General features: G+C 41.8%; 1 protein-coding gene across 2 annotated transcripts; it reads left to right on the top strand.

Moving 5' to 3' along the window:
• Positions 1–30,114: 30,114 nt before the first annotated feature.
• Positions 30,115–127,374, top strand: MPP7 (MAGUK p55 scaffold protein 7). Of its 2 annotated transcripts, none has more exons than XM_056857979.1 (16): positions 30,115–30,240; positions 53,398–53,510; positions 71,839–71,916; positions 74,360–74,440; positions 80,571–80,702; positions 82,584–82,665; positions 84,194–84,279; positions 85,366–85,440; positions 85,800–85,996; positions 86,526–86,590; positions 103,596–103,766; positions 111,383–111,463; positions 113,969–114,062; positions 117,495–117,603; positions 118,555–118,698; positions 126,947–127,374. In XM_056857979.1, exons 1-16 carry the CDS (start codon positions 30,204–30,206, stop codon positions 127,124–127,126), a joined length of 1,725 nt encoding a protein of 574 aa, XP_056713957.1. In that variant the 5' UTR covers positions 30,115–30,203; the 3' UTR covers positions 127,127–127,374. The 2 variants fall into 2 exon arrangements, with proteins under 2 accessions (XP_056713957.1, XP_056713956.1); XM_056857978.1 differs by having other exon boundaries at positions 53,398–53,516.
• The last annotated feature ends 16,805 nt before the right edge of the window (positions 127,375–144,179 follow it).

Genomic DNA, 144,179 nt, shown 5'->3' with positions numbered 1-144,179 from the left:
ATTCTCTTGCTTTGAAAACCCTACTGGGTTGCCGTAATTCGACCACAACTTGATGGTACTTCACACACACACACAGCTCAGCTCCATGCTGTGAAGAGGTTTATCTGCTACTTTCTGCAAATTAAGTTGCTGTTAATAGCACAAGAGCAAGCCAAGCATACCCTCCTACCTGTAATCAGAAAAAGGGTTGCCAAGGACTCTCGTGATATAGAGTTTGGCCTGCCCCAAATGAGAGAAACTTATCTCTGTTGTAAGAAAACATTTTTAAAAAGGACAAAAAGCAAATTAATTTATTCTGAAACCCATTCTATTCCTGAAGGCACAGGGTGGGTTGCTAAATCAACATACATTTTTCTCTGATGTGTCACATTAAACTGATACAAGAGAATACATTCTATCGCTAAAATGTATTAGGAGAAAGCCAATAGCTAGATGAGCAAAAGATATGGGAAAACAGTACAGTTTTCTGCTCCCCATAAGCATGTGCCATATGCCCTTTTCAATTTCTTCACCTCAGTTTTTCATAACATCAAATCAACACCATATGTTTAAATATATTAAAATGTTGCGGGTATTCAATTCCCCCCCCCAAATAAATAAGTCCACCCCTCCCTGACTCTGCCACATAATTTTCCCTCTCACATTTCTTAATGTCTTCGCTTTGTGCTTGAATAAGAATTCTTTTAAAAAGTTGCTCATATTAAAATATTCTTCATGGTCCTAAAAGAAAAAAAATCACACAATGTCAGCTTTGCATATTATAGACTTCCTGAAAACCAATTAGTTCACAAAAAATTTATGCTGTGCCGACTAATTAATAATGTATATTGAAAGGGTTTTTTGTTGTTGTTCATTTTTACTAGTAAGGATTATTGTAAATACTGTAATGGCCCTCATCACATGATAACCCATTTCCCTTTCTGGAGGAGCAGTCTGCATAGGCAGCTATTCCACCACATGGGCAGCCAGGTGGGTGACTTTGGGCTAGTCACAGCTCTCTTAGAGCTCTCTCAGCCCCACCTACCTCATAGGGTGTCTGCTGTGGAGAGGGGAAGGGACGGTGATTGTAAGCTGGTTTGATTCTGCCTTAAGTGGTAGAGAAAGTCGGCATATAAAAACCAACTTTTCTTCTTCAATCTCGTCTACAGCTAAACACAAACCAGGTTCAGCAGCCTGATAAGATAGTGGAACCTACATGTCCAGAAGCAGATATACCTCCTGGGATCACTGAGGGGGGCCAATGGCAGCAACAGAACATCGGCCTAGCCACTCGCCATCTCCAATTCAACAGGACTCATTTTTGCATGCTTTTACCTCCTAGCATAGCATGAACAATATTAGGAGTCAGAGGAAAGTGCACTAGAAATCGAGATGACAACATCTACTCTACTACGCCTGATTCTATTCCCTAAGGCCATTTGTGCATGGGAGGTTTTGCGGCTCTCTAGATGCACACTTTTCCCATCCGAATTATCAAAACTCAAAAAATAAGCCCCCAAGCAGAGTTTTGAGACTTCAGATGGGGAAAATGTGCATCTCTGTGTGCGTGTGTGTGCGTTAAGTGCCGTCAAGTCACAGCCGACTTATGACGACCCCTTTTGGGGTTTTCAAGGCAAGAGACTAACAGAGGTGGTTTGCCTTCCTCTGCACAGCAACCCTGGTATTCCTGGGTGGTCTCCCATCCAAATACTAACCAGGGCCGACCCTGCTTAGCTTCTGAGATCTGACGAGATCAGGCTAGCCTGGGCCATCCAGGTCAGGGCAAAATGCGCATCTAGAGAGCGGCAAACCCAAGGCAAAAACCTCCCATGCATAAATGGCCTAAGAGCCCGACGGCCAATTTGCCAGCATTCATCCCAGCTAAGGATACGAGGATGTGCGAAGCAGCACCCGAGCGAAGAAATTGCACTCCACCTGGTCTCACGTGACCTCATCCGGGCGGGGCGCGAGCAGTCAATCGGGGGGGCCTCTTGACGCTCTTCTCCCCAGCCAATGAGGTGAGCGGTTGCGCCCACCCGCGCCGGCCGACGCCCAATCCGAGCCCTCGCTGCTGAAAGCGGGGAGCCGGCGCGTACTCCACCTTCTCGCTTCAGAGCTCCTCCCTCGCGGGGTGGGGAGGCGTCGAGAAGACATGACTCCGCCCGGCTAGTCGAGCGTAGCCCAGCCTAACCCAAGCGTACCGAGCCGCGGTGCCTGGAGGCGGGAGAACGGGGGGCGAAACGGTTGCTGAGGCGGAGGGGACGGTTGCTGAGGTGAAGAGGGGCGGCGGAGGTGGCGCGGCGGGATTTGGGCGGGATCCGCGATTGCAGTCTTGAGGGGGAGGCTGCTGGGCGCGCGGACTGACGGTGGGGGGGGGGGGGAGTCGCAGCAGCTGCCGCTCCTCTGGGAACGAGTGACCGAGTCCGCCGGCGCTTTCTCTGCGGTGTGAGCGGGTGGCGGTTGGGACGTTCCATGTGGCGGTTGGGACGTTCCATGCGACGGTTGGGGGGGGTGCAGGTGGAGAGAAGCTTCCTCCTCCCTTAATTTTATGACCTGTTCTTGGAGACCTGCTTTAATATTTTTTTTGGGGGGGGGACGGGACGACGACACACCAAGATTCCTTTTCTTTTCCCCATCTTGGAATTAACCTGGAATCTTTCTTCCTCTCCCCCCCCATGGTGTAAAGTGGTGTTGCCCTATTCCCCATCTCCTCGCAGCAAGTTGTGCGAAGTAGGGTTGCCACCCTGCAGGCGAGGCCTGGAGATCTCCCGGGATTACAACTGATCTCCAGGCTGCAGAGGCCAGTTCCCCTGGAGGAAGCAGCTGCTTTGGAGGATGGGCTCTGTGGTGTTAAATCCCGCTGAGGTCCCTCCCCGAACAAGCGCTCCTCAGGCTGCACGCCCACATCCCCAGGAATTTCCCAACCTGGAGCTGGCAACCCTAGACTGTGAAAAGCGCTCATCAGGGCTTGTGAATTTTTTATGTGCTTATATTTATATGCTGCTTGTCAAGCATAAGTAGTTCTTGAAGTGGTTCACAACACTTTCATTTTGGAGGGGCTCTCATCACGTCTTGTGAATTTGTATGTGTTGATTGTATTTATATGCTGTTAATCAAGCGTAAGTAGTTCTCGGAATGGTTTACAGCACTTTTGGGAAGGGGCTCTCATCATGTCTTGTGAGTTTTTATCTGCTTATATTTATATGCTGCTTTTCAAGCAGAAGTGGTTCTGGAAGTGGTTTACAGCACTTTCTTTTTTTGGGGGGGGGGGAGGAAAGGGAAGAGTCCCTAACCCAATTTTAATTTTTCTTTGCATTTCGCTCGGAATTCCAGCACCTCTTAATCTTCGTTTATTTAGAAGATTTATATGCTGCCTCTCCAGAGGTTTACTCCAGGCACCTCACAAAGTAAAAACAAATACAATGAAATGATTAAAGCAACAGCCATAAAACTGTTGTGGTAAGAACATGCTGTAAAAATGAACTTAAAACAGCCTAAAATGGGATCTGTAAAGTAGCTACAGCTGAGAAGTAGATCACTGGAGCAGATTAAAGATTGCATCTAGGTAGCCTGGTTAGGCTGTAGTAGCAAGTTAAAACAAGAGTCCAGAAGCGCCTAAGGAGTAATACAGTGTTTTAAGGCATAAGCTTTTGTGACTCAGATCTCAGTCAGATACACAGTGTCCATCCAGTTTAGCTGCTTTAGATGGACACTCAGTGCATCTGATGAAGCAGGCTCTGACTTGCAAAACCTTACGCTGAAATAAATTTTGTTAGTTTTTAAGAAGGCACTGGCCTTCTTGCTTTCCTGGTTCTCCTCCCCTATTTGAGATTTTGTGTAGTGGTAAAGGTGTATATTGATAGGTGATGCGTTTCTGCTGTTCTTGTTTGCTAGTGTAGCATGTACTTGATATACCATGTACTTTCTATAAAACCTGAGGAGTTGGGGTACAAATTTGCTGAGAGAGCCTATTGACTAATTTCAGATACCAGTGAGATACCACAGCACATTCCTACCTGAGTCACCCTCATTCTGCATGTGCTCATAACCACATTTCATCTAATCAGTTCTTATGAATAAGGACAAATAATGTTAATATTTATGAAAAAACATGTGTTCAATCTGCTTCACATATGCTGTCATTAAACCTTGCAATGCCAGCCAGTATTCCCATTCTGTTGCAGAGAAACAGAAGAAGGTGGCTTGAGGGGTAGTTGAGATTTGTGCCCATTCATGCTCCTGTGTTAAGCTACCTCCTGAAATCAGAAAATGTCCCTGATAACATTGAGGCAGATAATTAGTCAGGTGTTTAGATATGAGTTCTTAAATTCTGTGGTTTGAGCTGTGAGTGTTCCCTTACATGAAAGAATATTGGCTGCTGTGCGCTGATCATATTTTATCTCCTTAATGTGCAGTGTAACCCATCTGAATGGGGATCTTTTAACTTGTATGTTTTCACAGTATTGAGGATTTGCTAGGTGCTGTATAAATGTCAAGTAGAAGTTAACACATTTCTCATGGTGATTCCAGTTCAAGTTGGCAGGTAGCTCAGACTGGAGTGCAGGTATATATGGCACAGTGGAAACTGAGAAGTACAACTGTAAGTGCTGGCAGTGTGAAGGCAACTGGATTGTGCAGCTTTAAGGACAGAGGGATGGACATGTGATTAAGGGAGAGGAATAATGCCGACAGATCAGAGGGCTGGTTTTCTTTTGTGGATTATTAGTTGGAACAGATTTCATCTCCTTTTGGCTGCAGATGGAATGGTGAAGTGATATACTGCTTCCGAGAGCATGGGACTTTTTCATATGTGTGAAGACTAAAGTGGGGACTGCATCTGATTTCGGAATGGTATTAGTTATTAATAATGGTATTATTAAAATAAGTTGCAGATAATTTTTGTTTAGGAAGTTAAGAAAGTTTCATGTATGAAACTGCATTATATCAAGTTGAGCCCACTGGTCTATATAGTTCAGTATTAACAGTTCTGACTGGCGTTAACTCTTCAGGGTCTTGGGCAGAGAAAGAAGTTTCCCTGGAGATTTTATGTACTGACTCAAGAACCTTCTGTATGTAAGGCATGTGCTCTGCCACTGTTGTTTTCGCTTGTAAATATTATGACTCCATGGGTGACAGGCACGTTCTTAGAAGAGGTATTTTCCTGTCTTGTGCCAGTGCTAATTCTCCTTAGATGGTACTTGCTGTGACATGTATTCATCCATCGTCTAAAAACAAAGCAATACTCTGTTTTCTTTGGAACTCTTATTAATTTGCAAATCTGTATAGATTTAGTGAAAATTCATATGATTAACAGACTCCAGTTTCTTTCATTGACAGCCATAAGAACTTCCTGCCAATGCATAGGTATATCATTAGAAACCTTTGTCATTGGTTTTGGTGTCTGAGGCAAGTTTATTTTAATTTACAACATGAAATGTGTGTATCATTAGTAACAATATCTGATCTGGGCAACAGAATTTTTCTACCTTCATGTTATATAGCCTGTTTATTCACAAATGAACAAAATATCAAATTACACTGGAAATAACATTAATGTGAGAATGTAACTTGGGAATATAGCACAAGAGCTATACTTCTTAAACATGGTGTTGAAGCGGGATGAGAAAAGATAAACTTAGGCAGCTTTCTAAGCCATCTCCAAAGTTGGAAGCTACTGGGAATAGTCAAGAGGAGACTTAATTATGAGAAGTAGTGGTTGTGATTAAACTGTTCTGTGACCTTACATTGCATAGCCTATGAGACCAATAGCTTAATTATTTAGGTCATCACAAATGTGAGGTGTTTTCATAGATTCTTAAAATAAGCATTCTGTTACCTAACCTGTGCAGAATACTCACTATATTCATACCTGTACCAGACAGGATGTGGCAAAGCTTATAAATAGTTAGTAATTTGCCCTATTTGTGTACAAAGACTGTGCATCATCATTTTTTATTTGAAAAGATTTAGCTGCCTTATTAAATAGCATTCATATGTTCTTGGCGGCAGCAGTGGTTCCTTGCTGTACCTTTCTTGGATTCTCTTAAATTATTGGTTTTTCCTTATTTAATTTCACATTAATATAAAATGGGCCTTGACAAACTTTCTTTGGCTCTAGGAATCAGCCCAGCAATTTAGGAGTTAGGCTTTTCACTCACCTGGTGACTTTAAAACTGGACCCAATATGACATTTGTCGCCACATTTAAACGATCTGTCAGTTCTTGTTTAAATTAACGAAATCATAATCTGGGCCACACACGCCCTAGCGACATGCACTGTAATCCCCAATATATTTTTTTTATAATAGATCAGTTAGGGACCCCTCTCATACTTATTTTTCAACAGAAGGCTTTAGTAACTGAGCAGAATGGGAGAAGCATTTTTTAAACATTCCTGCCCAAATCTCGCTACATATGCAGTCACACATGGGAAGAGAAATAGTGGCCTGTGTTTTGGGACTGGCACATTGTCTCGTTATAGTTATACCATCATCAATGTCCACCATGCACATCCAACTACAGAGGCCAAGGAATGAGCATCAGGTGCTGTCTTAGGGCAGGCTTCCTGCTGCTCAGAAGATGGAAAGTACCTTGCAACGCAGCCACCAAATGTTGATGCTCCCAAAAGGTTCTACAGAGGACTGCTCTATCTCTAGGTGATTTCCGAGTAGTTGAACAATTCTTTCTGCTTAAGAACTCAATAGCCGTTTGTCCCAGGCAGTGGTGTGTGTGTGTGTGTGTGTGGGGAGGTGTCAACTTTTAAGCCAATTGACCAAACACCTCAAGGGACCCTAAGTCCATCATGTCCCTTTGGCACTTTCTCACATCACACATGGCTTGTTATTATGTTTTACTTGAGCCTTAATAAAGCTATCCAAAATGTCAACCAGGATAAATAATCTGAATGAAAATGATTAAAAATAGTCCTATTTCCATATTTTAATTTACATATATTGAACAGAAGCAAGTGTTCATAATAATTGCTTTAAATAAGAATTATAATGTTACTTTGTCTTTTTGCTATATATTTAATAATTTTGGGGTATGCATGTAGCATACTACAGAATTATCTTCTTAGAGACAGAGTGGTTCCTCAGTGGAACAGGCTTCCTCGGGAGATGGTAAGCTCTCCTTCCCTGGAGGTTTTTAAGCAGAGGCTAGATGGCCATCTGTCAGCAATGCTGATTCTATGAACATTGGCAGTTCATGGGAGGGGGGCCATCTTGGCCATCTTCTGGGCACTGTGTGTGTGGGGGAGGTAGTTGTGAGTTTCCTGCATTGTGCAGGGGGTTGGACTAGATGACCCTGGTGGTCCCTTCCGATTCTGTGAAAAGATGGACAATTGAGAAACTAATGGATTTCTGTTTGACACACTCTCAACATACAAGAAAACCAGGAAAGGTTACTTGGCTGAGGATTAAGTGCCCAGTACATTCCACAATGAAGGGCTGATAATTGCTGGACAGTGTTTCTCTTTGAAATGGAAAGAAAATGTTAATGCTTACAGTCATAAGTACTTGCTATAATCATACATAACCTTTGTCATATGCATAAGGCTAAAATCCAGTGTCTTTCTATAGTTCATTCTTTATGTAGAAAAGTATGCTGTTAACTCAATGGCATGACATTCTAAGAGAGGATTTCAGTTTTAAGAAATTGTATTTAAATAAATTGAAATCTTGCTACTTGTGAGTAGAGAGTTTTTTAACTGTTGCAAAGAAAAAAAACAGTTGGAGGGGATTTGTTTAGCCGAAACTCTTATTTGTAGTGGTCCTGTTGCACTTCCCACACTATAGTGTGTGTGTGCACACACGAAAGTGAAATTCCAGCCACTTTTCCATGTCTTTGACATCTTGCAGCAGTGTCCTGGTTGGAAGGCACATATTCCTGTATGAGAGGCTAATTCAGTTTGTGGTCTGCCTGTGTGAGAGAGGCTCTTGACAGCAAGTGATAATGTTGGTAAATATTGTCCCTCTGAATTGCCCCATCCAGGTGAAGTAACACAATTGTACTGAGCTGCCCACCATAATGTGGCCTTGACTGCTGATCTTGCCAAAGATGTGACACTTGTTCCCCTTCCCTATACTATAGTCCTCCCCTTGTTTGCATATGGTTTACACTGCCTGGTGGTGGGGTGGTTGTTTTGGTCTTTCACTCACTTGTTGTGTGTTGCTAAAAGACTTATAACACTAGAAAGATAAATGGCCCACCTTCTACAATCCAGTGGATTAAAGCTTTTACAACCTTTTTGTCATCTACATGCAATGCATTCAGATGTTAACTATGCATGGGCTTATTTTGAGATACTTGAAAACCTTTTATAGAGGCTTATCTGTAAAGTAGCCATCATTGATGTTGTATTTTGTTATTTTTTATTTCTGGTTGTAGATTTGATTTATAATTTAAAAAATTAAAAACAATATAACAAAAGTGTTTTTGTTTGCTTTGATAAGGGAAACGTATAAGTGCTTATTAGATAACCAGTTATGTGTCAAACTACACGAATTATGTAAGAACATGTATCTGGAAATACCATTTCTCATTTTTATTATGCCTCTCCAGACTCTAGAGATGTGCCCTTTAACGTGAGGCTATGAACCAGATACTGCCGTTTTTGAGATATTACCCCTGAGCGCTGCTATTCAAAGGGTTTGGTGGGTTTTTTTGCATCTGAACATGGAGGTTGCCTTTAGTTGCCATGGATGGAAGCCACTGATTAATTTATCTAACCCTGTTTAAAAGCCCTACTTTCCCTCCCCCCATGCTGTTTTTTGGGATCTGCTGATTCCCAGAAGTTAAATTTCTGTGAGCTCACTGGGTAGTAACAGAAAGAAGAAGTAGGAAAGTCCTCCACTATTAAAGGTGGTTGCTTATGTGTCACTTTGTTTAAAAGAAATGATAATATCTGTACTGTGTCTTACTTTCAGAAAATCTCACTTTCATATTACACTGAGAGACTGTGATGGTCCAAACTTATATGATGGCTCAGGTCCTCCAATTTCTTTCTTTAGGTTTATTTGAGTACACAGCATCCTTAGTTCCTTATTGTTCAGTTCTCAGCAGTGGAAGTCTGTGGGATTCCTGGGAGCATCACACTTTGGAGCATTTTATGCAAAATCATGCTTTGGAGAATACCATTGTGTGGCATATTTCATAGCAGTCTTTTGATTCCAGGAATGTAGGTGCTATGGTGGCCCAGTGCTTATTTTTGGGTGTAGCAGCCTCCATTCCTTATTCTTCAGTTATTAGTAGTGCAAACATATGGGATTCTTGAATGAACCTGCTTTGGAGCGCTTTGCACAAAATCCATGTTTTTGACCAGGCACCACTGGAGCATTGTCTCCCGATTCCAGAAAAGTATGCCTGGGATGATCCAAAGCTTTTTTTTTTTTAAAGGTATAGAGCTGTTTAAATAGTATCAATACTTGGGGCTGGATTGGAGAATAAAGTGCCAGGAACTTTAATAAAGGAACTAGAAATCAAGCCTCATCAGGTATGGCTAGAGTTCCTTCCCAGTTCAAGACCATCCATCCCTGACCATACTTGAAGCCTGAGCTAACTAGTTAATAGCTAACTATTTCACAACTATATTATGCTTGAGTACTTCATGATTGTCACCGATACTTTCATTATTTTTTAAAAAGTGTTTGTGAAACCAGTAATAGAAATGAGGAAAGGCAGTGAGTCCAAGAGACAAACCTGCGAAGAGCAGAAGATCCTGGAGGGTGGGGGTGAGGAGGAGAAGAGGAGTTATTACAAAGAAAGGTCAGAAGGCTCAATTTCCCAGGACCTAGGTGTGTTAGATTACATTGCAGAGCACAGATGAGAACAAGATCCTGACAAAACACTAAACGATCCGGTCAGAGTGGGTGTGAACTGCTCCCAACTCTTGATGCTGCCACTTCTAGAATGACAGCTCTGTAAAACACTGAACAGTCATGCAGCTTTGAAAAACATGGGGCAGCTTTATAGGCAAATATAGTTTTTTTTTGGGGGGGGGAACCTACCTAAGCACCCAAACCATAGAAAGATGCCCTATAATCACAAGATTACCTATCATTTATATAACTGATCCTCAGAGTTAGAGACTAGAAGAACCTGGGGGGGGGGGACTGGAAAAACTCAAGTGGAACCTGAACTGGTGTCTGGAGGCAGTTTTGGAGTCGATGTGGGCTAATAAACTGAAACTTAATCCCAACAAGACAAATGCTATTGGTGAGCGCCAGGATATGAGGTGTCACCCATTCTCAGTATGGTTGCACTCCCCTTGAAGGAACAAGTCAGTAGTCGTGGGGGGGTGGGTACACTTGGACCCAGGTCTACTGCTGCATAAGCAGGCAGGAGCTGGGGCCAGGAGGGCCTTTTACTAGCTTTGACTAGTTAACCAGCTGCAGTCTTCCAGGGCAGAAAATATCTTCCCAGGGCATAAAAGATCTGGCTACTGTGGTGTGTGTCCTGGTTACATCTAGACTAGATTACTGCAATGTACTCTAGATCTCCAGATGGCTTGTGGTCAGCAGGGAGGCATTGAGCAGCTAGTTGTGCACTCTGCTGTTTGAGCTGTGCTTCGCTCTGGGTTTTCTGTCTTCTCTGCTCTTGGGGTCCTTGGCAATCGGCGACTCTGTCATGTGTCCCTCAATAATCCCAGGTTCTGGTGATGGCTCTTGAGTTTCCAGGGTTTCTGTTCCAATATCCACAGCTGGTTGCAATTTCTGTGACAGCTTCTGGGGGTTTGAGGGCCCAGGCGTGTCAGAGTCTGCCATGACTTTGTCATCCATGTGTCCTCATCCTCTGATGAGGAATCATCAGGTCTAATCCCAGCAATACCTGAAGGACCGCCTAATCCCTTTTGAACCTGCCTGACTACTATGTTTGTCTTCTAAAATCCTGCTTTGGGTGCCCCAGTCGTCTGAGATAAGGTAGGTGGTAACCTGGGAGAGGGCCTTCTATGTCGTGGCACAAAAACACTGACATTTGCTCCACAAGAACTTCTGTTTCCATCTTCCACCAGTGGGGAAAGACTTTTTTGTTTTGTTTGGCGTTCCCTCAGTGATCACTCTTCTGACCAGTGTTTTAATTTTTTAAAATATTTCTGTATGTATTTTAGCACTGGTTTTAACGTTTAACGTGTTTCTTGCTGTTTTAATGGTTTTTAAGGTGTGATTTTTATTATGTATAATTTGTTAGCCACCTCTGTCCCTTTTATGCAGATTGAAAGGTGGAGTATACATTTTGTTAATTAAATAACTCTTGGAATGAGTAAAATTCTTTTGAAGACAAGGTTTTACTCAAAATGCTTTCTAAAAACTATGTAGTATGTCTTAAGTGTTTGCAGTCTTGGCATTCTAAACAGGGATTATTGTTGATACATGTATAATCGCAGAGACCTTGTTTTTCTGTTGAGAGAGATACGGTGGGTTTAGGAGTCCCTGGATATTATGCTCCCTCGTCCTTTGGACTTCTGCATTGAAAGACTGATTTTTCTTATTGTGAAAGTTTCAAACCTGCCTAGATATGATGCCTCTTCAGTCTTTTAGCCCTGATCCCAGAAATTGGTGGCAGTGAGGACAGGGCCTTGACATTAGTTATTCATTACTGAGTAAAAGGCATTCTATACATACTCAGAGGTGCACATTCTTTTTACAGGCATGTTGCAGCAAGGTGGCTTGCCATTAATGACTGGAGATAGATAACAGGCTGAATGAAACTGGGCATTCATTTTTCTGTTCCTGCCTTCCCATGGCCCCACCTATTCCTGAAGCAAATGTTTCACTTGTCACTATGGGAATTTAGAGAAAAAAGAAAGGAGCAAAGAGGTCAGGGAGAAAAGGTGGAACTAAACCCATGAGAATAAATGTTGTCAGTGGAGAATTAATTGCCCTGCTTCTGTGATCTTGCAACTTCCCCTCCTCCCTCTTTTTCCGGACAGTGTGGAGGGGGGAACTCATACATTTGCCCTTATCTCCACAATGAAAGGCCTAGGAATGTACTTTTTTAACATACCGGTAATGAAAGCTGGGATTTTAGAGTAGAGGCAGGGCATATTTCTAAGGTGCCCTTGCCCGATGCACATACAGCTATGGGCAGCTTTTAAATTTTATAAATGTACTGACTAGTGCAATTTGATATGTTAACAAAATTATTTAGAATGATGCATTTGTTCTTAAAGCAGTCAAATAAGTTGAATACTTCTTTTGCATTCTCTCTCTCTCTAGATATAGATATAGATAGAATACCAGGCCACTTACTAACAAGGTGGGGAGTCTCTGCCTACTTATGATCCTACCCAGATATGAAGAAATATTATTGTAAATTTATCATGGCTTCAAGTTTCCAGGAAGCCCACATGCAAGGCTAAACATACATATAGTTAATAGATTAGGTGCTGACAAATTCTCACCAGATGCACACACGTGAAGCATTCATTCAATAAGGACCGAATCACATGTGCTACCTGGAGTTTTGATATTAGAGCATTCAGATTGCTTTTTATTTAAATAGAGGCTGTGTGCAGACCCAATATAAGACCCTGCATTTTTGCCACAATGGGGCAAAAGTAGTAGATCCATGGTGACATTGCAGATCAAGAACATGGCAAAGAGGAAAGATTAAACCCCCATTCTTGTGTATCTCAGTCCCAGTCCAAATTATGCTTGCAAGTACCTGTTAATGGAAAGACAAATTTTGGGAGCTCCATTTATGGAACTTTTAGCATCATATCTGCTTTAGCCTTCACTCGCTCATATTTCCCAACCTTCTTAAAACTTTCAAAATGAGAATGGCTAGTTTACTACAGAATATAATTGTCCGTGTGCTACTTACCTTGCATGTATAATTAATCATTGGGGATTAATTACACAGCCATTCTGTATGTCTTAAGATCTCATTTTCATTTTATTTATTCATTCATTTACATTCTACTTTTCTCTCCAGTGGGGATCTGAAGTGGCAGGCAACAACCCTGTGAGATGGGCTAGGTTGAGTGTATGACTGAACCAAGGTAACCCAGCAAGGCTGAGGTGCTGTTTTTAATGGCAAAGCTGATAAAGGAATCCGCTTGTCCTAGCGAGGATTGCATTTACCGTGAAGGAACAGAATCTTAGGGGGTTACCGCACTTGTATTCCCAGCGATGTATTAAGAGTGTGAAAATGTTATAAAAAATACTGTTCGCACTTTCTATGTATTCCCACCGATGTATTAAGAGTTTGAAAATGTTATAAAAAATACTGTTCGCACTTTGTTTGGCCCCTTTAGCTGTGAAGATGTCTTCCAGCCATTTATAAGCTGTGGTATCCAAAAACTCTTTTAAAGCAATGTTTTTTATAACATTTTCAAACTCTTAATACATCGCTGGGAATACAAAGTGCTGTAACCCCCTTAGTTTGAGAGTGTTTCAGGAGGCACAGATCTCTTCCGCGGCATTTATCAGTTTAAGCTGATACTCCATTTATGTATCCGCAATATGATCTAGCTACAGTTATCTGTGTTCTCATCACTTCCAGGTTGGGTTACAGTAAAGTCCTTTTTTGGGCTGCCTTTGAAAACTGCTTGGAAATGTCAGGTTGTCCAAATGCGGCAGGTTATTGAAACAGACTGGATGTAGAAATTTTATCACCCCTATGCTGAAAGAGCCCTGACCTGGATGGCCTGGCTAGCCTGATCTCGTCAGATCTCAGAAGCTAAGCAGAGTCAGCCCTGGTTAGTATTTGGATGGGAGACCACCAAGGAATACCAGGGTTGATGTGCAGAGGAAGGCACGGGAGAACCACCTCTGTTAGTCTCTTGCCATGAAAACCCCCCAAAAGGGGTCACTGTAAGTCGGCTGTGACTTGACGGCACTTTACATACACACACACACACACACACACACACACACACACACACACACACTCTGAAAGAGCTCATTTACTGCCCATTTATTTCTAAGCACAGTTCAAAGTACTGATTCTTACCTATTAAGGCCCTAAATCGTTTGGGGCCAGGATATCTGTATTACTGTCTCCAGCACTGTCCATCCTGCCAGTTAAGATTCTTTCCCAGGTCTGTTCTCTGTACCCCTGCTTGCAGAGTTCAGATGGATGTCAACCAAAGTAAGGGGTCTTTAGTGATGACCTCTCAGCTTTCCAGCATTCTCCCCTTGATGTTTGCCAGCCACCTACTTTATTGTCTCTTAGGCACCAGGCCCAGGCATCCCCCCCCCCCGTGCTTTTAAATGAAGAGTTCCAGCTTCTTATGGCCTGCTTCTAGCCTCATGTTTGTTTCTTAGTAATTTAAGCTGCTGCACATTGTTTTGTCCTATTTTCATATCTCTGGTGGCAGTGTTCCACAAAAGCACTCATTTGTGGCGAGGATGCTTTTCATTCCGGTGAGCGCCTTTTAAGGCAGGGGAATTTGCAGTACTGTGTCTTTAAGAGCTTCAGTGCATGAGGCTTGCAGCCAATTTTTACTTTCAATTTTTCTGTGTCTCAAAAGCAGCTGTCTTTGATTGGTCTTTCTGCTTCATTTTCCTGCTGACATTTTAGTTCAGAAAGAGAGGGAGAGAAAGCATTGCACCGCTATTAAAAAGACACTTCTTTTGCTTTTGGCTGTCTAGTAAGGACAGAGTTCCTTTTTTAAAAAGAGGAGTTGGTTTTTATACCCACTTTTCTTTACCTTTAAGGAGTCTCAAAGCGGATTACAATCACCTCCCCCCCCCCACAGCAGACATCTTGTAAGGTAGAGAGAGTTCTAAGAGAACTGTGACTAGCCCAAGGTCACCCAGCAGGCTTCATGTGGAGGGGTGGGGAAACAAATCCAGTTCACAATTTTAGAGTCCACCGCTCATGTGGAGGAGTGGGGAATCAAACCCGATTCTCCAGATTAGAGTGCTCCAAGCATGGTTCTAAACCAGGGGTCTCAAAACTGCGGCTCCAGAGCCGCATGCGGCTCTTTGGCCCGTTGAGTGCGGCTCTCCGAACTTGGTTCGGAGCCCCTGCTCTTGTGCCCGCTCACGCCGGCAGGCGGGCTGTGGAGCCGGCGCGCCTGAGAGAGAGAGAGAGAGCGCGGGCGAGCGGGCGCGCTGTCTCCCCCCCCCCACCGTGGAAAATGGCTGGGTCCCCCTTTCCCTCAATGGTTGGGAGACTAAAGCCTCCCCTCCCGTCTAGCCGCTCGATTGCTGGGCGGGCGGTTCCTGCCCCCCCGCCTATCAGCTGTTGGGCGGGGCGGGCTTCCTTTGGTAGACCTGGCCTCCGGCTGAGTCCCATTGGGAGGCCATGTCTACCCACTGGCTTTCTTGGCAGTAGACCTGGACTCTGAGGAGGGGAAAAAGTCCCCCTTCAGAGGCCAGGTCTACCGATTGGCTTCTATGGGCCTCCGGAGGCCAGATCTACTGCCAAGAAAGCCAATGGGTAGACCTGGCCTCCCAATGGGACTCAGCCGGAGGCTAGGTCTACCAATAGGCTTTTATGGTGGTAGACCAGGCCTCCAGACGAGGACTCTGGACGGGGAGGGGGAAATGGCAGGGACTTACAATTTAATTTTTATCAATAAATAAGATCACTATTAAGTATGATATTAAGTTTTATTCAGTGTTAAGACTTAAAACTTTAGTTAAAATTTATTAAGTTAATAAACAGTGTACCTACCTATATAGTTTAAGCTTAAGAAATTTGGCTCTCAAAAGAAATCTCAATCGTTGTACTGTTGATATTTGGCTCTTTTGACTAATGAGTTTGCCGACCCCTGTTCTAAACTAACAGTAGATATTTAATGTATAATCATAGAACAACTTGAGATAAATCTGAAGTGGCAGGTCATATATAAGAATTGAGCCCAAGCAGTAACTGGTAACTGTTAATACATTCTGTTAGCATGTTAGAATCTGAAACATTACCAAAATCGTGTTGAGATGCATTTTGAAAACATTGGCCACACCATCTTTTTAGTTGAACAAACTGAGCAGTAGACACAATTTCTTCACAAGTCCTTTGTAGTAGTACCATGATTTTGGAAATAAACAGATAATGAAGATTATCTCAGGCAAGTAGGAAAGTTAAATTGAACAGAATTTGCTTTATACAGTGCATGTCTCTGAAAACTTGCATGTTGGAACATATATTTGTATAATAGTTAGTGCCTTATTCCCGTTTTATTGTACTACTTGTTACTAGACTACATAATGGAAATACTGCAATTTAAAATTTGCACGGTTAATAGTTTTAACTTCCTACCGATGAAGTGATTGTGGTGTTTTACATTTACATAATTTTTACTGCTAAGCCTTCCCCCCCCCCCCCTTCCCAGATCTGATTTATGGCTGTGATTTAATGTGTGAAAGATTCTGTTAAAAATGCTAAGTTTTAAGTGCTTTCAGAATTCAAAGTGCTTCACTGATATTACCTTGTTATCATCATCAGTATAGCTAATTCTCAACATGGCTCCGTCTATGGATCCTTAAATCTGGAGATTGGCGCCATGGACACAGATCTTTCTACAAACCTGAGAAGAAGGTTTGTAGAAAGATCTGAAATCTTTTTAAAAAATTGCATTGAGGGGTTAAGCCCCTCAAAACAGTCAAAGCAGTGCCTGTAGCTTTAAGAAACATATGTCCTCAGTGGCCATTGCTAGGCAACCACTACAGTATTGCCAGCTTTCAAGCCATGGTTTCTGTTAGTAAAAGACAGGGGAGGGAGCAAGGCCTTTTCTAAGGGTGTTTTGGTCTGTGAGGGAGGACTCATTGGGGCCAGGCCTGACAGCATTCACTGAGCAGTTGGCTATCATGTGACTTCCTTGACTCACCCAAGACTGGCTGCTTACTGCTAAACAGTAACCAACTCATGATAGCCAGTGTAGTGGTTAGTTTCAGATTAGGATCTGAGTGACCTAGGTTTGAAGTGGTGGTATGAGCTTGTAAAGGTACAGTGAGCAGTGTTGTGTAGCGGTTAGAGTATCAGACTAGGATTTGGGAAACCCATGTTCAAATCCCTACTCTATCATGGAAACTCACTGGTTGATTCTGGGCTAGTCACACTTTCAACCTAATCTACCTCAAAGGTTGCTGTGAGGATAAAACAGAGAAGAGGAGAATGATGTAAACTGCTTTGGGTCCCCATTGTGGAGAAAGGCAGGGTATAAATGAACTAAATACAACTGAAGATGGGAGCAGATAAAAGGTACTTTAGTTAACTGGTGGGAAGGAGAGATGGGAAGGAGAGAAGGGAGCAGGAAAAAGGAAGAGCCTATGGGGGCTTTCAGGAATCAGATGAAATAATGGGGAAGGGGAAATGAAATGCTCCACCATAAAGAGGAGTCTCTGGGGACAGGCCTAGCAGTAACTGCCAGAAACTCATTACCCACGCAACTTGGCCTGGCCCAGTGTCACCAAATGTGACTGAGTCCGGGCACCACATAGCCCAGCCAGACTTTTCCCATAGAGAGGCCATCAAGGATAGGGAATGGGAGAAAACTGAAGATGGGGGCAGATAAAAGTAGGCTGGCTGGTGGGTGGAAAGGACAGAAGGAAGCAGTTCTAGTGGTGCAAGCTACCATGCCACTCAGCCTGGCGCTAGCATTGGCCACCATGCCACTGGGACAGGCCCAGTGTTGGAGGTTGCCACACAACTTGCCAAGACTTTTTCTGCAGGAAGGCTGCTTGGGATAGAGAAGGAAGGAAAGGTGAAGACAGGGGACTAATAAAAGTAGATTGGCTGGTGGGTGAGGAGAAGATAAGGAAGCAGGAAAAGGGGAGAAGCTATGAGGATTGTCATAGAAGTGAAAAAGGAAATAGTGGGAGAGGAGATACAAGAGAAAATGATATGCCCCCTCTGTAGTCTTGATAATAGCCCAAGGAATGCTAGGATTGTTATCCTCAAATTGCAGATTGGGGAGGAGAGAAACCTACCCACCTACCATGGATGGAATTTCTTGCCTGCTTTTCAGTTTAGGACAGGAGGCCTGTTACAGCACCCACTGTGCTAAGTTATCAACATAGAACATACATTTGTGAAGGCAACATTTCCCTCAGAGCATATTTTGGGACAGAGGGTATGAACCCCTGTTGTTTGGCTGTGAAGTGATATAGCTGCACAGCAGTATGACCTAGAAAGGCAAGGAGGGGGATTATTCTGCAAAACAATAGATGTTTGACATGAATGTTTGTGTGGCAGTTGTAGGGAGTAATGAGAGAAGAAGAAAGAGGAGGAAGAGGAGCACTTCAGACATAGGTTCCTGGAAAGGCAGGGATGTGATTGGGAAAGGTGGGATGCTAGGTATCCAAGTAAGCAAACCCTTGACTAGCCCATCCCCGTGGTGTAGCTGGCCAGTGATAATATGTCAGCACAAGGGTTATTGTGCTGTAAGGCAAACCAGGGTTCTTCAGGGCAGTATTTGGGAACTGCTGGATTTGCCTACCTATTTGGGACCCAAACTATGGTTAATACAGGGCTCAACAAATCCCAGGTTCCAGGGTGCCATGGCACCTAGGAATTTCATTGTAAGTCCTAGTATTTTCAGCATTCATTTACTATACTTGCCATTTGGTGATTCTCAGTAGAAGTGTGAAGGATATTTAGGTGAGGGATGGAGGTTGGCTTTTTGTTGTGTTGACAACCAGGGTTACCCCTTATTTATACGCTACAACACTTTTGTTATAGTTTTAAAAATGACAAACTGGGAAGAGTTGAGGATTAGGTTTTGAGGCAAAATTTATGGTCATTAAAATATAAAACTATAAAAATAAAAAATATAAAAATGAGTGGCTCCTAAGTTTTTGGGGTGGCTCATAAAACTGAAGAAAATTGGTCAAGGATTTTGGATCAATGAATTTAGGGAGATAAACAGTATCCTAAACTGCATGTTAGTATGTGATCCTGAGATAGTTCTGCTAAAGATTCTACCAGGTGATTTCATGAAGTGAAAAAATAAGCAATTAAAAATCTACTGGTTGCACAGGCCTGGAAGCAGCCACACTTGCCGGGCATAGATGAATGGGCATGTAAAGTTTAGCATGTGGTATTAATGAACAAAATTGCAGTATATAAGAAGATTTGTGGAGGAAAAATTAACTCTACGGAGTTGTTAGTTGAAACATGGCTCCCATTTATTAGGTGTTGGAACAGACATAAACCAAAGGAGCAGGTTAAATAAAGTATTTTAAGATATATTTGAATACTTGATTGCAACAGATGGAATTAGGATATAGTATAAGCGGCAGCATAGGTAGGAGCGCTTGGTTCTTTACTTTGGTGAATTGAATTGTATGATTTACAGTGCATTCCTAAGGAGAGTTACTCCAGTCTAAGCCCATTCATTTCAGTGGGCTTAGACTGGAGTAACTCTCCTTAGGAATGCACTGTTAATATATGTATTGCTTATGTTGAGCTTTGGTGCATGGTATGTATTCGTTTTTGTATAATTCCTTAATTGTTTAAAGATGGTAGAAAATGTAATCACATAATTAAAGGACTGGGTTAATACTAATAGTATTTGGGTATGATGTCTGAACTGACTAGTTTGGTTGATGTTCATAGTATATTTTATAGCTGAGCTTGTGCCCTGATAAAAGGTAAGACTTGGAGCGCAATCCTGAAGGGGGCGGCGGCGAATTGACATAGGAGCCGGTGTGTTAACTGCCCATTTATCATGAGATAAGGGGCACTTATGCTGGCATGGAGGGCATTCATGGTGGCGCTGGCACAGCCACGCCAGGAGCGAAATCCCGGAAGTGGGAGCCTGCTCCAGTGTGTGTGTGTGTGTGTGGGGGGGCCTTCCAGAGGGCGGAGCTGCCTTTAGGCAGCATCCTAATTCCTTTCGCCCCAGGAACACCCCCTCAAGTTGCATCATTGCTACGCCACCTTTTTTGGTTGTGTAGCCTTGCTGTTTTCTATGGAGGCATTTCCCCCACTTTACGTTTTAAATTGTTTTATTTTCTTTGCAGCTTCCCGGCCCCCGGTGCATCCACCACCCCCTTCAGGAAAGGGCTGTTGGAACTGGAAAAATTTAGGATCCCTTTTTAAGGAAGCTAATAAAAAAGTAGATTGGTGACTAATAAATAGAAGTGGTTATCAATATTGACATCTGAAGCCAGGGCTACTTTGCTTTGAATACTTGAATTTATGGAAGGCTTCTTAGAGTTTGCAGCTGCACAGGAGACCAAAAGTACAGCCTGTATCTGACATCTGAGGCCTTGTACTTTGGAATGTTGGAGTGACTTGGTTTTCATGTTTGGCAAATCAGCCGCAGAGTGAATGTGTTGTGTACTTCAGCCTATCTTAGTCTTCACCTGAATTTGCAAGCAGATATATTCATGTTTTTTTGTTAGCTCTTGTCACTGAGGAGTGACTTAAATAAGGTACAAAATGAAGGTAAACAAGAACTCAATTCACTTTAAGTTTTTAAAAAAGGTCCTTATCAAAAAAGTCTAAGGTCAGAGGAAAGACAGATGTTTTGAAAAATAAGACTGGAACTCCCTGCAAAAAGTAAAATACTTTTGCTTTAGCCTGGAGTTATAGATGCAGTTGTCCATTGTGATAGTGGAAAAACAGAAGGGGTGAAAATTGCGCACTGAAAGCTTTCTACCTATTAGTCATAATTTAGGAACTGCATATTGTAGAACTTTCAAGTCCTACGCAAGTTTTGACATTTAAGAATTCATAGATTAAATACATAGTTACTTTATTAAAGCCACTTTGAAAGTATTGGTGAAGCAAACGTGAGCTGTAGTCTCTTACTGGGAGACGTGTGTTACTCTAGGTGCTTGTATGGTTGACCTTTAGAGCAGCATGTAGAGAATTTAGTAGCTCATTCATATTCTGCATCATGTTGACAGCTGCAGAACGAGCAATAATCAAAACCATGACCACTGGTTTATACAACATGGATATAGATCTTGGGTTCTCTTCAATTTGTGTAAGACTTCTTTCATTCTCTCTAGGAAATCCTTTTACTTACTGTGGTACAGCAAATCTGCTCTTGTATGTGGCATCCTTGTTGCAGTTAACTCATTGGTCTAATTTGGATGGAGTAAAAATTAATCTCTGGTTGAGCTCTGTGATATTAAACTATCCTTCAGTGCTTTGTGTCTTTGGTGTTCCTGTGCCTCTTCGCACTACTGGCTCATAAAGAAAAAAATAAGGACTGATCTCAAACTTCAGCAAATATTTTGGAAGTTGTTGCTAACTTGATTTCCTTTTGTACCCAGTCAGTCCGTTTTGAGGCGACTACATAATTCATTAGGTAATAGCATCCATAGATCTTGTGTCAGTATATAACTGGGCTTGATTTTAGCAGGAAGTGTGTAATAGACAACATTTCTTACAGAAATTATTCCAGTTAATGGAGGGAGGAAATCCATGAGAATGATTTATCTTATAGGAGGCAGAAGAGGTAACTTGGGGGAGAAGGGAAGGTGGCCCCTTTTGCACATGTTTCCCCAACAGGCAAAGAGGTTGCAAAGCAGTAAGAGCCCAGAATGATCAGGGGTCAAGTGAAAACTGGTATGTTCAAATACAACACTTCAGACGTTTAAAGGTAATTATTTCCATACAGTCAAAGAGGAAATTTTGTTAGTCCAGTGTGATAAGTTCCTTATCAGTAATATCTCTCTAGTTACATGGTTAAAGAGGGAGCTACTAACCTACAAATTAATGGGGTGGTGGTTTTGCCAATTGGCAGTACAGCTTAACATTAGGATAATTCACCTTGATTCTAGTAATGGGGAAAGTTATGGGTTCTTCCCAAGACCCAGAGGTGTTGCCTCCTTAAACCCTTCTTGCTCCTGTGAGATAGAGGAAAACTAGTATTATCTCTTTGCTTTGGGGAAGAGGTGTTCTGGAGAAGAAGCTCCAAAATTAAGAGCCCTTAATGATCACTTACCATCTCCCAAGGAAGCCTGTTCTACTGAGGAACTGCTCTGTTAGAAAATTCTTCCTAATGTCTAGACCAGGGGTCTGCAAACTGCGGCTCTCGAGCTGCATGTGGCTCTTTGGCCCGTTGAGTGTGGCTCTCCGGAGCTGGTGCGCGAGAGAGAGAGAGCAGGCGAGTGGGCACGCTGTCTCTTCCCCCCCCGCCATGGAGAATGGCCGGGTCCCCCTTTCCCTTGCCCTCAATGGTTGGGAGGCTAAAGCCTCCCCTCCCCTCTAGCCGCGCGATTGCAGGGCAGGCGGCTCGGCGGTTCCTGCCCCCCCACCTATTAGCTGTTGGGCGGGCTTCCTTTGGTAGACCTGGCCTCCGGGTGAGTCCCATTGGGAGGCTATGTCTACCCACTGGCTTTCTTGGCGGTAGACCTGGACTCCGAGGAGGGGAAAAAGTCCCCCTTCAGAGGCCATGTCTACCAATTGGCTTCTATGGGCCTCCGGAGGCCAGGTCTACTGCCAAGAAAGCCAATGGGTAGACCCGGCCTCCCAATGGGACTCAGCCGGAGGCCAGGTCTACCAATAGGCTTTTATGGCGGTAGACCAGGCCTCCAGACGAGGACTCCGGACGGGAAGGGGGAAATGGCAGGGACTTATAATTTAATTTTTATCAATAAATAAGATCACTATTAAGTATGATATCAAGTTTTATTCAGTGTACCTATAGTTTAATTAAGACTTAAAACTTTAATTAAAGTTTATTAAGTTAATAAACAGTGTACCTACCTATATAGTTTAAGTTTAAGAAATTTGGCTCTCAAAAGAAATCTCAATCGTTGTACTGTTGATATTTGGCTCTTTTGACTAATGAATTTGCCGACCCCTGGTCTAGACGGAAACTCTCTTGATTTAATTTCAACCCATTGATTCTGGTCCGACCTTCTGGGGCAGCAGAAAACAACTCGGCACCCTCCTCTGTATGACAGCCCTTCAAGTACTTGAAGATGGTTATCATATCCTCTCTCAGTCTTCTCCTCTTCAGGCTAAACACACCCAGCTCCTTCAACCTTTCCTCGTAGAACTTGGTCTCCAGACCCCTCACCATCTTTGTTGCCCTTCTCTGGACACATTTAACAGATTATTAAAATGTGTTGACAAGGACATAAACTCTGAGCATATTGCTGTATTTAATTGCTGTATCTCCGTACTCATGAGGATTGGAGCATTTGCTCCTTGCTTCCAACATGTTTGAAGGGTTGACAGAGTTGCATTGAGTCATTATCATAGCAGAATATCAAATTACCTGAATTAATTCAGCAGGTTATTGACAATTTGTTCAGCTCTGCTTTGGAAAAATTGTATTGTGTATGGCTATTAAAGCATCTATAGTAGTAATAGTACGGTAGTAATTTCTGATACTTTTTAGTATGATCATAGCACAACTATTTTTTTAGTGTTAATAGTATATGGCAGGGTTTCCCACTCTGTGGGTGGGTCACAAAGCCTGTAAAAGTGGGTTTCAGGCTTTTGCAGTTCTATTGATTTTTGCATGCTTTTTTAAAAAAAATATATATATATGGGGCACCATACCAAGTATATGTGGCTGCTTCAGTCCCTCCTTGACCTCTCCCTTCCTCTTGCTGTCACAAGTCCTTTTGCATGGGCAGAAAATTCAGGAAAGAGGAGTCAGCCTTTCAGTTTGCACCAGGCTGGAAGACACTCCAAAGTACCAGGAATCTTCCTTGCCACTTCAGAATGTCTCCAAGAGTCTGCATGACATAGTAAATTAATTTGCTTCCCCTGCCCTTCTGAAGTTCCAGAGGAACTATTAACTGGCAAGGGCAATTGAAAGCAGCGCCTTGATACTTCTTAGTGTCTATTAGCCTGACGCAATGGGAGTTTGACCCATCCCTCTGAGTTCTCAGCGGTGCAGAAAGAATTTGGAGGGGAGGGGGGAAGAGTCCTCAATGTAATTGCCAACAATGTAGTTGCCAGCAAGAAATTCTTGGTTACAGCAGCCGAGTTTGTGAAACACTGCTAAAGATTGTTACTGGAAGAAGAGACGGTTGCAGCATTTGGCAGTGTCACACAACTATCTTAACGAAGTTATGATGAAAAGCCATAATCATGCCATGTGACCTGATTGAGCGACTTCAAGTTTATTCCCTGCAGCAACTTCCTTAAGTGTGTTCCTTAAGTTAGTATCTTCGCTCTGCTCTTTATATACACAATGGATTGTCCCTTCTTCTCTCTATGACCAGTCTAGCATCTTGTTCTGTGCTTTTCAGAGAGTAACTCTTAATGCATTACTCTTCCTCATAGAGTAGTCAGAATCTTAATGACACTGTTTCTGTGATCTCAGATCTTAAAACAATTGTTTTTGAAGTTCTGAACTCTCTCAGCCCACACCGAGGCAGTCAATGGCAAACCACCTCCGAACATCTCTTGCCTTGAAAACCCTATGGGGTCGCCATAAGTCAGCTGAGACTTGACGGCACTTTCCACCACCTGACCTCAACATTGAGTGCAGTTATGGTAACATACGCTGTTAGAAAATTTTGCTTCCGATTCATTAACAAATATAATATGAGAATATGTTAGGCAGGACTGAGAGAAATTTTGCTATTCCATGCTGAGAACGATCTCTCTTATAGAGTAGGAGCCCCCTCTTCTGGCCAAAGCCCATACTTTTCCTCTTCGAGACTTGTGTTTGTAAAACTTTTTGCTTGTTTACTGGACATTTCCAGTGTATAATGACATGTTTGTTTTTAAACTCAGAATGTAACCATTCTATTCTGTATGTGGCAGTACTGAAGTATTTAACTGAGAGGCACAATTCAGAGGCACAATTAACTGAGAGGCACAAAAATGAGCTCAATGTTATTTAACTAGTTCTCCAATAGATACTGTGTAGCCAACTCAATTTAAGTGAGCCTGAGTGTTAGGCTCACTTAAATTGAGTTGGCTACACAGTATCATTCGGGGAACTAGTTAAATAACATTGAGCTCATTTTTACCCAGGGTTGGCAACATTTACATGTGACACTGAGCTGCAGCAGAGGGGAATGGTGGGCATAGGATATCACAGGGTGATCTTAGTCAGTAGAACCTATTCAATGTTAAATCCACAATGGTTAATTATACTGGACACATTAAATAGCAAGCCATGGCACTGCTCATACTGGATAAGAATGCTATCACTCAGCAGTTTGTCCTATATTTAATGTACTAATCTCCTTAATCAAACACAAGGGGTGATATACTTGGAAGGCATTTAGACTTTCTGTGGACTTTGTTCGGGTTTTGTTAGTGATGTGCATAGCTACCTTAATGGCATATTTTCACCAACTTTGGTTACATTAATATATGGGATTTATAATGAAAAAATATACCACTTACTCATATTTAAAGATGCCTGTAAAAGTAGACTGAAAGATTTGAACTTGATATTAGATACACTATTTGTATACAGGATAACTGAATCAGTATGGTTGTGATATTGGTACCTAGATAAGCTTGTTGGTCTAGATTGCATAACCTAATAAAGTAGTTACTTAAGACAACTAAGCTACTATATGGAACTACACAGAGTGATTTTCCTGTTAAAAATTTAGCAGGAACATAAATTATAATGCCTTAATTTAGGAAATCTATTTATTTTAATCATTTTACATGATGCAGTCCTGAATTTAATTACATAAAAATCTAAAATAATCATTAAAACAATTTAAATACACAGTGAAACAAGTCAGCAGCCATCAAATAAGTAGAACGGAGCTAAAACAAACATCAGTTTTTCCAACAAGAATGTCACAAGGCATATGATGTACTTTCATGGGGTGATCCCAGAACAGTTCTGCAACTGGAAGAAAGAACCATTGTTCGTTATTAATGACAAATGAATTCTTGTACTTTTCTTCCCTGGCATTCTAAACATGTCATGTTGCCCCCCCTTCAGGAGTACAGGTGCACCTGTGGGAGATGCTTCCCAATTAATCCACAGATAAACCAAGTAGAGTAGAAAGAAAATGTCAAAAGTAGTGGGATGTATTCTTGATACAACTGTAGCCAAAGAAGTGAATCTAGCAATGCAAGTATGAATAATGTCTTGTTTAATCAAAGGCCCCTTAGGAAAAGTGTGTGTGGTTTTAATTTTTTTACACCCGTTTATGGCTCCCCCTTACTTTTGCTTCATTATAGTAACATTTTCTGTTATGAAGGTATATACTGTGGGCTATACCGGATATGCAGAGGCTCCAAGTTAATGTTTGCATTTCCTTTACTCCCCCCCCCCCGCAACAAAATGAACAATGCCGCATTGAAGTTATCCTGGTTTTAATAAAATGATTATATTGAATTAGATTTTGGTAAGAATATAGTAAGAAACTATATTGGATATTTATATCAAACAGAAAACTAGCAAAACTTAAATACATATGGTAGTCTTTGGCTTGTATGAATGTTTAAGCTCCTGGAACTGAACAGGTCACAGTAGTTCTGTGACCATGCTTAATACTTTTGGCTCTGAACCTGTAGATTTAAGGAAATATTCTGTTTTTGCATGAACAGGATGCTAATCACCACTGCTCTTGTTGAATTAATCCATGCAAAAGTCTTCAACTTCAAACAAACATTCATGCTAAATCTTCAGCTTCTTGTATATTAGGCAACAGTATAAGTTTTGAAAGCACTTAAAGGCTTCTCTGTGAAAGATTATGTTTTGTAAACACATACATGAGGTGACTAAAATACATTTCAGAATCAGTTCTGCATTTCCATTTATCCAAACTATGTAATAAAACAACCACAAAGTATGTGACTTGAACATAATGAGTTGTAAATGACCTGTGGAAGAATTTATAGGAGTAGAAATAGTTGTCCCGAGCCAGATTTAGCAGACACTGTTTGGGATTATTCATTATTAGGGTGAATTGTAAAAATGCAGATTAAGCCAAGCAGTTCTTGTTTCATACATATTGACATTTTGAGAGTTCTGAGGGAATAGATTTTTGGAAATATAGGACCACATATTTAACTATTTTCCTTCATTCTAACCACTTAGTAAACTGCAAAAATGTGGCAATTTAAGCAGATGCTCGCTTTATGCTTTTATTTTCATTTGGAATCTTATACTAACTCAAACTGGAAGCATCCAAAAGGATCATTAGGCTTTGGAGCTAAAGTTTAAGAAGTTGAGTTACACAGTAATTGCCAAAGAAAATGTTAAAATGTTAATCTGCTGGAAGTCACATCAAGGCCAAATCTTTTGTAAGGATATTTGCTTGTTGTATTCCTGTGACATGGAATAAAACACTGTCACTCGCTGTGATTATATGATGATCCAATACACACGCACTCTTCCGCCCTCCAACCACAGTTATGGACCACTTTTGATGGTTGAATTCCAGTTAATTTCAATGTTCTAAAATTCAACTGAATTGCAAGAATTATTGTAGCATAATGATTGAAGGCATAAATTGTAATCTATAAAGTTCCTGCTGTAAATCTGTTTAGTTGTGAAGTGCCGAGTGTCCTTAGACAAGCCACCATCTGTAGGGTAATAATGCTTGATATAGTACAACTGGATAGTTGTAACTGTTTCTGAAAAGTCTTCCCTAAGTATTAACATTTAAAAAGCCTGTTGTATTGCAGTGACAGTTGCTGTTGTATATCCTAGTAGGAATAGCCGCTCTCGGTATTTATTTTACTTGTTATGTTTCATTATGTTTATAGTCTGCTTTTCTCACTGAGACTGAAGGCAGACTAGATTGTGTAAATCAATGTGGTCAATAGGATTAGACATCTAATAAGCAGTGGACTAGGTTTTGGATTACAGACATCTTAAACAAGCATAGAATATTAGACATGATTCTTAAACTGTGTTGTGTGAATCTCTGGTGAAACTTTCAGCTTAAAAGAATTCAGGATTGTAATGTTTATATCTGAGTAGACCTACCCTTGTGTCATTAAGTATCCCAAATAAATGGCAATGCACCATTTCACATAACCACTAGATGTCACAAGTATTACAGAAGCCTGAGAGGTTACTAAGGGCCTGGTGGAAATTCAACAACATATCACTGAACTTAACATATTTCACTGTTTCCACATAGTAGATGCCAAAAGAATCTGATACAGTGTGATATAGAAGCAAGGTACAACTGGAATAATGAAATTTCAAAAAAGTAAGCCCTTTTAAAGGGCTGGTTCTAACAGTCCTATTGGGCATTGTAAATGCCTCAGGTGCACTTGATACTCTTTTTACGTTCCTGGCTTTTGGTTGTGTTTTTATGGAAAGATGGATTGAACTTCAATTTAAGAATATTCGGTAATCCCTCTCAGGACATACTATAACAGCTGGTATTTCTGTGTTGCAGAAAATCGATTCCATGCAACAGTCAGTAGTACTCATAGTTGGATTCTGACAGAAAATTACAAAGCATTTTGAAGTAAATTTAGCCAAGGCAAACATCACTAAAAAAATGTAACTTAATTTACAAGTTTTGTGGAGAAGAATCTTGTTTCGTTCCAGCAAAATATTAAGCTTTTTAGTGCTCGAGATTTCACCAGATCATTTATTTTTCACTAATATATACATAGATACTACAGGGAATAACTTCATACCATACTTTTTATAGTAATGGTTTTGAAAGTTAATATTGAAGAATTTAACCACACTAAAGAAAAATGAGGAATGGCACCCACACGTTAATATTGAGTGTTTGCTAGATTGATTGAACTTTTGGTCTTTAAATTTGTGGTCTTAATTAGGAGCTTTGCAATCCATATCATATTTTCATTAACGTGGATATGTACTTTTGATATAGATCCAAAGGTCTGAGCTATGCAACTGACCAAATGAGCACACAAATAAGATAGCTGACTGGCTGTTTAAGGCTAACTTGATTGTGCAATAACTGAATTGTGTGTGAATATGTGTATCATTGGCTTGTTCTCAAGCCAGGATGCTTAAAAATGAAAGTGTTTCAGTTTGTATGTATATCCTGTGTTTGCAAGGATGAGTTGTGATTGAACATATAGGCCACAGCCAGTTACCAAGTTAAGCGCACAACAAGACCATTGAGTATTTGAATATTGTTGAAAGATCAAATTTTTACAAAACTCGCTAACATTTAAACTTGTACCTTAGAACACAGTGATTATAAATATCCCTAGACAATTTAATCAGCAACTAGTAAATCCTATCCAGGTGCTGAAACTAATTATTTGGGTGTGTATGTGCATGGATTACAGTACTTAAATGTGTGAATAAATATTCCTGAAAAGTAGTTATCTGATCATGTAGAGTTATTTGTAGAGTGAAAACATGTCATGGTTCTAGCACTGTTCATAGGGAAAATAATTGAGAGAAACTATAAATAGTTGTATTCATTTTAAATATTCATTGTAAATAATTATATCCATATGGTAAGCCAAAATTACTCTTAATTTATTAATTTTGATCAACGTTATGTGGAAATATCAACCTGTTCTCTCTATTTGAAGACAGGTGTTACAATGTCTTGTCTTACCTTGTTTTTTGTTACAGTCTCATGTAAGCATTATTAATTCTGACTCTAGTGTGTGTTACAACAGTTTTGTTCAAACTTGGTCAATAAGTACAAGATAACATCGGCAGTTTTAATAAAATTATATTGTTACATTTAAACTTTACAATTGTACTTCTGTATTTATGAACTGGGTATCCAAGATTTGTAATTCAGAATACTTTGAAACAAATACTGTGCTCCCCGCTGAAGAGAGAAGAAAAGTTAGGGTTATATTAAGCGAGAGTAAACAGCTATAGCCTGTTCATGCAGTCTCCAGGTTTTGTTGGAACAATGAGGCCCCCAAAGAACTACAACTGGACTTGGGACTTCAGATTTGTTTTTCTTGATCAGCAGTCCCCCATGCCATTTGCCAAACTGTTTTTGAAACTGAAGGGTTGCAAAAGCAATGTGTGGTATATCAGTGGGAGAAAGAGTCAAATTCTGCTAAGAGCAGTGCAAGTGCCTTTTCTGAGCCTGTACAGTTATTTAGATTCTGGCTACAGTGCACAGATTTTATATATGCATGCATTCTCTGATTACCTATCTGATTACAAGAAACAATGTGTACTTTGTTGACTGTTTCTTGAGATTCTAGAATAACTCATTTTATAGTAACTTAAATGTGAAGTGGTTTAAGATGGCTAATTGATCCTTGACTATTGTTAGTCATTTGCGGTTTTAACAGTTTTTCTTCATTGTGTACGTTTCTGTTCTTTCCAGGCTGCTTTGAAACTACTATGCAAGTCTTTGCAAAAAGGCCAGAAGCAGTGTGTTGAAGTTAACCGTCACCTTCTCTCTGGACTTCTGTTCTAGCACATGTGTGTGCTGTGTTCTGCTAACTAAACCATGCCAGCTTTGTCAACTGGATCTGGAGGTGACACAGGTACGTAAGCATTGGACTGATAACTTCTACACAGAGTGATTATAATGCATAAATTATTGGCATATGGCCCCAGAGCCTGCTCTAGTTGAATGCAAAAACATATTCATGCATGATTAGATGTACTTGATAGAGTGTTTCCCCCATATGCATGCATTCCACTGAAAGTAGCTGCATAGAAGTACTACAGCCATATTCAGCCACATCCATATTCAGATGTGTATCCACTTTATGCTTTCGGTTCCTCATAGGTGGTCCACAAACGGTTGCTGGGCTTGGTAGCAGGCTACTGTTTTCTACTAGCCAACTATAAAATTCAATCCCACCACAATATTACCTGTAACAAGATACTCATTAGACTTGCTGAACCTTTATACTGACTCTCTTTATACGCCTGATTTTTATTTTCATTTCTTGTATACAACAGGCATTTAGAGTCATTATTTTACATAGTTATAAACATTCTTTGTCAGCCTAACCTACCACACAAAATTGCTGTGAGGATGGAATGGTGAGAAGATAATGTCTGCCTGAGTGCCTTGTAGAAAAGGCTGGATTAAAAAAAACCTATAATAAATAAAACAGTTCTCTTATAGAAAGGAAAAAATTATATAATTTCATATCAGATATATTTATCTGTTCTTCATGGAACAGATAAGAGAATTTTATAGTACATGAAGATAGAACTGCGAGAAAAATAAAAAAGCAGAATAAACAATTTAGTATTGCTGAAACACTGGCCACAGGATTTGGAAGGCTTTAACGTAGCAAATTAATAGCAATTTTGATCTCAGTTTTAAAAAGAACTCCTCTGCTAGATAATACAAAAGTGGAGGCAAAATGTGGTGCTGTTTATGCAGCAAGAGAAGCACTATGATCATTGGGTACTCTTGGGGACCTTAAGAAATAGATCAGTGTGGCTGCTTAAGCTAGCCTGGCTCTGTCTGGAACTGGTTAGGGGCACTCTCTGGCTGCAGTACTGTGCAAGCTAAATATAACCCAACAAGAATTTTATTCCAGTAAAAATTATCCATTGCTGCAAAAAGTTTGTGCTTATAAAAGAGTTGCCATGCACACACCTACCCATGTTTACGCAGAAGTAAACCACACTGAGTTGTGGTGTTTACTCCCAAACAAGTGCTTCACAGGCTTGTAGCCTAGACTGCAGTCTTCTGCAGATTTACCTGGATGTAACCCAGTTGAGTTTAATAGGGCTGAGTCTATATCTATAGGAATATCTATAGGAATATTCTGTTAGGGAAACGCAGAGGTATAGCTGTTGTTGCTTCTAAATAAACGCTGTTTTAATTCTCCCTTCCACTCAACACCTCCTGTTGCTGTTCCCATGAGTGCTGCATAACCCAGTCCCAAATGCTGAAAAATATTAGTCCCCCCCACTCAAATTACAGCAGAGACTTGAAATAACTGCTACACTTACAGCTATTTTCCAGAAAGCAGCATGCTTAAGTCAGTGAGCTTAAACTTGCATAATTAGCCTCACAGTAGAGTGATCTGGTCCTGGGGAATTCATTCACCAGAATTGCCCCTGGTATCTTGGCGGGCGGTTCTGTGGAAGACTGTTCCTAATCCACCAGGTGGTACATGTGTATGTCAGCAGTCTTCTGCACATGGATCTTTTTTAGTTGATTGGGCTGTATATGTTTGTAGAGCACATTAAGTAATATGTAACTGCCTAATTTAATCTTAACAAAATGGATGTATAAAATTCTTGGATAATGTGGGATTTGATACGAGGGTGCTTTCCATTCATGGAAGGAAGCTTGCTCATGAAAAGGTGTATATTCAGTCAGGTGGTATTATGTTTAGCACGGCTAATTACTTCTGTAGGTGAAGTATGGGTTTTTGTACTTGTTTTTTCAGCATTATTCTTTTGCATTTTCATTTTCCACAAGGTCACTGTGAAGAATGTTTCTATGTATGCCTCATTTTTACCCTACACCTAGGGCTAAAGGAGAACATGTATGTGCATATTCTTAATTTTGTTCTTGCTAATGTGGTACAATTTAACATTTTGAGAATATTGATTTTAGTTTAGCAAAGCATGCTGTAGCTTAAACATCAGCTGAAGAAGTCGCTTTATCTTGCTGCAGCAGAGTAACACAGTTGGAATCTTTGCATTTTCTTACAGGCTGTGCTGATTCATATTCAGAACAAGCCAGGGGCTGATGAAGAATTGTGGGAAGGGAAGCCATTTCAAAACCATTGCCCCCCAAATCTTTCTCTCCAGGATTCTATAAACTCTCAGGGGATTGAACTTGTTAACTTCTCCCCCCCTTTCTTTTCCTGAGACCTAACTCTTCTCAACATTCTGTTCCTCCTCTAGCATATTAAGTTTTCTTCAGGTTCTTTCCCACTCTTAGAAAAGAAATTTTTCTGCATGCCTTGGGCATCCACTTAATACGTTAAACAAACCTTTAAAAACACCCTTCTTAAAAGTGGATCATTAGGATTTGCTACTTTCATGACTGGCATGAAGGTCAGTCCTTTTATTATTGGATATAGTGATGTATAGAATTTTGAAAAATTATCTTCCTAAGTCCCTCTGAAACAGGTTTGAGAAATTGCATTTGTGCTTGTCAGTCTGAAATTTTGAACCATCCATATTTTCTCAACAATTTGATAAAAATGATCTTTTTCTTTTGTCCTGTTGTAAAAACTGACCAAGAGAACAAAACTTTGAAAGGTGTTAGAGTTTCCTGTGTTTGGGGTGGTTAAATTAAACTAAAAGTTCATGCAGTTATTTTGCATTCAGATGTGATAAAAATTGCCTTGGTGAAGGCTTGATACTCTAGAGGGCCCTAACAATTTTGGCTGTATTATCTCCAAGCTGCTGTTCTTGACAACAGATCTTGACAACGTATATAACGGCTTCATTTATATAAAGAAAAACTGTGTGTGTGCATGTCTTAATCTATAAAGTGTTAAGTTTGTGTGTGGTGAAGTTCATGGAAAGTTTTTGAATTGTATGAATGCAGTGCCTTCTGTGAGCATTACTGCTAAAGATAGTGAAAGTGTATAATCAGTCATATCCGGTGTGTCTATTTCATTATTAATATATGCCTTATGCCAGGGGTCCCCAACCTTTTTGAGCCTGCAGGCACGTTTGGAATTCTGACAGGGCATGGTGGGCGCAGCAACAAAATGGCTCCTACAAAATGGCTGCCGCAGGAGGCAGAGCCAGCCACAAATTGACTGCCACAGCTTGCCTTCAGTAACACAGTTCATATCCTTGTGCTGTAGTGGCAGCTGCTGCCAAAGCAACCTTTAAAAAAATCTGCACAGCCAATAAGAAGCCTTTCAGGGCAAAAACCCTACCTGCCCCCCCTTCCTAAAAACGCTAGGTGGGCACCAGAACAGGTCTTGGCAGGTGCCATGTTGGGGAACCCTGCCTTATGCATACTAAAGTCTTCTACAAAGGCCCTGGCCATCAAGAAGATGTGATGGAGAAACAGGGCCTTCTCGGGGGTGGCACCTCAGCTATTGCATTGTTTTTTGACTGGAGCCTAGTATAGTTAGGTATCAGGTGAAAACTCTTTTGTTCTGTAGGGTTTTTGTTTGTATATACGTGTGTGCTCACTTCTGTTGTCCCTGATTATTTTAAAATATGGGTTGTATTAGCATTATAGGAGCCCCGTGACGGAGAGTGTTAAGCTGCAGTACTGCAGTCCAAGCTCTGCTCACAACCTGAGTTCGATCCCAACGGAAGTTGGTTTGAGGTAGCCGGCTCAAGGTTGACTCAGCCTTCCATCCTTCTGAGGTTGGTAAAATGAGCACCCAGCTTACTGGGGGTAAAGGGACGATGACTGGGGAAGGCACTGGCAAACCACCCCGTAAACAAAGTCTGCCTCGAAAACATCGGGTTGTGACATCACCCCATGGGTCAGGAGTGACCCTGTGCTTGCACAGGGGACCTTTACCTTTTTTTAGCATTATGGGAAGTATTTTTTTAAAAAATGTTTGGTGTTATTTTCTGCATTCTTCATTTTATAACTTATTATGGGAGCTGCTTGGAAGCAATGGTAAAGAGTGTCAGCATATAGATCTTTTTAGTAAAATGAATATATAAAAAGTTTCAATGTATATTAGACAATATAAAATGCCAATGCCAGTGCATCTTTTTCAGCAAACTAGAAACAGCACTTCACAAGCTAGACACAATGATTATAAAGTAGTGGTATTTAATAACATATCCACCACTGATAGTATATAGGCAAAAACATGTATTGTTGATTATTGCCTTAAAAGTAACACCAAAGAGAGGACTATGCCTTGTTACAAACAAATAGCAGTATTATAGGTAAGTCCATGAAAGGGGGTGCCAACCTCCCTTTCTTCCACAGATATGCTTCTTGAGAGTAGCAATTCAGTAGTGCAGTTGTTCTCAACAGAAGCCCGGTGATCTTTCTGTTTCAGCAATTAATGCCTTCTTCAGGGACCACTATATCATAAATTAGTACATAATGCTAATTAACAAATAATAATTAATATAAATATGCTAGCAATTGGCTTAAACAAGGGAGAAAATAGAGAGAAGATAGAGCATCATACTCACACGCTGGCTGTTATTAACATTCTCTGCGTTGGCAATTTACCAAAGATACTGCCCTTAATTTTAAATGGTGCAGTCACATGTAAGAATTAACCATTAAAGAGACAGTTACATTTTGCATTACAGAAAAACTGAATTCAATTAAAGAGACAGCTGTTACATAAATTATGTTACAAATAGCATGCTAAATCCATCGAGGTGTTCAGTCCTTTAGGATACAAAGTATCAAACATGTGGATGTATTTAGATTCTTGACGCCTTAATATGAGATCCACATCAGACCTATCATATTTCTGTTGATTGAATCGCCATAACACAAAAAATGAAAGATCCTCATCAGTGTGATTATTGTCAAGGAAATGCTGTGTTAGTGGGGCCTCCAATACACGTTGCCTAATCCTGGACCTGTGTTCACTTATGCGATATTTGAGTTGTCTATGGGTTTTTCCAATGTACCAAAAATGGCAAGCACATTTTATCGCATAAATTAAATGTTTGGAATCACAATTATTAAAACTCTCAATCATGAACTTTTGGCCAGTAGCTGGATTAATGATTTCTTTGACTGTTAGCATGAACCTGCAACTTTGGCAGGAACCGCATTTGAAATTACCCTTAGGTAAGTTGGCAACTGACTCCTCACATGCTTTATTGCTTATTAGAATGTCTCGGAAAGACCTGGTTCTTTTATATGCCATTCGTGGTAAAGACTGGCAGCCAGGCAAATGTTGGACTAAATGCCAATGTTTGTGAATCACCTCTCTAATTAAAGGAGATAATGAAGTGTACTGCAACACGCAAGTAACGCGATCCGAACGTTGTGCCATTGATTGAGATAATAGTTGAGTTCTAGATCTATCTCGTGTTCTGGACATGGCTTGCTTAATAATTTTATTCGGGTACCCACGTTGTTGTAATTCAACACTAAGCTGATTTGCAGCCTGTGAGAAATCTTCATCATTTGTAGAATTCCTTTTAAGGCGAAGTAACTGGCTGTAAGGTAGGTTATCCCTTAAATGGGGTGGGTGAAAAGATTCATAATGCAACAGAGTGTTGCGTGCCATTTCTTTTTTATAAGGACGGACTCCCAATTTACCGTCCTGTGTCTTAAAGACACGCACGTGTCTTTATTAAGCAAGCCATGTCCAGAACACGAGATAGATCTAGAACTCAACTATTTTCTCGCTCAGAGGGAGAAGGGCATCTTCATTATGGGTGTTTCCTTTTCCTCTTATCTCGGGAGGCAGGAACCAAATATTTAAATTTTTCTGACCTCTGAGGGTAAACGCCCCCTTGTGATCAGTTCTATTTCCTGCCTTGAACGGGAGAGCAGCCTTCTAGCAGCTCTCTGCTACAGAAATAATAGAGAAACCTTAACCTTACTTATTAGACCTAAAAATATTCTTATTTTAACAAACCTAAACTTAACCTAACTAATCTACTACTCAATTCTATTTACTGTCTTAATTTTCTGCCTATTCTCCTCAGAAGAGTCTTTTCCCGCCAAAAAAAAAAAAAAAAAAAAAAATTGGCGGATCGGCATCAGGACAGCTATATAGCGCCTGCCAATTTAGACCCTAGCCTGCTAGTGGCCTTACCACTACAATTAGATGAACCCTCGGACAGTCACTCTGGTGACCTGAGGACCAAAACTCAAAAGGGAAAGGCAAAAGCGGCAAGAACGGCGCAGGCAAGTACAAACGGCTTGGCTCGACCGCTAACAAGCGCGCCAAATGCCTGCTGCAAAACGCACGCTGCTCTGCCACGCCTGAAAGACGCGACTGCCAGATCGCAACAGAAAGCGGCCGGGAGAAAACAGCGGCGGTAGCCGCTCCTCCCACACAGCATGAACGGGGGAAATGAAGGAGGCTGGCGGCTCGCCTTTTTGCCTCGCCCGCCGTGCTCCGTCCTTAGGCGGCTCGCCTATTGTTATTCAAGGACGGGAAGCATCAACGGAGACATCGACTGCCGGTAAGGTGACTTCGCCCCCCCCCTCATAGATGCAGCCTGTTTTACTCCTGTAAGAGCAGAGCTCTCCGCCCTGATTTAAAACGCCTTCTCAGATGGCTTAAGGGCAGTACAACCTCCTTATCCTGCCCCATCCATACAGGGATCGTAGGGATCACACCCTCCAGCACCACAAACAGTAATCTGATTGCTAAAAGGGCAGAATATCAGCCAAAGGCTGTGGCTCAGTGGCAGAGCGTCGGATTGGCATGCAGAGGGCCAATTCTGGTAGTAGGTGATGTGGAAGACCTCTGCCTGAGATCCTGGTGAGCCAATCACCAGTCCAAGTAGTACCAAGAGAGTACGTGCTGGCCAGCCTAAGCAGCGCTGAAAGCTAATTCATGGTCACAAAATTGCCAATTGGTACCCAGACTGTCTATAGTATTTAACGCAGAAGATTTCCTTCTGCATTGGCATAAAAACCTAGCTACTCTTGATCTCTCAGAGGACTCAGAGTGGGAGAAAAGACTCCAGATAGGTTTGTGCCAGCGCTTGATTATTTCTAACTCTGTTGAAAGCAGAGCGGGAGAAACCAATGGCACCCATACAATGCTCCACAGCCTCTAGGAACCCTTTATATTTGGTTTATCAGTGCTTCTAAAATTCTAAAAGTGCCTTCAGTAGAATCACCTGTCACTGCCTTCACTCCCTCAACCTTGTTACATGGCCTTGCCATGATTAGGGACCCTACAGATAGGAAGGCAGAGTTAGCAGGCATAAATGCTCAGAGGCCTTGGCACTCACTATCAAGCGCTTCTATCACATCTGCCCTAGTATACAGAGCGGCAATAATTTGGACTAGGAAGTTATATCAATTTTTTCCACAGGAAGAAAGAAACGCCTTTACAGGAGTACCCATGTTTTTTGAGAGTGGTATTCTTTCTAACTGATTCGAACTTCGATACCATGCCATATGCAGCTAGGACACTAGCCGCAGCATCAGATGCCAGAAGGGCATCCATGTTTTTTTTTTTTTTTTGAGAGTGGTATCCTTCCAGCTGATTCTACCTTAGATACCATGTCATCCATGTTTTCGAGAGTGGTATTCTTTCTAGCTGATTCCTCCTTAGATAACATGTCATATGCAGCTAGAACGCTAGCCACAGCCTCAGCTGCCAGAAAGGCTCTCTGGGTACGCCCCTGGCAAGCGGAGTATATAGATCAAAATTGGTTATTATGGGCTTCCTGTATCAGGGAAAGACCTTGCTTGGAGACAATTTGGTCCCCATATCAGTGGAGACCAAAGACAAGTTTCTACGCAAGGAATCCAAGGGATCACTCCCTCTATGTCCTTTCGTGCATACCACATACTTCAAAGATACAGACCTGATCAACCTAGAAACCACCGGAACCAGAATCGCAGCTCCTTTAGTAAAGGAGGACGATTCAATAAATCTCCAAAATCCTCCACCTTCCAGGGCAATAAAGGGGATAAACCCTACCGCCCAACCAAACAGTGACGCCAGCCACCAGTCAGTGGAAGGCAGCCTCAGCCTATTACACCGTCAGTGGTCACCTCCCAACCAGGCCTCTGGGTCACAAACATTATCTCACAAGGCTATCAGATAGAGTTTTTCTTACACTCCTTCACATCGACTAGTAATATCTCCAACATTCCCCCCCCCCCAAAAAAAAATCCATAGAATTTCAGAGGCCTCTTAGACATCAAGGCGATGGAGCCAGTCTCACCATTAGAGCATACATTGGGAGTCTATTCAGTATTCTTTACTGTTCCCAACAAAGGCGGCGGATGGAAAGCCATCCTAGACCTCAAGTTTCTGAACAGATTATCCCATTAAAGCGCTTCAGGATGGAGACACTAAAGTCAGTCACACAGGTCCTCAGGGAAAAGCATTTTCTTACATTCTAATACACCCGGCACATTGTTGTTTCCTTCGGTTCCCGTACAAGGGACACCTCTTCCAATTCAGGGCCTTACGATTCGGGTTATCATCGCCCCTCCTCGAGTATTCACCAAAGTTCTGGACACACCAGTCACATCTCTGCGCGAGGAGGGCGTGAGAATGCACCCTTCTCAGACAACATTCTGATTTGCGCAAGCTCAAACTAGCAGAGCATAGATCATTCAGAGAGAGTTCTGAAGAGGTTAACAGAACACGGGTCATAATCAACTTCAGAAAGACCCACTTAGTTCCATCCCAACGATTGAGAGAGATGGGGGATGGACATAGACACACTGACAAACTCCTTATACCTTCCAGTGGACAAAAATCCACAACATTTCATCTCTAGCAAAGAAAGCGATTAATTCCCGATCGCCTTCTCTAATGTCCCTGACCAAACTGAAGGGTCACATGTCTGCATGCATTCCCGCGGTTCAAGGGGCACGCTTATGATCAAGACCTCTTCAATGGTTCTTGAGGCCGTACCAAAGAGACATACCAAGGAAGAAGTGACAGAAATCTCATCCTGACCGATGAAGTCAGATCAAGACTAGTATGATGGTTTCAGTGTCAGAATTTGACGAAAGGAAGTTGGTATCTCCGTCCAACACCAATTCAAATCTTCACGGACGCGTGTCTATCAGGTTGGGAAGCCACACTCAAGGGACAATGGCTCAAGCAACATGGACTATCAAGAACAGAATCTTCACATCAGTTCCCTAGAAATCAGGACGATCCTCAGAAGCGACTACATTTTTCCTTGGGCCGAGTCCAACCTCTCATCAAAATCAGCAGAACATATTCAGGGCACAGTCAACATACAAGCAGACTGGCTCAGCAGACAGGACATCAGCGAGGCAGAATGGTCTCTACATCCAGAGGTCTTTCAACTTATTACTCAGAGATTCGGCACGCCACAGATTCATCTGTTTGCATCCAGCATCATCCACCAGCTGCCAAGGTACTATTCCATGTACCGTCAACAGGGGGCGGAACAAATGGACCTCTTAATGTCACCAGGGCCACACGACCTACTGTACGGGTTCCCCCCCTCCCTCCAAGGGTATTGAGAAAGGTACGACTTCAAAAAGCATCAGTCAGATTCATAGCTCCATATTGGCTGCGACGACCGTGGTTCCCATCTATAATTCAGATGTCCATACAGAACCATTGGAGACTTCCCGACAGACAAGATCTCCCTCTACAAGACCCAATATGCCATCCCAATCCAGGGTGGTACAAACTGACCGCATGGGCACTGAAAGGAGATGACTTATAGCCCTAGGTTATAGCCCTGTGGCCGTCACTACCATATTGACAACAAGGAAGCCATCAGGAGGGACAGAGCTTAGGGCTAGCTACCTGCATTCTACAAAGGCAACTGGCATCTATAGCTACCATAGTACCCAAGGTATCTGGATACCGCTTAACCAAACACCATCACATAAAAGCCTTTTTAAGGGGCGTCAGTTATTTAGCTCCTCCTGTTAGACACAGGTTCACAACTAGAGCCTGCACACAGCTTTGACAGCACTCACACAACTACCATTCGAACCAATCACTGAGATAGGACAAAATGTAGCTGCAAGTTTCACAGGGAGCAGGACATAGTGCTTACATCTTCTGCACTAACCCCAAGAATCCTAAGGAGAAGGCCTGGCACTAGCTAGATCTAAGAAGGGCATTATCTTACATTTATTACATTTATCTTACTAAAATTATTAGGAACTCTGACTCCTTATTCGTTCATATCTCACCACCTGACAAGGGCAAGCATATGTCCAAGGCATCCATTAGTAGGACCATCACCTTATACATAACACAGGCTTATAGAATAAGTAACCTACCTGCTCCTGCGGGCGTTACTGCCCACTTGGGAAGAAGTGCGGCTACTTCAGCAGCCTTCGACTGCCGTGCTTTATGGAAGAGATATGTAAGGCTGCAACTTGGTCCTCGGTGTCCACATTTGTGAGACACTACAAATTAGATCTATACTTGTCAGCAGATGCCGCCTTAGGCAGACGAGTACTGCAAAGTATACTTCAGGACGTCTAACCCTCCCAAGGGCGGGGGACAGCTCTTGTATGTCCCATAATGAAGATGCCCTTCTCCCTCTGAGCGAGAAAGAGCCTTGGCTACTTACCGTGAAGGCTTCTTCTGCTCAGAGGGACGAAGGGCATCTTGCCCGCCCAGACGTCAGTAAAATATAAATAAAACAAATAAAATAAAATTACAGGTAATCATGGTTACATCTAACTTCCAGTTGACATTCAATTCAAGTTAAACGCTGTTTGTTGGTTCATGACTTATAGTTATCCTAAAGGTTCATCGTTAATGTTTATTAGGAACTTATTTCTTGTATAGAATTATAACTAACATGTTTCTTCAGTCTATCTTAAATATATAAGGCTCGGAAAGTCTTTAACTGATCACAAGGGGGCGTTTACCCTCAGAGGTCAGAAAAATTTAAATATTTGGTTCCTGCCTCCCGAGATAAGAGGAAAAGGAAACACCCATAATGAAGATGCCCTTCGTCCCTCTGAGCAGAAGAAGCCTTCACGGTAAGTAGCCAAGGCTCTATCTCAATCAATGGCACAACGTTCGGATCGCGTTACTTGCGTGTTGCAGTACACTTCATTATCTCCTTTAATTAGAGAGGTGATTCACAAACATTGGCATTTAGTCCAACATTTGCCTGGCTGCCAGTCTTTACCACGAATGGCATATAAAAGAACCAGGTCTTTCCGAGACATTCTAATAAGCAATAAAGCATGTGAGGAGTCAGTTGCCAACTTACCTAAGGGTAATTTCAAATGCGGTTCCTGCCAAAGTTGCAGGTTCATGCTAACAGTCAAAGAAATCATTAATCCAGCTACTGGCCAAAAGTTCATGATTGAGAGTTTTAATAATTGTGATTCCAAACATTTAATTTATGCGATAAAATGTGCTTGCCATTTTTGGTACATTGGAAAAACCCATAGACAACTCAAATATCGCATAAGTGAACACAGGTCCAGGATTAGGCAACGTGTATTGGAGGCCCCACTAACACAGCATTTCCTTGACAATAATCACACTGATGAGGATCTTTCATTTTTTGTGTTATGGCGATTCAATCAACAGAAATATGATAGGTCTGATGTGGATCTCATATTAAGGCGTCAAGAATCTAAATACATCCACATGTTTGATACTTTGTATCCTAAAGGACTGAACACCTCGATGGATTTAGCATCCTATTTGTAACATAATTTATGTAACAGCTGTCTCTTTAATTGAATTCAGTTTTTCTGTAATGCAAAATGTAACTGTCTCTTTAATGGTTAATTCTTACATGTGACTGCACCATTTAAAATTAAGGGCAGTATCTTTGGTAAATTGCCAACGCAGAGAATGTTAATAACAGCCAGCGTGTGAGTATGATGCTCTATCTTCTCTCTATTTTCTCCCTTGTTTAAGCCAATTGCTAGCATATTTATATTAATTATTATTTGTTAATTAGCATTATGTACTAATTTATGATATAGTGGTCCCTGAAGAAGGCATTAATTGCTGAAACAGAAAGATCACCGGGCTTCTGTTGAGAACAACTGCACTACTGAATTGCTACTCTCAAGAAGCATATCTGTGGAAGAAAGGGAGGTTGGCACCCCCTTTCATGGACTTACCTATAATACTGCTATTTGTTTGTAACAAGGCATAGTCCTCTCTTTGGTGTTACTTTTAAGGCAATAATCAACAATACATGTTTTTGCCTATATACTATCAGTGGTGGATATGTTATTAAATACCACTACTTTATAATCATTGTGTCTAGCTTGTGAAGTGCTGTTTCTAGTTTGCTGAGTATCCTACAGCACGCTAACCTTTGTTTACCACAGTGCATCTTTTTCAGGCAATATTGATGGTCTTTATTGCATTGCACTGTACAGTAGCAAATAATGTCATTATACAGGCATGGGATTGCTGGATATTTAATCTTCTATAACAAATGTTATCTGATCCTATTACAGAACTGTAAAATACTTTACTTGTGAGAAATGTAAGCCTGGTAGAAATAGCAATGAACAGTACTGATTATTCCATCTTTGACAAATTGGAAAACTTAAAGGTTGGTGTGTTGTGTTTTATTAATACAGTAAAAATTTACAGTGTTGTTTTGGGCTTAGGTATATGTTCTTTAGTGTTTATTACCCCTTAGTTACAGTTAAAAACTGAGGTCTTAACTTGGCATTTTGGTTCAAAATTTTGATGTAGTAAATTACTTAATAAATGAAGGTAAATGGACATCCATTTGTCTTAATAGTGATTAAAAATCTCTTTGACATGATTAGTGTTTTCTTGTAATATGCAAGAATGATGGAATGCAGTGACCATATTTTTTATCATTTAGCCGTACTTTATAGCTTCCACAGACTAGCTCTAATAATGAAGCTATGAAGGATATGACAAGAATGGTGATATTAAATTTCTCTAGACTAACAGTAAATTTTTCCACTCTGATGTCAAGAATGTTGAGCATCTGGACTCTGCAGTATGAGTGGTTTACCACGTGAACACTTTCCCCAATTTCTGAGCCATTTATTCTCCTCTTAGGAACTAGCTGTCTTGTGCAGAAAATAATAGTAGCGGAAACTGTTCTATAGAATTGAAGAAAGGTTGTGTACTGATCATTTTTCCATTATTTGTAACAATTTACAAGTCTTTAAAAATAAAATTACTGTTATAATAATGGGTCCTTGTATTCAGTAAGACAGAATTGAGAAAGAGTTCTACAAATATAGACAACTTTTCCAAGTCCATCCTATAATAATTGGTAGTAGATTTTTATTTAGGGCAGGCTAGAAGACAGTTGACCATGTGAAACTGTTTCTGTGAATAACTTGTAGTCTTGATATCCTGCAGTCACACATTCCTCCTGTCTCCTCCCCTACCCAAAATATCATCTGAAAGCTGATCTGCCAGGTTTTGTTAATGTTGGATTAATCTAAATCTTATTTTCCAGATGAGATAGAAAATTATGCTATTTCTGAATTTACTTTAATGAGCAATGCTAATAAATCTGTATGCAGGTGCATGTTTTATTATCATTCTCTTCAATCAAGAGGTCAGAGGCTTACAAAAAGCAGCAGTAATTCATATGACTTGAAAGCTGAACTTGCAATTTTGTAGTCTATCTACAATAGATATAAAAAATAAAACATACTGAAAACATAACACCTATTTATATAGAAAAAATATGTAAATACATACTGTGCTTTAATTGCTCTTACCAGCTTACACGTGTGTTAAAGGAAAGTTAGATGAAACATTTGTTGCAGAGTACCTAGCTTTCCCATTTGGGGGCAGGGGGGCGGAATTGCTGGTTTGGATCTAAGAGATTTCAGAGAAACAGAAGTCAGTTACTGCTGTCTTCAGCATTGAAGCTCTGCTATCTTGATAGGGACTAATTGCAAAATGGTTAGGCGGTATTGTGAGTGTGCAGGAAGCCTTGCCTTTTTTGAAAACCAGGATTGTTTTTTTCGTGTAAGACTACAGTAGTATGCTACCTGGAGAATTTAGCTGCTAAAATTACCTTTAAAAAGCTTCTAGAAGTTTAACATGGTTCTAGGGGGAAAGCATGTGGCTAGTTAGTAGTGAACTGATGTGAATAGATGCCTTTAACCACATTCCAGACATGTAAATGCATACTGGATGTCTTAGTCTAGCCTGACGGTGTACTGCATTAAACCAGCAGTGTTACCTTGCAGTTTAAGTGATGAGAAACTTCCTTTTTTCAACAATACAAATATACCAGGGCAAAATGCATTTGTATTTACCTGTAACAAACCTGCTAATTTGGAAATCATGGATCCTGTACACCTTCTAATACCCTTGTCCGGTTAGACCTAACATTCTTATCTGAGATCGTATAAATATGTAGAAAGACATATATGATACATGTCACAAGTTTGAACCAAGTGAAGTTAATTACGTAGTTTAGAGGCTAAAAATTTGAGAAGACATGTAGTCTGTCATCTCATGCATTACTTGAAGAAAAAAAATCTGTTCAGAGTTCAAGTTCTAATTGTATAATTACCAAACAAGTTTTATTCCTCATTGTCCCTAAGGGTTCATTATAAGATATTCAGGTTTCTAAGTTTTTCATGATAGCAAGGTACCTCACAGAATTTGTTCTGGAATTTAGACTATAACACTTCATCCAGTATAATGGGTTAGTGATGCTATTGAAGTTAATTAAGTTGTGACAGTGTCTTTCTTACAAAGCTCATTGACTCAAATATGTTCCAATGCATGATAATAGTTGAAACAGTCCCAGCCACCAGATTTTCTAGACCAGTGGTCCCCAACATTTTTTAAATCTGTGGGCACATTTGGAATTCTGACATGGGATGGTGGGCTCAGAAACAAAATGGCTGCCACAAAATGGCTGCTGCAGGAGCCAGCCACAAAATGATTACCAACTTATGTTCAGTAACACAGTGCAGATTCTTGTGCTGTGTTGGCAGCTGCTGCCAAAGCAACTTTTAAAAGAAATCTGCACAGCCAATCTGAAGCCTTGCTGGGCAAAAGCCCTATCTGGCTCTGCCCGCTTGCTAAAACATTTGGTAGGTGCCAGAAAAGGTGTTGGCGGACGCCACATTGGGGACCCCTGTTCTAGACTTCCAAAAAGGAAATTGAAACCTATGTCTTTTCCTCTTCTGATACCCATAATTTAATATGGTCTTTAAAATAAATCCCAATGGAAATTGGTTTCAGGTAGCCAGCTCAAGGTTGACTTCTTCTGAGGTTGGTAAAATGAGTACCCAGCTTGCTGGGGGTAAAGTGTAGATGACTGGGGAAGGCAATGGCAAACTAACCCATAGTCTGCCTAGTAAACGTCGGGATGTGACGTCACCCCATGGGTTAGGAATGAACCAGTGCTTGTACAGGGGACTACCTTTACCTTTTTAAAATAAATTTATGTATGGGTTACAAATTCAGAAGGTTGTATGACCGCAGTAAGAACACACATATGTTTTGGTTTTTGGCCACAGGATTCTTGCTGGAAAAAATAGTGGTAGTATATGACTGAGGCTGTTGTATTTTGGTCACATTATGAGAAGACAAGAGTCACTTTATGAGAAGACAAGAGAAAAGACAGTCATGCTAGGAAAAGTTGAGGGCAGCAGGAAAAGAGGAAGACCCAACAAGAGATGGATTGACTCAATAAAGGAAGCCACAGCCCTCAGTTTGCAAGATCTGAGCAAGACTGTCAAAGATAGGACACTTTGGAGGACCTTGATTCATAGGGTCACCATGAGTCAGAAGCGACTTGATGGCACTTAACACACCCACACACAGTAACACTGAAACGTTTTTAGCATGGTATAAATGAAGTTTCATATACAGGACTTTTTCTTCGTTTAAAGACAACAAACCATGAAACATTTAACACTGTCCCATGAAAGCATTTGCAAGAACAGTAGTTGTAAAAACTCCTGTGGATTTCAAAGTGACAGCAAAATCATGATTCTACTTTTCTTGTCTGGGGCAAGTAATTCCTATGAAGAGAGTTTGCCAGGCCTCCCTCTTAAAAGACCTGTGACTCACTGGGCTGTGTTTTGGAACAGATTTAGTCAAATTAGTAATCTAGGATTGATTTAAATTACATTTTGGTATCTGCTACCACAGCTAACTGAGGCCAGTAGTATAGACAAGCCTGATATATGGCTAAATCCTGATCAGCTGAGAATAGTAGCTTGGTAAGACACAACACCTGCTTAGTCAAACACTCTTAGTCAAACACTATCCAGAGCTGCAGACAGAAAGAGATCCTGAAGAGTAATCCCTTCCTTAATTTTTATTAGGGAGAAGAACAAATGCTTTTGAGGGGAAAGAGAAGGGCAGGGAGGTGACAAGGTATAGGATAAGATTTTATTAAATGTTTGTGCTCAATAGAAAAACTTGCTGCTGCCATATAGAATCTCCACAGCATGTAGCAATGCATTGGCCTGCATGTTCCATAGGTGCAAGGACAGATGACATGGGTGTTCACCAGGAGAGAGAGAGAAATGGCGACACATTGTAAATATTTTCAATAAATGAAATTTGCACCACATTTTTGGTAAACATTTACCTTCCAGTGAAAGACTGTCATTAGAATTGAATATGTGGGTTGATTGAGGAGGGTTAGTTTGGGGAAATCAGGGGATGACTCCTCAAATGCTTTAGGTGGGATCTGCTTTTCATAACCACAGTTTTGAATGTGTGCACTAATTTGAAGTGCAAAATGTATCACTAATTTTGGTGCGCCTGAGATGTGCACCAATCCTTTAAAACTCTGGAGTTTTATTCACCGTTCTTTTTTTGGGGTACTGTCATATAGTGTTTATAAATATTGAACATATGATGCTGTCTTGTGCAGTGTCAGACCATTGGTCCATCTTAGCATGGTACTGTCTACTCACACTGGCAAGAGCTGCCCAAGGAGTGAGTCCTGAGGCTTCTTCCTGAGATCCTTTAACTGGAGACAGCAGGGATTGAACGTTGAGACTTTCTGTATGTGGTTCTTATACTTTAGCTTTAAGCTACAGCCCTTCCCAGCTCCGGCTATCCGAGACAAAGCAGGGGAGAGTGTCCTACACTGTACACTTAATTAAGATATTTATTTTCTGCTTCCCCCCCCCCCCAATGGGGACCGCAGGCAACTTATAACCTTCTCCCCTCCTCCATTTTATCTTCATAGTAACACCCCTGTCAGGTAGGTGAGGCTCAAAGAGAGCAGCTGACCCAAGGCCATGCAGGAGGCCTCCATGGCAGACTGGGGATTCGAATGGCAATCCAGCCATTCATTATTCCCCCCAAGAAACCTAGCAGTGCAAACCTAAGAACACTTTTTTTGAGAGTAAGTCCCACTGAATAAAATGGGCTGAATAAAATAAAACTTCTGGGTAGACCTGCTTAGATGGCTTCCTTAGTCTGTTAGTGGGAATAAAGATTAATATACAACTCTTCGTATCCCATCTGCATTGTAATTTCCACCATTCTGGGGAAAGCTGTGGTTGTGAATATAAGGCCAGTGTGATGATATCCTGTCTCTAGATCTAGAAACTAGAGACTTACATTTCACACCTGGCAATCACTTACATTACAAAAGACTTACATTTTATTTTTATATACTTTTATATTTATATTTGAGGCTTTTGGGACCACTTAGACTTCTAGTCCTCAACAAGTGCAATGCATGGACTTGGGCCACCTGGCAATCACTTGGCCTATTATGAGGTGATTATGGGATTGAAGGAGCCTCACAGTAGGCTTGATGCAAACAACTAAGAAACAGGTTTATTCCAGTGAATTGTGCAGCTTTGTCTTCCTCCATCTCCCCTCCGAGATCTGGGGAATGGGAAAGCATAAAAGTTACAAAGCTGGCTTCTTCTTTGACTGGTTCAGATTTATAACATGGAAACAAAAGGTTTATAACTGTTTTTGACAGGAACATAGGGTTGCCAACCTCTAGGTACTAGCTAGAGATCTCCCGTTATTACAACTGAACTCCAGCCCAGGGGTCGGCAAACTCATTAGTCAAAACAGCCAAATATCAACAGTACAACGATTGAGATTTCTTTTGAGAGCCAAATTTCTTAAACTTAAACTATATAGGTAGGTACACTGTTTATTAACTTAATAAACTTTAATTAAAGTCTTAATTTAACTATAGGTACACTGAATAAAACTTGATATTATACTTAATAGTGATCTTATTTATTGATAAAAATTAAATTGTAAGTCCCTGCCATTTCCCCCTCCCCGTCTGGAGTCCTCGTCTGGAGGCCTGGTCTACCGCCATAAAAGCCTATTGGTGGACCTGGCCTCCGGCTGAGTCCCATTGGGAGGCCGGGTTTACCCATTGGCTTTCTTGGCAGTAGACCTGGCCTCCGGAGGCCCATACGAGCCAATTGGTAGACCTGGCCTCTGAAGGGGGACTTCTCCCCCTCCTTGGAGTCCAGGTCTACCGCCAAGAAAGCCAATGGGTAGACATGGCCTCCCAATGGGACTCAGCCGGAGGCCAGGTCTACCAAAGGAAGCCCACCCTGCCCAACAGCTGATAGGCGGGGGGGGGGCAGGAACCGCCGAGCCGCCCGCCCTGCAATTGCGCGGCTAGAGGGGAGGGTAGGCTTTAGCCTCCCAACCATTGAGGGCAAGGGAAAGGGGGACCCGGCCATTCTCCACGGCGGGGTGGGTGGGAGAGACAGCTCGCCCGCTCTCTCTCTCAGGCGCGCCAGCTCCGCAGCCCGGCTGCTGGTGCGAGCGGGCACAAGAGCAGGGTCTCCGAACCAAGTTCAGAGAGCCGCACTCAACGGGCCAAAGAGCCGCATGCGGCTCGGGAGCCGCAGTTTGCAGACCCCTGCTCCAGCCAGTAGAGATCAGTTCACCTAGAGAAAATGGCTGCTTGGCAATTGGACTCTATGGCATTGAAGTTCCACCCTTGCCCAAACCCCTTGTGCCTGGGTTGGGGGATGGAAAAAGTAGGGGGCAGCTGCACCTATTGCTAGCTCTAAACTGAGTGTCCTGTGCCGTCCGTGGCTACACCCCACTTCTGGTAGCTGGCTGTGGGACATTGGAGGGATGCGGCCAGGAGGCTCCCCTCTGCTGACCCTTTAAAGGAGGAGGAGCAGAGGCAGCTCAGCCTTTTTACCAGCAATTCTGCCCGCCCACCCTTGGATTTAAGATGTTGCTTCTGGTGTTTCTAACATTCCTTGTTGTGGCCTTGGGCATCTGTTGGTTGACAGAACTGGGAAGAAATTTTGCCCAGGTTTGCAATTGGTTAAGAACTCTGAAGTTTTCACCTTCCTGATTGCAAAAGAAACCTTACCTTTTTCTTACCAAATGTTCTGTTAAATATGCATTTACAAGCTGGAACCCACAAAGATTTGCGGGGGCATCTCATTTCCTTCTCCTCAGCTATGTCCTCTTTCCCTTCCCTGAAAGCCTTTCCACCAAACAGCCAACCTAGTTTTATCTGTTCCTCTGTCTTCAGCTCCCCCACCCCGCAAAAAAAACTGTACCTAAGAAAACTGTGGCCTAGTTGTGTGGTATCAACTGCTGGACCAGACACACTTGCATGGTAGGGAACCCTCAAGAACTCTCGAGCCCTTTCCCTGCTTTATTAGCCATTACCAACCTACCTTTTATATGCCTCCCATCTTCAGCTATATTTATTATTTATTTACTTCATTTATACCCTGCCTTTCTCCACAGTGGGGACCAAAGCAGCTCATAGTATTTTCCTCTCCTCCTTTTTATCCTCACAACAACCCCGTGAGGTAGGTTAGGCAGAAAGTATGTGACTTGCACAACATCAACTAATGAACTTCCATGGCAGACTAGTGATTTGAACCCGGTCTCCCAGACCCTACTCTGAAGCTGTAACTGCTATACCATAGTGGCTTTTGTAGGGTGACTGCTGTTGAACAGTAGCAAGCAGCCAGACCTAGGTGAGTCAATGCAGTCGAGTGGTATCAAGTCACCCAGTGGTTGCTGCTGGGCCTGGCGCAATGAGTCCTCTCTCAGAGCCCTGGAAAGGGCCCTTCCCCTGACTTTTATTGATATAAATCAAGCCTTGAATGCTGTGGTTTCTTAGCAGCTGCCACTGAGGGCTTCCATTTTTTAAAAAACAACAGGCAATCCTTTTATCATTTGGGGGTTTTACCCCCCCCCCATGTATTTTTTTTAAGGTTACGGATTATCCTAAAAACCTAGGCCATTTTTCAGGTTTGTAGAAAAATCAGTCTTGTCTGTTCATAGCTCTGATCACTGGATTTATGTATCGTTGGATTTTGCTGACGGCTATTAGAATATACAAGTGAGGACCTGCAAGAAACATATGGGGAGGATGCATCCCATCCCCCCTACCTTTACTGCCTTCTCTCTCCCTCCTTCTCAAAACCATCTTTCACCCCTCATTCTCCCCCATCCACTTCTCTGTCTATCTTTCCCCTCTATTTCTCCCCCGCTTTCCCTGACTATCTTACCCTCTCTCTTTCTCCCCCCCTTCTCTGTCAATCTCCCCCTGTACTTCTTCCCCTCCCCATCTTTCTGACAATCTTCCCTCCCCTTTCCTCCTCTGTCAGTATTCCCCCCCTTCTCCCCCCTCTTTACTTTGACTGTCTTTTCAGTTGCAGCCTTGGTGGATGTGCAGGTAAACTTGGGGCATACCCCAAGTTTGGAGAAAAACTTCCTCTCTCTCATTGTGGACCCAATCCACAGTTTAGATATCTGCAGTTCAGCCCACACTTGAGAGAGAAAAAATATAATAGAGAGGGAGTTTCACCATTGCTTTCTTTTATCTGCAGGAGGGTAATGGGGAGGTTCTAGAGTCTTTTCTCCGTTGATGCAGCATAACAGTGAGGTCCAGTAGGCATACCCTGCATTATTTACGACCTCTGAGATGTAGCAGATGTCAGTTGGCAAAAGGTTTGAAAATCCCTGATTGTTTGAAAACTTAGATATTTCTTTATGCTGGTTAGTTAAACAGTGAATATGCATTGAAAACTTGCCCATCTTGTTTCTTTCAGTGAAAACGTCTAGCCAAATGAGCACTCAGTTCTTCTGTCTGGCTTAACTCTATTAACAAGCTTTGGTTCTGATTTCATTGGCTGAAAATGAAGAGACTAGAACAAAAAAAAAAGTGTAAAAGCAGGTCTGTAAGAAATGGAAATAGTCTTACCACCATCATTATCATAAGGAAATGCTTACAATTAACATTCATATAATAATACAAATTAACAGTTGGTGGTAGTTCAGAAGTATAGTGCCAACTTTAACTTTCCACTCCTGTTTTCAACAGCGTTGTTTCTTTTTTATGTGGAGGAAATGTGTAGCTGCTGCAGACAGTTGAGTGAAATATTTATACTTCTTAAAAAGAGATGGGATGGAAAGAAATCTTTAATGTTCTCTTTAGTCAGTCCCCTTTAAGAAACCCTTTACAATGTTTGCCTTTATTACTTGTTGTTTTAATGAGAAAAATAGGTGCCACAGTGCCCATTCAATATATGTAGTTCACTGTCACTGATAAATGCTCCAACATCATCCACTGGTGTGCTGAATCAGTTGTGTATATGTTTTGTACCAGGTGCTTGGCTTTTATAAATCTAGCCACTGAGCCAAGCTTGAACTTAAAATCTTTAGATGTTATTGCAGCCACTGATACAAGGCAGTATTTAGCATAGGCTCAGTTTGTCTATATCCAGGGAAAATATCAGTGATTTGTGTATGATCCTGTGTGAATAGTGTTTTTTAGCCAAAAGAGTAGCTTCTAAAGCAAAGCTGGACATCACTTTCCCAAAGCCTATAGAAAATGTCTGGAAAGAATGCTTTTGGGTGGTTTTTTTAAGTAGGCTTTACTAAGTCGTGTTAACTGGAGGGTAGGGGGCATTAGTTTCTAGAGATACTGTATTTAGTTTTAGAAGAGGCATCTGATACTTCCAAACATTGTGCAGCAGTGGTGAGCCCTAAAACATAACATTTCAATATCTAAAGTACATAAGCATAAGATTGATAGACTACTGACGATAACATATTATGCTTTAATTTCAGTGTGTTCGGAAACAGCAATATTGCAGTGTCTTAGGAAATTTTTTCTTGTGATGAATAAATCTTGGTCTGTTAATGACCATTTATTCTGAGGAACTAATTGCTCTGAGTTTAGTGGTGCTTACTCCATAAAGAATGAATGTGTTCAGTGCTGCAGAATAACATATAGACGATAACTCAAACTGGTAGCTGTGGTAGTTTACATAGATCCTGAGGGTGTTGGGGTGGGTGGGTGTTCCAGGATGAAGAGGGAAGTGTTTTAGTCCTAAGAAATCCCGCTAGAAAAAAATTAAGACACATGCTCTGAGTTGGTAACAGCTCATGCTAGGTTACGTCCTTTGAGAAAGCTTCTGCAGGTCATGTTGCCAAGTTTCTTAGACAGCAACATGATGGATAATTCTGTGCTGTTTGCTACTGTGAAAACACTGTGCTACTGTCTGCCCCAGGAAACTGCTGTGAGATGTGCTACAAATAACTAGGAGCAGTCATTGCTTTAATCTCTTTTAGAGAAGCCTGGATAAGTCTTTTGTGCCCATGCCTTTGCTCAGTGCTGCTCACACATATAAGGCTTTTGACTCCTGAATAGCTAGTCTTCACATTTTTATTCTGCTGTACATCTATCACACCCAGATTCTTTTTTTAAAGCTATGTATCGGTGAGAAATATTTAGAGAAACCACAAACTCTTTTTAATGGACCACCCCATCCATTTTCTCTGTTCTTTTAAGGATGTTTTTCCTATTCATGACTCATTTCACTCTAATATCAAGGGAAATGGAATAACGATTAAGCAAAGGAATGTGTGTGTTTCTGGGATTTGTCTCTTTCCAAAAAGCATTATGAATTCTTGGTACAGTGTTAAGTAAATATATTCCTATAGAAGCTTTAGCAACTGTTAATAAAGTAAAAAGTACCCTACTAGTAACTCTAAGAGGGCGGGGGGGGGGGAAGCCATCTCTTTGACACAATGTTTTTTGGCTACTTCCAAACCTACTACTGGTGTAATATAAAATGGTACAGGCAGCAAGTTACACAAGAGGGTTAAGCGAAATTAATGAGATCACCCTTAGCTTTCACTCCTTGTGTTATTTTCACTTTATAGGTTTGTATGAGCTGCTGGCTTCTCTGCCAGCCCAGCTGCAGCCACATGTGAACAGCCAGGAAGACCTGACCTTCCTCTGGGATATGTTTGGTGAAAAAAGCCTTCATTCACTGGTAAAGGTAAACCACACTTAAATGCTCATTCTCTTTGAGAAGTGCTTATGGAAAAACATTTTGAGCACCCTCTAGTAAACCAGGAATCAAACTGCTACTCACTTGAAAACAAAACGGCCTTGTTTCAGCTTTCTGCTTCTGCGAGGGGATGGAAGCTGTTGAAGGATTCTTACCAAAAATACAGAGATGATTTCATTTAATAGTGACGTTTTGGCAGTATACACTAATGCAACAAACATATGATGTTTGCCCTTGTTTAGAATGAGGTAGCACGAAATAGTAGCAGGAAACTTGAGACTCCTTCATGGTCAGCATTCAAGGCCTGGAGTTTAGCTTAAATAAATAAATGTTCACAGCAAAAAAATTAGGCGGGATGTATTTTTGAGGTAAAAGATGGCAACAGTTCAGTAGCCACATTAATTTAAAATAATTTCCTTTAACAAAGTCAACTGGAATTCTAGTTAGACTTTTTAATTGGCTTGCCTCCATTGAAAATTGTGTTCAGCATATAAACATGTTGAGGAAGATCATGAATTTGGGAGTGTTATTCATAGATGCGTCCTGTGAAAAATGGTAAGTATTCATGTGTATTCTACTCTTGAACTTGAAAAATGCTTTACAGTTTTTGTTGTAAACATCTTGTAAATGCCAGCTGAGTCACCAGTATAATGGCTTTGCAGATGAGGAGCGAAGGCTGAGATGGGCTTGCCTAAGGCAAGTCATGTACTTTGAGCTTGAATTAAATTTGGGGCTCAGCCCTTGGTTGGAGAAGAATCATGTATGGGGAATGGGAAGCATGCCAGGCTCCCATTCTAGGAAATGGTGTTCTGCAGTGAATGCTGTAAGGACAGAAAATGGAAGCTGGAAGGCTCCATTATGTCCTTTGCTGATCACTGCATGTGTGCATGGCTGCCTCATTCTAAATCCCATCGTTGTACCAGAGTAGAGGTGCAAGGCACATTCTCAGTGGTTTGGAACTTACTGGTTTTAGAAGACTTGCCAAGTACAGGAATCCTGGGGTGGGAGTGGGAGTTCAGCTGGTAAAGGGGCATGGATTTGAAAATGATATATTAACTTATTTGTCGTGAGATTTTTAAAGTGAGGTTTGGGTTATTTTCTAATTGTTAGCAAATCCATACATGTAGGACCTAGATAAAAGTGTGAGTTCCTGCAACCCACTTACTGGCATATAGATTTGTCCACTTTTCTGTGCTCTTCAGAGTCAGAAAACCTTACATATCAAAGGGTCTGTGCACTGATCATATTTTGCATTTTAAGGAGGCATCAGGGAACCTTTTTCAAATCTGAATTTTCTTGGAATGGTTATAATCCCTGAAAAGTAGGCAGAAATTGTAGCAGTTTAAGTGCAGTTTATTTCTGCTGCTGCTGAAATATCCTGATAGGGCAAGGACAAAAATCCAGTCTCAGTCCAAGACCATACTACTCTCTCTGTCTCTTCCAGTTGCCAAGGGGCTGTAGTCATTTGAGAAGGGAGTCATTTCCTGCCAGATATTAATGATTGTGTAAGGCTGAAGTCCACAAACTTCAAATTCAAATTCAAAAACCTTTATTGGCATAACAAACTTATTGGCATAACAAACTTGTCCTTGTTACTGAAACTGCTCTTTGATTGGGGAAATTAGCATGAGCAGCGGCACTAATTTATTTATATTAGCGGAATCACCCAATGTATACCAGGGTTGTTTTCAGTGAATCTCAAAATAAAGACAGACCAAGGATTTCCAGATTAAAAGTGTTTATGTATATTCATTCATTCAGTGTTGCAAATACATACATACAAGAAACTAAGAATAAAAAGGAGGTAAGACTAGAGACGTTTAGGATGTTGTTGATTGGGTAATACGTTACCGATCTAGGAATGAAGATGTCCAAAATCCGTGGCCTTGAGCCAGCCAAGTCACCGAAAGGGGGGGGTGCGTGGAGCTGCGCAAAACTCAACACACACGGTAAAAAAGGAAAGGTAGGTCAGGTAGAACAGAAGAACTCTCTTGCTATTTCAGGGAGGGCAAAATATACCCTTCTCTGGGGATGGGGGGGGTTGAGATTCCCCAGATGGCTCCTATCTAAAACAAAAGGGATCAAAGGCTTCGGCTATAGAGATTGGGCAAGGTGGCAATTTGTAAACTAAGCTGGCACCAATGATTTGCATATCTCCGAGATCACTCGACTCGATCTTCTTATGTCTGGCAGTACCTCAGGAAGGTGTGAATTTTTACATTCCAGGGATGCAGCAGAGGAGCATCAAAGCAGATCGCGGTGGATGTTTTTCCCACAGGATACCGGAGGAGGGGGGGCTGCAGGAGAGAGCGACAGGATGCTCTCGCTTCGGTGTAATAGCTTCCCTTTGGATCAAAAGACAGTCAGGATCATAGCTTTCCTTTGGCTGGTTCTGCAGGGGTGACCCGGTCTCTTGTCCTGGACAGCCTGGTAATGCATTGGAGCGCTAGCCCAGAGCGGCGGGCTGTTAGCGCTTTAGACAGTACAGCGAGTCTCTGGTGTGGTTGCCATGACCAGGGCTGGAGGTCAGGTAGTGCATATTGTAACAATCCCCCTTTGCTGGCTCCGGAACAACGTGTAGGAGCCAGCACAAAACTGGATCACAGGAACACTGGAAGCTGGAACAGCGGGATTGGAAGACAGGAACACTGGAACACAGGAACTTGGGATTGCTGGGACTTGCTTGTAGTGGTGCTTGGAGACCCCGGGGGATATACAAATCAATGGAATTAAGGAGCCATTTGTCTAACCTAAAAACGGGCCAGATAAAAATGTGATGCCACGGAAATTGGAAACACCTGGAGGGGGCTATATTGGCTTTGCCGGTACTACTCGTGACAAGTGGCTACACTGAATGGTGGTGCACTAGGAGATATACAAATTATTTACACTTGTCAACTTTCTACTTAAAATACATTGCCTAACTTAGTTAAAGGTAACGAGAAAGAGAAAGAGTCACTAAATTGGCTATCTACTTTATACAACAGACTCAAAACTACAGAAAAAAAACTCTCAGTGTTGCGTTTTTTCAGAGAAAAAAACTCTCAGTCTCCTTTAAAGAAGTTAGGACTAATAGAAAAGGAAAAGAGTTTCCCACTGGCGTCCGCAGTTAAGGTACACTGTAATAGAAATAGGAAATCACCCCCCTTTGAGCACGTCGGGAGCTCATATGTTTACAGCAAGGAGAGGGTTAACTAGCTTAATTAGGTCTTTTCTGCAAACTGACGGTATGGGCTTGCTTGCAGGGCTTCGAGTGCTTCAGTGCGCAGTATTACTTTCGTTTTCTGAGGTCGTCCGTCGTTCCGTCCTACTACTGTGGCTGTCATGGAAAGGCAGACCGTGGGAGGAGGGAAAGTGATTTACATGTGTATGCAAGGCATGCTGGTATTACACAAGAAAAGGCAATAAAATTGTTCAATCAACTCCTTGAATTAAAGCTCTTTTACGGCTGATTGTTTTCCTTGTTCGGGCATCGGGCCTGCACAGTAAAAAAACTGGAAAATGTTAATTGGTTCATGATGAGCTGGAAACGGGTCGGGCTGTAGGGCTAATGCGATTCAAGGTCACTCAGAGCACGTAAGGTGGGTGGCGCCACCATGCAACCACTCGCCAACACACGCCTATCGGCAAGCCCGGTGGGCTGCTGACTTGCACAGGCACTGCTCTGGTTTTGGATTGGCTCGCCCAGTGGGCTTGCCAACCTCCAGGACTCCAAGATCTCTTCCCGACAGGGTGATTCCTCATGGTCCGGGTGGAATCACCTCCTTGGGGAGGGACCTCCCCGTATGCTTGTTAAAGAATAGATTGATCCTTTCCTAACATGGCCGTTCTATAGTGAAAGTGAAATGAGCTTTCACATATATATCCATAACCTTATGCAAACAAGAAAGAAATGCAAAATCGATTTTGTCCTCCCCCAGAGGGTCTGGCATATGCAAATCTCCTATGCCAGAGCATGATGGGTACCTTACTGTTTTTAGGGTATGAGCAGGTATCAGGGGAGGGGGTTGACATATGAAGATGCAGAAACACATTTTCAGGTGCAAGCAAGAGATTGACTTTCCAAGGGCATGATCTTTTTAGGGGGAAGGGGGGATCCCCTGATCCGAAAAGTGTGAAGCGCGGAGCTCCCTGCCGATTCCTGAGACAGTGAGCTTCATGGAGGCCGTGCCTTTGCGCATAGCCCCAGCAACGGGGGAGCCGTCCAAAACCGGACCAGCTCATGTGCTTGCGCACCCTGCTCCTTCACAATCACGCGCCTCGTGCGCCTCCCACTTTGGAAGAGAGGTATTAGTTTATCCTACACGAGGGTGCACAGGCCTCTGAACGTCCATCATCAGTTGGAATTCTTGGTTCCTCCTGAGTTTGGCGTGTCTTGGCGATGGTTGCATGGCTGCGCCATTCGCCCATGATGTTTAATTCCTCCCTCTAATTTTTGCTCTAGGGAATGCCAAAATGGTATCCCCACCTTGGAAAGTCAAAAATAGAAAATAAAAAACTTAAGTGCAAGCCTAAGGGGTTACACAGCTCTCCTCACTGCTTCTTGTAGGAAAGCTGTGTAGCCTGGTAGATGTCTGTCAATTTGCTGATCTGTTTTTGCACCCAGCACCCGAGTGCAATTATCAAAAGGGTCATGAAAACTTGGGCGGTACAGATTACTACTATGGGATGCAGGGCAAGGTTTAAAATACCAGTGGCTGAGGGGCTCCAGCCTAAAAGGGTTTCCCACCATGAATGCTCTCCTGCTTTTTTCACTGCAGTAGAGATATCCAAAATTTCCTTGTTGTGGGGGACAACAAGGGAGCTATTGTCTCCAGATTGCTTAATTTGTTGGAGGCTGTTCTGAAGCTTCAGGTGCCGGAAAAGTTGGCTGATGGATTCTAATCCCATTCCTAAAAAGAGGGGCTGTATGTATCTGTAAAGTTCCAGGGAGAGAACCATCTCCTCCCGGGTCCATACAGGGATGCTAAAATCAAGATCACATCCCTTGATTGAAGTAAGATTGCAAAAACATCTATTTACAAAAGGAAGCATCGGTTGCAATAAAAATGCGTTCAAAATCAAAAAGGTACACATGCACAACCTTTGCCCAGGTATACAAGCGCAGATCCGGATTCCTGTGTCAGGGTATATTTACAGTGACGGGTCTGGTCTGCTGCAGGGGCTAAACGGGTGGTGAGGCTCCAGGGCATGATCCTCACAAATGAAGCCGAGGCGGTCCCTGTGGACGCAGCCTTCGGTATTTACAAAAATAACTCCGTCGGGGGAGAGTCTTGCCCAATGGGAAGGGTTTTGGGCATATAGCACGACTGACTCTCCTGCCTGCAAACCTAGGGGAACGATGGGAAAAATAGGGAAAGATTCTCTGCTGCTGGCAGTCAATAGGAAAAATAAAAGTTCTTGGGATTTGGGGTTGAAGGTGGAGTCTACTAGGGTCCACCATGGTTCCAGCTGGAGCTCCGTGGCGGTGAGTTTTGGGGCGATGAGATGCCTGATTTCCACGGGGAGGTGGCCATCGGAGGCTTCTCTGACTATTCCCATTGCCATGCCGATGTTGAGGCTGTGTGCTTGACTACAAGCAATAGCCATGGACAGATTTGCTTGCAGGGATTGGGTGCCCTGTAGGAGGATTTCAAAATCTTGCTCCATTTGACCTTCCCAATTAACTAATATGTCACTGATTGAATGTTGTACTTCTGACAGTGACTTCATGGAGTTGGGGATGGGTTTGCCTAAATCTGACATCGTAGCCGTCGCGGAGGCAAATTTGTTTGCTAGCACTTCTATGTTGGCTGCATCCACGATGGCTGCGCCTCCCGCTGTGGGAGCGATCCAATCAGTGGCGGACCTCTTCCTCCGGTTAATGGTGGGAGAGACTCTCGTCCAAAGTTGTAACCAGGCTTTCCAGCCATCCTGGCCGGGTTTCAAAAAGGGAGCACATTGGGGCAATCGGTGCGTGGTGTTGAGACCAGAGAGTTACACCCTGATCTCCTTAAGTGACATTTGGGGCTGAATTAGGACGGTTTCTTTAATATCCGTCTTGATTACATGTGAGCCAGCGACTTTCGTGTAATCGTTCGTGAGCGCCTGTGGGTCTTTAATTAGTGGATCGAAAGTGAGGTTGAGGGATTCTCCTGCCAGTTTTTCAATATGATATTGACCCATAGTGTGTGTAACTTGGTGTTCTATCACACCCAAGTGATTAAATCTTATGGAGTGAGCCCATCTTGGGCATTTTGGATCTGTGGATCTTAGTAGCCAGTCAGGGGGACCCCGCTTCTCTAAGTCCTGTTCGCTTACTGTCCAAGGGGTGTCAGTCCAATTTCCCACTTGGAGTGAGTCCTCCCTGAGGAGTGGTCAGTGTAATGGATGCTGCAACTTTTGTTCCTGTGCCTATGAGTATTATAATTTTAAGTGGATCCCCTGCCTTCCAAATTGCCGCCGACACCATACAAACTGCACAATTTGGAGCCCAATCCTCTAACCGGGGGAGGAGAGGTATTAGCAGGGGTAGTCACTGGCTTCAGGGGAATATTCTGTTTCCTTTTACATAGGGTTTTGAGCATAGGATACGGTTGATGTGTCTGGGACCAGTTACCAAAGTTGGGGTCTCCCTCTTGTTTCCAAGTGCATAAAGCTTTGACCAGTGGAGTTTGTTTATCTAAATGAGAGTAGCATAGGAGAGCCTGATATTTGGTCTTAGCTTCCATACACATGAGAACCAAGTCCAGGGGTTTGACCCATTGTTCCTCGCAGCTTCTGAATGTGTTACTTGATGAAAAAGATGAGAACTCAGTGTGTGCATAATTACTCAAGAATGTCACAGACCATGGGCTCATGGTCTGCTCCTGTGGACCTGCATTGCCAGTGAGGTTTCCCCAGGATGCTGAAAATTGTATTGTTCATGGATTGGCTGTCACCGACTTGCAGGGTGGCAAGGAAGCACAAGGTCCTGATCCATGTCTTCCATCCCATTGTAAGGGTATTCTGGGGGCCCTGCAAGTACAGAGATGGGGCATGTTCAGGGGGGTTATGGGGCATAACAAGAAGAATATCAATATACAAAATAAGAGTGAAAGAAAGGGGGAAAAAAGAAATCGGGAGGGTGGGTATTCTCTGCTTGGTCTGAAATTGGGAGGGAGGATATTCTCTGCTTGGTCTTTTTCTTATGCCTCTGCAGAAATGGCAATACAAAACTTGACTGGATGTAGAAGAGATGCTGTAAAATACTCAAGAGTTCCCCATATTTACTTTCAGGAGTATGCTAGCTGCATAAATATCCTTCGTATGGAACTGTATGTTTTTATTGTTGGAGCTCTTTTGGCACAACTTTGGTTTATCTTACACACCTATTGATATGTTTAGTTTGGATTAACAAGAATGGTAGCTACAAGCTCAATTAATTGAAATACATGTTTGCATGCCACCTTTATTATTCAGTATTCTTTCAATTTAAAAAAATTCAACACAAACTCAAAATGTGTTGGCATGGAAGCCTGAAAAAGAACACACATTGTCACATGCTAAATAAAAGCTGCAAGGAGGAATTCATATGGTTGCATTTTGCAGTTGTTTTCCACAGAAAGACTATTTAGTAAACATTTTAAATGTTTTGTTATAAATAATAAAACTTACCCAGCCATTACTTTACATAAAGATTCAAGGAAGAGTCCTAGCACTAGATGGCAGCATGTATGACAACACATACTTGTTTGCAGACTTCAAATGAATCATTAAAAAGTAAGGCCCAGTAAATTTGCTGGGACTTTCTGCAGAGTAAAAGTGCATAAGGCTGCATTTGCAGCCTTCACTGTGCCCAGTTGGTTCTTTTTTAACCCAGTACAAAATTGTTAGGATTTCCTTTGGAAGTTGCTTCTCAAAATGAACCTATTTATGATGCATGCCTACTTGACAATACTGAAGGCCTTTTATGTGTGGCAGACTTGATCGTTATATATTTGACTTCATAATGTTTAAATTTCTCTCTGAGAACTTGTGTATAGTTAGAGCAGGGTCCCCAACATAACTCCTGTGGGTGCTATGGAGCCACCAACACTTTTTCTGGCAGTCACCAAGTGTTTTTAGGAAGTGGGTGGGACAGAAAAGTAGAATTTAGAAAAATATTTTTGGGTACCTTTGGTAGCAAAAAGTCCCTTCGGTAGCAAAAAAAGAGTTCCAAACAGCAGTGGTAATATACAAAGTGATACAAGAACTGAGCACTGTTTGGCCTTTAAAGCAGTAGAAGAGACTAGTCTACAGATATTTAATCTTTGCTTTAGATCATCTGTAGGTCTGGAGACAGGTGTCATCAATATGCCGATGACACCCAGCTATATCTGTCAAACAGCATATAAGCCTTATATAGACGGGTTGTTTCTATTGTGATTACCCCCGAATAAGCTGATGGTTCATTTTCATTATGCACGTCTTTCCTGACCTTTAGAAATCACTTCGCTCTTTCCCTGCGTTTTCTGGATGCTGTTTCTGGCGGCATCCAGAAAATGCGGGGAGAGAGTGAAGTGGTCGGGAAAGACGTGCATAATGGAAACAAAGCCCCAAAATAGTCGGGGAGGGGTAATCACGATTGAAACAACCCACGCATAAAAGGCCTAAGCCTCCAGATGTGCTGAATCTGGAGTCAGTGGTCAACTGGATGAAGGTGAACAAACTGAACTTGAATCCAGAGAAGGTGGAAGTGACGATGGGTAGAGAAAGCTGATTTCCTGAAGGGGACCCCCTTCTATACATGTTGGATGAGATAAAATTATCTTTAACAGATCAAGTGAAAAAGTTTAAGGAAACTCCTGAACTCTGCCTTGTTTTGTTTTTATTTTTTGGCATAATGCGGGGAATCCTCTTTATCATTTAGAAAACTTTCCTTCCTCCTATACTTGGCTGACCTGTCAGGAGTAGAGCAGGAGGGAAACCAGAAGGCAAAGTGGCAGATAAAGGTAGGGTGGCTAATGGACAGAAGGGCAAGAACCTAAGCGAAGTACATACTAACAGGAACCCCCAGAGGTCCATTTCACGCTGCGAGATAAGCTTAAAAGGCTTTGCCTGTGGAGTTTCTTGAATCCACACAATCAGTGTCTTGAATCATCAAAGAAGTGAAACCGATATCAAGATATGCGTGGACTGGCAAGCTGACGAAGCAATCAAAATGTGTTTAAATCGACGGCACGTACTTGCTAGCGGTATCTCTCACACCTTTGGCTCTGGAAGATTGTGATGTTCTTCTGTTGGATGTTTCTTGGGGTTCACCAATAGGAACCTGAGCAGAGTGCTTCAGCCTCTCTGACTGAGTACTGACAGACATTTGGGGTTACTCTTTGTATTTGTTTTTGTTGTTTGGAATACTTTAATATATTATACTTTTGTCAAGTGGTAGGCATGATGTTAATGTGTCTTTACTGAACGTATTGTAGGATTCAGATTATTTGGAAGTGAGTTTTTTTGTTAATGATGAATATAGTAAAATTCATCCGTGTAATTAAACAAAACCAGTTGGAATTAAATTTGAGCCTTCGTGCTGTCGGTGTTTCTCCAGTTACATTTTGTATTCACAGCGTAGGTATTTTTGGTTTGTTACTAAATGGACAGAAGGCAGCAGGCCCAACAGCGGTGGCCACTGGGCCCAGCCCGATGCTGGTGGTCACCATGCAACTGGGCCTGGCCTGTCACTGGTGGCCACTGCACAGCTCAGCCATACTTTTCCAAGGGTAGGGAAGGAGGGAAAGCTGAGGATGGGGAAGATAAAAGTAGATTGGTAGATAGAGAAGCAGAAAAGGAAAGGGGGAAGAGAGGCCATGGGGACTGCCAGGGAAAGGAAAGAAGAAATTGTGGGGGAGTGGGCTACTGAGGAAAATGAGATATCACCCACAAGTCCTTGAATGTATCTTTCCCTTTATACCAAAACTGGAATCTCACTTCAGACCTTCTAATTCTGGTTTGGAAGAAAAATGTTAAAAATAACCTTTTGCTGGCTCAAGTAACATGGCAACTATGGTCTTGGCTGTCATGGAGACCTGTCCCTTCTGTTCAAAAAGAAACTGAAAGGGAAACTGTGGGTGATGAGATGGGAGGAGCATATGAAGTTGCCTTAAATGTGAGACTATGAGTGCAACTAGCCCAGTATTATCTTATTTGACTTGCTGTGGCTCTCCAGGATCTCAGGCAGAGAAAGGCCTTTGTATGCCCCCTTCCCAAGGTCCTTTAAGTGGAGGTGTTAGAAATTAAACCTAGGAATTTTATTTATCTATTTAAAGATATATATTTTTTTTAAAAAAAATCTGTCCTTCCACCCACTTAAGACCCTCAAGATGGCATTTTGCATATGCTTTATGACTGAGCTCTGGCCTCTCCCAGAGAGGAGAGCATGTGAACCCCCAGCTCATTTGGTTCTCCAGGCCATGGTATTGAAGACTGCTTGAACAGGCTCTGTGCTTTGCACCATGCTTTTCTAAATAAGAAGCTCTTAGGCAAATACATGCCTGGAACCTGTATTCTCGGTCTTAAAAACTCTTTCTTAAACACATAGTGGCAGGTTGGCATTGAAAAAAAGTTGGGGGGCAGAGCCAATATGAAGCCCTGGTACAATAAGTCTTTATTTATTCACTTCCTTTATAGTTTAAAAGGGAACACATTGGTTATGCCTTGACAAATAACACTTTGTTTTTCCTACAAGTCCAGTTCTGAATCTTGTCTATGAGTAAGACAATTAAAACAAATTCTTAAACTTTAATTCTGGTATCTCTCACTTGATTTCACTTCTATCACTTCAGCGTACTACTCTGCTGAAGTATTGCTGTTTGCCCATTTAGGCATTCCTATTTATATTTGAACAGTCTTTGAGAGAAGGAGAGCATTGGTTAGATCAGCTGTACTCACTCCACATTTTGTGGAGAGCCACATTTGCATTTAACATCAACCCAAAGAGCCACATGGGGTAGCCCCGTGCTCTGCTCCACCAAACGCATGCATACCATTAGTACAAGAACTATTCACTGTTAAACATATAACTATCTGTTGGTCAAATGACTGTAAATAAACTGAAACATATAACTAAAGTTTTTTTAATTGCTTCTGAGCATGTAGAGTCATCCCTCCCATCTTCTCAGCATAAAGCACAGCAGCTGAGGCGAGAAAGAGAGATTGTCAAAACCTCTGAAGGAGAGCGAGCCAGCTTTGGAGAAACAGGAGTAAAACCACCAATCCCTCTCCTTTGGCCAGGTTGCTCTTTTCTTGCCTAGCTGCCATGGTCATGGTGGTTTTATCTTCTCTTCTCTGTGGTCAGTTTGTTCTCCTCCCAGCAGCTGCCTGTGTGCTGAAATGAGAATGCAGAAACCGTGGAGAATGGTAGGGGGCTGTTGGAGAGGACAAGGCCCTTCTCTCTTTCCTGGAACATGAGGTGGATCTTGCATTGGGCAATGCTACTCAGAACCACCACAGGTGGCATGTCAAAGAGCCACATATGGCTCCTGAGCCACTAAGTGAGTATCACTGGGTTAGATGAAGTAAGTTGTGGGGTTTCCTAGGGATGGAGATTGTAAAAGCAATTTGCTGTAACCTAGGATAAAGGCTGTCCTGACCTGGATTGCCCAGGCTAGTCAGATCTCAGAAGCTAAGCAGGGTCAACCCTGGCAAGTATTTGGATGGGAAACCTCCAAGGAATACCAGGGTCATAATGCGGAGGCAGACAATGGCAAACCACCTTTGAACGTCTCTTGCCTTGAAAACTCTACCAGAAGGCTCCATAAGTAAGATGCAACTTGATGGCAAAAAACAAAAACAAAAAAAGATAAAAGGCCTAGGGTTAACTAATCTTCCATGCCTCTGCAAGTGAATGTTCATGGGTTAAAATGTCACATAGAATTCAGTTCTTGTTTAGGTATATCTATTCAAATGATTGTCAGGCAAAGTAATGTACTCTGAGATACCGATGTTTAAAGTAACTCAATAATGTGGCATCTGTAGATGAAGGACCTCAGGTTTTAAAGGAAACAAGGTTAGGTAATATTGTCGAAGGCTTTCATGGTCAGAGTTCATTGGTTCTTGTAGGTTATCCGGTCTGTGTGACCGTGGTCTTGGTATTTTCTTTCCTGGCGTTTCGCCAGCAGCTGTGGCAGGCATCTTCAGAGGAGTAACTCTGAAGGACAGTGTCTCTTAGTGTCAAGTGTGTAGGAAGAGTAATATATAGTCAGAAAGGGGTTGGGTTTGAGCTGAGTCATTGTCCTGCAAAAAGTATCAAAGGTAATGTGCTAATTGGTTCTTGTAGGTTATCCGGGCTGTGTAACCGTGGTCTTGGTATTTTCTTTCCTGATGTTTCGCCAGCGGCTGTGGCCGGCATCTTCAGAGGAGTAACACTGAAGGACAGTGTCTCAGTGTCCTTCAGTGTTACTCCTCTGAAGATGCCGGCCACAGCCGCTGGCGAAACGTCAGGAAAGAAAATACCAAGACCACGGTTACACAGCCCGGATAACCTACGAGAACCAATGAACTCTGACCATGAAAGCCTTCGACAATGTAATGTGCTAATCATTGTCCTGCATCAAGATAATTAATTCAGGTTTTGAACATGAAAGATACTGCAGACTTGGCCAACCTGAGAAATCAGCAGTGGCTGAACATGGACTGACCCAAACAGGACACAGGGTCTTATTCCAAGACACTGAAAGACTGGACAATTCTACCAACTATTTTGTCAGATTGCACAGAGAAGCCATTGAAATTCATAAACATCAGCACAACTTTAATAGAAAAGAAGAGAGTTTAAGAATGAATAAGGCTTGGCTTTCTGTCCTGAAAACCTCCAGACTAACAAAGACTACAGTCCACAATAGCCATGCGGATTAGCTTTGGATTCCACATGTTTAACAGATCACTTCAGGATACAATGGTTCCATATTAACATACCACACCCTCATTAACACATTATCTTGATACTTACAGGACAATGATTAGCACATTACCTTTGATATTTTTTGCAGGACAATGACTCAGCTCAAACCCAACCCCTTTCTGACTATATATTACTCTTCCTACACACTTGACACTGAGAGACACTGTCCTTCAGTGTTACTCCTCTGAAGATGCCTGCCACAGCTGCTGGCGAAACGTCAGGAAAGAAAATATCAAGACCACGGTCACACAGCCCGGATAACCTACAAGAACCAAAGGTTAGGTAATGTTCTGCAATGTGCGGTGTGGTGTGTGTGTTAAAAATAGATTTGTTACTTGAGCATCATGTTCACATTTCGCATAGAGATTAATTCAGGTTTTGAAATGTCCTGAAGAGTGTAAAAGTTCTAAGAAACTTGAGCTTAAAAGTGCACAACAAAACCACCTCCAATTTAGGAAATTCTTTCTGCAGTAGCTGAGCAGGGAATCTGGCTCTGAAGGGGCAGGGAAATTTATCTTGGAGGATGGATAACTTGTTTGGCTTTAATCTGAATTTCCTCTATCCACCAAGGGGACCTCTTCCTATAAGCAAACTCATCAAAACCTTTGCTTAACTATCTGACCAAAAAAGTTTATTTGAATGAAGTCTCTGAGTTCCCAAATAATAGTTGCTTTATTTTGTTGTTGTGAGGAACAAAGAAGTTAAAGTGGAAAAGATTTCTCTCTCTCAAGATCAACATGTTTAAAAAGATAAAACTGAATAAGGGGCTTGTAGCCATTATTTAAATTGTTCTTGCTTAAAGTGAAATTGTTTTGTGCATTAATTCAGGACTTGAGAAACTTTGTCCTATGGATTGATAGTACATCCAACAGTCAATGGTAAGAAGTTGAAAATCAATTCCAGTGTAATATTGCAAGGCCAAAAAAAAAATCAAGTATTAAAGTAAAAGCTGTGAACCTTTAGTAGTCAAATACAGAAACTTTAATACATTGTGCACATTTAAAACACCTTGTTAAAGTGAGAAAACTACATTTCAGGATTATCTCAGTTCTGTTCTTGTACAGATGTAACAGGTCTAATCTACCAGCCATGATAAGGTTAACTGGGGTTTTAAAACTTGGGCTACAAAAACTGATTGACTACAATGATTTGACACTGACAGAAGATTTAATTATAGCAAGGGTTGATTTGTGGGGACAAGTTGGGGGAATGCACTACTTGTGGCCGAATCTTTTACCTTTGGCTGGGGTTCTCTATCAAGGTAGCATGCAAGATTATTACCTGTTGTCTCTGCACATATTTATTAAGAAGTAGAAGAGAGTTGTTCCTGATGCTGTGTTTGGAGTAGAGTAATTAAGATTGATTTATACTTCAGTGCATTTCTCCCCTGGCATAAGTATCTGTTGAGCACATAAGATACCCACCTGGGATATAGTGCATTCCACAACTAAACACCCCAGCACCACTGGAGGAAAAAAAAATTCAGCCGTGTATTCAGCTCTTGGTAGTACCCACCCTATAAGCCTATAGGCTTATTTTATTTATTAAATTTATTTATTAAAACATTTATATCCTGCCTTTCCTCCTGGTTCAAGGCACCTTAGAATAATAGTTTTGAAATCCCAAACTAAAACCAAAAGTAAAATATCAAACCCCAGATCTCTTCCTTCCTCACCCGCCTTTTAAAAGTTCCATACCATTCAAATCCCCTCAAAAGCCCTGGCAAACAGCCTTCCAACACCTCCTGAAGATCTCCAGAGAGGCCCCCCCTCACCTCTTCAGGGAGTCAGTTCCACAGAGCTGGAGCCATGATGGAAAAGGCCCAGACTCTGGTAGATGGTTTGTTTATTTATTATGTCATTTATAGGTCATTTATGCATGGTCGCTTTAACCTCCTTTAATCCCTGTTTCAGCCAGGATCAAATTTTTCAGCATGCACATTACCTCATCCCTTGGAAGTTCAACGCTATTTTAACGCAAAACGAACCCGGCTTTTCCCATTCCTCTTCTGGCCCGAATTAAACCATTCTTCCTGGCTCATTCCGGAGTCACAGAGCATGCATACTCTGTTCTCGGGTTGAACTTCGCCCCACCCTTTTCCAAACCCCTCTTCAAGGCAGCATGCGGATAGCCAAACAGGGAAAGCACAGAAGATTGGATTTTCTCGCAGCCAATCATGAAGCAGTGTGTAAAGAGGCAGGGATTCAAGTGCTTCCTGATACCTCAGAGCTCTTTTTGAGTGAAAGAAAGGCTTTTTTAACATGAGGCTTGGATTTCTCCCCCCCCTCTTTCAGATTGCTCCGTTTTTTGTTTTTTGTTCTTAAAATGCTTTTTTATGCAGCAGTTGGGTCTGGAGAGAAGGAAAACTTCCCTCAGGGTGAGTACTGCAAGTCAGCCAATTACAGAGCAGCCTTTGGGATGGGACTTGATTTGAACTTGGGAGACTGCTTTTCTGTATTCATGCCTCCATTAGCACACAGTTTCATCCCTGATCATTCCAGCCAATGCATACAGTTTTCCCCAACCCGGGTTACTTTGACCTGGTTGAAATGGTTAAAGGAGGTTAAAGCGACCATGCATAAATGACCATAGTTTGCCTTTCTCACTTGGACTCAAGGCGGATTACACAATCAACAAGTTGGGGTGTTCAGTAAGTGATACAATAGGATTTGGTTTTATAGCCCTATCAGAAAATAAAAACGGAACTGAAGCAAAGCATAAGTTAACATGACATGCTAAATGATACAACAAATGCATAGTATGATCCTAGTGTCATTAAGCTCAACACAGCAGTGTAGATCACAGTCCCTAATAATGTATCCAAGTAACGTTGTGATCATTTAGTACAGTGCAACTCTGTTACTTGAGTAGAAAAGCTCTTTTGAATAATTCAGTTTTGCATAGTTTTAAAAAAGGAGAGTGGGAGCCTTCTGACCTTTTCAGGCAGGGCATTCCATAAGGTGGAGGCCTCAATGGAAAAGGCATGTGTGTATGGGCAATTGTTGATCATGCCCATTGGCAGGTTGGCTCCTGCAGAAAACCTTGGTCAAATGAGTGCAGCTGTCATGGTGGTGCATAGGGGGAGAGATGGTCTGGCAAATATGAGGGTTCAAGGCCATGAAGGGCTTTGTATGTAATAACCAATACTTTCTGGCTTTGGGCATTGCGTGGGAATTCAGAAGAAACCCCTATCCAAGCTGGTAGTTAGGATTGTTATCACACTATAGGGGTGTGCACGACTAGTGACCGGTCTCTATGTTTTTCTTTATTAGGTTTCAGTTTTACATTATTGTATTTTGTGGTCCCTTGAGTAGAGATGTAATATTTCTGGAGATTTTGAAACCATGGAGGAAGAATGTGGTTTTGGTTTTTATGTGTGAGAATGGAAAGAAATTTTGGGGAAAACTGAAATATACGCAATACTTTTGTTCTTATCAAACCTAAGCTTATTTTACTGTTTTAGCATCATAAAATGCATAATTTATAGCAGTATATAAAATGGTACAGTTTGAAACATTTATGAGTCTTAGAAATAGAAATGCCTTAGTTTTCTACAAGCAAAATAGTGAGTATGTCTGATACTTGAAAGAGTGCTCTGTGCTATCTTCACATCTGTATCTTAATTTTGCCATTGAGTCTGATGGCTGCTCCCACTATATTAGTGGAAGGCGTTAAGGTGACACCTTGGCTGTTACCATCAATCATTTTGAATTCTCTGAGTATATCATCTATTGTGTGGATGAAGTAATGCAATGGGCATACAGTTGGTTTCTATCTATCATTTCTGCCAGTGGGAAGCACTAATGTTAGTGCTTTGCTGTTTCTCTCTCCTCTCCAGACCACCCTGAAATGCACCTGGGAGACAGGGTACCCCCAGGAGCAGCATCAGAGGAAAATCTGTGGTCTGTAGCAGGAGGGGGGAAATGGTGAAAATCATGCCCTTTCCATTATCAGAAATGATTTGCAGGATCCAACCAATCTCTTCTGGAAATTATTTTGACTCAGTCTGTTGAGAGCATCTAAAAACTATCTAAGGACAGATAGCGTTATGGAATACATAACGTTATAGAATACTAATACATTAGGAATAGTTATATTTCATACTGAAAGAAATTAATGATGTTATTTTTCTAAGACTATTGGGACTAATGATGTAAAATTAAATTAAGATCTAGCTCAACAAGTCCTGCTTTCCATGCCCCTGCCTTCAGAGGTAAGGCAGGTGACAACCAGAGATAGGGCTTTTTCGGTAGTGCCACCTTGCTTATTCAGTGTGCTTCCCCTTGAGGCTTGCCTGGCACCTATGTTGCTCTTTTTGGGGCACCAGGCCACAGAGTCTTTTTAACTAAGGAGTTCACTTTTTAGCACCATTTTATGATTTAGTGTAAAAACTGATATTTTAAGCTACTCAGTGATCTATATTTTCAAGTTCTGGTTGTGTTTGGGTTTTTTAAAAATCATGCTTGTGTTATGTTTTATGTTATTATGTTTTATTTTGTAATCCACCTTCGGTAGGTTCCCTGAAGAAGAAGAAGCATTAAAATTCTAAATAAATAAAATTTATCAGAAATTTCAAAGTCAATAAAACCTAATATTGCTAATTTCAATAAATTCAAATACTGTTAATTTCAATATCTGATGGAGGGAGTGTTGATTCTCAAGAGCTTATATCATGGAAATCTTGTTGGTTTCTAAGGAGCTACTGGACTTGAATCTACTTTCAATCTGTATGCTTAATTCTGAACCTACCTCCAGAGTGTAGATCTAAACATATGTACAGTGGGGCCATGGACAGAAAGGGAAGGTTTTGCTGCAAACCTGGGAGAATCCTCCAGTTTGCAGAAAAATCTTTTAAACATAAGGGAGGGGTATAAAAGATGGGGACAACTGAGGAAGGGTAAGTAGGAAAGAAGGATAGATGGGGAAAAGGAGGAACTGCAAGGGAGAAGTGTGGTAAAATGACAGATGGGATGGACTGTAAACTTGAATATTGGTGATTGCATTGCACAAAGCTTTAAAAATACTACTTGTTTTATGAAACCTACAAAAATGTTGGTGACAATAAATCTCATAAATAATTATGTGCTTCATTTTTATATCCTCCTCAAGATAAATATCTTATGTTTTTCCCAGCAGGATTAAAAAAATTACTTAGAGAATATAAAATAGGTTCAAAAAACCAAACCAGGGTGGGGGGTCAAAAATGTTTAGCTTTTCTGTGGATTGGTCTCCATACCTAGCATTTTTTCCATCTGATATCATACAGTGCTTCACCAGAAGCGGATGATAAATTATATCTACATGTTCATTGCTAAATGCTTCCGTCAGGTTGTTTCTTTGCAGATGTTTAGCTAGCCTGCTTAGGTTGTCAAACTATTTCTACTGCTAAATCTGCTTTCTTTTGTCTCCTAGATTCACGAAAAATTACACTACTATGAAAAACAGAGCCCTGTCCCAATGTTGCATGGTGCATCAGCTTTGGCAGACGATGTAAGTGTCCCTAGTAAAGCCTCTGGGGGTACCATATTTCCCAAAACTACCTCTGAGCAGAGTGTAGAACAAGGGGATTGTATAAACTGGATGTCAAAGGTTTCCAAAAAGCTTGTCATCGTGGGATTGCTGATGTTGTTTTGATTTCATTAGACTTTTTACCATTATGACAGCTAGGTAGACTCTTGTTCTGCCTTGGTATTCCATAAGAGAAATTATATACTAGAAATCTTTGGTGAAACTGAAGCTGTCAGCTACTAATGTGTTATGAGAGTCATAGACAAGAGGAATGTTTTCCAAAAATAAAGACAAATAATATAGCTAAACTGCTGACAATTAAAAAAAAAAAAGATAGATGATACTAAGAAATGAGGCTTGTGAAAGATATAGGAAGGGCTGTCAGAAATCCACTTTTTTTAAGCAGCAGAGATTTATGGATATTAAAGCTTTTCAAATTGCTTTCATAACTAAAAAATAAAATCTAGAATGGCTGGCATTGATAGAGTATTTAATTTCCTGTTACTGTAATTTTTATTAATAAAAAAATCAAGCCTGCCTTTTCTGCATTATATGTTGAATTCTACGGCCCTGATGAATTGTGTGCACACCTGTATAAACTATGACAGCACTTAAAGTGGGCAGGGTAAAGTTAAACTGATTTAAGTTAAACTTTAGGTATGCTTGGCACAGTGGTGTACACTGAAGGGCAATTTTTGGTAGAATACTTTTTTTTCCTTTGAACCATTTGTAGGTAATTGATGAAATGCTCAGTTCGAATTAATGTTTTATACATAATGGCAGACTCAAATCACACAGTTGTGCACTTGGGAGGCAGAAGGAAATTAACTGGTTTTGAACATTTATATTAATAAGATTGGGATCTCCTTCCAGTGTGAAGTTTTTGAGAAAACCTGAAGAACATTAGAACTCAAAATAGCAGTGGCTGCTTTCTTCTTTTAGAATGATAAAAAGCAGGTGTCAGTTTTTGCCAGTATTATTGTGGACAAACCTGTGCATATTCCGCATTTTGTCTGTGAGCTGGTTCGTAGTTAAGTGTTTCAGCATATGTAAGTGAGCAACAGATATTTAGGTATGATAAAGTCAGTGATTAGCTTGCTTAAGGAGCACATGAACAATGGGTGTGTTTCATTAATTTCTGTGCACTTTTCAGGACCATTCTGAATCACCACTCCAATTGCCATGTTGTGGCCACTGCAGCTATAAATATTCACTTTGTCTTTGTGTTCTTTTACCACATTGTTTCAGAAAGGCTCAAACCTGAGATTACGAAGGTACAACTGAAGGTCTATAGCCATCTCTGTTCTGATTCAATGTATGGTTGGTTTAAGCTGGGTAGAGCCTAATAATTATAATGAGAAGGGGCTGGATTATGCCACTTTTGGCTTAGCTGACATCTACTGATTTGGCAGGCATAGTTTGTGGTTTGTTGGCTCTGACAAGTCAGGCCTTATTCAACACTTCGTCTAGTGTGAGGACATTGAATGAGACCAATTTGCTTCACTGTCACAAATAATTCTGTGTCGTTGGAGTCTATTTTGAATCTAACTAGGCAATCTTTAGCCTGAACATGTGTTACTTATAGTGCAATGCTAAACAGAATTGCATCCTTGAAGTCAATGGGCTTAGAAGGATGTAACTCTCCTTACACAGTTAATCTCATAATATACCACTAGGAATTTTTTATTTTCCCTCCCTGGGGGTGGGGTAGGACTCAAGCTGAAGTAACTGAAATGCTGAAGTAACACGACATACAGTTTTTCAATGATGAATTGTGTCTTATCAGTCTTATTGTATTCAGATTGGTTCTTTGTAGTGTAAATAGTTGAGCTTGTTGTTCAAAGCTGTTCTTCATATCTGGTAATCTAATACCAGCCATATTACTGTGATTAACTTGTCTGACATTTAACAAGCTTACTTGCTCTGTGTATGTAAACATAATAAAGTTCAGAGTACTCGTGCTGTAGGGGCACTCTGTTTCCTTATCCCAGCCCTAAACAGCATAGCTACTGTGGATTTTTGGAAGCAGTGTAGATTTCACCACTTCATTCAGAAGCTGTTTTTTATAGACAGTGTCAAAGTTTGATCCAGTCGTTTTTACAAGCAGCCCTTTGTCTGCATGCAAAGGACCGTTCGCGTCGATGAAGTGCTGGGATTTGCCATCATTGCAATAAATCAGAATGTGATCTGGATGTACTGTTGCCAAATGTGATTGCTTTAGTTAAACTCAGTTGAAAGACCCGGCCAGGAGCTAGCGTAAAGGCCAGAAAATGAAGAGTAATGATTGATACTCTGTTTTTGTTCATGCTGAACACACTGGAAAGTAATAACCTTGAACAAGATTGATTCTGGGTTGTCACTGAAATACTGAGTAAAACAATGATCTCGCTGATGTTCTTTTGTGTCACTTCAATCTCCTTTACAGCTGACTGAGGAGCTGCAGAGAAAACCACTAAACAGTGAGATCAGAGAATTGTTGAAACTACTGTCAAAACCCAATCTGAAGGTGAGGATCTGTTGCTTGCACCTGTTAAATAGAATGCACTCATTTGCTCATTCTCAGTTTTCAACATTTGCAAAGGGTTTTAACATTCCCTGAGACCTTGTGGCTATGCATAACTGCAAAGGAGACTCTGCTTAAGTCATTTGAGACATTATTACTATATTTGTGGTGGGTTACTATGATTTGCAAAACTCTTTCAGTGCCCAGATGCTGGTGCTATTTCATATTAGATATTCTGGAGGAAGGGATAAATAGGAACTTTGGCCTAAATTCATACAGAGCCATGGAGTGTAGAAGGCAAAGAAATGAAAGTTGTTTCCTGCCTTCTAATTTTTTTTTTTTTTTTTTGGCTAATAAGTAGGGTATTTCAGCATGAACTAAGTAGAAGTAATTTCACATTTGTTACAAGATAAATCAACAGAGATGATTTAATGAACAAATATTTTCTTCTGATACCACAGCTTGGTAGCAATAGTCTAAATGACTGATACTCATCCGTAAGTTCTTAACACAGCCAAGTCTAATGATACTTAAATCCAGAGACAGGGGCCATAGGCAGAAAAGATATATATTTTTTTTCAAACCTGAAAAATGCCCCAGCTTTGCAGAAAAATCTGAAATCTTAAAAATAATAATATTACATTGGGGGTTTAAATACCCAAAATGATAAAGGAGCACCTTTAACTTTAAGAAGCAGATGCTCACAATGGTCTCTGCTAGGCAACTACAACAGTTTTGGTGGCATTCCATGCTTAGTATCTGTCAGTAAGAGGAAAGGAGTAGGACCCATTCCAAGGCTGCTTTAACCTTTGAGGGAGGACTCATAGGACCAGACCCAGCAGCAACCTCAGGGCAACTTGCTATTACCCAACTTTCATGACTCACCTAGGTCTGGCTGCTTGTTGCTGTTCTCACTCTGAGGTCAGAGGAAATCTTCATCGGGTGGTTTCCTTCTCATGCTCAGGGAGGCAGGACTCTAAACTTCCTCTGTCCCCTGAGCTAGGACTGCCCTCTATGTATTTGCTATAATTTATTATGATGTGGGTAGAAGGCTTGACGATTATGGGTTGGGCCACCTGTGTACATTGTTGCTTACCCTGAAAGTGCATTCAGACTTGCAAATCAAATTTATTTCCAAGGGTACTTTATCCTCCTGCAACTCGTCCCTCTTGGAAACCTGCCTACATGCACATACTTTGAGAATCATAAAACCATCCTACTTGGGTGCTTGCTGTGGAAGCAGGAGAGATGGAGAAACTTTAGATTTAATTTCTTTGCACTGTAACCTACACTCAACATTCAATATAGAATGGGATTAAAATTCCTAACAAATCAGACATTGTCAGAAAAGTATTTTACCCAAGGAATCTAATGGATTTCAATGCATATGCCTTTTTTTTTTCTGGACGAGCTAAATGGTCAATTACAAGTTATTGCTCTGAGCCAGGAAAATAGTATTACACTACTGGCTTGTGTTTCCCTCAGCAGTTTCTTTTTGGCTTCAATTAGTTCATAAGAAACTTATGGTAGAAATTTATTATGAGCATTAATTACAGGCCAAAGCTGAATGTTCCATGACATTTTTTAAAAATTATACTTTATTTGAAACACAGGTACAACTCGGTATTACCCTCTCATAGGAAGCACCTAAAATAGAAACATTATTTAAGTGAAAATACTTTTTGGCTGTGTTAATACTTAAAATACCTCTAGCCCTGATTCAGAGACGAGCAAGTGCAGTAGTGCTCATGGACATGTTAATGCAATTGGTATCTATAACCAGGTAAGCAAGAATGAGAGCCAGCATGGTGGTGTGGTTAAGAGCAGTGGTTTGGAACGGTGGACTATGATCTGGAGAACTGGGTTTTAATTCCCCACTCCTCCACATGAGCAGAGGAGGATAATCTAGTGAACTGGATTTGTTTCCCCACTTCTACATGGGAGACCAACTGGGTGACCTTGGGCTAGTCACACTCTCTCAATCCACCTACCTCACAGGGTGTCAGTTGTGGGGAGGGGAAGGGAAGGTGATTGTAAGCCAGTTTGGTTCTTCCTTAAGTGGTAGAGAAAGTTGCATACAAAAACAATCTCTTCTTCTTCAGGTAAGACACCCCTCCTTCCTAGCAGAGTCCTAAAAGCTCTTATTAAAAGATTGCATTCAAGGCAGAAAATTCAAAAGGTATAAAAAAATGGTGTTACCAAAAAAAAGGTATTCCTAATGTTGGTTTTGTATAGGTACCCAGTTAGGGCAAAGAGGTGGGATTTGCCCAAAAGCCAGGGCCAGGGAATGGGCAGGTCTGTGCAGATGCACAGAGCCACTGTTTGGCTGCCATTGGGTACCTGGGAATGCTGCAGCTGTTGGACTGGAGTTGGAACTGTGCTTACTCAGCAAAGAAAACAGATTTGCAAAAAGGCAAACTGTCAAATACTAATACAGGTCCAAGGTTGTCCAGTGAAGAAAAGCAATAAAAAGGTTACCTAATGCATCTGAACTAAACTTATTCCCTAACACATCTGACATCACCCTTAGTCCTCTAGAACATGTCGGCATGGCCAATGCTTCCCCAGCATGAGGGAAAACATCCCCCTGGTAGCAGCCATCCAGCTAACTGACCCATGAAAATGCAATCCTGAGAGATTTATAGATTGTCTCCCAAAGCCCCTGCCCCACTGCATAAGCTTGGGTGTGTATGGTCAGCTGGTCTAGCCAGGAGCCAATCAAGCAGGCTGGATTTTACCTGAGTGAATGAGGACAGGAAGAGAAGGATTAGCCTCTTCTTCCAAAATCTCCATTAAGCACATGGTCCTTTGAAAGTGGCTCCATTGCCAGAGCAGAATGCTTTAAATGTCTGAGAAAGTCATTTTTGTCATTAAAAGGTTATAGAAGGTCAGGGAATGCAGAGAAAGCCTGGGGAAATGATATGGAATTAATGGCCTTTACGCCCATGAGTCAGTGTGGTTGTACAGAGATTCTATGAATATTGAAACAGATTGTTCATTTCATAGAATATTGTGTCCCTCTTAGCAATACCCAGAATTTTTGAGGTTTCTCTGATGTTTAGGTTATTTATTCCACATTACAAACTAAGGTTATGAGGTGGTGGTGGTTCTGACCTAGTTTTGTTTGTAAGATTCTAAGCACTATTTGTCATTGTTCTGAAATGATTAGAAGCTGTTCCCAAGTACTATTCCCAAGTACTATTCTCTCTAGTATCAGAGGAGCATTATATTAGGTGCTGTGGCAGGATGCTGCTGCAGTCGTCTTGTTTGTGGGCTTCCTAGAGGCACCTGGTTGGCCACTGTGTGAACAGACTGCTGGACTTGATGGGCCTTGGTCTGATCCAGCATGGCTTTTCTTATGTTCTTAAACAGGCATAGGCTCAAGATGCAGGGTATGAAACAGGTGATACAATAGTTATAGTCAAGGCATGTATACAGAAATTTTTTGTTGAGTGTTTATCCTGTTTGTGAGGATAGACATGTCATGAAGCATGTCTCTTGTGAAGCATTAGAATGTTTAGATAGATGTGAAAGGCGCAGTTTGTATCAGTCTTTCCCACAACAGTGTTCAATAACTGAAATTGCCTCATATTTTGATTAGCATAACTCCGTTGTTTAAAAGAGGCATTACATGAGATATGCTGCTGCAGTATTCTTCTGACTCTGGCTTCGGAATCGCCTTTTTTGCTTGATGGGGGCATAAGGCTCTTTGGGCATTCATGGTGAGTTTTCAACATCTGTGCATGTAAATCAAGCAGCGGACTTCTTTTTTCAGCCTACTTAATGCTGAACAACAACAGATCGAATACCTTGTTTCAAAATAACAAAATGCCTAGTCTTTCTTAAAAAATAAAGCTGCCAAGAAAAAAAAAAGTCAGGCTGTGTACAGAGCCCCCCCGCCCCCCCTATTTTATTCATGAAGGTGTCCTGATTGCCAGGAACAGACTCGGGAGGCTCAGTGAACTTCAGCAGGAGGGAAGAGGCAGCAAAGTCTTGTTTCCTGAGTTATGCTCCTTTTCATGGTTCATCGAATGTAACCCAATATTTCTATAAAGCAGCAAAAACTAAGGGTGTACATAATTTGGGTATATTGAAGCTGAAAAATAGGCCCAAGATAGAGGGTGTGGTGTAAATAAAAAAATAAATAAAATTTAAAAAATCCCCGAATTCCAGTACCAGTATGGTATTTGAATTTGGATTCTATTAAGGGAAGTTATCTGGGGGTGGCAAGCCACCAGATTTGCAGCAAAGCTGCTGGTGCCTCTCCACAGAAGAATCCCCAAGTTTCAAGAAGATTGGGTCAGAGCATCCAATTCTATAAGCACTCAAAGAAGGTGCCCCTTCCATCCCCCATTGTTTTCAATGGGGGAAAACAGCCTTCTTTTCCTTCAGGGCAAAAGTAACTACAGGTCAGTGCCTCCCTTCCCAGGAACCAACGCAAGCCCAACAGAGCCAAAGCAGAACTCGGGGATCTCAGTAGAACCAAGCTAACATGGCAATCCCAACAGAACTAATATCAAACCACAGAATCCCAGCCAAAAAAAAAAAAAAAATTCAAACAAGGGGGGCACTTCATGGAATTTAAATAAATTTATTTTGTGATTTAAAAAAATTACTTCTATCCTGGTAGAAGGAATCAAATAGGAACAAACTAGGGGGAAAGAGATACTTATCTGGAGGATTATTAACACTTTTACCAGATGACTTAAAGTTGCTGCATATTTGTATGGACTTGAAAAATAGCTAGATAGTGAAAGGTGTCTCCTGAGGTTATAAGCTGTGAGCAAGAGGAAGTAGGAGCCTGAAGAGGTTAAAGTCTCTTGCTTTCTATGATGTTTCTGTGCAGGTAAATCCATCAATTCAGACCGGTGGATATAAAACGTTTGAAAATGTATTTTCAGGACAGGAAATTGCCCTTTTTGTTACAGGAAGTCGCATGCAAAGGATAAAAACATTGATTCCATATCATGTTACTGAGTATAACAGTCATAGTTTGATGATAAACACATGGTATCGTATGGATGTAAACTACTGTAGTACAGTGGAATTAGCGTAGTAAATGTCTGCTTTGGAAAAGATCTGTAACTGTCCATATCACTTCTTGTGATAGCCGATCTAAAACATTCCTTTGACAAAACTGAGAGCTACAGTGTTGTTAAGGTGTTGTGGTAGTGATGATCCTATCTTTTGAAGTTTGGTTTATTTATTGTTTACTTCATTTATACCCTGTCTTTCTCATAATGGGGACCCAAAGCAGTTTACATTGTCAAAGTCAAAGTTCCAAGCTAGATCTAGAGATAGGAATGTAAATGTTCAAAATATGTCTCCTTTGCTCTTAGTTCTTAGCCTACAACATTGAGAAATAAAGTCTGATAAATGCTTTAATCTGAAAAAAATGTACCAGACATGGCAATGGATTTTCTAAGTATATGCATTTCTAGCTAAATCATGTCTAAGCATGTAGCTGAACATCAATATTTATAGTTAGGTAGTATAGGAATTTGAATCATACCACCCTTTAAAGTTCTAAATATGGACCATGTTTACATTAGAGAATCATATATACAGAACTGTAACTAAAACAATTTTTCTAAAGCTGCCGATAATGAATATGATCTTGCTTTTACATTGTGATTCTGGAAACTTGGGCTATTTTTCGGTAGCACCTTGTGATGTAAGGCTTAGCCTCTATTCCTTTCAGTTTATTTTCACAAACAGAGAAACCTCTGCTTTCAACTTGGGTGAGAGGTTTTCTCCTAATACCTGAGGAATGTGTACATGTGTTATAATATTGAAAGCTCTTTTTAAAAAGTTGTCCTTTTAAAGTGTACGGTTTGACTAATAGAGTATAATAGTACTCTCTTGCGTTATTCTGATTTTTGCGAGAGCAGTTTTGGAGTGCATTCACATTTACCTTTTTAAATAGTAGCAGATTGCTACCCGGACTCACTTCAACAAAAAAGGACTTAATTTTGGTACTGTCTGTAACATAAGAATAGCCTGCTGCTGTTAGCCCAAACCCATACAGCAATAAGTCCATGCCATTCAGCAGTAGTATGAACGTCTGTTTTATTGTTTTCTCCGTTTTTATGCTTTATAGCTGACAACTGTTTGTTTATCTGACTTTTTTCAGGCTTTGCTTTCTGTGCATGACACTGTTGCTCAAAAAAGCTATGATCCAGTATTGCCTCCCATGCCCGATGACATTGACGAAGAAGAAGACTCTGTAAAAATCATCCGGCTTGTCAAAAACAGAGAACCACTGGTAAGTTACTGGGATGTGCGAGTTACAAGGTAATAGAAATATTTTTGTGACACTCATGCATGAGCTTGGAGGCATAGCAGGGATATGATCTAATACTACTTTTTATCTTCACTTTTGAAACATAATTGGGTAAGATTTTTAGAGTGTTTCAGATGTAATTCATTGTGGACTTATTCACCTGCAGTCTACAGGACTGCCTCTTCTGGTATGTTCCTTTGTAGCAGTTCCACTGTGCAGATAAAGGGCCTGTTGAAAGGTACCTTCTTGCAGGCAGGCAAGGACAGCTGCTGCCTGCTCTGGAGCACCTTCCGTAAGCAGTGCCTACTTTGTAGAGTGATGTTCCTGAATCTGCCAGGAAGGCCTCCCCTTTGTGTTCTGGAGACTTTGTAGGCTGAATTGTTCCGATGGGCTTTCTTCTAAATAAATAGGTACTCATCTAGGTTTCTTTGATCTGGTCTTTGTTGCTGTAAGTCGAAGTATATTGTAGTATTATTTATAATTAACATTGTAATCTGACTTGAGTACCTTGTTGGGAGAAAGGAATGTTAAAAACTTTGATGATGATTGATGATAAATGGTGATCACTTAAAACCATCAATGCAAAGTTTAAGCTGTACAAAATGAATTACAAAAATAAAAGGAAGTGGGGAAAAATAAATTCCCTTTTGCTGTAGATTTCTTTAATTTTCATATTAGACTTTTTGCCGAGTGCAACTTAAAATGCAGACTTATTTTTCATTATGTTGCAGTTAGAGCTGAGCAAATGCCTACTGATTTTTTCTGTGGGAGAAGCAGTGTTAGGTAAAGTGGTGGGTGATCTGAGCTGTTATTTCATGTTGCAATTCTTAAAAAATTTCTGACATTGATTGATGAGAATTTAAATTAAGGAAGCACACAGAAGTAAGGATGGGTAGTTACTGTATAGACATGCCACAGGAGGGAGGCATATTGGCTTGCTTTGCTCTGCCTCCAAACCCAAGGAACCTGTAATACACACACCAGTCCAACTCTGAGATCCCCAAGTCATATGTCTCTGCCCTGTGGGGAGCAGTGTTCTCCATCCAGTCTGTAAAGACCACCTCACTTGTGGGAAAGTCCTGGGTGCTCAATCAACACAACACCATGAGCTAAAACAAAGGCCCAGGTAAAGTTGCATGCTTTTAAGGGTTACATAGAATGAAAGCTGGAAGGAAAGCTTGTGGATAGGGCAGTAAATCGGGGAACGTGAGGAGATTATTGTGTAGGGAAAAAAATGCAATGTGCGGGAAAACTGATTTATGTTGGGTGGGTGTGTAATTCACTGAGATGTGAGATAAATTGATAGGGGCAGGACTGAAAACTGGGGATGAGGCAAACATGGTAGCGAAGCTGTGGGGAAGAGGTACAAAAACTAGCTTGCAGGAGAAGGGGAAAATGAAGAGTATAGACATGTAGAGAGAACTGACCAGCACTGGGAGGCAGGTGGTTGGGATTGGTAAATGCACGTGCTGGATAAGGCCGTGGCTCCTGCTTATAGTAAGTAGTCTCATTGCACACCAGCTTCTACATATGTCTTGGTTCATGCTGCACTTGTCTTGTACCTGTTACATAATCTTAAAAACAGTTACGGTAATGTAAGAGAGAGCCCACTTTTTTTGTAGCTCTGAACTCTTCCCCATATGTGTTCCAGAGAAAGTGGTGCGATGTGGAATGATTTTCAAGGTCACTTTTTTCCTTTGGCAAACTCTCCAAGATTCCTTGGCTGAGTAGGAATTATTTTGTTAAGTGAGATGCTCTTCTTTTAGAGACAGATAATGTAAGAGATGTGGAAAACATATTGTGTGTGTGTGTTTTTAATCTGAGCAGTCGAAGATGAAATTGTAACACTTGTTATTTCTAAAGGGGGCTACTATTAAAAGAGATGAGCACACCGGAGCGGTTGTTGTGGCTCGGATAATGCATGGAGGAGCTGCAGACAGAAGTGGTAAGAGCTTTTTAAGTGTGTGATTCTATAAATGTAATGACCAGCTGGAGCTCCAAAGGAATCTTAAATTGAGCAAAAGCAAGTATTTTCTTCTTGTTGGGCAAGCTCAGGCAAAGCCATAATTGTGTTTAACACACCCTAGTTTCCAAAGTGTAGATTACCTGCAACTATCAGAACAGCCCTCTAATGTAGTATTTATGGTATGATGAGTATAACTGTGCATTGTCTCATTAGTAAATGACCAGTTGGGGCCCAAGTTGGGGGGGTAATTCTCTCCCCCCCAAAGTTTGAGACGCATTCTTGGGAATAGTTTAATAGGTTCCTGCTCACCTGGTCATTAACCGCAGCGGTTTAAATGTGTGCCACAATTGTCCTATAGCACAATTGCTGTTATCTTTGATTAGGTGACTAAGGAAGGCTTTTTGTCTAGCCGCTAGTGATACAGTGCAGCAAAGTTAATATTTTACCTTTCCCTGTCTATGCGGCTGCATTGGAGATTTTTTTTGGGGAAGTACATGCCTTCCTACCTTCCTGTTAGGGTACTTGAGCAAGCAATTTCTCCATTCCTTCTTGATTTGAGTGTCCCGCTGCCTTGCATGTTGTATAGGGCAGTGAGCATACTCAATCCTCATCAAGCCACTGTCTCTTTTTCAAACGTAAGTCATATTTTTCTGCGTGCCTTGGGAGTTCCTCCCCTCCCACACTCTGTCTTGCAGTTAACCCTGACATTCCCTATATTGTGAGGAAAGTGGGGATATACAACAACATGTTGCAGTGTAGTTGCAAGCCCTAACAGGAGTGCTCCTGCTAGCCCAGAACAGGAGCATTGTAGAACTGTACAGTTCTTTTGTTTAGAGATGGGGGTTGTCTTTACGAGAGGGGAAAGTAAAAATGAATACTTTCCTCCACCCTCTCAGGACAGATGGTTCAAGGCTGAGGCCAGCTGCCCTGAAACTTCTTCACATTCATCGACTTTCCCCCCAAGTGTGCATTAGCCACTGTCCTTCCATGGTAGGCCCTATTGTGCTGCTTTTGTCTCCAGTATGGTGGCAAGGAATTTCTGTTTGTGGGTATGATGATTTAAGAATCCTAACTCGAAGGGAGAAAAGTTTCCTTCTAGCATGGCAGTCTTTCAGTTTGCACTTTAATACTGAACCCTGAAGGTAGAAAGTTTCCCTTAAAAAGAAAAACAGGCACTTTCTCCCTTCAAACTGTCTGCGTTGGCATTTCAAACAGTCGTTCAGGCTGCAGGGCCAGTGCTACTAAATTTAGTAAAAAAAGAGCAGAAGGAAAATAAATTCTAGATTTAACTGTTTGTTTATCACAAATAGATGAGTTGAAGAATGTTTACTGAAAAGTGGGACCTTCACTTTCCTCAGATATGCCTTTATTGTGGAGTATCAGGAGAAATACAGAGATCTGATGCCTTTTGCTTAGGCCAAATTGGAAAGAATGTGATTTGAAGAAATTTGGGGATGGACCCTATCGTTGAACGTAAAAATGATTGATGTTAAATAATGTTCTGTAGGTCTCATTCATGTTGGTGATGTACTTAAAGAAGTCAATGGAATTCCTGTGGGTGATAAAAAACCAGAAGAAATTATACAAATTCTGGTAGGTTATAAATAAAACTTTAATTTTAACAGAAAAGTGAAATGTTTACATTCATGTCTCTTGGAGAACCATATTCATGTTTTCTAACTAGGTACTTTTTCAGTTCTTACCTAGCATTCATATTGGTTATTCGTGCACAAAGAGGTACTACAGAAGGTTTTTAAAAGTCTCAGTGAAGGTGAAACACACTTTCTTAATGCTTAAACACCAGGAAGCCAGTGGCATCTATAGTGCATTTTGAATTGTACAAATTCCATTGCGTGGAAATGTTAAGACACATCTCAGCATCCTAGATGGATAAATAAGTGCTTAACATCGAATGAGACAGTTTGCAGGTTTGTTTCTTTGTGTGAGCCTAAGTAGTTCTTTGGTTCCCAGCCAGGCAGTTGAATAAAAGCCTAACTCCTGCTGTTATATGTTTACAAAATTGAACCTGGTTTTAGCATGGTCGTTTGAAAGAAATAAAATCATGGCTTCTATATCCTCTTTTTTAAAAATGTGCCGTGCAATTTCTTTGAAAACTTGATATAATTGTGCTATAAACGCTTTGGACTTCTGGGTCATGTCAGAGAGATCCAGACCTCGCTAGAAGTATGTGATCCATTAGTAGCTCACCAGTTCTTGTTTGCTATGGGTGCTGGAAGAAAAGAATGTGTGTAAACAGCTATGTTTTTCATGCCCAAAATATGAGCATACCCATATTGAGTACATTCCTGACTATACAAGTTTTATTGGCCAGGCAGCAACCTGTCTGCCCACTTGAGAGCCAGCGTGGTGTAGTGGTTAAGAGCGGTGGACTCTAAACTGGAGAACCATGTTTGAATCCCCACTCCTCCACATGAAGCCTGCTGGGTAACCTTGCGCTAGTCACAGTTCTCTGCAAACTCTCTCAGCCCACCTACCTCACAAGGTGTCTGTTATGGGGAGGGGAAGGAAAGGTGATTGTAAGCAGGTTTGAGACTTCTTAAAGGTAGAGAAGAAGTGGGGTATATAAACCAACTCTTCTTTTTTGCTTACTCTAAATTTAAGTTTAATTTTTTCCATATATTCATTAATTTTTTCTGTATTTTTTCCATATATATTCAGTCCCAGTCTCAAGGTGCCATTACGTTTAAAATTATACCTAGTATCAAAGAAGATAACCCAGCTAAAGAAGGCAAGGTAAGAACTCCTTTGTTATAAGGAAGGAGCTTCTCTTTAAGAAGAGGCTAGGTGGCCATCTGTCAGCAATGCTGATTCTATGACCTTAGGCAGATCATGAGAGGGAGGGCGCCTTGGCCATCTTCTGGGCATGGAGTATGGGTCACTGGGGGTGTGGGGGGGAAGTGGTTGAAAATTCCCTGCATTGTGCAGGGGGTTGGACTAGATGACCCAGATGGTCCTTTCCAACTCTATGATTCCTCCCGTATGTAAACATTTTATAATTGTCTTTCAGCATGTATTTGGCTTGTCTGCCAATAAGCAATAAGGAGTGGGGCTGGGGGTTATGTTATATTAATTGGAAAACCCTCTCCTTCCAGATTTTTATGAAAGCTCTGTTTGACTATGAACCCAGTGAGGATAAAGCAATCCCCTGTAAAGAAGCTGGACTTCCTTTCAGAAAAGGTGATATTCTTCAGATCATGAGCCAGGATGATGCAACCTGGTGGCAAGCCAAGCTTGAAGGTGATGCCAATCCCAGAGCAGGCCTAATTCCTTCAAAACATTTCCAGGAAAGGTGAGCAGTTACAGAGCAAGAGTTCAAGTTGTTTTTTCTTTCCCTGATACTGAAAATGTGATCAGTAGATGTTGAGTATAATTGGTATGCTTGCACTTGCGGCTTACAAGGTCAATAAACTTTCAAACTTTGCCTTGTGGTAAAATGTCTGTGCTTTGGTAAGTCATTGCCCAAATAGTTTGGATTTCCTTACTTGTCTGGTTAGATTAATAATGACAAAACCTGACAGAACAGTGCTGATCTGGTTTGGTGGATAAAACAGATGGGAAATAATACATCATTATCTGTATCTGCATTGATGTACTGTACTATGCTATGTAGGAAAAAGAACTACAGCTGTTTCTGGAGCACTTACAACCTTTTTTCTTGTATTCCAGTATTTAATTGAGCTTGAATAGATTGTATTGTTTCAAGATTTTTTAAAAAAATTAGGCTGCTTTGGAAAAGACTGATTCTGAATTTTTATTAATCCCAGAATAGCTATGAAAATTTTGTTCCTCTTTCTGCCTTCCTTTAAACTACTTTATAGGAGACTTGCATTGAGAAGATCTGATGTACAGGTTCAGCCACTGAAAATTTCCAATCGAAAAGCATGTAAGTATGTTATCTTGTGGAAGGAAACACTCTCTTGGTCTCACTTTAAATGCCTTGAATTAGCGTGATTTTAAGTTTTGCCTTTTATCCTTGTCAATATGCCCAAGCTGGTAGTCCTTTAGGACAAGTACTGTAACTTCATTAAAGGAAAGTGGCTGTTTTGTTTGCTGAAACAGCCTTATTCAGAAGGCCTTCATAAGTGAAGCAAATGTGAAGCAAATAAAAAGAAATACCTTTCTAACTATTGAAAGTGGTACACTGGTTGTTATATTCAGAACAATTTTTTTCATTTTTTGTCAATTCAAGTGATAGCATTTTGTGAAAATTATTGCAAACTGAACCACCACAATATTTACCTCCCCCCCCCCATATATTCAGTTACTTAACTGCACTCAAATAATGCTTTTCTCTAATGAATTGTGCTTATTCCAGTACTGAATAAATGGTGACATTTTTTGCTAAAATTGATTTGTGACATTTCTTCCTTTCCCACATATATGTATAAGCTGTAATTTTATCCATTAACGTAATTTGCCATATTCTTTGTAACCATGCCTTTCTCCCTGGTATAGCTCTTTTTTTCCATTTGTGTACGATCATCATTCTTATGCAGTTATTAAATTTATTATTACACTTCTGTATTCCTCTTTTTATTCTTTCTGAAAAATCACCTAATACATAAATTATTAGTGAACATTCACATTTCTAGTTTACCATTTCTGCAGTGTCTCTGTGCACTCCGGTATTTCCCCACCATAACACATCCCCACCACCTATGAAATAATGTCCCTTTCTCTTTGCCACATTTCCAACAGTCTGTTCTCCTGAGATCTTTGCTAACCTATCCAGTGTATAATGCTATCAAAAAATAGCATTATTTGATAATGCTATCAAAAATAATTTATAACAATTTCCCCTGATTCCAATAGTCAAGGAATATTCTTCCATTTCTTTTATGAATCCTGCCCTAAGAGAGACTTGGATAGATCCCTTTTCTGCCATCTTTTATATTCTGCTTCAATATGTTTGATGGTTGAATAATTAAGTATAATGTTGACATTAAACCATTTTGTTTTACGGTCTAAATTAACAACCTTTCAAAGTCATTAAGTTCCTTTAAGCCATTACATGATTGGAGAATAATTTGAAGTCAATGCTTAATGCGGAAGTACTGAAGCATAGTCCATCTAACCTAATATTTATTTCTTTGGAATTTCCAGTGATGACCTCTTAATGTCACAATAATCTCTGAAAATTGAAAGCAAGGAATTATGCTTAAAATGTTGTGATAAATTGCTTTCCATTCCTAGAACTGTATGGTCATATTGTTTTAGTTTTATAGGTTATTAAAATGAATGTAAATGATCTCTTTGAACCTATATTTACATTGTCCTTTGCTGTGTCAAAATACATACAGAGATATGTTTTTCCCTATGCCTTTACCTCCTTTGCTGAGCCAAAGTTAATATCTCCTGAAGTACCATATATTTAAGTGTGTGCCTCCTGAAGAAGTCTGATATTACTTTTTCAGATTCCTGTTGCCTCTCCATCACCACCATCATGCTTTTGAGTATGTTTGGCATTTATCAAGGAATATCATGCCTGCATGTTAACGTCTGCTGTTTCTGTTTGCTCAGCCAACTTAGTTGGTCTTTCTCGTTATACTAGACAGGAATGATTTTACAAACAAGTAGATTAGTTTAAAATATAGGCATTAAAATGATTAATTTACCACAAAAATGTGAGCCATATATATTAAAAAGCACCAGGAGCAATCTGGCATAGTGTTCTGCTATGTATTTGACTTAACTGACGTTACATCAAAGTGAATTCTTTGAGAGGAGGAATTCCCCTGTCTGTTGCATAACCGTGCACTGAAAATTAGTACGATGAAGGTCATACATTCTGCTATAAAGTTGCCTGCCTGTAGTTACACGATAAAGTGTAGTAATGTTATCTTAAATAAAATTACTCTAATAACAGAGTTGAAGTTGGGTGGGATAGTGGAGTGGTACTATTTGCATAGGTTTTGGAAAAGCTACTATTGGCCATCTGCTTGAATATCCTGCATAATGACCTGAAGGGTAAGATGGGAAATACTCTCTTCTTTTAAAAAATAACAAAATGTGATACAGTAGAACGAAATAATGGAAGAAGAAACTGCAGTAGAAAATGGAAAGGGAAGGAGGATAAATCAAAATGATATGTTATATCTTATAAATTAGATGCTTTGGAGGCCTTCAGCCTCTGAGTTGGATCCAGCGGGCTTTTTTTTTTTTACTTAATCTCACAGAATTCCTCTTTATCTTTTTTTAAATTGATTTTTAAATAAGGGATACAGAAAAGAAAACAAGAATTCCTCTTTATCATAATAGCCCACATCCCAGGTGGCTTTTGCCTGTGCAGTTCCCATGGTCCCCCCATGACAGACTTGTTGGTGGTTAAAGGGGACTATTCCTTCCATTTACTCGAACAGAAAATGGTTGGATCCAACCCTATGTTGTTCATAGTCAACTGTTCCTGGCTTATTAAATCTAGTCGAAAGGATTGTTGAGATGGATCCCAGAAACCGTAACAGTTTCCTTAAAGGCTGGGGCAGTGGCAGGTGCATTGACTGAGGCAACTGTGAAACCCCTTCTGAAGAAGCAGTGACTAGGTCAAAAAGATCGCAATGACTATTGTTCTGTGGCAAACATTCCCCTTTTTGGCAAGCATGTGGTAGCTAGCCAGTTCCAAGGTATCTTGGATAAGATGGGTTTTCTAGTTCAATTTCAATCGCTCTGAACCTGGTTTTGAGCTTTGGTCACCCACATGGACCATCTTTACAAAGAAGCAAACAAAGGGAGCATAATCCTTTTGATTGTTTGGGATCAACTCCTTTGAAAACAGCCAGGAAGGTTGAATTAGTGCAAAATGCTGCAGTCAGTTTTTCCAAAGTACAGCACTGCATATATACAACACATTTCTTACTGCCTAATGCAGAAAGAGACAGAAGGGCATTATAATAACTCATCAAACGCATAAGGAAACACTTTCCCTCTTAGCATCCTCTAAAACGTAAATAATACCTAAACAAACCACTCTTGCTGATAAGTAGTCACACATGGGTGCAATCCAGCTTTTAAATTTACCACTATTGCTGCTGTCGAAAGCTTTTCAGTGCTAACTAGGGTTAATTGTAAAGACTATATGCCTGTGTGATGACCATTCCTAACGGGGGGAGGGGTATGAGACTGCAGGTGGTATCTTTGTCCTTTCAGTGTTAACAAGTGACAGACTAAAACTCTCTGTTACAGTACCATGTTTAAGACATTAACTGTCTCCTCATCATTAGCCCCTTGTGTTTCTGCACTTCCCTGTCTTGTGGGTTTGTTGAGGCTTCCCAGAGGTGTGTTCGAGGGATCAGAACACCAGTTGTCAGGTAGGAACTCATGTTCTGATTGTTCGTGTTCAGAGTCTGATTACTCCCCCTCCCTTTCCAGGAAGCCTCTTGCTAGGTAAACGTGGGCATGGACCTCCCCTTTCCCAGCCGGTTGGTGGAGGGTGGGCTCCGGCAGTGGGAAGAATGGTCACCCCAAGTGCCCATGCTTCCTGATGCATGGGCCACTTGTGTTGGGTCAGCATTCTGATTTCCTTCCACCCGCCCAAGAAGTCTCTCACTGCATCCATATTGGCACCTAGAAAGAGTCTTCTTGGGCTGGTGGGAGAGATCAGAAAGCTGACTCTCCAGCTCGGAGTTGGTGCCCTCCCCCAGGCTGGACCACACATCAAGGGCCCACAAGTCAGTCACCTCAGCTCTGTTAGAGCTTTTCTCAGTTGTAGCCCCTGCTTTATGAAATGTCATCATATCGCCTGTCCCCATGGTGCCAAGGTGTTGAAGCTTTGCCCGATATATTCCCAAGCTTTTTAGTTTAGTTCGTACTACTTTCTTTCATGTGAAGATATTATTATTGATTTATTTTAATATAAATGTGTAGGGTTTTTACTTGTATATGACGATGGTAGTGCCTTGAGATCCTGTATTGGTTAAGGAGTGTGGGATATAAACGTTTTAAAAAGAAGAAATTCGGAGTAACACAAGGAAAGTGCAGATTGAGAACCAGTGTGGAGTAGTTGGTAGAGAACTGGACGAGGACTAGGGAGACCCATGTTCAAAGTTATACTTTGTTGAGATTCTTATTGGGTGACCTTGGGCAAGTCACCCTTCCTGTCAGCTCAGCCTACCTTTTAGGGTTGTTCTGCAGATAACATTGGTGAAAAGAGAGACGATGTATGTTGCTCTGAGCTGCTTTGTTAAGAGGGTTAGGATAAAAATGTAACAGATCAATTAGATATAAGCCCAAGCTATTAGAAGTATTCCATGATGGTTTACAAGTGGGAATAAAAATATGTAAAACGATAAAGCATGTTTTATAGGAGTCATGCCAGCAAATAGGTGGTCACATGCCAGACTGTCAAAACAGTATTACTAGTGTTCCGTTTACGTCCTGGTGTTGGATGTGTGCATGGCTGCTATGCTACACATCAGAGTTCCATAGTACAGAAACAGACCCCGCTCCATCTGCCTCTTATGGCATCATGTGCTGTAGCTATGTACAGCATGGTGTAGTGGTTAAGAGCAGTGGACTCTAATCTGGAGAACCAGGTTTGATTCCCCACTCCTCCACATGAGCGGTGGACTCTAATCTGGTGAACTGGATTTGTTTTCCCCACTCTTGCACATGAAGCCAGTTCTCTTAGAGCTCTCTCAGCCTCACCTACCTCACAAAGTGTCTGTTGTGGGGAGAGGAAGGGAAGGAGATTCATAAGTCGGTTTCATTCTCCTTAAAAGGTAGAGGAAATTGGCATATAAAAACCAACTCTTCTGTGTTGGCACATGCTGTTCTGTGGCATCTTTGTTGGGTATAGCAGCTGGATATTCCTTCCTGAGAGAGAGACTGAAGTTATAGTTCCTGTAACAGTTAGCTGAATGATGAACTTTTTTGTAGTACATAATTTCTGTATTTCATGTGCATTTCACAGGATGTACACTTCATAGTTCTCCAGGACATTGTTTTACCAGAATTATATTAATGTCAGAAGTAAATTATCCAGCATGCTTGGAGATTTTACATACCCCTAGAAATTTATATTCAAATCTAAAAGGTACATATAGCCAGGCCGCCCCTTCTAAGTTGACACTGGTAGTCTTTTTGATAGTGTTTTTGACTGACTAGAGAGTTGTGTAGAGTAGAGGTTACAAGTAAAGTAAACTGAGTTGAATTTTTAAAAAGCCATTTACTTGTGTGAATATTTGATGCTTATTTCAACTGGAGACTATTTTAATAACAGTGTCAAGGGTAACATTGGGCTGTACTTGTATGAAACACAGTATGATTCTGTGTGGGTTCTGGGTTTTCTTTTCTTTTTTTCTTTTGCGGTTTAAACTTGCCTTGAATTTAATGTCATGTGGTCTTCAAAAGGGAGCATGAACCTTCAATAATCACATTCTTCAGTTTGTTTTCTGTTTTGCATACAATCCATCTCTTTCCAACATGAATTTTGCCATAATGATAGATGCTTTTATCTTTATATTGTGCCATTTAAAAAGAAGAAATATATCATCCGTGACTGAGAAAGAGCATAATTAGCGAGAGGTTTAGTAAGTTTATATCTAAGAATAATTTAGTTATGTATTTTAAAAATAAACCACACATTCAATTTTTTATTTTCACTACGAAAGAGAAGAAATATTTAACCAGCCAAATATAATTTATGCACTTTCATATTTCTATCCTGCCGTTGCGAGCATGGGCATTCAAAGTTGTAACCCATTTCACGAAATACAGAGAGTATGTAGGTTATAGGACATTTTAGTAGGAAAGGTTTTTGAGAATTGTGCATAATGCCAAATGTATGTGTTAGTTGAACGCTGAAGGTAAAATATGTAAGTTTTACAACTTGTTGCAATAATCCTTTCAAGTTCTGCAAGCTGTTCGCTCTTCTAGTGTAATAAAAGCAAGGCACTAGAACATTCTTGATGTAGGGTTCTCTTTGTCACTGAGCCAGATGCAACCTTGCCATTATTTCAGAACTCTTATTTGGGCATTGAGAGTGAGTTGGTCTACTTCTCAATCTCCTTTCTTAACAAATATGACAGACCTTGATTTCTGTCTTATCAGCAACTTTCTTGTAGAGTTTAGGTAGCATGTCTTGGGGCATTTGTTGCTGTGGGCATAATATTCTTCTGGAGTTCAGTCTCCATGACGGTCAGTACTGCCTACTCAAACTAGCAGGGGCTCTCCAAGGTCTCAAACAGAGATCTTTCACATCACTTACTACCCAATTCTTTTTTTTAAAGCTAGAGATATCAGTAATTTAACCTGCATGCCAAGCAGATGCTCTACCACCAAGCCACAGCCCCTCCCAAAACAAAAAGTAGTGATGTGTTAAAAAAATGGGTTGCAATATTTTCAATTTCAACAATACATTTCTAATGAAACATCAAATTGCTATATCAGATTCAGCAGCTTCATGTGTATGTGTTTTGTTCTCTTCTCATAATTCTCATTGACCAATTGGGCCTGTGCTACTTTAGCAGAAGTGTGTCACACATTGATTTCTAGTGATTATGGATAATTGTTGTGACGAAATGGAGAATAGTGTAGTGACAAGGAGATAATCGCAATCATTGTTTTCCAGAATACGCTAGATCAGTGGTCGGCAAACTCATTAGTCAACAGAGCCAAATATCAACAGTACAATGATTGAGATTTCTTTTGAGAGCCAAAACGCCTTTTAACAACCATTCATGCACGGGAGGGTTTGCCTTGGATTTGCCGCTCCCTAGATGCACATTTTCCCCATCTGCATTCTCAAAACTCTGCAAGGGGGCTTATTGTTGAGTTTTGAGAATCTGGACGGGGAAAATGTGCATCTGAGTGGGAAATCCAAGGCAAAACCTCCCATTCATAAATGGCCAATAACCCCCAACACAAAGTTTTGAGAATCTGGATGGGGAAAATCTGCATCTGAGTGGCAAAACCTCCCATTCATAAGTGGCCAATAACCCCCCATGCAGAGTTTTGAGAATCTGGATGGGGAAAATGTGCTTGTAGAGAGTACAAATCCCAAAAAGACAGTACAAATGAATCCAACATGGCTTCGCCCCGGGGCCCTGACCTCCTCCTCGCCGCCACCGCCTGGGCTCCTTCCTTCCTTCCCTCCCCGGCCGGCGTGCCGTCTGCCTGTCCGCCTGTCCGCACCTCCTCAGCGCCTCGGCCTCCTCCGCCAGCCAAAAACAGCGCGAAAAAACCCGCCTGCTGATTGGCTGCCGCCGCCGGCCCTCGAGCGCCGTGTGCAAAACCCGGCCGTGCTGTGAGGGGAGGGAAAGGGGGGGAGGAGGAGGAGGAGGGCACTTTCCAGAGCCGCACTCAAGGGGCCAAAGAGCTGCATGCGGCTCGTGAGCCGCGGTTTACCGACCACTGCACTAGATGTTCATTCATCTGTTACATGTACTAACTGACAACAATTTAGCAACTTTATAAGTTGCCCTGAAGCATTTTCATGTTGGTCAGGTATGAGAATGGATTTTTTAAACCTCTCTGTCATCTCTTCTCAGATCTATCACAAATCAGTCATCTTTTGAACAAATCCTAAATTCTGTTAATGTAACTTGTTGGTTATTTCTTAGCTTTAATCTGCATCATTCCACATATCTTACAATGACCTTCTTTCTTGGGTTTTCTGCATGTTGCATCTTTCTTGGTTTATTTCAACACAGCCTGCAGTTCAAATCTGTGGTATATTGGTCATGAATATATACAGAAAGCATAGACAACATGGGGAACTCAGAATTTGGACACAGGCCCACTTCAAAGAGGAAGGTACACGTTTGAATGGTTGATAGCAGTATAGTTGGAGTTTCATGTGGGAAGCTTTGAATGACAGCAGTCAATGGCAAGATCTGGGCAAATTTTAACCATGTCAATTTGTATCTGACCTCCAATGTGAGGTGTTATCAAGGCACAAGTCCATTTGAACAGTTCTGTTATGAGAGTACACCTAGTAGTTCAGATGAAGAACCTTTTCTCTTCCCTTCTATTTCCACTTTAACTAATCATGAAGTGTTCTCCAGTTGGAGCTTGGCCTCTTCTTCTTTTTTCTATCCCAAATGTTGAATTATTTCCAAATAAGAGAAGAATGCCTTCTCGCTCTGTGTGTGTGTATGAGAGAGAGAAAGAGAGGTGTAATATACAAGGCATATACATTATTTTGTACGCCGGCTGTCAGTAACACGGCACAAGCTCTGCATCAGAAATGAACAGTGATACTTGCTATGCGGTCCAAGGGGATACGTCATCTGAAATAAAGTTAGCAGCACTTGTAGGGAGGTTGTGAGACAGGCAGAGAACAGTTCAAAGAAACTGCATTATTGCCTCACCGGCGGTGAACAAAGGAAAGGGCCAGGCATGAACTTTGATGAAGGCACCAGCCTGGTAGAACTCACATTACTCTTAGTGCAAAAATAGATTTGAAAATGCTATGGCACTTATTCCCTGTGACTGCTAAATACAATGTGAATATTTAGAGTTATTTTTTCTGTGGAGGGACTAAATTATACCAAGGCCAATACAGACAAGACTGTTCCCTGACCATTGTCTAGGAATCTGGGGAATTACGTAAGCCCTTTCCTCCTCTTTTCTTGGTTTGTTTTGTCTTGACAGCGCTCGCCATGGTTGATGCTAACTAGAGTGAACTTGTAACCAGGGTTCGAAGTTGGTTACAATTCTAGATTACAAACACACTTTGGTTCGCCTTAAGTATGATTAAGGTCAGTACAGATATAATTATGAAGGGAAGAAGAGGGATTCACGGCCAAGGGCAGAAGGCGTTTACATGGGGAAACTGGGATTCTTTGGCTCTTCTCCTTTGATTAAATAGTGGTAAGCATTGAGTTTTCACTGGCATTTGGAGATATAAAGTCTTATTTATTGTCGAAGGCTTATTTATTTATTTTAATTTATGCCCCACCCCCATTCCCGGCCAGGCTCTTGCTTTAAAGGGGTGGGTTCTGTTAGTCTCAAAAAAGGAGAATATTATCTTGGCTGGAGGCTGTTTTCAACAAGTGTCTCTCTTGTACATACATGCACAATGTTGTTTGTGCTACTGCAAAGGATGATCTGTATGTTCTTTGTGCTGCTTTGGAACTGTATGTTTTTTCCAGTTTCATGAAGTGTTGAAAAATAATGTTTGAAAATGTCAATTATGTCTGCTTGCTTTTTGGCTGTTCTAAGCTGAGGAAGCAGTTGAGTGTGGTAGGTGTTCTTTTCCTAAATTTTTAACTTTTAATTCTTCCACTGTGTCTTCAGTCCATGTAATTACTCTGCCTCCTGTTTTTCCCTTTTGTGCTTCTCAGAGGAAATTGAAGGTACATGTACAAGTTTCCCTGCGTAGACCAGTAACTTTATTCACCGAACGTCCAGCTGCAGCTGGATTGCAAAGATGGGCTGTCAAATAGATGAGCTAGGCTGTCTCTGCTGTAGAAGCAATTACAACAGCAACTACAGATACTACAGCACATTAAGTAGTAATATCCAGTGATTTCATTACTGCTATTTAGTTCTGAGTCCAAGAATCGTGGTAGCCTGGGCGAGCTGCTACATCCACAGAGAAATAGTCCCTAGTGCACTTAGTGAAGGCACAGGGTGCCATGCTCATTCTCCCATTGTCAGAAGTGAGCTGACAATGCTAAAACCACTGAATTGGGAGTAAGCCCATTGAATAAAGCATACCAGTGAATAGACCAACTGAGGATGCTGATTCCCCCACCCAGTAATCTATTCTGTTTTTTATGGTATGTAATCATCTATATAAAGCTGTACCTTGTTTTATCGAAGGACCTCTGGCACATGAAAAATAGAAGATCTGTTACTATTTTATATTAAACAGAAGGATTGTGGTCATAAAAAACCTTTCTGTCTCATCCATTGAGCCAATGCAAAAACTCTTCATATTCTTTGTAAATATGGGTCTCTCTACCTATCTGTTTCAGCTGTCATATAAAATAGATTTTTTTCTTTAAAATACTTTTTTATTTGCTGTCATGCAGAAGGCAATAAAAAGGTGAAAAGTTAAGTATGCATGCTGCTGTGTTACAGGATCTCTTGCTGAACTATAGAACAATACATTAATTTATTTTCAAGCAATGGCATATTGAAGGCTTTTTATGCTATGCTTTGTACGATTGTCATTTTAAGTAACTCTTCTTTTTGCATTTATGGCTGGGCTTCTAACTATTCTGCTTTATTTCTTGGCTTTTGTTCTGTATGCTTTTACACTTCATCCAGAAGAAGCTGAATGTGCTGGTCACAACAGTGGAGTCCTTATAGGTGAGCAGTTGCTTACAAAATACTTTCTTTCTCAGCTTTTTCCTGGATGGGCTACAGGGTTCGCAGGTAACGAATGGGCATGTTTGCATGTCATGAGTCTTGTTAATCTTTTTTTTTAATGGCTCACTGGATTTGACACAAAGGATTTGCTTACTATCTGTGTAATATATTATGCTAACATTGAAATAGCGAAACTGTCAAAACACTGTCTTGATTTGGGGGAAGTTGCTGAGAAATATTCTTTCTAAAGCAATTGGTAACCCACTGGTTACTAATCAAAAATATTAGGCTGATTGTATTCAGCCTAAATTAGTGTTAGATGGCTTCTAAGATATTTGTCTTCAACAGTTGGGTTAGAGCCATAAGAGGGTCATTATCGGTAACATTACCACCATTTTGTTTAGTTTGGTCAGGGCTTTTTTTAAAAAAGAGAAACATTAAGGGGGGAATTTAAATGGAGAGTGATTAAATACAAACAAAAGTGCTCCTGGTACGGTTTATGAAGAAGAAAGAATCGGTATTAGTTCCACTTTTCTCACCTATTCTGGAAAACTGCATCAGTCAACATCCCCTCTTCCATATGGTTATTAAAAGTACTAGTGTCCCAGAGAGAAGAGGAAGAACAATGGTGTATATAATAAAAATTAAGTTGGTCCCATGTTACAGGTTGGTGCAAAAGAGGGGTTTTAGTCTCCATGAAGTGAAATGAAATGAGGCACCTGTTCTACCCTTAAAGCAAGCCAGACAAAGTTTCTGGGTGGAATTTGCCACAAAGAAAGATACTTGACAGGTAAAAAAGTTATAGGAAGATGAAGGAAATGCTTGTTGGCTAGGAATGGCCCATAATGGTGTGTGAATATGAAATGAGATTGAGACCTGCTTAGCTTAAGCAAGATTACTGTTTCATGGGCCTTTGCATCATATTCATATGATTAGGAATTACAGGTGAGACGGGAATAATTCTGGATAGGAATGTTGTGTTGAAAGTGGATGGAAGCTGATCTGGAACATCTTTCTATTTCACTTGATGTGTTTAGCAGAAGCTAAAAAATTGAGAATGATGGTACTAGTGGAGTGGTTCCAGCTGTGATGGCGTTTTTTGCTTTATGACATAAAACTCTTCTCATACAATACTTTATAACTGCCTTCAAGCCTTTGAATATGATAGATTATAAACCTAAATTATATGTAAAAATATTTGTTGTTCTTCAAAATGGAATGCATAACAATAAATTAATGTATCAAAATATTTTTGGAATAAGAAGCTATGAGACTATCAAACGCTTGTACAGAGGCCACAAATGATTTGCTAATGGCATTTAGTTCATTTATAGCAAGATGGGAGTCTTCCAATAATTTTTGAAGTGGAGGGAATTTTCTATTCCTCCCTTTGCTTTCCTGCTTCACTTGTCACATGTCACTCTGCAAACCTTCTCTGTGGAAATGGACCTTCAGTTCTCCAAGAGGTTTGTCATCAGCCTGGTCAGTTGGTATCTCTCCCTCGTCTAGTCATACTGAGACAAAAGCTATTCTTCTGTGAACAAGAAACTAATGGCTGAATATTCCAGAAAAATGCCAACACAATTGCGATTCCCAACAGCCATGGCAGTTCCCTCTATCATAGTTTTCAGTGAAAATCAAGAGGGCTACGCTTAGGCTATAAGACTACAATCTACACCTTCATATCTTAAAGTGTCCATCCTTTATGAGTGCTGGTTAAGGGAGGCATGCATGTAGTGCTTGTGGTTATCTGTGAGACCACAGATTGGAGCCTGCAGATCTATTTTGCTTACTGCGGTGCTGGGGAAAGGTGTGACTGTTAGCAGAAAGGATCCATGAGATCAGCTGGTGTCCTCAGACAGGTTGTTTGTAGCCCATGCAGAGAAGTTTTCTAAGTAGTGCATATGTAGTACATTGGTATAAACTTGTTACACCTCCACACCTTTTGCCTCCTGATGGATTTTTCAGTTTCTTGTATCTGTAATGATCCTAGTTACTTTCATGTATTCACGTAACCAGAATTTTATTTATGATGATAGGAAATTTAATATTTTGCCTAACATTTTCCAAAACAATCTAAGGGACAGTTTTCCATTGATGAATGAGAAAACCATCAAAATAGATGCATTAGTATTTCGAGCAAGAACATTTTCTGCACAGCATCCATCTGTAGCAAGTTAATTTCTGAACTGCATTAGTAGCAATGGAAACAAATGAATTAGACACTATAAACTTGGCATCTAATTGACATTTCAAGATTTTTTATTATTGAGGTTTCTAAATACCAAAAGGGCTCTTATACTGTGAGTTTTATTCTGTTGTAACTTCAGTTATTGCATAGTGGTTAGAGTGTTCAACTGGAACTAGGAAAACCTGGGGTTCTTTGTTCGGTCACCATGAGACTCATTGAGTCATGACACACTCAGCATAACGTACCTGGTGGTGATGGAAAATGCCGTTAAGACGCAACCGACTTACGACAACCCCGTAGGGTTTTAAAGGCAAGAGTCATTAAGAGGTAGTTGGCCATTCCCTGCCTCTGTGTAGTGACCCTGGATGTCTTTGGTGGTCTCCCATCCAAATACAAACCAGGGCTTGAACCTGTGTAGCTTCTGGGATCTGACAAGATTGGGCTAGCCTGGGCCATCCAGGTCAGAGCAACTTGCCTTGTTTTGAAAATGAAATGGGATAATCATATATTCTAAATTCCTTGGGGAAAGATAGTTCCAGAGGGTAGCCATGTTGGTTGGTAGAACAGATAGATGAGTCCAGTAGCACCTTAGAGACCAACAAGATTTTCAGGATAAGGGAGCTTTGACTCTCAAAAGCGTGTACCCTGAAAATCGTGTTGGTCTCTAAGGTGCTACTAGAGATGAATCTTGGGGAAGGATACCGTATAAATGTAAAGGGTAAAGTTATTCATTTTAAGTTACTTCCACCAAAGTGAAATAGTTTTGATATGGAGTGGAATCCTGGCAATAGCAGACAATTAAAGTCCAGTGCAGATATAATACTGTCAATAAATTAACAGTGAAATCATATGTAGAGTTACTCCAGTCTAAGCCAGTTATTTCTCCCCAACTCTCCTTACCAGCAATGGTTTAGTGTCATATATAGACTTATGGTAGCCCTTTTTTAGTCTAACCAGGGTTGCCCTCTTATGTATGTGTAAAGTGCTGTCAAGTTGCAGCCGAATTATGGCGACCCCTCATGGAGTTTTCAAGACAAAAGGTTAACAGAGATGGCTATTGCCTGCCTCTGCATAGCAACCCTGGACTTCCTTGGTGGTCTCCCATTCAAGTGCTAACCAGGGCTGACCCTGCTTGGCTTCTGATATCTGACAAGATCAAGCTAGCCTGGGCTAGCTCTCTTAATCAGTATTTAAAAGCAGGTTTTGGTGACATGGATTGCAGTGGTGAAGATCTATTGCTAAATCATAATTAAGGTTGGTATGGGGAGGGGAATTCATGCCAGATAGTTGGAGAAAGGAAGTGCAGCCTTAGTCCAAGGCCTGCACCAGCCATGGTTATAAGATTAGCATTATAACAGTACTGGGCTGAAATGGTATGATTCCTCTGTTTAAAATTCATAATGGGACACTGTGACAACATCACATTTACAGGGTGAGTGCATTTTTACCTTTTAGAAGTCTTATTCCTATGTGAGAAATTATGTGTACTTACTTTGCAATCCTAAGCAGAATTATACCCTTATAAGCTCGTTGACTTCAATGAGTTTTAGGAGTGCTGCATAGGATTGTATTCTGAATAAACTTGCTGCAGATCAGAGCAGTATAGACATACCTGAAATATTTACTATTTGGAAAATGATACATGATACATTACTTGTCCATAATTAGGGTGAAGCTGCATTCAGGTTGTGTAAATTGAATCTGTAGTTTTACAATGTGAGCCTGCAGGCAAGGCCTCATTCATTTCTGTCTTAATAAAATGCCAAATTTGTTATGGATTCTTGATTAATAAACATAATTTCCATAATACGTTTTCTGTGTCTGTCAAGTGCTGCTAGGAACTGGACAGAGGACTGTTTTTCCATGGAACATAAAGTAAAGTTTCTTACTTAGTTGGTAGATGGTAATACTTATTCAGAACTGAGAAAACAGCACTGCATAGGGAACTAAAGAATTTTAAATAGTGTGAATTATCCTGGTGAGATACAAACAAAGGCCATTTATGCATGGAAGGTTTTGCCTTGGATTTGCCACTCTCTAGATGCACATTTTTCCCATCCGAATTCTCAAAACTCTGCATGGGGGCTTATTTTTGAGTTTTGAGAGTTCAGTTAGGGAAAATGCACATCTAGAGAGCGACAAATCCAAGGCAAAACCTCCCATGCATAAACGGCCAAAGTCTCTGGCTCTGAAAGATGGTGGCTGTAATGGCTGCTCCCCAGAATCAAGTTCACAATAAATAATGTAGAGTATGATCTGTTGTCCCATGTATGTAATTCTTGACTTCAAAAGGTAGGGTGCTAAGTAAGACTAACAGTGCCATCCAAAACAAAGTTATACACTTCAAACTGCCACTGAAGTTAGTGGGCTTGGAAGGGTGTAACTCTGCTTAGGATGGTACTGTAAATTAAACTAAAATCCAACATTCCTCAAATCATTTTGCATTTGGATGTTTTTCTTTTGTGGATTACATGGTTTTCCAATGCAAATCTTTTGAAGTTGAGACTAATTGTAACTGGAATCTCATCAGTGCCATGGTAATGTTAATTTTGTAAGGATTACGGAATCTGGCTGCATTCAGATTTTGCATTGAATTAACCTGGATGTATGCCTAACTCCTCCATTCTCCTTCTTTCCTTCTTGCACAAAACATGATGGAATCCTCGTTTAAAACTTGCTTCATTTAACCCATATTGTTTGAAAACTTTCATCCCATTCACCTGCAGTTCACCTTTTAAACCAGGATTTCTTCATTGCGCTCCAGTCAAGAAGAGGGGAAGAGGAACAAAATATGCTGAACAACCTAGCATCAGTCTTGATGGTTCATGCAAATTTGGGCTTCATGTTGGCTTGAAATATGATTGCAGGCTAATGTCAACTTTGCTAAGGCGTGGTTTCCAAATTTGAACAATACACCTTACTTTGGGTGAATTGTAATTTTAAAATGCATGACATTAGTAGCCGTGCATAATATCAAAGCTCTTTCCTCTAGAGAAAAATACATCTTTTATTGCCAGTAAGTTTGTTCAATTTGTGTTTTGTTGGGTGTTGGATAAGGTAGCCTAAAATGTATCTCTCAAGCTATTTTTGTTATGTCAGCCCAAAATGTCAAGCATATAAAAGGCTTTTGGTAGTGGTACATAACTATTTTTTTAAATGTTTTACCTTACCTTTCTTTCCCTGCTATCACTGCAGTGAAAAACCTCTATGGTGAAATAAAAGTATGCTTCAAAGGATTATTGAGGCCCTGTCTATATCTATTCTGAATAATTGTTCTATTTTGTGATTTATTCCTAATTTATTCCTTTACCTAATCGCAGTTTGCACAAGGGAACTTCAGGTTTGTGTTTAGAAGCCTAGTTGAAGTTATTGAAGGAACAGGTGAATCAGGGTTGATCCTGATATCTGAATGCAGACTCAGTGACTCTGACATGGGGATTGCAGGGTTAGTTCAGGCCAGCAGCTGCTTGTGATACCAAATGGGTTGGGGGTGGCACAGGAGGGAGGTACGTTTGTGCCACTGTTGCCTAGCCCCACATTCAAGGCAAGTAGCAGAACCACTGCCTCAGGAGCCCACTTTGGAACGAGAGATGGGGCAGCATGGGGGGAGGGCGCACAAGTCAACAAAATGCCTTGATGTACCCCACTGTGGTTGAAGCTTAATCGCTGCTCTCACTTCTCTGTGAGCCACAGGATACAGATGTGCAGAGAATGAGGCTCTGGAAATTGTTCTTACTCGCCGGGGTAACATGCTAACATGTTGACTTTTCAAAACTGTTATCGCATAATATGTTGGATATGTTTTTGCTAGTTGTGGTCTGTTTTATGCAATATTTAGTGTAATACCAGTGATGTATTGGTTATCACAGTTAATATTATTCTATTATAGTTGTCAACAGTTGATTAACATCATGCAAGAATGTGACATTATTAATGCTTTTAAAGAAACATTCATCATGAAACTGACTTTCTTTGAACCGATGTGGGCAGTAAATATATTATATTAGGTATAACTGGGAACATATGTAGGTAAATTGGCAGTGGGACTTTTCTGTTAATCTGGAAAATAATTATTGAAATCATGATTGTCTATTTCTTTTTTTTCTCATTTAATGCAAAATTCCCTAATTTTCATGGCAGCAGTGATAAATTTGAATATGTGGACTTTTTGCTGTTGTCAGTGTGTTTCCATTCCCTGCTACACCAGTGAGGTTTTTACAAACTCCTCTAAAACATTGTCATTTTTTCCCTGCAACAAATGCTCCTTGACATCAGCACTTTGGAGGAAGAACTATTTGCAGTGCCTTTTGCAGCAGGTTGCATTTTGAAACTGAAGGGATGCTGCAAGCAGCACGCCTGAGGGTGCGTTTGTTGCATACGGGACGGTTGCTTGGTCGATTTACATTTAACGCTTGATTCTTTTTTTTAAATCTTGTGACTGCAGCTGGTTTTAGGAGAAGCTTTCGTCTGAGCAGAAAAGACCGAAAAACAAACAAGACAATGTATGAATGCAAGAAGAGCGATCAATACGATACAGCAGATGTCCCAACCTATGAGGAAGTAGCAAAATATAGTCGACAGCCTAATGAGAAATACAGACTTGTTGTCTTGGTTGGTAAGTTTTAACTCCTGAACTGGGAAGCTAGGTCGAGTAAAACAGTAGAGCTTAAACTGCATTGTTTCTTGTTTCTCCCCCCCCCCCATATTAGCCAAATGAGATTGCTAATAGATTGGGATTTCTTTGAAGCTGCAAAAATAAGGACCAAATGGCTTCTCAGTGAATGTCATAATTATTGGCTTGCCTCCCTTTTCGCTTGCCGCTTGCTCATGGAAATGAGGAAGGGCAATTTTGTCAATGCTGGCCGTGGTCCTGCTGTGAAGATGCATGCTGTCTGCTATGGGATTTTGGAATATTGTGTGTGTGTGGTCTTGCAAAAGCAAGCAACTTAAAATTGTTCCAGAGCCCTCATTCCTCCCCCCACCCATAAATGGTCTCAACCTACTGTGGAGCTAGTCATTCCCAAACATGACTGCAGTCTTAATGCCTGGGTTTCTTATTGAGGTATTTGGTCAAAGGAGTCAGACTTCATCAATTGTTCTTCCTTTAAAGCAGTGGTTCCCAAAGTGGGCAGTACACCACCTGGGGGGCAGTGGGATTACCTAGGGGGGCACTAAGAGGCAAGAGGGCAGCAGGGGGCACTAGAGGTAGCCCCTTTCACCTGTGTTCACTAATTTACAATAGATCAAGCTATGGCACCATGCTGGGAAATTTGATGGAAACTATCAGAATTCTTTTCCAGACTTTGAAAAGCTGGTACCACTGGATCAGGTTCATCAGTTTTGTTGAATAAATTTCAACTGAAAAGCTTTAATTTGATTTTCAATAGATGTGCATTAATTGTTACTGTTTGGGAATTTTATTATCATCTTCTTTACTGGTTCTTGTAGGTTATCCGGGCTGTGTAACCGTGGTCTTGGAATTTTCTTTCCTGACGTTTCGCCAGCAACTGTGGCAGGCATCTTCAGAGGATTAACACTGAAGGACAGTGTCTCTCAGTGTCAAGTGTGTAGGAAGAGTAATATATAGTCAGAAAGAGGTTGGGTTTGAGCTGAGTACTGTCCTGCAAAAGTAATGTGCTAATCATTGTCCTGTAAGTATCAAGATAATGTGCTAATGAGGGTATGGTATGTTAATATGGAACCATTGTATCCTGAAGTGATCTGTTAATGTGTGTAATCCAAGGCTAATCTGCATGGCTATTGTTGACTGTTGCCTTTGTTAGTCTGGAGGTTTTCAGAACAGGAAGCCAAGCCTTATTCATTCTTAAACTCTCCTCTTTTCTGTTAAAGTTGTGCTGATGTTTATGAAGTTCAATGGCTCCCATAGGAAAGGTATTCCTGCCGTTTATTAAAGGAGTCACTGATAGGATGGAGAAACTTTTGAAAAAACATAACCTACAAACAGTGTTTAAACCCACCAAGAAAATACAACAAATCCTACGATCAGCAAAAGACAAAAGAGACCCCCTCACCTCTGCAGGAGTATATCGTATACCTTGCAGCTGTGGAGAAGTTTACATCAGGACCACAAAACGCAGCATACAAACAAGGATAAAAGAACATGAAAGATACTGCAGACTTGGCCAACCTGAGAAATCAGCAGTGGCTGAACATGGACTGACACAAACAGGACACAGGGTGTTATTCCAAGACACTGAAAGACTGGACAATTCTACCAACTATTTTGTCAGATTGCACAGAGAAGCCATTGAAATTCATAAACATCAGCACAACTTTAACAGAAAAGAGGAGAGTTTAAGAATGAACAAGGCTTGGCTTCCTGTTCTGAAAACCTCCAGACTAACAAAGGCAACAGTCAACAATAGCCATGCAGATTAGTCTTGGATTACACACATTAACAGATCACTTCAGGATACAATGGTTCCATATTAACATACCATACCCTCATTAGCACATTATCTTGATACTTACAGGACAATGATTAGCACATTACTTTTGCAGGACAGTACTCAGCTCAAACCCAACCTCTTTCTGACTATATATTACTCTTCCTACACACTTGACACTGAGAGACACTGTCCTTCAGTGTTAATCCTCTGAAGATGCCTGCCACAGTTGCTGGCGAAACGTCAGGAAAGAAAATTCCAAGACCACGGTTACACAGCCCGGATAACCTACAAGAACCAATGAACTCTGACCGTGAAAGCCTTCGACAATATCTTCTTTACTGTTTGGGAATTTTATTATCATCTTCTTTAGTGAGTCATGCAAACCCCTATTTTGAATAATGCTTTTTATAGGGTAGGATAGGGGTGCTGGGGTTGAGTTTGTGGAACCAAGGGGGCGGTGGCCCGAAAAGTTTGGGAGCCACTGCTTTAAAGTTATAGAATGTTGCTTTCATACTGTTTCTATGACTCAAGGGTGTACTTAGCCAACAGACAATATCTAGTGTTATACCATTGTTGAAGCTTAGGAATATAACTTCATAGTAAGTTAACACGCCAAACATGATTTGCTAATGTGCTGTATATATACAAGTTATATACAAGTCTTCACAATATTTTCAGTTTTTTTGTTATTCCCCTGCTGGGTTTTCAGATTGTCCAGAATCATTCCATTATAACTAAGAAATGGTGACAAGGGGACTAGTAGCTAGTAGCCGTCTGTAATGGTAGAATGAACCATTCATTGTCCCAGTGGAAATTATGTTGTCTCTGTAGCTAAGCCCATCATAGTCTCAGAACTTGACTTGGTTCATAAGAGTAGGGATGATTTTAAAATCAGACGGCAATTACATTTCATCAGGAAACTGGGCTCCACTCCTACCTTCTTCCTGTTTGCAGACTGCTTATTGGCTCATATCCTGATCCATGGGAGTTCCAGTGAGTAGTGAGACAAACTTGGCATTATTTTCCGAAATAATACACAGTTCTCTCCCAGGGTGTCGAACATGAGATTGACCAAGAATTTTTTAACTGCTGAAAGCTGTAGTCAAATTTCATTTCCAAGATACTGGGAGACCACTGTGTATATTAGTTTGCTACGGAAGTGCAGGAGCGTGAATTGGAAGTCTTGAGGGTATTACTGCTGAGGGTGGGGTATGAGCAATAATTTTTAAAGCGAGTGAAAAAACAAAAACAGTTTCTGGTCGAATGGAGTGGGAGGAAAGGAAGTATATTCTTTCATATAACCCTTTTCTGCTCCAGAGGTTCTGCTTGAAGTTTGAGAATTTCACTGGCCAATCCTTGGAACCAATCCTTTAGAACAGGGAAGTGTGAGTTTTTTAACAAGATGGATCTTTAGGAATTCTACTATCATGCTTCAGAAAATCACCTTGGGGGTTCTTGTGTCTAGTCAGTGATCTCAGAGTCTGATGCCTCTTTCTATGTGTTCCCACTCATAGAAGCGCATTGCCTTTCTAGGAATTTTTTCCTAAATTCAGGTTAAAGTACAACTATGTCAACTTTTTTTCCTAGTACTTGTTGCACTGCATTCTTACTTCTTTTGCAGTAGTATATAGGCTAACGCTTCATTAGCAGAGTTTCTTCCATCAGAAAAAGTTGCAGACCAGAAGAAATATGACCCTCTATCAGGGACTGCTATGAACTGTAGAACTGCTGTTTTTATATAGCTCATATCCAAGGGAACGCTTAAAATCAGTTTTTAATAAACAGCTTTGTCATTCTTTAACGTTCAAGTTCAGGCACCTACTACTGTGAGTGAGAGATTGTGGGTTGTACACAGCAAGTAATAACATGGTTGAGTTGATTTTACACCTATATCAACAGAGTTCTGTGAAAAGTGTGATAAGTAGGCTTTTTATAACAAGTCACATATGCTGGCTCTGAGGAATATCTAGAAATTTCATTTTATTTTGGTGGTAATAAATCAAACAAAGAAAGTGTGCTTTTACAGTAACAAAAGCAGTCCACAAATTTATTGCAGACTTCAGTAATTCTGATGGTTTTTTCTCTTAGTATTAAGGGCAGCTTAAGTCTGGCCAATATAATAAAAATGTCTTGGGTTAAAAAGTGGAAAAACTGGCACTGTTATAGGGACAGTAGAAATGATCAGATTTAAAGCTTTCTGCAAGCTACTAGCAGTGTCCAACATGATGCGTGAAGTACAGTTTTGCTGTTACTGCCAGGAAACACAAGGACAAATAATTAAATTTTCACATAATTGGTCATGGCAAAAAAAATGTTCAGCTAAACGAACTGAAAACACAGTTTAGTGCTGGAGACTATTTAAAATTACCGTCTGCCAAGAAGATATTTTATTATTGAACTTTATTTTAAAATCACTTTGTTCTAATTTACAGAATGCAAATTCCCTGTAACATGGTCTCAACTTTTGTCTTCTTTTTAATTAGTAGTAAAATAAGTTGTTGTAAAAAGAGCTTGATTAGTCACGTTACCCCTCTGTCTCCCAGAAGCTCATGCCTGCCTTCCACACATGTTGTGCAATTAGTGCTGTGCTGATCCTTGACACATTTATTTAAGTTCTTTTCAGAATCATTCACCTCTTGTCAATTGTACCACTTATATGGATGGCTTTATTTACAAAATGTATACCCTACCTTCCTGCCCTTATCAGGACCATCGAGGCGGCTAACAGATTAAAATTATAAACCATTAAACCAAAACCATTAAAACCAAAACAAAAACACATTGTTCAAATGATGACAAAATAATGAAAACATTCAAAAACCCATTGTTAAAATACTGAAAACCAAGTTAAAATACATATGCAATACAAAAGAAATCACATATATAAAAACAAATAAAAACAGGCATTGCTTGCCTGCCTCCACCCAACATTATTTGCCTGCCTATTGTAATGGAGTGGAGTGGTATTTCAGCTCACCATCCCATAATTAAATCTTTGACAGCAATTGCCAATGCAGCTTTTCCTACCTTTCAAGCATATAGGCTTGACTCCCAGTGCCTTCCCCAGTCATCTTCCCTTTGCCCCTAGCAAGCTGGGTACTCATTTTACCAAACTCGGAAGGATGGAAGGCTCAGTCAACCTTGAGCCGGCTACCTGAAACCAACTTCCGTTGGGATTGAACTCAGGTTGTGAGCAGAGCTTAGACTGCAGTACTGCAGCTTACCACTCTGCGCCATGGGGCTCCTAAAACGGGTAGTAGTAAGGGTAAAAAGAGCATTTGTCTCATTGGACAAAGCATTGTCCAATGAGAGTATGTTCTAAGCAGCTGTGTAGCAAGGGAAAGGGGTGGGCAGGATGTTCAAAACTGACAACATCATTTGGAGAGCTTTCAGTCCCTTCCCTGGGTGCAGACTGTACAGATGGCCTGGCTGGTCATCTAGGTGCTTCATGAACGCAGGGCAGGTTTACAGTTTATATGAGCTTTACCAAATAAATTGTTCAGATTGCAAGACAGAACACTATGTTTTAATTACGCAGACCCACTTTCAGATGTGGAGTTGGATCCAGACTAAATTTTCCTGTGGCAGAGTGGGACGTTCGTGCCTCAACCCTCACACTGCAATCCACTGATCTCAAAATGCTATTCCTAGGAGACAGAGGTCCCTGTGGAATGTAATGGGGGGTGGTCTGCAGCAGGAAGGAGGAATAGGAGGAAATTGTCAAGTTTCCTTGGAGATAACCCCTGGTCTGCATATCTCAGAATCCTTGTAAGCAAGATGAGGTAGATACCATTCTAATTCAATGTGCAGAGTTCCAGTAGCCCTTCTGTAGCAGGATGTCTTCCTTCTGTTGCTGCTGGAAAGTTGCTTTTAGTTGTATAGTAAATTTTCTCCAATAACTATTAGATATTCCTGAGAGAGAGGTAGTTCAGTTTAACTTAAATGTTTGCTGCCTAGTAGATAACGGACAAATGTAAGTGAAGAAGTACTCCTAGCTATATTTAAACATGAGTTACAGACAATTTCCAGTGGAAACATCTGATGGTAATGGTTGAGCAGTGTATCATTTTTATGGTGTGACCGCGCCGATGGATACCACTTTTACATTTTAGACATTAATCCTCAGCAATAAGTTAATATCAGATTAGCGTGACGTTTTAAGTTCACATGCCGTTTTTTCCTGTAAAGCAAAGTATAAATGCAGCAACAGTTTACCTTGTCTAAAGAAGCTCTAATTTGGGAATAGTGAAAAGTATTTGGCCTTCATTAGTATGCCTTATGGCACACAAGGGGGGTGTTACCAGTCAGTGCTGAATATTTATTACTGTCAAGGGCTTGAATTCTTTGCTTGGCCTTAGTACTTACTAGCAGCATACCTCACAGTGATCCACAAATGGTACAAAGATTAATTGTTACACTTAATAAGTGTGTAACTTTTTATTTTTAAATGGATAAGGTAAGTAACACGTTTTTATACAACATCTGACTTTAAAGCTGAAATAAGTGCTCGTTTCAGGGATTCATCATCATTGGCTGGACGCTGCTCATGCCCATGCAGGGGCAGCCTACTTGCCAATTAATGCCCCTCAAGCTCTACTAGGCTGTTCCTCTTCTTCCCTATTGCTCTCTTTCCATTCTTTCATCCTATGCTTGCTTGCTTCTTTGAGCCCAAGGCTTGGGCGGGGAGAGGCACAGGAGTCATAGCTGCTGCCTTCCCATTGGGCGAGAGGAGGAGAATTGTCTGGTGAGCAAAGTGAATGGAGACTGCTGCTTGTGGGAGAGGGAAGTAGCAATGTTGGCAGTGAAAGAAGAGGAGCTGTTGACAGTAGGGGTTGGGGAGGCATGAGCATTAGCTGCCCTGTAAATCTGTGAATGAGGGGGTCTACTGTAAGATATCTTAGCTGTCGGTGACATAAGAACATAAGAAAGTCCAGCAGTCTGTTCACACGGTGGCCAACCAGGTGCCTCTAGGAAGCCCGCAAACAAGACAACTGCAGCAGCATTATCCTGCCTGTGTCCCAAAGCACCTAATACAATAGGCATGCTCCTAGAGAGAATAGGTATGCATCATGACTAGTATCCATTTTTACTAGTAACCATGAATAGCCCTCTCCTCCATGGACATGTCCTCTTCCCTCTTAAAGCCTTCCAAGTTGGCAGCCATCACCACATCCTGGTAATTGACCTTTGGTCAATCAGTCTCTCTGCGCTTAATCTACCTTGCAGGGTTGTTGTGAAGATATAACGGAGGAGAGAGAAACTATGTATGCTGTCCTACGATTCTTGGAGGATGGGCAGAATACAGATATGATAGTGTGTCATAACCCCAACAGCTGATGAATGCACTATCTTTTTATGGCAGAATGCTGAACATCTTTCTAAGAAAGCCGGGTGAAATCACATGAAATTGCAAGTTGTAGCACAAAGAACGGACAAACTAAATGTACTAGAAGATACTCCTGATTCTTTAGAGAATCTTGCTTAATCTTGTTCTGTCCATATTTTCTTTTTTTTACCTGGGTCATCTCTGCATGTTTGTCAGGCTTTTTTTTTTCTTTTGACAAAAAAGGCAACAGGGTTTTCATTTCACAGATAGCGTTAGAGCCAGAGTCTGTGAATCCCGCAAGTCACGTGAATTCAAGCCTTTGGCAATCTCTTACTCCTATAGTGAATACTACTGATGTTGGAGTTGTTCCATTCCAAATGTTTTTTCGGTGTTATGTCTCTGGAATAGCCTCTCAGGTTTCTCATTTGAACATAGTATGTGGTGGTGTTGGTAATCAAAGAAGGATATTTGATTAAAATGTGTTTAAACTTCCAGGTCCTGTGGGTGTAGGACTGAATGAACTTAAACGGAAATTGTTGATCAGTGATACCCAGCATTATGGCGTAACTGTGCCACGTAAGTGAAAATCTATTTTGTAAATCCTTAATGTATCAGTCGAATTTTTCTTAAGTAGGCGTAAGGTCAGTACATTTAAGCTTGGATATGCACATCCATATTAAGTTACTTTTTAAGAGTACGCTCTCCTCCTTGATTAAAAATTTAAATTGGCTGTGTTTTTCTTTGGAGTATTTTTCTTAGCATAAGGTTGATACTGCTGCTGTAAGTTGCCAAATATTTTAGAACACTCAGTTCTCATTTAAAATCTGAATGAGAGATGGGAAATGGAGAAATGTACTCAACCAGCATGGTAGAGCACAGCTGTTCAACCTGGGCCGCAAGTGCCAAAGGCAGCTGAAGTTTGTACTCCTCTCAGGCGGGAGCAGGAGAGTCTTTGGCCTTGTTCCGAAATAGGCATGCACTCATCTACCTTTCTAGTGCTACACGGTTGCCTGCTCTTTACTTTGCAGAAGAAAAACCATTCCAAGGTACAGAATGGGATTTGTAGGGTTGCATCTAATTTTTGTACATACTAGAGTCAAACCTTGGAAACACTTCCAACAGCGATTGGTAGGCATTGTGGTAGCAGTCAATAAATCTTATTGATACAGTGGGATAACTCACAAAATAAGCAACTTATTCCTACTATGGTGTTCAGAGACAGATGAATGAGAGATTACCATGAATGGCATCTTTGCCTGTTTTCACTTCAATCCATGGAGAGGCATTTCAATTTTGTTTAGTGGCACCTTTTAAAAATATGTTTATTTTTTATTTATATCCCACCCTTAATCCTCGGCCAAAGGCCAGGCTCAGGGCAGCTAACATCAATATTTAACAGCGTAAAACCATGATACCATAATCAAAAAGATATAAAACACTATAAAACAATTACAAACTAATCATAGCTAAATTTAAAGCTAAAACAGTTTATAGCTAAAACGAGTGGCACACAACATTTGTCATAGGGCCATTGTGTACCTGGGGAAGCCAGTCAGGGGCCCCTAAATTTTAGTTGTTAACAGTATAAGAAGGGGGTAGGGAGGCCAGCTTTGATGTGGGGGTGGTGGAAATCAGTACATCTAAGTTTTAATGGGCAAGACAAGATAAAGTGTAATAGTGCATTCTCCTGAACAGATAATAGCCAGGTGCCGTTGTGAGAAAGTACCTGTTGGCTTCCTCAAATCTGATCAATAGAGTCATTATGTACTCACAGTTTTAGGTGTATGACAAGTAGCAAGTTTTTATACAGCTTACAACTTCTTTAAATCAGAAAAGGCAGCAGACGGTGTGCTACAACGTATGATTTAACATTTTATTTCTAAAATAAACCATGGCAGGTATCCCAGCACTCTGCTCAGCCCTATTTGAAGCCTCCCTCCCACTGAATAGGCTCTTCCTTTTGACAGAAGAGCCACGCATTGGAGAAAGACTCCTTAGGCCGAAGGAAGGACTGCTGAGCAGAGTGATAGGGTATGTGCCAGTCTCTATTATGAGAGATCAAAAATTTTCTGCGTTACTGAAATAAGGATATTTTGGGGATGGGAAGAATTAGTGCACTGGACTTCCAATAAATTTTTTAAAGTTTGAAATGCTTTTATCATGTCGTACAAAATATCATGAATAAACCATTTGGAGGAATGTGTGTGGTAACATGTTCTAAGGAACATTGTATAACTATATTTAAAAGAGACAAGGATGTAGTTTGTTCTTTAACATAAAATCTTGACAACATGTTGTTTTTCACATAGTAATTTACGTTCTGTATTCAATAACTAAACATAATCTAATTGCTCTAAACATAAATGTGAAAATAGAAGAAATCATAGACTATAAATCTTCAACTTTAAGAGAGAGACATGTTCATTGAGTGGGTTTGTATACTCCCACTCCTTGGGTATTTGAAGCCATTAGAGCAGGAATCCCCATACTTTTTGTTACTGAGTTATTGCTGAGTAATGAAAAGATCCTGCGCCACTTCCCCACCCCAGCATGTTACTGAGTTTTCTTCGGTCCTAGAAAGAGCATGGACTAGGAAGAGCACCAGAAATGAGGCTATCAGTCAAGCAGCACAGAGAAAAATCCTATAAATAAATGTTGTTGTTTTTAAAAAACCTAGACCATAACTTTCCAGGGTCTCCCTTGGGGTCTTCTAGCAACTGCATGAGCTACTCTGCAGCAACCGGTGAGCTCCGGATAACTCACAAGCTACCTGTTGGACATCTTTGTGCTAGACAAAGGAACTGTGATACTAGGAATATTGTAGAACTCTCATTTAGATAACCACAGGATCATTTTTTGTGGTTGTGAGGGGCATGTATAAGGTGTAGAAAGTAGACAAGCGTAACATCTACTTCTGACTTCCAGTGTGTGCATGGAGGGTTGTGTATGAACATCTTGAAGGCTGATTAGCATCCACTTGCATTATGACAGTGTGGTGGTGATCAGCACCAAATGGTACGGGGTCTTCTTGTTTGTTTTTCCCCTTTTGTAAACTGGTTTTTAATTCTGTATCAAAACCAGACACCACAAGAGCGCGGAGGAGCCAAGAAAGTGACGGCGTTGAGTACACTTTTATTTCCAAGCACTTGTTTGAGACAGACGTGCAGAATAACAAGTAAGTGGGAAACAACTGAGCAAGAACTACAATAACAACATTTTGTCGTTTTTGTGGCTAGACATCAGTCTGGTAATTGGAGGAATGTTCCACATCTAAATACTCAAAGAAATTAGAGCTAACTTCATTTGGCTTCTTGGAGGCCAGCAAGCTGAGTGCTGTTGTGCTTAAATTCCTGCCTGCGGACTTCGCAGCACCCTGCCTGTTATTTGTGTGCTTATGTGAGCTACACTGCCAGGACTTGGACTGCCAGTAGTAGTCAGCAGTTGCAAATAATTAATCGCTGTTATGCTCAGCATTAATATTTCCAATCCGTAGATCATATAGGAAGACTGGTAATGGGATATAAAAAAAGCAGCTGTCCTATGCTGGTTCTGAAATGGGAGGGGGATGTTAAAAGAAGCTTGTATAGGAAGCTATGTTTTATAGTGAGAATGAGGTCTTTAATTCTCTGTGTGTGGCCATTACCATACTTTTGCACAGTTCAGTCATTTGTTTGCTGCAATTGACTGCATGGGTTGAAGCTGGGATTCCCCACAACCCTTAATATAGCTATATTCACCATATAAATCCTGTAAAGCCTATAATCAAAAATAATTCTCATTCAGCATAGGTTCTGCTTCTTCCTCCCTTTCCTTTTCTTCCTGTTTTTACAGTCTAAGTACTTCCTGTTCAGAAATTCATAGATTTAAAACTATGCTGCCCAAGATCAATGGATCAAAGAGCTTCTAAGGGATAAAGGAAAGAAATTCATTGCTAATAATTGGTTCCTGGTCTGAGAGGAAAGAGGTCAGGAGCTGTGTTTTATTTCATAGCTGCCTAAGGCACGGCTTTTTTAAATGACTGTAAGGTCACTGTAACAATTACATAAGAGTAGACGTGCTGGGTCAGACTAATGGGCTATCCAGCCCAGCATCCTATTTTCAGTTTGTCCAATGCTGCAAGAAAGCCCTTGCTGGCAACAGTCCTCACCTGCTGACCACTTCATGGCATTTGATAATCAGAGGACTGTGAATCCAGAGCTTGTTCGGCTATCATGGGTAACAGCCCACAATGAACCTATCTTCCATAAAGCAGTCCAGTCCTCTTTTAAGTCCACCTAAGCCAGGGGTCTGCAAACTGCGGCTCCAGAGCCGCATGCGGCTCTTTGGCCCATTGAGTGCGGCTCTCCGAACTTGGTTCGGAGCCCCTGCTCTCGCGCCTGCTCGCGCCGGCAGACGGGCTGCGGAGCCGGCGTGCCTGAGAGAGAGAGAGAGAGAGAGAGAGAGAGAGAGAGAGCAGGCGAGCAGGCGCGCTGTCTCTCCCCCACCCACCGCCATGGAGAATGCCCAGGTCCCCCTTTCCCTTGCCCTCAATGGTTGGGAAGCTAAAGCCTCCCCTCTCCTCTAGCCGCGCGATTGTTGGGCGGGCGGCTCGGCGGTTCTTGCCCCCCCTGCCCGCCTAACAGCTGTTGGGGGGGCAGGCTTCCTTTGGTAGACCTGGCCTCAGGCTGAGTCCCATTGGGAGGCCATGTCTACCCACTGGCTTTCTTGGCGGTAGACCTGGACTCTGAGGAGGGGAAAAAGTCCCCCTTCAGAGGCCAGGTCTACCAATTGGCTTCTATGGGCCTCCAGAGGCCAGGTCTACTGCCAAGAAAGCCAATGGGTAGGCCTGGCCTCCCAATGGGACTCAGCCGGAGGCCAGGTCTACCAATAGGCTTTTATGGCGGTAGACCAGGCCTCCAGACGAGGACTCCAGACAGGGAGGGGGAAATGGCAGGGACTTACAATTTAATTTTTATCAATAAATAAGATCACTATTAAGTATGATATCAAGTTTTATTCTGTGTACCTATAGTTTAATTAAGACTTAAAACTTTAATTAAAGTTTATTAAGTTAATAAACAGTGTACCTACCTATATAGTTTAAGTTTAAGAAATTTGGCTCTCAAAAGAAATCTCAATCGTTGTACTGTTGATATTTGGCTCTTTTGACTAATGAGTTTGCCGACCCCTGACCTAAGCCAACAGCCAACACCACTTTTTTCTGTCTTGAATCTGCTGTCCTTGAGTTGTAGTATTAGAGGGAGAAAAGAGTCTGTCCATTTTCTCTATGCCATGTGTAACAGTTTTGTAGACATCATGTTAGCACACAGTTGCCTGTTTTCTAAAAAAGAAAGCCTCCAATGCTTTAACTGTGCTTCACAGGTCAGGTGGTCCAACCCGATAACCATTTCTGTTGCCCTTTTCTGCCCCCTTTCCAGATCTTCAGTACTATTTTTTGACCTGTGACAAGAACTGTACACAGTATTCAAAATCTGGTCACATCAGGGATTTGTTTATTACTGTACTGGCAGTTCTGTTCTCAGTCTGTTTCCTGGTTATCACTACCATGGAGTTTGCTTTTTTCCTTTTAATCCCTTCTACACACTGAGTCAATGTTTTCAGTGAGCTGTCTACCACAACAATTAATAAAGGGCCTTTTTCTTGGTTTGTGACCACTAGTTCAGACCTCATCAGGGTATATGTAAAACTGGGGTTTTATGGACCTAACATGCATCATTCGATACATACTTGCATTGAATGCCATCTGCCAATTTGTTCCCCAATCACCAAAACTGGAAACGTCATTTTGGAGCTACTCATCAGCCACGTGTTTTTAGCACTTTAAACCAGGTAGCTCTGGCTGCAAAGCAAAAATACAATCCATCTCCCCACCACAAAACGAGAACTGATAATTAACAGTGGTTCGGGAATGTCATGTTGATCTTTAAAAAAGCCTCACACAAACACATAAAGCAAATCTGGAAAAGGTGACAGGCATCAAGGGAAACACTGAAATGTACCAGCTTGTTGGCAATTTCAAGATTTCCGTTAAAGTTGAGTGAACAAATGATAGCAATTCCAGGCTGGATGGTTAGTTGTGTGTGTGCGCACATGTGTGCATGTAGGGCCTCCCTGGATCAGGGCTATTAAGTTCACACTGTCTAGTCCAATATCAAGCTAAAGTATTGATATCCAAAGTAATTTTACTCACAGAAGTATACTGGTATGTGCTTTGGCAAACAATACATATGCTTCTATAGAATATAATTTGTTATCATGAAATCATTATTATGACAAAACATATCCTAGTAGAAACAAAAAAAATTCGATTCCGCATATGCTGTCAATTTGCAGTAGTTGCTGCTGGTTAGCTTTTCAGCTCTTCTTTTGCATTGATTTAGGCAAGGATGATGGAAAGCACTAGTAATTGGGTGGCCCCTTGACCTTCTTTTAATATAATGACAGCAGACTTTATAATTTTTGAAATAGCAGAACAAAATAACATGCAGAAGACAAATGTCTCTATTCATGAATTAATTCATGCCAACCATATATGTATTGTTTTGAGCTCCTTAATTGAAAAGGGAGTCATCTTTCCGTCAGATTTACTGAAAAATATTTTCTACAGATTTATTGAATATGGGGAATATAAGAACAATTACTATGGTACCAGCGTTGACTCTGTTCGATCTGTTCTGGCTAAAAATAAAGTCTGTTTGTTGGATGTCCAGCCTCATGTAAGTATACAGTAAGGTTTTTGCCTTTTCTGTTGGCACCCTTATTTTGCATTGATTTGATTTGCATTGCATGCTAAAATGGTGGGGGGAAATACTGTGCTTCATTTACTTGGTTTTCAGTTTGCTTCAAAATACTTTTTTGAATTCACTGACTATGAAGAATCATTTATCATTAAGTCACTCAATAGTAGTCTAGTCTGAATAAAGGATCAATGGATCACAAAGCTTTCCTATGTTTGAAAACCTAAATGAGTGGTAGAGTGCCATCTGACAATGGCATTGAGGATATTTTTATTTCATGGATATCAGTTGCACAGATACCCTTATGAGTGAGTACAAGGCTAAAGCTGTAAGCATTAGAACTTCAGGAAATGTCTGAGACCGAGACTCCTGCAGCATTATAGCAAACAAAAGACCTTGCACCCATGTGCCAGAGGTTGCCCCTTGCAAGTGCCAGAGCTGAATGTTGGGGTGCCTGGTTGTGTGGGTTCCTTTAACAAGCGAGTATGTGGAGAAAGGACGGGGATGTCCTCCTGTCAGCTACCACTGGGATTGAACGATTCATAGAGAGTGTACAGACATGAGTACTGAAAGATTAGCTGTTTCACACGCTAACTGTGCTAACTATGTTTATTTTTGCTGAATTTGACTTTAGTTCTCTTAGCTGCCTCTTCAGAACTGGGCTTTCATTCACTCCAATTCCTAACAGAATTAAAATACATAGACAAAATGACTTATATACAAGGAAATATTGTGGATGATGTTTCTGAATGAAGGGTCGTAAATTATTTTCCACAATTCAGGTCTTGTATAAATAATACATAGTATCAGTAGCTTTGGAAGATGGGGGAGTGAGAGAACTAGAGAACTACAGTGCCAAATGACTTGTCATCTTCAAAGGTAAGTAAATTTTAAAACAAGCTGCTGATAACTTGGCGTTTTCTTCTCCAGACAGTGAAGCATTTAAGGACATCAGAGTTTAAACCATATGTCATATTTATAAAGCCTCCATCAATTGAGCGTTTGCGAGAGACCAGAAAAAATGCCAAGATAATTTCCAGCAAAGATGAAAAGGGTGCTGCCAAACCTTTTTCAGTAAGTACCTATTGCCTTTCTTCAAGTGTGAAAAATTGCCAGATGATTAGTATCTGTTTTTAATTAGAATAATTGTACCTAGCAGTGAAGATGATCCAATTCTTTTGGAAATAACCTGTTCGAAATGCACATTATGATATTCTTCAATGTAATTTTTAAAACTCAGCAGCTGAATTTGTTTGGATGGCCACGCAAGGCCATGCTTTTGCTTCTTCCTACCCCAACTGCTCCCTGCTTTGGCCTGATACTTTGTCAGCAGCAGAACTGCGGCTGAAGTGATATAGGTTGAGAGGGGAGAGGAGACGAACTTCCTCTGCAAGGTTATTGCTGCTGAAAAACCCAAATGGAGAGTTCAGAGGCAAGACGAAACTGATCTAGCAAAGACCAACTTGAGCCTCTCTTGCTCACTTTAGGGAGGGGGAGGGGGGCTGGTTTTTATATGCCGACTTTCTCAACCACTTAGGGAAGAATCAAACCGGCTTACAATCACCTTCCCTTCCCCTCCCCACAACAGAGGTAGGTGAGGTAGGTGGGGCTGTGAGGTAGGTGGGGCTGAGAGAGTTCTAACAGAGCTGTGACTAGCCCAAGGTCACCCAGCTGGCTTTGAGTGTAGGAGTGGGGAAACAAATCCAGTTCACCAGATTAGCCTCCGCCGCTCATGTGGAGGAGTGGGGAATCAAACCCGGTTCTCCACCGCTCCAAACCACCGCTCTTAACCACCACACCACGCTGGCTGTCAGGTTCCAAGCTGAAATGGAACCTGCCTGAGGGGGAACAATGATTTCTGCCCCTTCTCTCTTCAGGGCATCTTTATGATGGGTGTTTCCTTTTCCTCTTAGTTCGGGAGGCAGGATTTAATATTTAAATTTTTTCCTGGCTTCTCAGGGTAAACGCCCCCTATTGCCAGTTCTATTTCCTGCCTTGATCGGGAGAGCAGCCTTTGCAGCTCTCTGCTATTAAGGATAGAATTATCGAGCCTTACTCTATTTCCACTGACTATATCTAATTCTAATTCTACTTATACTATTATCTTATATCCTAATCTTTCCTATTCCTTTGTAAGGACATAGAAAATAATTTTTAAAAGAACAGAGATCCCTTCCCGCCAAAACAAAATGGCGGATCGGCAGGGAGATAATTACATCGCCACAGCCGATAAGGATCCTAGTCTCCTCAAGGCTACACCTCATCCATCCGAGGTAATCCAGCCTTCCACAAGTCAGCAAATTGACTTGAAGGCAAAAGCAAAAAGAAAAAGCGATGCAGGCGGCAGCAGTGGCAAGCGCAAAAAGGTCGGCTCGACCGGTAACAAGCGCGCCAAACGCCTCATCGAAACAGCCCGCGCAGGAAAGATTACAGCGGCGGGCGGCGCGAGGAGTTCAGCGGCATCGTCCGCTTCCTCCTCCACATCCCTTCGGGTGCGGGGCCAGGAATTTGGCGGCTCGCCTTTACCTTCCGGAACACAAGCTTCGGACGCGGAGCAGCAGCCCCCTCTGGCACCCGACGCCCACTCCCTGCAACTTTCCAGGGAACGGGACCAGGAGGCTGGCGGCTCGCCTTTGCCTCATGCCAGTACGTCCTTAGGCGGCTCGCCTGTAATTCAAGGACGACAAACGGCAGCGGAGACTCCATCTACCGGTAGGATCCCCCCCCCTCTGCAACACGAAGGTCTAGCCTTCTTAAAGGCAGAGCTCACTTCCCTGATTAAAGACGCCTTCACTGAAGGCTTAAGAGCAGTACAACCCATTGCTATGCAAAGTTACCCAGCTCAGGGTGTGCAAGCCCAAGGCTATTTCAGCATGCCCCCCCCCCTGAACCAACCCACAACAGACAATGTTTCTGGTTTTCCACAAGGGGAGGGAAAATGGCCCACCAAAACTACCCCTAAAGACGGCTCTATGCATCAGGCCATGCAAGGGGATGAAGGAGATCAATCTATTTATTCAGGTGGCAATGATAGTGAAAGGGAAGAAGGTGAATTCAGTTCCGATGGGGAAGATATAATTGAGCACCCTAAACAATCAAGGGTTTTTTGTGCAGAGGAATTTCCTCTATTATTATCAAAGACACTAGCTGCACTTGATCTTTCAGATGACACTGACACTCAGATTTTTCAGAGTAAAAAAGGAACCAAAGAGTTCTTTCACATGCATGACACTCCTGACAGAGTGATACCGGTACCAGACTACTTCCTGTCCCTCATGAAGTCAGAATGGGAAAAACCAATGACTTCAAAGCAGTGGCCTATAACATCTAGAAAGTTCTACAACGTAGATCAAGCCACATCGGACATACTGAAGGTCCCCCCAGTGGAAGCACCAGTCACTGCACTTCACACAGCAGACCTAGTAGCTGAGGAAGATCAGACACTGATTAGGGACCCTGCTGACAGAAAGGCAGAACTAGCATGCAAAAAGTCACACGAAGCATCTGCATTAGCTATTAAGGCATCAGTGACATCGGCATTGGTCTCTAGAGCAGCAATAATTTGGGCCAGAAAATTGTTACAGCTCGTTCCCCAAGAGGAGAAGCAGGCCACAGAGGGCGTGTCTAGACTATTAAGGGCAGTTTCCTTTCTGGCCGACTCAACACTAGACACTATGACCTACGCAGCTAGGGCCATGGCCACCACAGCGGCAGCTAGAAGGGCGCTTTGGCTCCGCCCATGGCAAGCGACCCACCGATCAAAATCGGTTTTAATGGGTTTCCCTTACCAGGGAAAAAGGCTGTTCGGAGACAAACTAGATCCCATTTTAGTCGAAACTAAGGATAAGAAGAAGGCATTACCAAAAACCCTTCAAAAGGAATACAAAAACCAGACATTTCGCTCTTACCACACACTTCAAAGGTTCAGATCTGACCAACGCCGTGGACAATGGAACCAGAACCGTAGCTCCTTTCGGAGAGGAGGAAGGTTTAATAGAGGTTCAAAGTTCACACCCTATCAGAGCGACAAAGGGAGTAAGCCCAGTCGCCAAACTAAACAGTGACGCCACACTACAGCCGGTGGGAGGAAGGCTAAATCATTTTCAACCACAATGGTCATCCTCCCATCCAGACCATTGGGTCATGAACATAATTACTCAGGGATACAAATAGAATTTGCTCACATTCCATCAAACAGACTAGTAATTTCACCAGTCTCCAGGAACAAGGACAAACTTCAGAGAACACTAGAAGCTATACAACACTTGATAGATATCAAGGCCATAGAGACAGTGCCTCCATCGGAATGCTCATCGGGAATCTATTCAGTATTCTTCACAGTTCCCAAGAGAGATGGAGGATGGAGAGCCATCCTAGATTTGAAGTTTCTGAACAGATTCATCCCTTTGAGGCGTTTCCGGATGGAGACATTAAAAACAGTAACCGAGGCATTACAACCTATGGATTTTCTAACCTCCATAGACCTCACAGAGGCATACTTACATATTCTCATACACCCTCAACACCGTCGCTTTCTAAGATTCCTTTATCAAGGAATTCATTACCAATTCAGGGCTCTCCCCTTCGGATTAACATCTGCTCCAAGGGTATTCACCAAAGTCCTAGTGGCTCTAGTGGCGGAACTGCGCAAACAGGGCATAAGAATACACCCCTACTTAGACGACATATTGATTTGTGCAGACTCACGACAGCAAAGCATACAACACACAAAACTGGTAATAGAAAATCTGTCATCACACGGATTCCTGATAAATTACAGAAAGAGCAAGGTAACTCCATCTCAAAGACTGACACACTTAGGAGTAGAAATAGACACACAACAAAACAAACTATTTCTCACAAGAGAAAAAATCGTTCTCATTTCTGCACTAGCCAGAAAGACATATGCCGCCAGATCGTCCAAACTCATGTCCCTTGCCAAATTGCAGGGACACATGGTAGCATGCATACCCACCATCCAATGGGCAAGATTGCATGCCAGACCTCTACAACGGCTCCTCAGGCCGTATCAAAGAGACATACAAAAGAAAAGGGACTTCAACATCCTGCTTACCAAGGATGCCAAAAACAGCTTGCAATGGTGGTCGGACCCAAACAATCTGTCAAAGGGCCTTCGGTTTATTTATCCAATTCCTCATCAGATATACACGGATGCGTGCACAACTGGATGGGGAGCGACTCTTCACAATCACATAGCCCAAGGAACATGGACCCCACAGGAACAGAAACTCCATATAAACGCTCTGGAGATCAGAGCGATTTACAAGGCCTTACACAGCTTCAAGCAACAAATACAAGGGAAAGACATATTGATCAGGACAGACAATGTGGCCGCAAAGGCACACTTAAACAAACAAGGGGGGTCCAGATCGCTAGCACTACACAGGGAAGTACTTCCGATACTCAGGTGGGCAGAGTCCAATCTAGCGTCACTACGCGCAGAACACATAAAAGGAACAATCAATGTACAGGCAGATTGGCTCAGCAGGGAGACGATCAGCGAGGCAGAATGGTCTCTTCATCCAGACATCTTCCACTGCATCACACAAAAATTCGGAACACCAGTAGTGGACCTATTTGCGAACACTACGAATCATCAACTTCCCCGTTACTACTCCAGGTACATACAGATAGGAGCGGAACAAACGGACGCTCTAACAGCTCCCTGGCCCAAGGGGATGCTATATGCATTTCCACCCCTTCCACTCATACCAAGAGTACTAAGGAGGATAAGGGCGCTGAAGGCACATGTATTGTTAGTGGCACCGTACTGGCCCAGACGTCCATGGTTTTCCACCTTAATTCAGATGTCAAACAACAACATCTGGAAGCTACCAACCAGACCAGACCTTCTAACTCAGGGCCCAGTTTGTCATCCAGATCCAGGATGGTACAAAATGACCGTATGGGAATTGAAAGGGACAGGTTGCATAGATTAGGATACACAGAGGATATAATTAATACCATCCAGGCCGCTCACAGACCTTCAACACAGAGAATCTATAACTCAACATGGAAAGCATTCACCAGATGGTGCAGACGCAAAAACATCAACCCACTCAAACCACGAACATTTGGCATCCTTTCCTTCTTACAGGAAGGACACAGGATCGGGTTAGCCATCGCCACCTTAAAAAGGCAGCTAGCTTCAATAGCCACAATAGTGCCACGAGTTGCAGGCTACAGAATAACCAGGCATCCTCACATAAAATCATTCCTTAGGGGTTTGTCTATAACCGCACCTCCTACAAGACACAGGTTTCCCACTTGGAGCCTACACACGGTTCTCACCGCACTTACAAAGCCTCCATTCGAACCGCTTTCACAGGTTGGGTTAAAATGGTTAAGAATGAAAGTCCTATTTCTGACAGCGGTAACCACAGCGCGTAGGGTATCTGAAATAGGAGCCCTCTCGATACGACCAGGCCTCATTACCTTTCACAAGGACAAGGTAGTCCTACGCCATGACCACTCCTTCATTCCCAAGTGTAATACAAAGTTCCACAGGGAACAAGACATAATCCTTCCATCATTCTGCCCTAACCCTAAGACACCGTTAGAGAAGACTTGGCATTTGTTAGACGCTCGTAGGGCACTCCACATATACATGACCAGAACAGAAAGCATCAGAAAATCTGAATCTCTTTTTATCAACATCTCTCAACCAAAAAAGGGTAAGCCCATGTCAAGGGCATCAATTAGCCGCACCATTTCCTTATGCATAAAAACAGCATACAAGGAAAGCAAACTACCCATTCCTGGAGGGATAACGGCCCATTCAGTCCGAAGTGCAGCCACTTCCGCTGCCTTTGATAGACAAGCTTCTATAGAAGAAATTTGCAAGGCGGCTACTTGGTCGTCTGTGTCTACATTTGTTAGACACTACAAATTAAACCTCTACTCTTCATCCGACGCCGCCTTCGGAAGAAGAGTGCTACAGAGCATATTACAGGACGTCTAACCCTCCCAGGGCGGGGACTGCTCTTATATGTCCCATCATAAAGATGCCCTTTGTCCCTCTGAGCCGAGAAAGAGCCTTGGCTACTTACCGTGAAGGCTTCTTCTGCTCAGAGGGACGAAGGGCATCTTGCCCTCCCTGACGTCCATCAATTGTTCAGTTATAATTATGTTTCAAGGTTATTGTTGAAGTTCACAGTGTACGTAGTTCAAATTACAATTTCGTAAAGTTTAACACATTTCTTAGTTTTCTTCCTACTAATATTCTAAGGCTTGGAAAGTTTTAGAACTGGCAATAGGGGGCGTTTACCCTGAGAAGCCAGGAAAAAATTTAAATATTAAATCCTGCCTCCCGAACTAAGAGGAAAAGGAAACACCCATCATAAAGATGCCCTTCGTCCCTCTGAGCAGAAGAAGCCTTCACGGTAAGTAGCCAAGGCTCTTTCTTTCCAGCGGCTGATGCTGCCACTGCCCTCAGTGGAGTCGTTTCTCTTGATCTTTGGATCATGAGGGTGTTCTGTGGCTCTTGTGTGGATTCACTTTTCCTACATTCTGCTTCTCCCCACAGAGACAAATGCTGAATATGCTAACGCTAGGAAGCACAGCAAATACCGTATTTTTCGCTCCATAGGACGCACCTGACCATAACACGCACCTAGTTTTTAGAGGAGGAAAACAAGAAAAAATCTTGTTTTCCTCCTCTAAAAACTTGTCTTATGGAGTGAATGCCGGCTGGGCGCGTGCGCGTCGGGACCGCACGAGTCGGCGTTCCCCACCCCGATGGCCAGCTGGGAGGCGGGCAGGGCCGCACAGAGCCGGCTGGGCGTTTGCTCATCGGGACGGCACGAGCCGGCGCACGCGCCCAGCTGGCTCTGTGCACCCCGCCCGCCTCCCAGCTGGCTGGCGGCCCTAACCGGCTCCCGGGGTGGCCCGGCTCTGCGCCCCGCTGCGCTGGAGCCCGGCCGCACATCTTGCTGCAATGCCATAGCCATGCTGCCCCGGGAGCCGGCTTTAAAGCTGCCAGCCAACTGGGCAGCGGGAGGCCCCTCCCGCCCCCCACCTGGCTGGTGGCGTCCTAGCCGGCTCCCGGGGCCCTGCGCCCCGCTGCCGCTGCACTGGGCGTCTGGGAGGGACCTCATACCGGTACATCCTCTCCATAACACGCACAGACATTTCCCCTCACTTTTGAGGAGGAAAAAAGTGCGTGTTACAGAGCGAAAAATACGGTAACAAGGAGATGTAAAGCTGGTGCTATTAATGATGCACCAGCTTCCACTGCTTGGATCTTACCTTGTTGCGTGAAAGGGGGGGGAATGAATGCAGAGCATTGGGTTATTGTCCTAGAATGATAAGCAACCACTTCAGGAACTCCCAGCATTATGTAGAACTTAATGAAGTAATCCTGTGGGTGAACATTACACATCTACTTCTGAGAACTGTTTTTGTAAGATAGGTTTTCCAAAGCACTATATGTTTGAATGTTTTATTCAAGTCAAGAAGAGTTTTCAAAACCACTAAATGCAAAACAGTTTGGAAAAGTCCTTGGTGGTTGCTCCTCTTAAGGTTTTCTGTCAATTTTATATAGTTACATTCAGTGTTCCAAACACGTGAACATAAACGTAATGAATGAGCTCTAATAAGACCCAGGAATCCAACAGGAACGATTCTTTGGATTTGTACCAAACTTTCAAAAATGCAGGCTGTGTTCTAGTAAATCCCTTGCTAATAGCAAGCTGAGTCTTAGGTAATGCAGTTGGTAGTACATCATTAATGTAAACAGCTTAAAAACAGTTTTTCAGTGCTGTTTCTAGCACACATACATTTCTTTGATTATCAGTTACTAGATAATGACGCTGATTCATGGGGCAGATTGGATAGCTGTCAGGATATTTTCAAAGCTGTTGTTGCAACAGTTTGAAATTATAGTTTGCGTAAACTGTATAATATGACTTGTATTCACTTTGTTGTAAACTGCTAGTGGACTTTAGGCTTGGATTCAGAGTTCTTGTGTAAGCAGAAAGCAATAACATGCACCTCGGAGAGGGGAGATGCTGATTCTCCTTCTTCATCAGCAGCCCTTTGTGGCCCTGAAATGGGACTTCAGATGGTTACAGAACCAAGAATACTGTTTGTGCTGGGTGTGTGTGTGTGTGTGTGTGGAGGTGCTGCAGATGCAAAAAAAAAAGTGAGTGGGGAAAAATCTGAACCAGTCTACTTGGAAATGTCCCATATTATTCAGTTGGGCTTACTGCCAGGAAAATGTCCCTAGGACTGCAGCCTGAGTCTAGCAGTTATAAACTATTCTGCATTTATCTTGACTTGGTGTTCCTTTTTTATGTTATAGGAAGAAGACTTTCAAGAGATGATTAAATCAGGACAAATAATGGAGATCCAGTATGGGCATCTCTTTGACAAAGTTATAGTAAATGATGATCTAACTACAGCATACAATGAGCTGAAAACCACCTTTGACAAATTGGAAAGAGAGACTTTCTGGGTTCCAGTCAGTTGGGTGCATTCTTAGCACCGTAAACAAATAAAAAGATTTCCTGGAACTTTATAAAGGGTGTTTAGGTGCACCTAAAATGCCATTCGGTTGGTGGGAAGCTTTTCTTGCTTTGGCACATTGATGATTTCACAAACTTTGTGCAGTGGAATGTTGATCTTTCCTTTGTGTGAGCCTTCCTGTTTGAAAATAGGATCTAGGGGGCAGAGGACAACAATGAAGCCTTATTTTACTTGATTCAAATCACCACTTTTTAAAACAAAACAAAAACAGAGTCCCAATTATTGTGATACCACATTTTATAAATAGATTGTGCCTCCAGCGTGGGACTTCCGTGAAGCCAGGAAGATCAGAAGGTGTGAGATCCATGTTTAAGTGGCCTCTAACGTTGCTGGTTTCTAAGCAGGGACAAGGGCTAATACTCAAGGAATGCAAAACTGGAGGAGACAAAAAGGGGCTAACATTTTATTTGTCTAGTATAAGTGTCGAAATTGGATTGTGATGAACACGGATTTTTTAAATGTGTAAACTGTCTTCCACGTCCAGCCTGACTTTGGTGTCTTTATCAAGAGAGCAAATTTAACATACTTGGTTGATATGTTTAATGTGGTCTTTGAAGCTCGTCTTCTGCTCCTTTGGCTGTGCTCTGGAGGGTGTATATGCTGGAATGCATTGCATGCTTGGAGGAAACTTCATTATTTTAAGTGAACAATAAGCAATAAAAATGTTTTGCATTTAAAATGTTAAAGTTAAACTTCTGTGGTATTCAAAGCAATGGAAAGCTTTCAAATGAAACATCAGACCTTGGGTTGGTTAGAGTAGTTTTTATGTAACTCATGAGGTGGGTTGGAGACTTTGCAATAGAGGCAGTAGCATAAGTGGAATTTATTTATATCAGTGCTTCATTGTTTTATAAATGTATGAACTGGCCTTTGTGTGACTCCAGAAGCCATGTGTGTTTTTTTAATTTGAAAACTTGTTAATTAAAACTTGGGTATCATTCTCATGTTACACTGGCCTTGTACAGTAGAAACCCAAGCTGTGTTCTCTGGAATGAAGAAAGTGGTTTTTTTGTTGCTTTTTGCTTTTTCTTCTGTTCCTGTTGAGATGAAGTATATTAATAGATATGGATGCATGTTGTGTGTAAGTGAACCTGTCTTACCAATAGTGTGTGACGGTGACGCATCACAACTTTGGCATGCAAACAGGAAGCCCAGTTATTTTATGTTAACATGTACAAGGCTTTGCTGATTTATTTAAAGGCAAAAGAATTTAGTGAGACTTTATATATTTATGAAAAGAGGTGAGAAGGGATATTAATTTTTTTTAATTTGTTGTCAATGTGATCATTTATTACACAGACCACTAGGTGTCTGTGATTTGAAAAATTGGCTTTATAAACTTAACATTCCATATAAATATTTTACTTCGGATGCAGATAAACTGCCAGGTCTTTGCAAATGTAGTCTAAATAGATGGTTGGATTTTTTTTGGTTCATTGCATTTATGTTTTTAAATTGTGTAATACAAGGGAAATGCCAACAACCAAATGTAGCCTTTTGGAAACATTTATGCTAGTTTGACGCATCCTGCATCCTGGCACTGAACATTTACAATATAATTTTGAGTGTTTCTCAGGTCTTAACTGTTTTGAATGAATTAAATGTGACTACATCAGCTGCACCAATTAGTTGTGTGAAAATACTGAGTTGTAATTTTTTCCTCACTAAAATATAGGAATTTTTAAGTATTTCACTGAATAATTCACTTTAGTTCTTTAATTAGGTACTTTTATATATCTGACTTCCAGTGCATACAGTGAGAACCAGTGCCAGGATTTCCTTTTAGCTCTCAAGGTCTACAGAAGAGAGCAGTTAAAAATGGCCCAGAATATAGGCTCTAGCAGTGAACCTTTCTAGACACGGGACTCACCTTTAACTCCCAGGTAGCTGCCTAGGGTGTACTGAACTACAAGCACTGGATACCAGAGTGATGTAACAGGAAGAGGAGGAGCCAAAGCTATGATCTCATCGGTATCAAGGCTAGGATTGGGCATCTGACCAAGGAAGCTGGGGACAGGAAATGCAGGCTGAGCACCACTAGGTCTATCACAGTGCAGAATAAACCAAGGCTCAGAGCCATGGAGGAATTCTCTCCACTGCTAAGAATGTTGCCTCATCATCCTGCTGCTGCTATCACAGTGCGTACTGGTGCAGTTGAGTTTTAAACATGCTTACCACGAGTAGGTCCTTCAAAAAGAAGGAGAAACATGCAGCTGTATAAGGATTCATGACCCAGGAAGTTAGAGTCTCTGTGATCCCACCTGAGTGTTGAAGACTGGGCTACAGTATGTAACTCCCTCCATGTTTGTTTGAAAACAAACATTCATTTGGATTGTAGGTATCATAAATTACAACAGCCTTGACACCCCTCTGTAAGAGAAACAGACATCTTTATCAGTGACTGAAGCCTGGACTATAACAAGTACTGTGTTCTTACTTGCAATAATCTAAATCATTAGTCAATGTCAGATTGCCTCTGCAAGGCTGTGATAGCTTTGGCATAATTTCCCAAGCTTCAGGTGGATTTTTGACATCTTTTTAAAAATAAAAATGGGTTACCTCTGATGTGCATGCATCTTTGCACAGGTAGGAGCTGTCCATTGTTCTCGTTCTGGGAGAAGGGCATCTTGTCATTCGCGGGTATTACCATCACGTGCCCAGGGAGGCAGGACTAAAAAAATTTTCAACTTCCTGTCCCCTGGGCGGGAAACCCATTTTCCGTCCTGCCTTGGTTAGGGTGGCAGCTTCGTTGTTGAACTCAGTCTGGTTGTTCTAATTCTTTGTGTTTTTGTGGACCTTTACGTCTGTGTTTTTATCTCTAGTGTGTCTTCCTTCTATTTTTTATTTGCCATTTGCCGGCTTTGGCCGCGAACGCTCTTCCCCTCACTAGTCCATTCTCTTTCACTTTACCTCTCCGCCCCCACTTCGCCCCGCTGGACAAGATGGCGGACGGCAGGAGAGACTCAGATTCTGACCTCCTCTCTGAGGAGGATCATGATTCGGCCCTCGTCGCCTTGACAGGGCAATGATCTAAAGGGAACGCTAACGGCCATAGTTGTGGCGTCGCGGCAACAGGCGCAGAGGGGCCAACCGTGCCGAAAAAGGCGCCCTGTCATGAGCCGCCTCGAAATGGCGCAACAAGGATCAAGCGGCGCGAAACGGCGACCTCAGCAGCCGCGGCCATTACAACGCCTCAGGAAGAAGGCTCCTCTCTTGTTCCCGAGAATCTTCATGGGGGTAATGTAATGCGCACCGAGGTGGAGGTTCCTCTATCTCGGTGGGAAATGTTTGATCTTTTTAACGGTGTCCTAGATAAGCAAGTCCAAATGTTAACGGCCTTTAGGGACTCCATTGTGCCTCTAGTACAAGGGGCAAGTCAGGGTGCATCCACTGTTCCCCCTCCACGTTCCCAACAGGGACAAGAGGACCAAACTACCACCCATTGGTGCACAAAGGCAGCCTTAAAAGCCCCTCCATCCTCACAAAGCCTCCAGATTATGGAGGATGGAACTGTAGTCTCTGACTCAGAGAGCAGAGAGGAAGGCAAATTTAATTCTGATGAAGAGAGTCCAATCCTTCTCGAGGAACAGCATCCCCGCTTGTTTTCCACTGAGGATTTCCAAGGTCTATTAAGCAAGGCCTTGGTAGCTCTTGATCTTAATGAGGATGCGGACTCTGTGACTGAACCCACACCAAAATCTAGGAAGAAGGGAACAAAAGATTTTTTTTCCCAGTACAAAGCCTAAGGCAGGGGTCCTCAAACTACGGCCCATGGGCCGGATCCTGCCCCTCAGGGTCCTGAACCCGGCCCCTCAGGCCGAGCCCAAAACCAGCGACGCGTCTCTCCACCGGGAACTACGAGCCCCATGATGCAGCGCGGCCCGCCTCTGGATGGAAACAGGAGGGGGAGAAAGCCTGTTTCCCCTCCCGCTGCATGCCGGGAGCGGTAGTTCGAAGCGGCCCTCCGCGCGGGGATGGCCTCCGACCGGCTCTGCTTGGGCACTATCTTGTGACCTGAGGCGGCCGTCACCGTCTCCTCCTCCTTTCCCCCTCCCTCCCTGCCTGCCTGCCTGCCTTCGTCTAGCCCTCCAAAAAAGGGAGCTGAGGAGGCTGCCGCCAATTGGAGCTGCCGCCGGTGGTTTGGGAAGAAGCCGGAGGCAGCCGACCCGGACCTCAAGCCTATAAGGGGGGCAACGGCTCGCCTCTGGGGCAACCCGCCTTCCTCTCTTCCCCCCCACCCCTTCCCCTCCGTCTAGCCTCCTCCCTCCTTCGCCTGGTCCCGAGTGCGCCTACTCAGGAGTAAACCGCATTGACTCCCAGTAGAGCTTAGCCCGCCGCCTCCTGTCCGGAGTTGCTCCTGTCTAAGATGAATTCGGCCAATTATGCACGGGAGGTTTTGCCTTGGATTTGCCGCTCTCTAGAGGCACATTTTCCCCATCTTGCATTCTCAAAACACTGCATGGGGGGGGGGGGGGCTTATTGTTGAACTTTGAGCATTCAGATGGGAAAAATGTGCCTCTAGAGAGGGGCAACACCAAGGCAAAACCTCCCGTGCATAAATGGCCAAAAATAATCCCCCATGCAGAGTTTTGAGAATTCAGATAGGGGAAATGTGCATCTTGAGAGCTGCAAATCCAAGGCAAAACCTTCCACGCATAAACATTTTCCCCCATCTGAATTCGCAAAAACTCTGCATAGGGGCTTATTTTTGACTTTTGAGGATTTGGCTGGGGAAGATGTGCATTTAGAGAGCGGCCCTAGGATCGCACTGAGATAGAATTTTTTTTTTAAAATAAATAAGCCCCATATAGCAGCATGCCCAGGAAGCATCAAGCCGACCTCCTGCAAGACTAGTGACCCACCCTGCAGCCCTCTCCTTCAAACTGACCTTTCCCACTTCCCTTCCTAAATGTACCTCTTTTTTTATCCTTATTTTCCCTCTCCCTTTTTAAATCGGTCCTAATTTTACCTTTCTTCCCGCCCCCCCGCCCCCGCCCTCCTTTCTTGGCGTCTCGCTGAAAACTGCACAGCATCTTTTGCAGAAACGAAGATTTTGCAGAAAGCCTAAGTGGGGGGACTGAGCCTAAGCAGGCAGCTGGCCTCTTCCCTGGGGATCGGTAGTGTGCCCGACGAGAGGTAGGCATATATGCCACATCTGGTGGCACAGGGTGGCCAGTTGCCCACTTTTCTTCTGTAGGAAAAGAATAACCAGTTTCTCTTTGCTGGGTGACATCAGTGGGGTTTTGTAGTCAGATGACGACCATGAGAGATTTTGTGTGCCCTTTCAGTTCCGGTGGTTCCTGTAACAGTGCAATCCTGGCGCTATAAAACCCAGCCAGAGCAAAATACTAACTATATCTTTGTTACGCTGCAGAGGTGAGCGTGGTGTAGGGGAAACCTTAACCTTTAATAGTATAAATGCCTGTTAATTAAAGAGCTTGTGTGTGTGCCTGCTAGTGGGTGGGCTTGTGTGTGTGTTTGCTAGTGAGTGAGCTTGTGGGTGTGTTTGCTCGTGAGTGAGCTTGTGCGTTACTGCTGAGCAGTATGTGCAGTGTGAATAGGAATTTGTTCATATTTTTTTCAAACTATAGTCCGGCCCTCAACAGTGTTTGAGGGACAGTGAACTGGCCCCCTGTTTAAAAAGTTTGAGGACCCCTGGCCTAAGGTCTGGGAAATCCCCTTCCCAGAATTTTTTGAGAACCAGGTGCAAGCAGAGTTTGACAAACCCCTGGCCAATATGCAATTTCCCTCCAGCACTAAAAGGCTTTATACTATGGTTCCCCAAGCCATGTCTCTATTTCAGCTTCCCCTGATTGATGCACCAGTGGCAGCAGTACATTCCCCAGATCTCCCCTCTGAGGATCGGATGGGGGACCATTAGAGACCCGCTTGATAGAAAAGCGGAGATTCTTTCTAAGAAGGTTCATGAAGCCTCCACTTTGGCCATACAGGCCTCTGCGGCAACATCCATCATGGCTAGAGCCTCCATTGTGTGGCTCAGGAAAATTATTCAAATTTATGCTGGGGAGAACCGTAAGGTTGCAGAGGGACTCAACAGGCTACTTAAGGCATCTGCGTTCATGGCAGACGCCTCCCTTGATGCCATGTCCTTCGCTGCTCGCGCCACCTCCTCCAATGTAGCCATCAGAAGGGCACTCTGGATCCGCCCCTGGCAGAATGAGTTTAAAACAAAGACTCTTACCACGTCTTATCCTTTCACAGGAGGAAAACCTTTTGGGGATAGGTTAGAAAAGATACTTGTAGAAAACAAGGATAAGAAAAAGGTCCTTCCAAAGTCCTATAAAAAGGAAGGGAAACCTTTCTTGTCTTTCCCCAATTTTAGGTCTGCTCATACCTTGGCACCTTTCAGACCAGATCAGCGAAGGGGCACCTGGAATAATCAGAGGGGTTCCTTTCGCAGGGGAGGCAACTGGTTTTTTCGTTTCCCCCCCCCCCAGGGACAACAACAGCAGTTCTCAGGAAACAGGGGAGACAAATTCTCCAAAACCCCAAAGCAGTGATGCCAAGTCACAGGAAGTGGGGGGCAGGCTCCTACAGTTCCATACACAATGGGAAATGTCCTACACAGACACCTGGGTGTCTCAAGTGATATCTTCAGGCTACCGCATAGAATTCACCTGCCTCCCCAGAGACAAATTTGTAAATTCCCCAAGGTCATTGCGCAAGGAAAAGCACCAGAGAACCCTGGATGCCATTTCCCACTTACTCCAGATACAGGCCATAGAGCCTGTACCTCTACCTGAGATGGGCAGCGGGGTTTATTCGATTTTCTTTACAGTCCCCAAGAAAAATGGGAACTGGAGAGCTATCTTACATCTGAAGCACCTCAACAAGATGGTCAAATACAGAAAGTTCTGGATGGAAACCCTCCGGTCGATCATAGAAGCCCTGCAGGTAGACCAGTTCCTTATGTCCTTGGACTTGAAGGAGGCTTACCTTCACGTCCCGATCCATCAGGGACACTGCAAATATCTCAGGTTTTGCTACACAGGAAAAACTATCAATTCAGGGCTCTCCTCTTCGGCCTGGCTTCTGCCCCTCACGTCTTCACCAAGATCCTGGTGACGCTGGTGGCGTTGCTTCGACAGGAAGGGATTACCATATTCCCCTACCTGGACGACATTCTGATATGCTCCAAGTCCAGGGAGGAGGCCTTAGCACACACAAACAAGGTAGTTCAAACTCTTACCAACCATGGTTTCTTAGTGAACCTTCAGAAGAGTCACCTGGTTCCAACCCAGAGGTTGGAACATCTGGGGGTGATTCTGGACACACACAAGAATCTAGTCTTCCTACCTCAGGACAAGATTGCCAAAATCCAAAGCATGGTACAGGCCACGATCAGATCCAGTCACGGGGATCATGTACTTAGCCAAAGTGCTGGGAAAGATGGTGGCTTGCCTCAGCTCAGTACCATGGGCCAGATGGCACTCAAGGTCTCTCCAGAGACTCCTTCAGCCTTATCAGAACCTCATCACACAAAGTAGGGACAAATCCATCACTGGAATTCCGTCACTCACTCCTTTGGTGGTGCAAACCCAGCAACCTCAACAAAGGATTACACCTTGTCATAGAGGATCAGATCCAGGTCTACACGGACGCAAGTCTAGAAGGTTGGGGGGCCACATGTCAAACCCACATAGCTCAGGGCCAATGGTCAGCAAGAGAAAGAAGGTTACACATAAACATCCTGGAGTTAAGGGCCATTCGGCTGGCTCTACAACAGTTCCAGACCCTACTGTGACACAGACACGTACTGGTTCGCACGGACAACATCTCCGCCAAAGCTTATATCAACAAGCAGGGGGGGTCGAGGTCTTCCAGACTCCAGCAGGAGGCGAAGATCATAATGTCATGGGCGGAGGTGAACTTACTATCTCTGGCAGCAGAGCATGTCAGGGGCATTCTCAACCTACAGGCCGACTGGTTGAGTCGGCAGATCATAGACGAAGGGGAATGGTCTCTCAACAGGTCGGTTTTCAGCCAGATAGTGGAAAGGTTTGGCCAGCCCAAGGTGGATCTGTTTGCCTCAGCAAACAATTACCTACTTCCATGTTTCCTAACGCGATACTTCCACCCAGAGGCGGAGGACATGGATGCCCTCTTGTCCCCGTGGCCAAAGGAAATGCTCTTTGCCTTTCCTCCCATTCCAATTTTGCCAAGGGTGATAAGAAAGATAAGGAAGGAGGGAGCAAACGTCATCCTCATTGCTCCATTGTGGCCGAGGAGACCTTGGTTCCCCAGCCTAAAGAGACTGTCAGTTCAACCACCTTGGGAACTCCCAGCCATTCCAGACCTACTTCATCAGGGGTCCTTGTTTCACCTGGACCCTCAATGGCTTCGCTTAACCACCTGGAAATTGAGCGGTCATCTCTTTTAAGGAAGGGGTACAGCTCAGTGGTGGTAGACACAATATTAGAAGCCAGAAAACCTTCTACCAGGAGGATTTATAACACCTCCTGGATAGCCTTTGTCCTATGGTGTAAGCACAAGCATATTGATCCTCTCTCCCCAGGCATTCCCAAGGTCCTGGAGTTCCTCCAAGATGGAGTTGATCAGGGTCTCAAAGCCTCCACTTTGCGCAGGCAGGTGGCTGCCATGTCTACCGTTCTATCATCCAACAAAGGCTTATCTCTCTCTAGACACCCCCACATCATGACCTTTCTGAAAGGGGTAACACAGACTAAACCACCAGTAGTCCACTGCTTCCCCATGTGGCGGCTTAACATAGTCCTCACCGCCTTGACACGACCTCCCTTCGAACCCATCAGGGACATTCCTTTACAGACTTTGAGGATGAAAGCCATATTCCTCACGGCGGTGACCTCAGCCGGTCGAGTATCTTGAGTTGAGGGCACTGTCAGTGCGCGAAGGTTTCTGTACCTTTCACAGGGATAAAGTGGTCCTCAGGCCAGATCCCACCTTCATCCCAAAGGTGAATTCTGTATGTCATCGATCTCAGGAGATCCACCTTTCCTCCTTTTTGTCCCAACCCAGTGCACCCAAAGGAGAAGGAGTGGCACCATTTAGATCTTAGGAGACTTCTAAAGGTGTATCTCAGTCGCACGGAATCTATTAGGCATTCAGACGCACTATTCATCTCCCTAACTAGTCCATCCAAGGGACAAAAGATGTCTAGCTCTGCCATCAGCTACGCAGTAAGGCAATGCATTACTGAAGCATACAGGACTAGCAAAATTCCACCTCCTTGGGGCATTACTGCACACTCGGTGCGCAGTGTGGCAACATCAGCAGCCTTTAATAGGCAAGCCTCACTAGATGAAATTTGTAGAGCAGCTACCTGGTCTATGGCCAATACCTTCATAAAACATAAGATCGATTCCATGGTCTCTGCTGTCACAGCCTTCGGTAGAAGGGTCTTGCAGCACGTCTTGGATAGATCTTTGACCCCACCCAGATGAATAGCTCTTGGATATCCCGCAAATGACAAGATGCCCTTCTCCCAGAACAAGAACGGAGCCTTGTTTACTCACTGTGACGGCTCCTGTTCTGGAATGAAGGGCATCTTGCCCGCCCAAGAAGTAATTATCCAAGACTTAGCTTGTCAGTTTGAGGGGTACCAATAAGTGGATTCTAAATTTAAGAAGCGTAATACAGGATCCTCCTTATGTCCGCCATCTTGCCTGATTCAAAAGAACATGTGGTTTTTTCCTGTTGTTTTTTGTGTGTTCATATAATGAGAGTTCATGTTTCTTCTGTAAGCACCTTGTTTTTGGTGCATGGTTGTCTTTTGCACTTACTTGTCTCCTTTAGCTTGGTGAGTACGAAAACTGGGTTTCCCGCCCAGGGGACAGGATGTTGGGGGAAAAAAATTAGTCCTGGGCAAGTGATGGTAATACCCGCGAATGACAAGATGCCCTTCATCTCAGAACAGAAGGAGCCATCACGGTGAGTAAACAAGGCTCCGTTTTCAGTGTTACGGAATGCTCCATCTGCACACTGGAACTGTGTTGAGCTTTGGATTTATGTATATATGATTGGGACATTTTAAAAACAAAAACCTGGCATCTATTCCTGGCTAAAGGTGGAACTTAAATTTTGAACCCCTTCACATTGTACTGCATATTTTGGGGGAACTCTGTTTTTATGTCTTTTGTGCAGATATCCTTATTGTATTTTTGCTGTTTTGTCACTGTAAAACAAACTTTGGACTTTTATATTTTTTCTGAATTCACAGCAATACTTGAAGTTGTCTTCACTTACATCTAAATTGTATCTGAAATACAGCTTTATCATAATAAATTATTGTCATAATGTATCTCAGAACAGGTTGCTTTTGTAAAAACACACAATTGTACAGTGGAACTCAAACTGCGCACCTTAATAAAATGTTTCAAGTGTACCATGATTGTTTTCAAATAAGCAAATGAAATAAGTAAACGAACAACCAGCTTGACCTTAGTTATGATTTCACAGTAGCAGAATGCTTTGGTTGAAGCATACCAGTCAACACAGCAGAGCAATATATTTTTTTAAAATGTTACGGCAGTGTTTAGAGTTGCAATATATATTAGTATACATTTTTATGACCAGCTTTTAGCTTTAAAGTGACAGAATAAAAAGTTAAAAGCTTTAATCAACATTCAGAAGCAGAGCAAAGTTAAAAAACTTAGCAAGGAAGTAAGGGGTCCTAACTGAGAAATAACAAGGCTCTGAATTTATTAGTGAAGTTACACTAATATTGCTTTGGACAGAGCTTGAGTAGATGATGGAATGAAACCAACACATACCATTGGAGGGCTCACTAAGTTTGCCTTTATTTAAAAAATAACTCAAAACAGCAAGAAATAAATTAAATGTTCACAACAGTGGTGGCAAGTCTGCAGATAAGCGTCTGTAAAGGGTTCCCAAATATCCTGGTGTCATATACTGTGGCTCCCAGTTGCTGCCCAATTGCTCCCTTCACTTTGCTGTCTTCAGAGACTTGTCTCTTCCAACCAGCTTTTGCAATATAAGGCTGGGTAAACGTGAGTATTTAGATGCTATTTTTGCACTGATTTGTTCTATTCAAATTTTGAATTTGTTTGCTTTTGGTGCAGAAAGAAAGTAAAAAATTTGTTATGCAGTACTTGATTATCCAGTTAGATTGAAGTCCAATAGCGCCTTAGAGCAACAAGAGTTTCAGGGTATAAGCTTTCGAGAATCAAAACTCCCTTCCTCAGACACAGTAGAGTAGAAATGGAGATCTGGGTCCTTTTATCCTAGTCAAAAGGTAAGAAGGGTGTTGTAAAGAACAAGGTACCATGCATATTGTAATCAGCTTGATTAGTTTGGAGGGGAAATGCTAAGATGTAGAAAATTAACATCTGTAGTGAGGTAAGAATTCTATCAAAATTTATGCATGGGAAGTTTTACCTTGGATTTGCCACTCCCTAGATGCACATTTCCCCCATCCAAATTCTCAAAACTCTGCATGGGGGCTTATATTTGAGTTTTGAGAATTCAGATGAGGGGAAAGTGCATCTAGAGCGGCAAATCCAAGGCAAAAAAAACCCATGCATAAATGGCCTCAGTCCCTGTTCAGCCCTGGGGTTGTGAATTAACTCAAGTTCAGCAATCTCACGTAATTTTCCCTTGAATTTTTTTTTGTAAATTGCAGTTTCCCAATAAGAACTGCATGTGTGCATCTTGTGTGGCTGTTTATGCTTCTTTGTTCCTTGGCTATTTACAAACAAAACATTTAAATAGCTACCTTTCCACCGGTAGGACAGGGGGGCCACAGGAAGGAAATGAGGTCAGAAGGGGGCCACGGTCGGAAAAAAGGTTCAGAACCTCTGGACTAAAGTCTTTTCTATTGAAAAATCTCAAAGAGCCATCTATAATATAATATGTACTTAGATCACGATGGGTAGCCGTGTTAATCTGTCACTAGCAGTAGAAAAGAGTAGGAGTCCAGTAGCACCTTAAAGACTAACGAAATTTCTTGCAGAGTATGAGCTTTCATGAGCCACAGCTCACTTCTTCAGATACAGCTACAATGTGATTCCATCTATCTTTAAGTAGAGACTCGTCTCCACTTAAAGATAAATGGAATCACATTCTAGCTGTATCTGAAGAAGTGAGCTGTGGCTCACGTAGGCTCATACCCTGCCAGAAATAATATGTACTTGTATTTAAATGTAGTTACTGGTAGCTCATCAACTCAATTCTTAAATCTGATGACAGTTCTGAAAGTAACTTAAAATATTTGAATATGGTTCCCTTGACAATAAAGTCTAGACACTCTTGCCCCCCCCCGAGCAACAAGATAGTGCTCAATACCTTAAGTTCTATGTATCTGAAAAGTTTTTAGTTTATTTTTTAATGTTTATAACTGCTGCTGCCATCAAAAGAAACTACTTAAATTACAAATGAAACGATTGTGTGTGTAACATACATCATGGTGCACAGCAATTAAATGTTCCCGTGACCAAATGCCTGGCAAAAAAAGTGAGGGCTTTATTCTCCCCTGGAACGATCTAAGGAAGATTTCAAGAAGGTCTACCTTGGAAGGGCATTCCATAACTGAGGCACAACTGCCAAGAATTGAGTATTCACCCCCACCCTTCCCTACAGGGTCTAGCATCCCAGTTTTAAAGGGATACAGAGAAAGGCCTAATCAGTGTGTTTCCATCAGTGTGTATTTGTTCATAAAGGTGAACCTGTTCTCTTAATTCTATGAGGCATTGCTAGGTAAAGTTTTATGATGAAATCAGCAAATTGAACTGTACTGCATTCGCACCAGCTGAAGTTTTCAACGCTTTAAGGGCAGACAAATGCAGGCTGAATCAGAGTGTGTTGGATTGTGAGAAATTTCAAATGCATGGATGCTGGTGGCCACCTTTCCATTCTCTGAGCATCCAAGATGTAACTGGAAGAAAGCACAATCACCTCTACACAGTATGGTGCCACCTAAGCAGGTAAATCTGCTTCTGAAAAACTGATTCACCAGTTTGCCTTTCCAAAAGTAAATCAATGTTTCCGATTGCTAATTAGTTGGATACGTACTTCTAGATTTCACAGGTAGAAGAGATCTGAGTTCTGGAGGTCCTCAGGAGCGTTAATAGCTGTAACTATTGGGAAATGGTGGGTGGCACTTCACTGTTGCCACAGTTCATCCTGTTGTTTTCTGAATACCAAGTGGTTGGGAGAAAGGGGGAAATGCTACTGCCAACTTCGTGCCTCACTCATGAGCACCCACCAAGAGGCATCTGGCCAACCATTCTTGGAGGCATGGTGCTACGGTAGCTGAAGAAAAGGCAATTCTGATATTTGCCTGCAGTCTGTATCTCAATAATCTTTGCAACATCCTTAGGCCACCATTCCTATTTTACAGCTGGAGGACTAAACCTGAAAAGCTCCTGCAAGAAATTGTGGCTAAACAGCTTTGAATGGGGGGTTTCCCAGCTCATAGTGCAGGGGCTGAACCATTACACTACAGCAGTTCCAGCCAGTTTGTGTGGGGACAAACTACTTCCCATTTTGTCAACCATGGCATGGGCCAAATCAGGACAGGCAAATCCAGATTTGCACACTAATCATAACTAAAAATAATCTTGCTCTGTATTGTAGTGGTGAGAAAACCAGTGTTGTTTATACATGGGAGTTTTACCTGAGGTTCGTTGCTCGCTGGACCCACACTTTCCTGTTGGGAATCTATGCCCCAGCAGTCTCCAAGCTCAAATCAAGAAGCATTTGAGTCATCGCCCCTTGAAATGCTGCTTTATAATTGGCTGTAGTGAGAGAACAGTTCCCCCCTGAAACCCAATTGCCGCATAAAAAAGCATTTTAAGAACAAAAACAAAAAACGGAGCAGTCTGAAAGGAATCGGGGTGGAGGGTGGGACCCAAGCCTCATTTTTAAATGCTTTTCTTCTGCTCAGAAAGAATTCTGAAGAAGCAGGAAGCCTTTGAATCCCCCCTTGACACACTGCTTTGAAATTGGCTATAGTTCTATTTGTGAGAGAAACCAAGCTTCCGTGTCCCAGACTTTGCCTTATGCATGGGGATTTCACCCAGGCTGAACTCAGAGGAGATGGAAGAATCGGGTCAACAGAGGAATGGGAAGTCCCAGGATTTGTGAGGGCTGGCAGTGAGGTCATCTCTAATGGACGGAAAAGTCATGCATAACTCCAAGGAACAAATGAGACAGACCAGGGGCGAACGTGAGTGAAAGTACCCATGCATAAATGACCCAGGATGTTCATTGCCAGATAGGAAAGTGCTGTCTGCTGCTTCCTTAGCTCATCTTTTAAGATACTGGAAACAGGAAAAAATGGTATTGGTTACTTCAGTAGATAATTTTGGCTATGTTTATTTGTATGCTGTAAAATCCCCATACAGGCTTCTTGAATGTGGTTTTATTGGGTCACTCAGTTATATGATTCCCCAAATTGTTTGTTTATATATAAGTGTGTGTGTGTAACTTCAGAAACAACTTTTTACTCTGTCATGATGGCTGTGATTAATGTGCATGCTACCCCAACAACCAATTTACTGTCCATTTAATGCATGCATGCGCGCGCACACACAAACTTGTCCCACTGCACGAATGCTGTGTTTTTGTTTCCTTGAAAGAAGCATGCCTACAAGAGTTTCTTTCTTGCCTAATTGAAGAAGCATAGCATTTTTCTATCCCGCACAGCAGTGAAGTTATAGGCTGCTAAAGATATACGACCTATACAAAGCGGATCATTCACACATCTTGGGAAGGCTTAGAATTTTATATTTCTAAACACAGATGTTCCTTATGTTACTGGAGAGGGACTGAGGAACCCAAGCTGCAAAACTTTGCCTTTCAAAACTTGGGGGATGAGAAGAACATTGTCTGTATGCATGGCGGGCAAACCTACATATTTAAAGCAAGGTATCAGAGGGCTGCTCACATTGAAGAATCCTAGAAGTGCTAAGTTGCCACGACTAAGAAATGACTGACTGTTCTGGGAGTTTGTGCTGGATGGATGTTTTGGAGGTCTAGAGAGGGCAGTGGTGAAGGATGCATGTATGCAGGTCTAACATTTTCACATGAACACATGAAGCTGCCTTATACTGAATCAGACCCTTGGTCCATCAGTCAGAACTGTCTACTCTGACCGGCAACGGCTCTCCAGGGTCTCAGGCAAAGGTCTTTCACATCACCTACTTGCCTAGTCCCTTTAACTGGAGATGCCAGGGATTGAACCTGAGACCTTCTGCATGCCAAGAAGATGCTCTGCCACTGAGCCACAGCCCCTCCCATACATTTCTGGTGTCATGTGGTGCCTGGAGATGACCCAGCTGAAGGCTGGGTGAGACAAAAGCAGACGAAGAGCCATGTAGACTGTGTTCTTGCTTAGTTGCGCAGTCCAACAAGAAAGCTTTTGTTGGCCACATTGTCTGGCTTCCATGGCAGGTCTCCCTGCAGTTTTCTTTGGCAACAGCCAGGTAGTCATGCCCAAGCAGACTCCACGACAGGGGAGTATGAACACAGGTGCCTGGAACCTGCTCCATTCTTCTCTGCTACCAGCTGCCATTAGCGAATCCAGACGGATAAGAGACAGCAGCCAGGCACCCTGCTGTCATGCCTGGAACCACGAGCAGCAGATAGTTCCTCTGGCTACCAACTGATGTCAGTGAAGCCCAACAGAGATGAGACAGTAGCCAGGCCTGGACCAAGCCATCCAGTAAGTTGTATAGATCTGATTGTTCATTTTTAATTGCTGGTCACATTATGAGAAGACAAGAGTCACTGGAAAAGACAATCATGCTATGAAAAGTTGAAGGCAGCAGGAAAAGAGGAAGACCCAACCAGAGATGGATTGACTCTATAAAGGAAGCCACAGCCCTCAATTTACGAGACCTGAGCAAAGCTGTTAAGGTTAGGACATTTTGGAGGAATTGATTCATAGGGTTGCCGTGAGTCAGAAGCAACTTGATGGCACTTAACACACACAAACACACACACACACCGCTTTGGCTGCCTCCTTTTTTTGCTAGAAAACAGGGGTAAAAGTACAATCAATACTTCATTGAGTGGGCTTCTTTCAAGTCCTCCTATATTGCTATTTTCATCCATTGGTCCATCTAGCTCACTCTTTTCTAGTCTTGCTGGTAGTGGCTCTGTCAGGGTTTGGGGCAACAGGTGGTCTTTCCCTGCCCTGCCACAGGAGATCCTTTCAGTGGACATTCCAGGGGCTGAACCTGGAAAGCGGGTGGAGCCAGTTGCCTAGCAGAACTTCTGATCGGCCACTGGAGATTTGATTAGCTGTGCAGAATTTTTAAAACATTGCTTGGCAGCACCACAGCACAAGGATCTTCACTGGGTATCTAAAAGTAAGCAGCAGCAGCTGTTCTGTGGCTGGCTCCCGTCTCCTGTAGTAGCCATTTTGTGGCTGTGCTCACCACCTTATGTCAGAATCTCGACAGTGTCCATGGGCTCAAAACGGTTGGGGTCCCCTGCTGTGAACAAAAAGGTTTTATGTGCCAGAGGAATGGGGCTTCTTCCTTCCCACTGCAGTCTAAAATGACCTCCAGAATTAGGGCCAGATTAAGACATGCGGAGGCCCTGGACTCTGTCACGTTTTAGAGGTTCCATAGCATTTCCCCAAAATGATAAATGTTAGTAATAACCTGAGGCCTTAAATTTTAGCTTACTTAGCTTGGGTAAAAACCCATCTCTGCCCAGAACACTGCTTCTGGGGAACCAGGGACCCCCGAAAAAACATGAAGGGGGAGTCAGCAAAACCACCCCCTTCCATTAGTGGAAATTTTCCATGGGCTCCAAGCCCCATTCTAATTTTTATTAAATAAGACCGTGTTTCCAAGTTGCATGTAGCTGCTTTATTCACGGAGGTGGTGTGCTGGGAGAAAAACAGTTTTAGCTGATCTTACAGACTTCTCACCTCTGTTTTCAAATGAAATATTGGATTTTCTCCCCTATTCATTGTGTTTTTAAGATTAGGTTCCTCTGCTGTACCTTTCAACTTGCTCTGCTTCTCTAAACCCTGCCCT

This window comes from Euleptes europaea, chromosome 11 (assembly GCF_029931775.1).
Source record: "Euleptes europaea isolate rEulEur1 chromosome 11, rEulEur1.hap1, whole genome shotgun sequence".
Classification (NCBI taxonomy): Eukaryota; Metazoa; Chordata; class Lepidosauria; order Squamata; family Sphaerodactylidae; genus Euleptes; species Euleptes europaea.
Note: the sequence above shows the minus strand (reverse complement) of the source record. Positions and strands in the feature narration are given on the sequence as shown.

Excerpts from the sequence above, each read along its gene's own strand:
- MPP7 (XM_056857978.1), top strand. The coding sequence starts at position 30,204 with ATGCCAGCTTTGTCAACTGGATCTGGAGGTGACACAG. Across the intron at positions 103,767-111,382 it reads CAGACTTGTTGTCTTGGTTG|GTCCTGTGGGTGTAGGACTG; the intron begins GTAAGTTTTAAC and ends TTAAACTTCCAG. Across the intron at positions 118,699-126,946 it reads GTGCTGCCAAACCTTTTTCA|GAAGAAGACTTTCAAGAGAT; the intron begins GTAAGTACCTAT and ends TTTATGTTATAG.